Source organism: Lycorma delicatula, chromosome 10 (assembly GCF_047948215.1).
Source record: "Lycorma delicatula isolate Av1 chromosome 10, ASM4794821v1, whole genome shotgun sequence".
In the NCBI taxonomy this organism is placed as follows: Eukaryota; Metazoa; Arthropoda; class Insecta; order Hemiptera; family Fulgoridae; genus Lycorma; species Lycorma delicatula.
In genome coordinates, this window is record NC_134464.1 from 68,023,550 (window position 1) to 68,167,728 (window position 144,179).

General features: G+C 28.5%; 2 protein-coding genes across 3 annotated transcripts in view; both read right to left on the reverse strand.

Moving 5' to 3' along the window:
- sif (guanine nucleotide exchange factor still life) overlaps positions 1-18,154 on the reverse strand; it is a 1,284,896-nt gene extending 1,266,742 nt beyond the window's left edge. For both annotated transcript variants that reach the window (XM_075376797.1, XM_075376796.1), the window contains exon 1: positions 18,008-18,154. In XM_075376797.1, the coding sequence (XP_075232912.1) occupies positions 18,008-18,055 (48 nt within the window). In that variant the 5' untranslated portion in view covers positions 18,056-18,154. The remainder of the gene's footprint in view (positions 1-18,007) is intronic.
- Positions 18,155-29,970: 11,816 nt separating this feature from the next.
- On the reverse strand, positions 29,971-114,545 carry LOC142330879 (protein still life, isoform SIF type 1-like). Its single transcript, XM_075376345.1, has 14 exons — positions 114,381-114,545; positions 102,328-102,512; positions 98,292-98,410; positions 97,038-97,239; positions 91,903-92,162; positions 88,023-88,335; positions 84,088-84,303; positions 81,382-81,615; positions 55,722-55,904; positions 49,534-49,590; positions 46,176-46,383; positions 44,742-45,023; positions 42,020-42,149; positions 29,971-30,108 (listed from the first exon to the last, which is right to left on the reverse strand). The coding sequence occupies exons 1-14, from the start codon at positions 114,485-114,487 to the stop codon at positions 29,971-29,973; spliced, it is 2,634 nt and encodes an 877-aa protein (XP_075232460.1). The 5' UTR covers positions 114,488-114,545.
- Between the last annotated feature and the right edge of the window lie 29,634 nt (positions 114,546-144,179).

The following is a 144,179-nucleotide window of genomic DNA, read 5'->3' on the forward strand; positions in this document are numbered from 1 at the left end:
TTGAAGTTTCATTCTGAATATTGAACAAAATAAAAGTAAGTGACTCGACCTAATGATCAAAGCCATTCATAGATCAATGTAATTAAATAAAACTGGGTACAGTTCAATATATGTTGTTGGCATTAATTAACAACCATGATCATAACAACTGATTTCATGACAGCTTACAATAATTGTTTATGACAGGTATAATAATGAAGCACACTAGTTTCAACATCAGCTAGAATCTGGTTTAATTCCTAAAAAGATCTTTGGCACATTTTCACCTCTCGTCTCAGTATCTCATCTTCCTCTTTAAAGTACATGTAGAAGTAAGTTGAAGGTTACATTTTTTAAATATATCACTTACTAAAAACATCTGTAATAACATGTTATAATCAATGTTGGTATAAAAGAAACTGAATAATAGCTGCTGTAACAAGATTTAAATTAAATTATCAAATACAAATATAATGAAGAAAAATAATATTTATTTTGTCCATCCAACAATCTTTACAGGATAAAATTTTTGTTTCTACACTTTTTTATGCAAAGATGAAATTTCTTTGAAAAAGTTCATTGAAAATTACCATTTCGTCAACCATGGGAATGGTAAATCAGGCTGGGAAAAATGGTTAGACTTTCCAAGTGGGAGGTTGAAAGTATTAACTCTAACTGAAACAAGTAAATTTTAACACTAACAAATCCTAGGTATTGTCCCATAGCCCACTGAGTTGGTCTAATGGTGAACTTGTCATTGAAAATCAGCTGATTTCAAAGTCGAGAGTTCTAAGGTTCAAACCTTAATAAAGGTAGTTACTTTTATGCAGATTTAAATACTAGATTGTGGATACCGGTGTTTTTTGGTGGTTGGGTTTCAATTAACCACACTTCTCAGGAGTGGTTAACCTGAGCTGTACAAGACTACACTTCATTCGCACTCATACATATCCTTATATGTAATACCTTATGGTGGTTCTGGAGGCTAAATAGAAAAAAGAAAAAGGTACTGTCCCATACCCTTTTACTATTAGGTTCTAATTAATGACATATCTTGGTCTTCAGAACTGTCAATGTACCAAGCTCACAGCCTTTACATGAATAAGGTCTGTATTCACCTATGAGTTCTAATTCAACCCTACATTAAAATCTATAGATTTTCAGATTACCATACTAATTAATCATTTCATTATTAAATTATAAAATATCTTAATGTATTTATAACATATTTTATAAATCTTGTAAAATCTATTATCAAACATTTGGTTTTCTGACTAAAATAAGTATAATTTTAATGAAAAATATAAAATAAATATAATAGTAAATATAGTTTTACCTTTAAACTTTTTTTCTTAATTAATGAAGTTTTTACTTGAATAGAGTTTTGTCTTACCAAACAAATAGTAAAAAAATAAAAATATAAAACTAAAAGGGATGTGAAATAAGCTAAAACTTTCAAAATGGTAGAATAACGATGTTCTCTTCATTAACTATTTAATCAACCATAAAGTGTAATCGGTTGAGAACACTATATAATAACTAATTCATTAAAAGAATTCTTCAGTAGAGTTTACATGGTTTGGTCATTGAAACATATTATAGTTTATAATATATATATATATATATATATATATATATATTTAAAAACAAAGTTAAACATCATTGTGGTATTCCATTTTAATTCAACAAATGATCAATGCATTACTATTTTTGATGATATTTGGTATATGATAACTTGCAATGGCCAAAAAATATTTTTTTGTATTTTAAAAAAGTTTTTTCTTCACTAATAGACTACTTTCTAACTAGCCAAGAGATAAAATAGCCATTTTCGTCACTTTTTTCCATGAGCTGTAGCATTCTTATTTTACATCATACAGAGGGTCAAAAAGGGCTTTTTGGAAAGATTAAAAATGAAACTTCATCTTAATGTACTCAAAATTCATTTTTTTACATAACGAAATCTTGTAATGTTTACTGAAGTTACGTTTACATATTGCGTTTTCAAATTTTAGGCCCAAAATATATAATGAAGGGCTTAGGGTAACACACCTATCTTTTACCTTTTAACTCTTAGGTACTAGTAGTACTTATAAAAAAAAATTGGACTGTTACCAAGTGACATTCATTAAAAAAAATGGCCGTGAAATCTTAAGATTTTGAAAATTTCTCATTTTTGGAGCTTAAAAACCAAATATGGTACAGGTGGTAAAAATCTGAAATTTTTACAGTAGCAAGTACTTTTTATGTACTTTAAAACCATATAAAATTTATTTTGTTACTCAAAGGGGTTGACGGTAATGAAGTCAACAAAACCGCTAAAAACACTGCTCCTTTTAACCATAAAAATTCTATTCAAAATGATTGATGTTATGTATATTTTTTCAGATTATAAAAATTAAAACTTAATTCATTAGAATAAATATATTGATAATTATTAAATAATCAATTGCAGAATGATAAATAATAATTACAAAATGATAAACAGTTCAAATACATTAATAAGTTGTTTAATTCACTTTTACCTTATTTTACTTCTGCTAATGGAAGTTATGAATAAATATTGCACTTTTTGATAAAAAACTTAACTAATATAACTTAGTGCTCCTGCCATTTTTTTTATTGAGTAGAACTGATAAGTCCTCATTCATCTTTGGTGCAATGTTTTGTCCTCTTTCAGAAAATAGATTCAGTTAATAGATAAAGCTCTGAAGGCATGAGAATCTTTAAAGTATTTTCCAGTTGAATCCATGTTTGATTATCCCTCAATGATTTCTTTAATGAAGTACCGAACCCTGCGGATGGAAAACGTACATTCAATATGCCTCTTTATTTTCATATATTTTGACTTCAATGACTCTGCCTAACCGCCACCTACCACTGTATACGCAGCAGACACAGAAGACATACTTGTTACATTTTGTCTTTGTAAACCTATAAAGCAATCAGAAACACTAATGTCCTTGTGTAATGATTCTAATGTAAATGTTTATGATTCAGAGGTCACCCGGACTTTCAAAATACATTTTCTGACTTGTTGGAACATAACTGCGAAAGGTTCTTGTTTCTGGGACTGTTGTGATTACCTGATAACGAGAAGTGAGGTATTCTACAGTCGCTTGAACACCTTTATTGAAGCAGAAAATAAATGTTATATTTTTAATATTGTCTTTACAATAATTGTACATTTCAGAAGGTGTAACAATTTGTCCTTATTTTGACTGTCCTTAGAAGGTTTGCTTTAGTCGCATTCTTTTTTACAGTTCCACCAATACTATCACATGGTCCTTTTCCATGGCATGAGGCAAAAAAATACCATTCATCTGCGATTTCAAAATCTTCTTGATGGTAGCACAAATTTATGCAATTTTTTTTTTTTATTTGGGCTGAGGAGCCATCAGAAAAATAAAAAAAATTGTTTAACTTGTGGTATCAGTGGTTTTACTTTATTTATAACTTGCTTTTGAAACCAGAAGAACAATGTAATATTGTGCTTCAAGTATTCACCAATCACACAGTAGCTTTGGCTTTGTAATTTTCCTTTTTTTTTTTAAATATATGAAAATCAATTCACTTTCTAAATAACTGGAAATGTGATTCCATAGGATTTTTTTCCTGAAATTATGATCCAGTGATCCTTGTGCTATTTTGTAGATGGCATTACTGTTAATTTTAAACAGATCAGAAACCCTGTTTATGTATATCAAATTATACATTTAATTAGTGTTGTACTGATAAAAACAACAACACACTGACAGAAAAAGCACAATACATAAAAAAAAATACTATTTGATAAGACACTAATTAACTTTAAGTTACCTAACTGCTTTAAGATAAGCAACAACAATCTTTAATACAACTAAGTATGAGACTGGATCATAGACTAAAGAATATATTATAAAAGTATATTTCCAATTATTTGGAAAATGAGATAATAAATAATTAAATATTATTATTATTATTATATTTTATAAAAGTGAACTTATCATTTCATTTAGCCAATCGGTGAATATACTTCAAAATTAATAAAGAAAAAAATTTTTCTCATTACAGTTTAAATTTTTTATTTTATGATTGTATTTATGTTAAAGTAATAAACTTGTAAAATTGTAGTAATAGTATCTATTTCTTTTTTTTAATAATAATTACATAGTCTCATCTCTCGCATAATCCAGTTATGTAACTTAATGTAAAGTAATCTTGGTGCTAATTACGGGATTAATGTGATATGATTCAACAGTATTAATCCAATTAATTAATGTACAGGAGTTTGAACAAATGAAAAATTTAGATTACAGTCAAATCTCAATTTAATTATACCATAGGGGTCAGCTTTCCATAAAAGCAAACAGTCTACAAACCAAAAGATTTTTTTGTTTCAAAACAGAATATATTTATTTAAACCTTATTATTATATTCTATTTTTATTATTTAATTATTCCTTCAAAATAGAATAAGGTGTCATTAGAAAATGCTTAACATTTAATTTTAAATGTCCGACCTCATAATTGTTTACAGAAAAAGTTACATTAAACTCATTTGTTTTGAATGCTTTTGTGATTGTAAAAATATTTAAAACTACTTCACAAACTTATCAGCTTATGATTTAATAAGAGCATAATTTTTGAATGAATAGTACAACAGTAAACAATATGTTTTGAAGTAAATAAAATAATAAAAAATATTAGTTTTATTGAAAATATAGTTGTTTGGGCAAGAGGTTTAATTTTTTGCATAGGGTATTTTATTCCCACAACAAATTATTTAAAACAAAGGTATGAGAACAAATACATTTCAATAAACAATATTACAAGGCAACTTCAATTTATGTATTGAGGAGTATATATATTTTTTTAAATTAAAAAGTTCCTGCTACTTTATCTAGGACAAACGGTAACCTTATAATAGTGCCTTTTAATTGTTTTAATTGCAGCACTCTTTTGTATTAATTAACGTAATATATCTTTATATTATTTTTTTTTAAATGCACACTTATGAATGTTTTACTGAAATGTACAAATTAATTATTTAAAGAAAATCACTTTAGTAAACTGGTAAAAAAAACTAAGATGTTAAAAAATTACCCAAACAATTACATAGAACCTAAAGTTTAATCCCTCCTAATAAATAAAATTTTAAATTATAACCTTATTTACTGTTTGCTTTTTATTTTTACAAAAGTCACGGAAAAGACAATTCAACAGAAAACAATAGATGAAATGAGAATTTATATTTTCTCTCTTTATATTTTAGCGAACTGTTTCCTTTTTTGTATACTCATATGATTATCATTTTACAAATATAATTCAATTAAAACAATTTTTAATGATTAAAAAATCTGAATGTCCTCCACTTTACAATTTTCATAGGTAAATTTTTAAGCTTATTTAGTTTTCTATAAGATATTGCTATACCAACACCAAATTTCATTAAAATATCTCAATTTTTAAGACATTAATTTTTGTTTAAAAAAACACAAAATAGTGTGTACCATGAATTAACCATGTGTTGACCACAATTTACCATGTGTTAACCATGAATTTTTTCATGTGAATTTTACCATGTGTTAACATAAATTTTTTTACATTCTAAGTCCTCAATTAGTCCCTTACCATTTAGCGAACACTTTCCATGGACCCGGCACCCTATACATATATAAATAAATATTTTTTATATTTATAATGTTATGAAGTCAAATAAAAAGAGTTGAGCATAGTTTATATTTTTTTCTTTTTTTTTAATAAATAATATTCTACTATCATAGAATAATTTAAGAACAGAAAACTTAAATAATTAAATAACCTTCTTTAAAAAAAAACAGTAATGGACATATTTTAGTCCGTTTTCTTAAAGTTTTAACATTGTGGGACAATATTTCACGGATGAGATGACTACAGTTAAATTTTTTACTCTGACCTATATATTTATAATATATGCAGCAGCAATTTTATATAGATTATATACGATATTATACAGTATACTTCAAGTATTAAGTGCAAACCATGTAAGTGGTAGAGCTGTCCTGTTTTAATGTAAATATTGATTTTATATTTCTTTACTGCTAACGTTTTCTTTTCATCATTCAAAACAGGTGTATGCTTGCCAATACTTTCAGACATAATTATAATGACAGTTACCTACAGTTTATTTTATGAAACTGTAATAAAATATTCATAGTAACGAAATATGTTGGTAACATATTTTTAAATTATAAATATTCAATACGCATTTTGCTTCCATCTTAACAAGATTAAGGCTGACAAGGCAGAAAGCAGTGAATAGCTCTAATTGATATATGTTTTTTTTTTAAACTCTCTCTTTGAGATAAGGTCATGGCTTTATCTCTCTTTGATTATTGTAGAAAATGTCTAATTAGTATCTGAGTACCTATTATTTAAGCTGGAACACCTACTCCTTCAATAATCAAAATATAGGTATGTATAGTTATAGCAATTCTAAATTCGTAATAATATTAAAAAAAATAATTCCATATCATTTTTTTAACAATCAGTATTTTTTTCATCATAAAGATATTGTAAAACTAATCAAGTATTTATTAGCAAAGATCCCATGGCTGCAGTTAGCTCTGTTATCAGGGGTGACCCCTAGCATTGGAATATGCTCGCCAACCGTGGTTGTTAGCTACTGGGGAAAAAAAATATCCAGGGAGGACAAAATCTAGCAATGTTGCCTAGCAGTTTTGGAGTTGGCTCTTCAAATGCTAGGGTAAGAAAGCCTGTACAAAAAATTACCTGGTTCTCCAGTTTGGGGGTTGAAGCATTGGACCAGTAACTCCAACATTCAGAAAATATTCATTACCATTAAAGATTTTGATCGTTAGCCTAGGAACAAGGGTAGAGAAAGTGGAATGAAAATGAAAAGACCAACTGGACTGAATAAGGATTGAGCTAATTAGAGGCAAGACAAAAAGGACAACTTCCATAATTAAAAAAAATCAAAGAAAAACATTTACTTTGGTATGGATATGTTCAATGAATGAGTGAAGACAGGTGGCCAGCAAGGGTGTTAAGATTACTGTCCTGTCACAAGAAGGAAGAGAGGTAGACCCAGAGAGATTTGTAAAGAAGAGTTGCAGGGGGCAGTGGAAGGGAGAGGAATGGTGGAGAGTGACTGGATGGACAGCCAAGTATGAGATCAAGATGCGGACTGTGAAGCAATCTGTAGGAACTCCACTTACAGTAAAGTATTAACAAAGATAATTTGCTGCATACTGATAATTACAATAACCAAGGAACTGGTGATATACTAATTATAATGTAGTAACATCTGCTTGGATAAACTGAATGGACCTTCACCAACATAATATATAGACATCAGAGTGCATTACAAATTTAGTCAGCCATTGCCAATCAATTCATAGAAATAGGATGTTTGCATAGAGTTATTAACCAAATCATTCAAGTTCTACATACAGCATATAAGTTACAATCTCAATGTACTAGTATAAAATTTATAAACATTTTACAAAAGCAGTATATTAAATGGGCAATCATACCATTAACTGTGATAAACTAATTGACTAAACACTGAATGGGTAAACTATTCTAAATAAGTTTGTATTTTTTATTTTTTATCATATCTATCATTACAGATAATACAAGCGTAGAATTAGGTTTAATTTGTGATCGAAATGGAAACAATTTTTTGGTTTGCATATGTTTAGTTCTTACAATTTTTAATAAATAAAAAACAAAATAAGGATAAAAAGAGAGAAGCAAACAAAATCAAATCAAATTATTTGATTTGATTTGTAACAAAATCAAATTATTTTTTCCCCTTGGATTTCATAATGAAGTCTCAAATTCATAGATACTTTTTAACTGTTGTGATAATAAAACAAATTTTAAAATATAAAATGCGGAGAAAGTTTTTTTTGAATACTACCTACACTAATTTTTCAGAACGTAAAATCTAATTTATTGTGTTATAAAAAATTATGTAACAATACTAATCTCTGTGGTGGAATGATAATATCTTGGCCTTTCATCTGGAGGTCCTGGTTTCAAATCCCAGTCAGATATGGTATTTTTCATATTCTACAAATTTCTATTTTCATACTCCCATGTACAAGATTCTTTGTAAGCCTCTGTGGTAGATTAACTAATCAGTTAAAAAAAACATTAGAGGGGAAATATTTTATAAAAAATAAAAAAATACATTATTATTCTGTTTGTTTTTGACAGAGATTAAAACAGGTTAAGCTTATACTTTGTTTATACAGACAGAACTGAAATTATGTAACTTATCATTAGATTAATATGTTTTGATGGCTATTGTGTTATAATAAATGAGGTTCCACTAAGATAACATTGAATTATTCAGTACAACTTACTTATCCGTTTCATCTGTCTGTTTTCTTATTATTTGATAAGTTAATTAGTGCTTGACTGAAATTTCATATAAGTTAGATTCACTAATTATAATGATAAAATGACAATTGTACTTCCTGAACTACAAAGCAGCAAAGATGGCTTTATTATTTAATTTATTATTAAAAACTGAGTAATAAAAAAAAAGTAGAAGCAAATCAATCCCAGATAAGCTCTAACTCTATTTTATGAGCTCTAAACATGACATAATGGTGATGTCAACCATCACACAGTTCACAGTTCATGGAGACTAATCTAATGGAGTTAATACTAATTAATATATCATTAATGGAAGCTACTAATTTTGATAGATCAAATAATGGAGGAATGTGCTACTTAAAAGTCTAAATATAGGTTTAAATAAAATAATAGGTTCAGAGTAAAGCAGAAGGGGAACTAAATTAGTCTGTTACGGCCATTCAGTTGAGCAGAACTCTTGATTTAGAAACCTGAATAAACAATATACATTTGATTAGTGCCATCATTTACAGAACGCTCTCCACCTTTCAACCTACACGTGACACAATAAGAAGAACTTTGGAAAAATGAGAAGAAACACCATGTGAAGGTTTCATAAATCAATAGCATTTGATTAGTGCCATCATTTACAGAACGCTCTCCACCTTTCAACCTACACGTGACACAATAAGAAGAACTTTGGAAAAATGAGAAGAAACACCATGTGAAGGTTTCATAAATCAATAGCGATACAATATTACTGTCTAGAAGAGGATCATAAGTAAATATGAGCTGTTAAAAACGTAATGTACTGCCCCACCTTTGGAATACATTTGTTAGATATGAGATTCATATATCTTCACTTGTTGATAGAACTGATCAACACAGATTTAGTTTAATCATCAAAATATAACAGATGAAAGGTTGTATAAATTATTATTAATTTATCATGATTGGGGGCAAAAGAAATTATGGTAAACCAAGAATATGAATTTATATTTTTCAAGACCAAATGGAATTTGACCTAAATCATCATATTGACAATGATGATAATAGCTATTTAATAACCAATAACTAGATAATAGTAGACGGTAACATAAGATTAAGTTGGTTATTGACCAAATAGCACACTAACTCCTTTAATACAAACTTTATACATTTGTTCATAAAGAGAGGTTATGTAACGATTTATTGTACTTTGATTTGTCATTTGATGTTAATATTATTTCTTTTACTGTTTGGCAGCTAAAAGCCAAAAGTAAAAATATCTAATCTAATACCAATAAAAGTAAAAACAGTTATATCCCACAGTTGAGAAAATAATCAGTATGTTCTCCACCTTAATTCTCTTTTTAATACACAATTTTGTTAAGACCATTTCTTTCTTTTGAAAAAAAATCATAGTCCAAAACAAAAAGAAAATCATAATCATTAAACCATCATGACCAACAAAATGCTATACTAATGATCACAACACAATTTTAACAATAATTTTCAGAAAATGAATAAAACGGTGATTTATCAGGAAAAATTATTTAACAGAAAACTCAACAAAAAGTTTTTCTAATAATTAATTCAGGATAAAAAAAACTATTGGATAATGTCATTAATGGAGTAATTTAAAAATGCATAAAAAATAATAAATAAAATGAATCATAAAGAAGTATATAAATGATTTTGTTTTGCTTTCTGTACAAATTTATATTCACAAACTGCATCTTTTTAAACTGATGGAACATTCATAATCATATGCCAATGTATTCTGAGCATTCTCAAGTGACCAAGTTAGTGAGAGTAATTTGCAGATCAAAACATATCACCAGTCTGATTACACATTACACCTCTAATCACTGGTCTCTGATCAATGACTAACAATTCCACCAATGAGCCATTGTATCAAGATGTTCATATCACAGATGCAGTTAACATGCCAATGCATTCTCATACTGCAATTACTTGTGCTCTTCTCTATAAATGTGCCATTAGCATGATGTCAAATCTAGTGGTTGTTACTAGAACATTAATTAATTTAAATAAGGCAATTTTAGAAGTTATGGATAACTTAAATTACTTAATAAAATGGACTGGATAGAAAACTAAATAATAAAATGATTGATTTAAGTTTAATGGTAAAGAAAATATGTTGCAAAAAAAAATTGTGATTAAAATTACTTTGTCAACATTTTTTAGATAACAGAAAAAGACTTGAAATAAAAGTTCTACAGAATTTTAGAACCTTTAATTAATATCACTAAACATTTTAAATTAAAATGGACATATATGTAGAGAAACCAAAAAAGGGATAGAGGCCACACTCCTTACACCCATCACCTGCTTCTGTATCTATGTTGTATGTTACTGGAAAAAATATTTTAAGATTAATCAATACTGGTGGAATAATCTAATAGATGAGTCAATTTCTAGGAGAATGATACTTCAACGTGTGAAATTATTATATATTAAACAACTAATTTTCAAATTAATATAATATTTTTTCTCAAGGGCTTTTAGAGCTAATTATCAGCTGCTTCCTCAAGGAAGTACCCAGAATAGTGTCAACAATATTAGTACCAGTATAGGGTATACATAGTACCAGGATATCTACCAGACCCCCTTCACTGAGGAAAGAATTCATACCTTACATCATTACTTTATGCATGATGGACACACCAAAGACCTATCTAGCTCTGCGATTCTACTTTTGATATTTGCCTGCACATTTTCCATCCCACTTTAACTTAATTTATTTCTTTCATCCCTTAATATCTTTATACGCTCAAACCATTTTAGTCTTTCTCTCAATATTTTATCTAAAACACTTTTAGTATTTGTGACAGCCCTTTAGTCTACATTATTCTCACAAAAAAAGATAAATTTTATGATGACAAACTTAACCGATTTACATATAGCATTAACTTACTCAAATTCATAAGAACCCAAAAATTATTTCCAAACTAAATTAAATAGTTTTATATTAATAGAGTGATTTTACAGATGGAGTGATAATTTATTTATTATAGCATATTACAAAATATTTCTCAAATATATACTTTATAGATAATACAATGAAACCTACCACATTTATCATTAATAATTGAAATGATACAAAACTGAATATGGAGAATTGGTGATGTTTAAGAAAATTATATAGAAAACATAATTAAATAATTATTCTAGTATATCTATATAAACAAAAGACAATCTTTGCTTTGTGTGTCCTAATAACTCAAAAACTGCTAAGCCAATTTCATTGAAAATTTCACAATTTATTATTATTTGTCCCAGGAGTGTTTACATGTTATTACTTCCATAATATTTAATAATAAAATAATTTAATCATGTAATAACTGTCTGAGGAAGTTGATACTGACATAGAAAACAATCGATTAACACAATGACAGTCGATATAGATGATATCTCTTGATATATATATAATGACATTAAATTTAATCAAAGAAGTTAATACAAATTAACGTGACATTCAATCTAGAGGAATGAAGGTGCTTATGCAATGAATATCTAAACAATAATTTTGTATATATATATATGTATATCAAAGATAAACGTATAAAAACCATTTACCACCAAGAGTACAGAATTTAATAATGCTTCTTATGCTTATTATTTTTTCTAATAACGCTTTCGAGGTTTTCCCTCATCATCAGTTAAACTTTTTCTTCCAAAAATCACATTAAAATCAAACCATTAAAATTATATACATATAAAAATATGTATTTATATTAATTTATACATTTTATAATGTATATTTATACATTTATTATTTCTAAATCTAGTTTTTCTTTATTATTGTGTGCAATATATTGCTCTACTTAATACGTTTGTAAATGTATTCATTTCATGTGACCAAGAATGATTCGAAGTTCTGTTAATAGTTATTTTGGTAGTTGGTTAGTTAGTGGGCAAATATATTATAGTAAAAAATTTATGTAACATGACATTAATTGATAATATTATTAAAAAAACAGAAATTAAAATCTAATAGAGAAACAACATTGATACCCATAAATAATAAAAGTATTGATGAAAAATATTTATATAAAATATTCCTATACCCAACAACATTAGTGAAAACTTGGTTAAGATTAACAAAAAAAAAATTTTAAATAGCTTATAGACCATACAATCATATAATAAAACATTTAAAAATGCAAAATGATGATAATGATCCTAATAATTTGTGTGGTATCTGTAAAATAACATGCAATAATTGTAAAAAAATTTATATTGGGAAAACTATAATTAGGACAAGGTTTGCAGAACATTTTAGATCTTATAAAAACAACAAATTAGGGTTCTCCAATCTTGTAGACCATTTAATAATTAATAAGTATTCAATCACCGATTCAGATACAAACTTAAATATAGTAGAAATTGTAAAAGGGTGTGATAATAATAATAATAATAAATATTTTAGAAAAATATTATATATACAAGTATAGACAAAAGTTTAATTTGATTAACGTACAGACAGAATTTGATAATGACTTTTTTATCAAAACTGCATTAGATAGCAGCACATTTATATAATTTGAATAAATTCAAATAACTTCAGTACAGCACTGTACTCTATGGCTAGCCAGATAAAAATTTTTTAATTTTATATTTTTTTTAATATTTATTTCTAAAAATATATATATATATTTTTTTAGCAAAAATATTATATTACATTTAACTACTTTTGAAAATATTAGATCAAATGATGCTACAAAATAAACATTTTAATATTAAAGTGAACAAGTCATGTCTCTTAACTGTGGTTCACAGAGAAGGTACTTGATGGCTGAGGGATTTTAAGTACTGTTACACTGACACGGGGATTTCAAGATCTATAACATCACAATGAAGGAATTAAATTAAGGCTTTTAAAACATTTTTGGAAGCACAGTTTTATCTTTCTTTTTTTTGTTCTATTCCCAGTTGACTCAGTACTGAGTATAGCTCTGAGTGAAGAGGCAAGAATCAAGAATTGTACTTAATCTTATCCTAAAACAACAACTACCTTACTTATTACTTAATTGCAGCTTCCTTATTACTGGGGAGTTAAAGGGATTCTTAAAGAACTAGTAACATTTTTTAATTAATAACTGCTTTAGTATTTTTATAAAATGTTTCCAATGCCATATTAATACTTTTATGAACTGAGGCTCTATGAAAGATGGTTTACATTCAAATAACGTTTTCTTGTGAGAACTGACAGGAGCTTGCAAGATTCATTTCTTATGTCACAAGTCCCCAAATTTCTTTAAATATATGTCTGCCTACAGTTGATGATTTCTTTATAAGTAACTAAATAAGTAAAGAAGAATCCCAATTTTAAAAGTCAAACAGTACATTTAAATTACTATCTCATGTTGTCTAAAAACTAATTTAATGATCAAGAACCATTAAAAAAAATATATATATAAAATATTTAAATAACAATTTAAAGATTTATTTATTCAGTGACTGAAAAGTGTGTTTGGAACTACGCTACTTAAATTAGCATTTGTGTTATTATAAATAATTCATAGAGTTCAAGCATGTTAAGATGAGATCCTTTTTCTATGTGTGTAGCATGCATATCAAGGTTGTTGTCAATGACGTGTCAGGGTGAAAACAGCAGCACCAGTAACGGTAAATAAACTACAAGAAAAATGAAAATATTGTGATGTAAATCTAAAAGACATATTTATTAGATCTGGTTTAATTTGTGATTTTAATAGTATATAATTTCCAACTTTTCATCACGTAATAACAAAAAGATAATATTTAAAAAAAAAGCTAAATATAAACTTTTAATCGCTTTATGTTTTTTATTCTGTTTTCTCAGATTCAAACGTAAGCCATTTAGCTTTAATTTGTATAAATTTTGCATTTATCTAAGCTACTAATTTCAGATGAATTTAATAAACCAATAAACTTACATGCTTTAAATAAAAACTGATTTTGCTTTACCTTTATTAAAGAATAAATATAGTCTGTTTTTAATAGTAAACATCACAATCTATTTAGTTTATCTAACAAAACATATTTTTAATTTTTTTCTCTATCTAAAATATTCTACCTGAGGTTAGAACTCAATTTATATATATCTGTGTATAAATAGTAGTCGACACATTTGACTTGTTTATGAGCAATTTATTTTATAAAATATACATGACAGGTTCGTTAGGGTATTAAATTGCATTTTATGGAATCAGATGTTCAATATACAATCTCATCCAGTGATACAATATCAGAGTGAATTTTTTGTGCTTCATTAGTAAGACTTTTCACGTAACTCATTATACAACTGAAAAATACTTATTCACAAAAGAAAAAGTTAACACAATTTCTTGGATATAATAATACTTCTCCATAAATACTGAATTTACAAAGAAGAGTACATTTTCAAAATAGGCTGGATTTTTTTTTTAATACTAAATTTAATGAATGTATTTCCTTTGTTACTTACTCAGAACATAAAAAAAATTGACTGCCTTGAACTTGAACTGAATGAAATGAAGCTTTGAATGTGTATGAGATCTACATTTCTGGTTTTATAATAAATATTATTTCCAATAAAACCTTCAGAAAGTTTTGTAAAAAGGCAAAAAATTTATTTCAGTTAAGCTAGAAAATATAAGAAGGTAGGATCTAAAGTTTTATTTTATTATTCCCAAACTAATTCAACAAAATTCTATCAGGTAATAATCTGAGGGGGTAAATAATCTACCTTTCACCTTGACGATTTTAAGTATAAATCCTGATTAAGAATTGGTTTTATCACATCATTACAATATTTTTGAGCACCTTATTATACCATAAAGATAAGATAGTGGTAATGTCTTTTTGCTTGAGTCTACTTTTAATAAGTGAGTTAATACTGGTTAATAAATATTAAATGTAAAATCTCATCAATAAGTATATTTTGTAAAAATAATAAAATAACATTTTTTGCTGTACTGTTTCAAGTAGGCTCAGTTACAGTTAGGAAGATACTATTTTCTATTTTCTGAACATTTCTTGAGGCAGTACTGTTAAATGAATACTTGGTGAATAAAATAAAACAATAACTTAGGTAATTCTAATTCTCTCAAATTCAAATTCAAAACTTATAAAGTTGAGTAGTTAAATTTGGTATGTTTTTGAAGGATGTTTTGTATTTATTTTTAAAAACTTGATTTTATTTTGAACCATTTAAGGCTTCATTTTCAATTAATAAATTCAAAAGTCTTAAATAAAACAATTCCCATGTCAAAAAAATTTCACAAAATGCAAAAAACAAAAACCCACATCATAAAAGAAAGAAACCCATATAAAAAATTGTCATTAAACAACTACTAACAAGCATGAGCTAAGGCTGTTTGGAATCTTGAAGATTCATGTAGAATTTCTTTGAAATTTAGTATGATTTCATGTTATATATCTTAATGTTTTGATATTAATCTGTGATGAAAGAAAAAGAGAATCTTCAAGATGTTTGTGACCAAGTAATGTTCTTTTAGAAAACATTACTCTACTATTTTGTAGAAGAATATTACAAGAGGAAAGGAGAAGAATATTACAGAAGAATTCTGTCTAAAATTTGATTCAAGGTACACCTATATCACAGAATGATAATGATGTAAACTTTCCATCAAACTGATGGTATAATTTATTTTATGTACAATTTATTTTAAGTGACATCAGATTTATTTTACAGCAAAATTTATTTATTGATTATGGTTAATCAAGTACAAATACTTGTACTGCACTAATAAACAAACATTCCTTGAAATCTAATGGATTAAATGTTATTTTATTAATTATTGTTTCGTGTCATATAAACAAGTAGTTTTCAAATCACATATTTTAGACAATTTTTTATCCGAATCAGCCTAAAATAGAATGAATGGTTAATTTATTTACAGATGTTGCTTGTCTCATAAAGTAGTTTATTTGAATCATTGCAAAAATAGCTCTTGCTAATTATTTCATTGATTTCAAAATCAAAAACACAATTGCAGCAAAATATACACCATTCGAATGGTGTGTATTACTGTTATTTTTAAACAAAATGAACAGTAAGGTAATGGCATTTCTCAAAAAGCTTTTCAATCGTGCATAGATATGCATATTATATTCATATATAATATAATGTTATATGCATATAACTTTTTATCAAAATTACTATCCTGCTATGTAACAGATTAAAAAATTGGATTAAAGTATTAAATGCTTCGTACACAGATAATTATAAATGAAGATCCAAAAGGACTTGTCCTCTTTGATAACTAAATATGTCATGATAAGGGACTAAAATGTAAATTTTGTTAACTTAGATAAAATGTTAAAAGGATCAAAAATGTTAAAGTGAGAATATTTATAATTTCTTCTGTTCTATTATCAACAAAACATAATGGTATGAATTTGAGATAATAATACACTTGAGAAGATTAAGTGTCATATACAATGGCTACTTTTTAAAAGTTGAGGGCCTGGATCATGCCTGTCTCTTCTACTATGAGTTAAAATTCTTATCTTTGAGTTATCGTAATTTACATCAAAATCATTATTTGAATTACAATTGTTTCAAATCTTATCTGCAAAGAAACAACCCTGATTGATTGGATTAAAGCTAGGACCAACACTTTTAAAATGTATTACATTATTCTGTACAAGTATTTAAATGAAATAATATATTTTTTTCAAAAACAAATGCATCTTAGTGCAATTTATTTAACTGAAAAATTCACAATTATTAAACTGAACTCGTAAGGGTAAATATTGCATTTTATAATAGATCATTTTAAGTCAATCTGGTGTTAAATAAAATTTACTTAAATTACTTCCATAAAAAGCATAACATACCAAAATAAAAGTGTTAGAATACTCTTCTGGCCCATTATTTAAATACATGAGGCTATATATTTTGTGGGAAAAAAAACCTACCTCAAAGAAAGTAGGGAATCACATAAAATATTATACCTTGGTGAAATGATGTTATGAGATTAAACTAAAATTTCATTCTTCAAATAGATTTAATTTACATCTAAGCTATAGAGCAACCTTAGACAGCTTTAAAAGAGGTTGTTTGTTTGTTTGTTTGTTTGTCTGTTTGTGTGTGTGTGTGTGTGTCTGTGTGTGTGTGTGTCTGTGTGTGTGGCTGTGTGTGTGTGTGTCTGTGTGTGTGGCTGTGTGTGTGTGTGTGTGTCTGTGTATGTGGCTGTGTGTGTGTGTGTCTGTGTGTGTGGCTGTGTGTGTGTGTGTGTCTGTGTCTCTCTGTGTGTGTGTGTCTGTGTCTGTGTCTGTGTGTGTGTGTCTGTGTGTGTGTCTCTCTCTCTCTCTCTGTGTGTGTGTGTGTCTGTGTCTGTGTCTGTGTGTGTGTGTGCGTGTGCGTGTGCGTGTGCGTGTGTGTGTCTGTGTGTGTGTGTGTGTGTGTGTGTGTGTGTGTGTGTGTGTGTGTGTGTGTGTGTGTGTGTGTGTGTGTGTGTGTGTGTGTGTATGCACGCCTGCATGTGCATGTGAAGAATTTTGAACAAATATTAGATGTAATCTTCTACAACTGACAGATAAAACGACAAGGCAACATGGACTTTGCTTAACTGAAGTTAAGTATTTTTTAAAATTACAACAGCTAGAAACAATGAACAAGCATGCTTTTATTTAAAGTAACTGCATATACTCATATTGTAAATAAAAAGAATTACAAAACTTACCGCCCATAGTAAATTAGACAAAAACTGAATGTAATAAAATCCAAGCATTTATTCTTTAAATTTTAACACTTTTACATGTAAAGATAAACTTTTATGTTAAACACACGTCATGAAAACAAAATAAAGCATGACAAGGTAAATGATGAAGTTCATAACACTACCTCAGTATGAATCATAATGACTCCCCACTATTATAATAAATGTAATCTATAAAGCAGTATGCAGATATTTAAACAGATGTTCATTAAAAATCAACTGCAGAAAATAATACCTTGAAATAAATAACAAAATTATGCAAGATAACTTCATGAAATTATTAATGAAATTAAGGTATGCTAATGATTCTCTTTAATTATGATTCAAAATGAATTTAAAAAAAACAATATATGAATGAATAAATGAATAAAAGTTTGCAATCATATTTTTATGAGTAATAATAAAATTAAATTCTTGATACAAAAATTTAATTTATTGTTTCTTATCAAAAAATGTATGGCAATTTGTTAATAAAAGTTATATGATTTAAACTTCAAAGTCTATTGCTAAAATTTTTATAGTTAAACGTTTAACTTATTAATTACAAAACTGAAAATACTTGACCAAAAGTTAAAATGTATGTATTAACATACATCTTTTTCATTGGAAATTAACATTTCCAACATCTAACCAAAATAATTCATTAAAAATTCCTTCCTAGTCCAATAGGCAATAGTAATATTGCTTATACTAAGCAAAGTGATAAAATGGTGTTAAAAAAAGGAGAATTTATTTATTTATTTTTTAACATATAAAATACAATTCCAGGTCTGGCTTAAAGTGTTCTGATTATTTAGGATTTATAATGGCTGAGATGTTCACTTCTGAAATGAGATATTAATATCTCACGAAGTTTTAAAGGATATAGATACGCACAAATATCTAAGGTAGATAGATAATGAACTTAATAAAGGAGAAAAGTCAGTAGTCTTGTTCTTCTTTGACTGATAGTTATAAAAGAATTTGAAAATGTAATGTAATGTAAAACACTTGAAAATGTATCTAAGGTAGATAGATAATGAACTTAATAAAGAAGAAAAGTCAGTAGTCTTGTTCTTCTTTGACTGATAGTTATAAAAGAATTTGAAAATGTAATGTAATGTAAAACACTTGAAAATGTAATATCCATACTATTATATAGAGAGAAAGGGTTTTTTTTTTGTTTGGGATAAATGAAAAAGACTACTCGATCTAGTGCTACTAAATTTTTATCCAAGTTTCTTGGCATAACTGTGAAGGTTTTTGGAAAAAAAAAAAAAAAAATATATATATATATATATATGCATATAAAATGTAGTAGTGGAGATTTTCTGGTTGAAGCAAAACTTTAATGAACTGTGAACAGGGTTTGAACTGAATTATTCGAAATAATCGAATGAATAATATTACATAATGATAGATGGAGATTTGCCGATTGCAGCACAAACTTTAATGAATTGTCAACTGAGACTGTCTATTACTGTGTGAGCTGAGTTTGAACAGATTGATAGTGAACATCTAAAAACCAATTTCTAGATTATTTGAGTTTCATTCAGAGTTTCCAGGGTTAATACTGATTTCTGAATTTTTTTTTAAATCCTGTGATTTTTGAATTTCTCTTTAACACAAGAAGAAATCAACCTGATTTTTGGTGAGTGTAATCCTCATGTTAATAAACCAATTTCTAGATTTTTTAAATTTAACCTTGAAATGAGGTGAAGAAAGGTAAAAAAAGTTTTTGAACAATGATTGTATATTTTCTCAATCGCGACTATAGAAAATGAGATATTCAGTACATTTGATAAATACTCTTCAGATAAATATTTAAAAAATGTTTTTGGGTTTTTTAATTCAGATTTTTTTAAGGGGGTGAGAAGGTATACGACACTGTGGCTTAACCAACACAGCCAATGCCATCGTTACTATATATGTAACTGGCTGCATCTGCCTCCAGTTACTTGACTAAAAAACAAAATAAAAAGATTGACCACTCCGGGAAACGCAAGTAACCATATAACACGGGCAAAGCTGCAACAGGAATCTAATTAACAATAAAGAGAAGAAATGGAATTTTGTTGTTACATAACATAAAATAAAATAAAATTCAGCCACCTCCGCGCCTGGCATGGCACTTTTCGAATGCTATAGATTTCCACTGGGCTAATGACATAGCTATTGAAGCCGGCTCTTTTATAAAAAAATTAAATAAAATACACTCGTCTTTTAAATTTTATAAAAATGGACTTGCAAAAGATCTTTTTTGGAGCATTCATTTATATTCTTTATTGGTTGGTCTTGTTATTCATGATGCTAGTTTTTTTAAAAATGATTTGGTTAATCACTACATTTGATCTAATCTGTATCAAATTTATTTATTTCATTTGTTTCTTTTTTGTCAAATTTAAAGTGTCTATACTTACTGAAAATATATTTTGGTTTTACAGATTTATTGTGCAATATATACACATATACAAGTCAAAGACAAATCTATACATTCCTTAAAAGAAAATAAACAGCTGTAAAAAATTACAGAAATTTTTCACTGAATACAAGTATAACAAAATAATTATGAATAGCCAAGGTTGCTTTTTTCTCTTCTGTATCTATGAAAAAATAAAAACTTCTTAAACCCAACTAGTTCAAATCTGAAAGATGCCCTTTGGTCTAAAAGGGTGAAGTGAATCAAAATTCAAATATGAAATTCAATAAAAATAAATTCCAAAATAAGAATTCTTTGAAATAAAGTCTAACTCTTTATTCATTTATTTTTAATAAATTGGTAAAAAGGAACGGAAAAATTAAAAAAAAAAAATCTAAGTTAAGATAAATTAACTTCTAACTGAATGTCTACAATTGATTTAAGGAGAGAAAGTTATTTCCTCTATATTTTGGCTGGCACCTTTTAACAGCTGATAATCGACATGATTTTTTCTATTATGGCATTTTAAAAAATGTCATGCCTGACTGGGAGTCGAACCAGAACCTTTCAGATAAAAGGTGGAATGCTAACACTCCACCACAAAGATAGGCTCTTTATAACTAACCTTAGTTTATTATAGGTGTAATCAAATTATATTGAATGGTAAAGTTTTATTACTTATTTCCACATAATGAACTCTGGTGCACTGAAAAACATCATTTTTATATTTAAATATATTAATTTTCTTTAACTGCAGCTAAATTCTAATGTCCATTCTCTTCTAAAGTTAAATAATCTGATTTCATTAACTGTGAAGGTAGATTCAGGTAGATGTACATTCAAACAAATATGGATATAGCAAAAGGGTGAAATTTGTTTAAATTATAAAGCAATAAACTTAACTGAAACAGAATTACAATGCAATGTGTACAATCTAAACAAGATGTAAGGATTTCTGTAATTTTATCTAATTATTATAATGTTTTATTATTCTAATAATAATAAAAGCTTCTGACTAATAATAAGAATAAGTACAGCTTCTCAGTTATGATTCCAGAACAAGAACAAGTTTTCGTATCAGACACAACAGTCCCCAAACAATATAAAAATTGAATTTTAATTAATGTTTCAATTAAATGTATTTTACTTTTATTTTATAAAAGACACATAATTTTATAAACTATTTGTTAATGGACTCTGCTCAATTTATTTCTAATCATAAACAAAATTGAAAAGAATGTGTATTAACAAGTTAAGTTATATTAGCAAATATTTTATCACTGTAGTTATATTCACATCTTAACTCTTGTGAATAAAGCTAAAGAATCATTCACACCCAGAAATCAAGTAACACAAGGTTGCAGAAAACTCTGTTTTTCCATAACAAGAATAAAATATTATTTTAAACTGGATAGATAAGAGAATTAACTTTTATGATGAAGAAAGTGAACCTACAAAACAGAGATAAAATATTACTTCATTATATGCTTTTATCACCTCTCAATCAATTCTTGGTACACCAAGAACAGGCATTTGAAGTACAATTGGAAGAAATAGTGAAATTTTATCTACTACTACTATTTGAATATGGCAAATGAATTGTGAATACAATCATTTCTTTTCATTTAATATTGGTAGAAAAAAATCAAGAGTGGTGTTCTATTAAAACATAAGAATGCGATCTTCATGGTTTTTCCTTACAGTATGTGGTATGTTTCTATCGCACAAAATATTCTCAAATAAAATAAGTGAAGAGGGGTGGAATTTACTGATTATTAGATTTTTATGTAGATATACATCTGAAATTGTACTTTATACTCGTTTATTTTGATGCACACCACTATATCCCATTAAACTTAATCATATCATATGTGAATAATAATAATAATAATAATAAAATAAAAGAATAAATTACATAAATGAATGAAAATATTAAACAATAATACACATAAACTTTAATATATTTCAGTTTGATTTGTCAACAACCATCAGGAAATTTCAAATAACCAAACATGTCATCAAAAACGAATAACATTTTTATTTATTTTTCAAAATCAGGAATGTCCTGTGAAACTAGAGATATACCGTAATTCCCTTGTATATTCCATATTTTATCAGCATCTCCTGATGCGTAATAGAGTTCCTAGGTTAAAATGACTATCAAAATAACATAATATTTTTTTAAAAATTATTCAGACTGATTGAAACTGTTTTGATCTAAATAAAAATTGTCTAATGAATAAATCTGCCTAAGAATAATAAAATTGACTCAGTTTTTCTTTAATAAGTTATGTGTACTTTTTTAAAGAAAAAAATCTAACATCATATCAACAAAATACAAAATTATCAAGCAAAAAAAAAACAATTTAAAAAAATCTTATTTACCTTAGAACTTGTCATTTAATTTTTTTTGAAAATTTAAAGAAAAATAATGACACCTGCCTCTTTTATGAATGAATGAAAAATTTTAATTAAAATTGTAAATTATAGACTTAATGAGCTCAAAATTGTACATAATATTTTCAATTTTTTCAATTTTTTGAAACATAATAATAATAACAAACTTTATAATAAAATATGACAAAACTGATTAGCATTATCATTAAAGGTAAAAAAAGTTTAAACAAAAATCCTGGTAGATAGCGCAGATTTTTCAAATCATTTCGTTGATAAAATACTGGTAAATCTCCTAAATATGTTTTTATTTGACAAGTTTTAAGAGTTTCTGCTTTTACTTTAATTATTACATAATCATCTTTTATTTCATTTGTGTCATTAACAATTAATTTGTCATTTTCAACTAATTCTTCATCTGGTATAATTATTATGCAGGATGAATTAGCATTATTATTATGATTGGTATAATTATTATTATTTCCAACTGCCATTATTAACACTTTAAAAAAAAAATAATAATAATAGAATTTATGTTTTGATTTACATTAAACTAATTTGTTTTTTTTTATTTATTTTTTTTTATATATTAACTATAATTTTACACTTTTGACAGGTAGTATTACAACTCTTAGGAAACCATAAAACCAGTAAAAATGAAAAAAAAAATCAGGTCACAGATAATAATTAAAAACAAACGTTTGATAAAAACTAAAACAGTAGTTAAAACTACATAAATAAGACTAAAAATTAAGTAATCAGCTGATGAAAATAAAATTAAAAAATCAATTTGTAACAAATTATATGATAAAATATTTTGCACGTTTTGCACTATAATTTTTGATTTTCATGGTATTTTGTAATTTTTTTAAAAATTATAAAATAGCTGATGATTCCGGTTATTAAAAATACACTTTTAAAGCTATTAAAAAAACTGATTTTCATATTTATAAAAATATGCAAATTATCTTCTTTTTTTTTTAAATAACAGCTGGAAAAATTTTCTTTTGTTATTTTATAATCTGAAACTGCACTGCATGAAGATTATTACACTATGTAAACAAATACTTCATAAAAAAAAGAGAAGATAAAAATAAAGAGTAACATATTGTGGTATTTTCATTAAGCAGGCTGTCTGTCACTCAGACCAGTTTTATTTTTATTCAGTTCAGTATATGAAGTTTGAACAATTTTTATTTTTTCCATTTCTACAACAATTTTTTACAATTAGACACTAAATTCATAATGATAATTTATCTAATCAGCAGTTTTAAAACTAATTCTTGTGACCTCCAGTCAAATCAAAATAAATTATCTCTTGATAAATATGTATTAAGCAATTCAAAAAATCAATTAAATTAAGTTTAGTATCATCGTACTTCTGATGAAATTTGATGATACCAAACTTAATTGATTTAATAAAGTTAAAATTTAATTCGATAAAATTAATTGAATTTATAATTATAATTTTTATTGTAACTTTGTAAGTACAGCCAAGGTCTCCCAGCACTTTCATAACTACTTGTAAAAAAATGACATAAGAACATTTAAACATATTCCTAAAATGTTATGTTTGTGAATTACAGCTGCTAGTAAAAGATTTCATTCAGATTTCAGCTACCCCAGTGAAATGAGGTCGTACTGAGATTTTTAGGATGTTAGAATTAGAATGTTAGGTAGAATTAGTGATTTCTTATCGTTTTTGATGTGAAAAATTAAATAAAATAGGTCCCAGAACTGTATATGCAGAAGTTTTAAGAAATCTAAGGTGAAAATTAATAGAATGAGGTAAAAACACTGTTTTTATGTTTCACATACAATAAATTTGTTAAATAAGTAATAAACATGTGTAACTTTTAAACAAAACTAATTCTGAATAAAGAGAGTTTAATTCTGAATAAAATGGTACAAGATACGTTGAATAAAACAAAGAAAGTTAGAAAAATTTGAATTTTATTTAGATAGACAGTACATTAGGTCAGAGTGCATTATATGTAACAGTTTATAATAGATGTCCAAAAATGAGCCTGCCATTTTCAATACATTTCTTAGCATGCTTCTGTACTGTTTTTGTTGCTCTTTTTAGCACTTCGGGGAAAATTTATTTCCTTGACGTAGTTTCTAATAGTCAAAAATTACCTTTTACTATTTGACAATTCTGAAATTAAACTACTGGAAAAAAGATGATAAGCTACATAAAATAATTTTTAACTTAACTTTTAAATAATTTAAAAATTTTTGGTCTTGTGGATTATCGTATTATATACTCACTGGACCTGCTCCTTTTAAAATGTTTGCATCCTAAAATACTGGGACAAAATTAGTTTTTAACCAAAAAAAAAACTTATATTGTATAACATATTTGCATTAATTATATATATAAATAATATTTTAGGAGGAATTAGCACATCAGTTTTGCCTTATAAACAGATTGGTCACTGGGCTTTTTGGGCAACCACTAGAAAGGAAACAGGTTCTAGGATGACCCAAAACTAGTCCTCTATATTAGCTAAGGTCCTGAGATTTTCAGCATAGAACTAGCAGATACAGATCTACATCTGGGGAGTTGTGAATAACGAAAAGTGATTAAGGAAAACAAATCCGTGAAAGACGAATTTTACTCTAAAGGAACTCAGAGTAAAAGGCAACAATCCTATTCAGAAAAAGCTCAAGGTCACCTTTACATTGAACGTCTATCCTATTACAAATTCAAAAGATCCAGCCATTTTGTTTAGAAGGGAGTTGTACATTACTGTAAGTTTACATTGATCACCCTGCTTAAATTCATGCTGTAATATAATAAATTTACCAGAAATTAAACAGCCATCTGAAAACAAATACAGAATTCTTAAAATAACGAACTCACCCATCAGAAATTTGTAGCATATGATAATATGCAAACTGAATTATAAACCACCTGCCTAGAACTGGGCATACATAATGTAAAACAGGATTAATTTGAAGTAAATAAAATTGTTATTACCTAAATTGTAATTTCGTAATCCCACCAGATGGACACCAAATATCAAGCCATTAATGATAACATAAATTGACATCGTTACTTGAATTTTGTATGCAAGTTGTAAAAAATTATCTATTTAATAATTTTTTCTAAAAAATTACAATCTTTCATAAAGATATGTTTGATGTTCATTAAAAAAAATAATATCAAGAAACAACACAAATAACTTCTTTTTTTCTTTTATAAACTATATATATATATATATATATAAAACATTCAGTAAAAATGAACAAGATAAATGAAATGTCATTCAAACAAGGCAGAAAAAACTAAACATAAAAGCATTAAACGAAATGAAAAGCTATCAATGATGAAGAAAGAAAACAATTAGATCCAGTCATGATGTTGAATAAAAAAAAAAAAAAAAAAAAAAAAACGGGAAGAGAAATAAAATCCGACTGTATTGAAAGGAAAATGTATGTGTTTAAAAAAGATTTGAAAAAAAAAATACAAAAAAATTAGGTTAGAGAAAAGAAAAATAAACAAACTCTCTGTTAATGGAATTGGATTAAAACCTCAATCCATCTGACCGTACCTTAAAGATAAACAAAACAAGACAAACTATCAAAATCTTTTATAAAAAAAGATTAAAGTAATGTCAGTAATCGAAAAAATAATAACTAATTCATCATTTTTTAAACTAAATGAATTTGTGAAAACATAGTTCTTAATATATTTATTTTAATGATTGAATTATATAATCATATTAATTATACTGATTCTAAGAGCTTTAATTCCACAAATAATATTCAAAAAATCGATGTAAAAATCAGTTGTGCATTTCATCATTATAGACTACTTCCACTAAACTCTGTAGTGATGTGGTATTATCTCTGTCGTTTATCAGTTAGGCTCTAGGATTAAATCCTGTTAAGTTAGGCACTTTTCATATGCTAAAAAATTCATTTCTTATTATAAAAAGTTAGGGTGACTAAAATTCACCCTATAAAATTAGGGTGAACACCGTGGATACCGGTGTTCTTTGGTGGTTGGGTTTCAATTAACCACACATCTCAGGAATGGTCGAACTGAGAATGTACAAGACTCTACACTTCATTTACACTCATACATATCATCCTCATTCATCCTCTGAAGAATTATGTAAACGGTAGTTACCGGAGGCTAAACAGGAAACAGAAAGAAAGGGTGACTAAAATTGGGTGTCGGTCTGTTATTGACGTACAAATAAATAAATTTCATTTTAATAAACTTTAAAATTTTTCAAATAATTATAATTTTTTTATCATACACATTATTATAGTTCTTTGAACAGTAAAATGCATATTCTACTGAATTTATTTTATCAAATGATTTCTAATCTAAAATTAATTAAATTAAAATACAGTGAAAAATAAAATTGTTGAAAATAAATGATTGTGAAAGATTCAGCCAGCGTCAAAAATAATTTTATTACACTAGTAATATCATAAGTACTGTTTTAAGAGATATGGTTATTTCTTAGGATTTTTGATGAGGTGATTTTACTATATCTCACTGTGAAAAGTTAGCAGTGATCATACTATTCAAGAAAGGATTCACAGCTGCCAAGATTACTTTAACAGTGGAGAAGAGACTGCATATCTTTAATATGCCAGCAAGAGTCGTCATATAACTTCCATTCCACTATTATTCTTCTTATCCCCTGTCTAACAAAATTAATTGACTGATCAATGAAAGTTTCTAACTTTGTATTCATCTTTTGGAAATAACTTATTTATTTTGTTGCAACATAATTTTACCTGTACAATGCAAGCGTATGTCAATGTGAATGAATACACATACACATGTGTGTTAAATTTTTCTAAACAAAAAATTAATTTCAAAGAGATTTGCCATAAAACATCTTCCAACAAAGAAGAAAGTCTGAATAGATTTTTAGCAAAGACTGGTCCTATTTATGGTCGGAGTTACTATTTTTTTATCTAAACTACATCAAAATGAGTATAAAAAAAAAAATATAAATGTAAATACTACTTTTATATATCTAATACCTTTATTTGACATTTTGTTATTGAACGTTCAAAGTAAATTTTAAAACTATAAAAATAAACTTCACTGAACATATAATAGGTATTTAGTTGCTTAATGTAAAATTTTTTTACAACTAATTTTGTCAAGAGATTGACAAATTAGTATTAATAGATTAATTGTATAGTCAATATATTACATTGTATTAGATTATTAACTACATACATAATCTATTATATTGACCGAAATAGATTTTAATTATTAACTCCTAAAAATACATCATAATTTATAATAAATTTAATTTATCATTTAAACTTTTTTTTACATCCATTTAAAATAATTTTGACTATATTCTTTGTCCAGCAATCATGTTTATAGTTTCAGATCATTAATAGAAGTGACATCATGTTAATGAAGAATAGAGTTGAATAAAATCACAATAATTAAATGAAAGGTTACTGATAAATATCTAAAGAACAATTATTGAAATAAACAAATAAATGAAACAAAACACTGTATTTAATGTGAATCTATTAACATGATGTAATTGAGAATGAGCTCAAGTTAATGGAAACATACATTAAGACCAACTTTACTGGATTAATTCTAAAATATAGTAAAATGGATAGAATTTTATGGTGTATTTATTATTCATGAAAAGAGGGTAAAGTCTCAGATAATCACTTGTGTAAAGATACATGTTTGTGACATTTTAATTCCAAATATTAATATTACTTAATATCTTGATCCAGTAAATAACAGGGTACATGATGGAATATAATTTTATAATACGTTATTTAAAATTAATATCTATTTTAATTAATTCATATGATGTATTAGAAATCTTTGGATATCTTTTGCAGGTTTGTTGATTGGGATCCTAAGACATCTCTGCTTCTTATTCTTACACGTAGAGTACATTTAGACTGTTACATTTCTGAACTGCCAGATCAATATGTGCTACTAGATCGCGGATACCGGTGTTCTTTGGTGGTTGGGTTTCAATTAACCACACATCTCAGGAGTGGTCAAACTGAGAATGTACAAGACTACACTTCATTTACACTCATACATATCATCCTCATTCATCCTCTGAAGAATTATCTAAACGGTAGTTACCGGAGGCTAAACAGGAAAAAAGAGAGATCAATATGTGCTATTTATTGGAACTAATCAATAAAAGTTAGGTAGATATTACTGAAACAGTATCAAGAAGTGGTTTGCGTCAATACATAAATGTTCTGGCCGGGCCTCAAGTTATCTATCTACCTTCTTTACAGGAAAGCGAACATTATCCCTTTGTCCCCATTCTGACATATTTATTGAGCTTCAAAACCTATTTTTGGTTTCGGCATTCTGAAAAAAAAGTACAACTACATTCATTTACAATGGCATATCGGTTACACTGACATATGCTACTTATAAGTTTCCTAAAATCCCATAACAGAAATGTAAAAATACTGTGCATTTCAAAATGAATATCGGGCTTTAAAAGTTATGAAAAACTTATTAAATTATACTTACACTGATGAATCAGTCATGAAATGTAAGAATAATAGAAAAACTCAAATATATAATTTTTTTTCCTATAAGTGATTAATGTCAGCATCATTCATCACACAGCACATATCCAGCCGATAGGAGAGTTCATCCCATACTTCAATCAGCAAATCTGGAGTAATTGATGTGACAGTTGCTTCAATCCTGTATCAGAAGTCACGTAGGTCAGCTAGTCATGATGGCACATACACTTGTTCTTTTATAAACCCCCCAAAAAAATCTCATTGGATCAGATTGAGTGAATGTGGAGCCCATGGCAAACAAGCCCTCTCATCTAGTCTCTGGTGACCAATCCAGCAGTTGGGGAGAATTTCATTCAACCAATCACATACAGCATTTTGCCAGTGACAGGGTGCACCATCCAGTTGCCAAATAAAGTTCTGTAGTTTGTATTGCACTTGAGAAAAAAGCCATAATTGTAGCATATCAAGATAGTTCATAACAGACATACTTGCTTCCGTGAAAAAGAACAACCCGTAAACTTGCTGTCGGGGTACAGCACAAAAACACTCAGTTTTGGGAAGTTTCATTCACATTACAATATTTCATGAGGATTTAATATCCTCAGTCGTACATTATGAGTGTTTACATTTCCATTAACATGAAATGTTGATTTGTTGCTGAATTAACAGGATGAAGGAAGTCTTCATTGTCACAGTGCATCATTTCATTTGCAAAGCTAGCACGCAAACCATAATCTATAGACTTTAGAGCTTGTATCAACTGTAAACAATATGGATGCAGATGTAAGTATTTTTTTAAAACTCTACACAGATGTCACTAGAACTGATAATTCACAGCTAGCCTTCCTAATGGATTTCCTAGGGCTATGCACAAAAGACTTACACGTTCAACATTGTCTTTAGTCACATTTTGTCGTACTGTACACTTCCATTCTGAAAATACAGCCCCTGATTTCAAATTGTTTATACCATCTACGAATGTTATTTTCACTCGAGGGATCACAACAGAATGCTGTTGAATCATAATTACAGTTTCACACTTTGCAAACTGCAAAATACAGAATGTTTTCTCTTGGGGAGTCGCCATCTTTGCCACTAGCGCTTTCAAGCAGGAGGTACAGTTAACATTATGAGCTTGTGCACAGCTAAAACTGTTTCAGTTGCTCTTTCATTTCATATATAATTAAGCAATGCACATAAAACTTGAGACATAACTTTAAAACCCCGAAAATCATTTCGAAACACACTGTGCATTGTTTTAATAACCTTAAATATCGTAAAATATCATTTACAGGTTTTGTTGTATAAGACAACAAAAATGTATCATTTAAATTTTCTTTTATTAAGACTAGATAAATAAGTAAATAGCAACAAAGCAAACAAAAGTATTTTTAAGAGATGTTTAGTGATTACTGTATAATAATAATAAATATTATCTTCGAAAAAATAGAAATAAATTATTATAAGTTAGTTATTGCAGTTATTTTTAAGGTAATGAAGTCATATGATTGTATTGATTATGGTAAATATGATATTGTGTATGATATTAATATACTGATTACGTTCTTGAAAAATATTCGACATGTGTGAGATGTGCATAATTAAATTGATGTAGACATCACATGACTTCCTTGTACGCCTATTAAATTACATATACACATTTTTAAAAGTACATAAAATGTTATTTCACTAATAACTTCTGATTTTTTTCATACTTTTTTATTGTTATTATTGAATTATTATTTATTTTAATTTTTTTTTAGAATAAATATATTTTGTAATAAATCAATATTTAAATTAGAAAAAAAGTTAAAAAAAGAAAATGTAATAAGGAAGAAAATGTTGCAAACAAAGAAAGAATAAAAACATTAAGAGACGATGATAAATTTAAAGAGGAAGAAAACATTAAGACCAAGGAAAGAATAAAAAGATTAAGAGAGGATGAAGAATATAGAGAGAAAATTTGAAAACTAAAAACGCATACACAAATTAACATTGGAAGAATTATATCACACCAGTGAGGAATTAAATGATTGGCAACAAAATATAAATATATGAAACGATGATCAATTCTGTCTTGCGGAGAATATTGTCCAACAATATCACAGAAGTAATGAACTAAAAGATAAGAATTTTTTGCGATTTATTAAAGATCGGGCATGTATGCCTCAATGTATATGTTGTTCTTGTGAGGGTCTATTTTTCAGTCACTCTGTAGTTAACTTTAATGTAGATAAAATTAAACAGAAATTCCAGAATAATTAAATAAAATTAAAACTAGAAAATTCAAAAATAATATGATTCTAAATTATAATTTTCAATTAATATTAAATAACAGATATTTCATCAAATCTATTAGATATACACATATGTAACAATGCCTATTAAATTATATATAGACATTTTTGAAAGTACATAAAATTTTATTTCACTAATAACTTCTGATTTTTCTTATATCACTCGTATTTTTTTTATTGTTATTATTGAATAATTATTTACTGTACAATTTTTTTACAATCACGGGTTAATAAGTTAATTATTAATAAATCAATATATTTAAATTAAAAAACAAAAAACAAGAAAAGAAAAAGTTGATGAAATCTTATTCGAACTGACTGCCTTCTCTTGTAGAAACCAAATATTACATTAATTAAAATTTTATTTGGCTATAACTTTGGAACCAATGAAAATAAGTACCATTTGTCATATATTGTTGAAAAGCTCTCAATGAGGGCTTATTACTACAGTTAAGAAAAAGTCCGAAATCCAATTTTGGACTTTTTAGACACTTCTGGTTCAATCGATTTATATGAAAAGGGGAGGGGAACAGCTAGATGTTACAACAGTCCTAAATCCAAAATTTCAACATCCTACGGCTATTCTTTTTGAGTTATGCCTGATATGTATTTACATACATACATTACATACAGACGTCACGCCGAAACTAGTCAAAATGGATTCAGGGATTGTGAAAACGAATATTTCCGTTGAAATCTGAAAACCGAAATTTTTCGCGATCACAAGTCATCCTTTACTTCGTAAAAGGAAGTAAAAATTTAAATTAACAAATTTAAAAAAATATATTTATATTAAGAGGTATAAATATTAACGATGAATATTTTTTTAATATATTTTACTCTGATTGAGATGCCTTAATTTTATAACTTCTCTCCAATATACATTTAAATATATCCATAAAAAAGGATAGTGGATGTGTTTATTTGTTGTAGGAGCTCACATTTTTATTTTAGGTACTATTAGCGCAGAGCTGACCACTGTTGGTGCGCCGGGCGGCTGCGCGCAGCGCATGAACGATTTATACTTCTCGAACGATTCATTCGTTTGAAAGATTTATCTTCTTGATACGAACGATTTATCTAAAATTAATTTGTGTTTTGGGGATGAAAAAGGATAGTGGAGTTAAAGCTGTGTAAAAAAAAATCACAACTCAAAAATCAGCTAAAAATGTTCCAGATTTTGAAGTTTTTCGCTGTAAAAGTTTTTGTTTGTTAGTACGCTAAATTCATGAACGTTATTTTGTTAAAATTGCCAAAAACATTTAACAAAATCATGTGCAATGAAACATAAACCATATAACATTTTCGTGGCGGTTTCTATGTAGTCCAGTAATAAAAACATATGGTGCGTTGGTTTTTATGTTGTATGTGCTCACATTTTTATTTTAGCTGCTATTTGCACAGAGCAAACCAAGTGACGCCGGGCTAAGTGCGTGCAGCCATTGTTGAGCGCTACCATCTAGCGGAAAAACCGAACTAACAACTGTATAATAAATTGTATTCTGCACCATAAACAGTACATTGTTTACATTAACATTAATTATACTTATTATTTTTTTACATTTTGTTAAAAAAAATTCTATTGTAGACATAAGTTTTTGACATTTTTTATAAAAATAAATAAGTAGATTAGCACCATGCTTCTTGATATGAATGATGTATATGTATATATATATATATATGTATATATATATATATATATATGTAAATATATTAATCCCTTTACTTCATTATATTTTTGTCACCACTGCAACAGAAATATAATTAAGTAAACTTACTAATCTTTTTTTCTTTAATTAATATCTGTAAAATATTTTCTTACAAACATGAGGATATGAACGCATCCAAGGTCCAGGGGGTGGAGCCCCCTACTTAGACGATCAGGAAAACGAAGCAAGCCCTGACCGGCTTGCTTCAGGATGAAAAAATCCTGATTCATTATTTACATATTTGACAGGAAGAAAGACATATTAGACAGAAAGACATATGATATATTAGAAAGATGGAATTTCTACAAAGTAATATTTTCATACTTTTAGAAAATGTGTATTTTAAAACAACAGCTAATTACAATAAAAATTGTTAAGAGAAAAAGATACAAACTCAACTTGATTATAAAAAAAATTGCGAATTAAGGGGGGAAAACAGAATAAGTTTTATTTTGTTTCAACTGCTGCAGTGTTGGGTTGACCTACATTGTAAGTTAAGGTATTACGGTATCATTGCTTCATAGAGCAAATTTAAACTGCAAAGCATTGTAATATTATTAGAGAATTGTACACAAAACTATTTACTTATTTTATGCAAATTTGTCTCAGTAGTTTCTACACTGTAACAAATTTTAACTATCTTGTTTCCTGTTAACAAAATAATTAAAGAATAATATTTCCAGTGAAAAATCCACACAGTATTAAAAAAATATCTATGAGCAAATCCAAGTATATTTAAAACCACACTATTACCTAAGAAATTTGACAGTACTTCAAGATATAAAATAAATCTTTACATGAAATATTACAATTTTTATGAATAAGTTATAGATTATAAATTTCTTCAAAGGATTTAAGCAGCTGATCAAAACAGTAACTGTCATTTGTGATGGAAAATCTTAAATTTCTTAGTTATATCTAAAAGTCATCACAAACGAGTGATTCTTACATCTATAATCATATTATTTGTGTGTGTATGAAGATAGACAGAATGACTTATCTTTTCTAATACTACATATTGTTGTTTAATGTTAAATATAATAAAATAATTCTGATATACCACTTATATCCCAATTCATATTAGTAGAAGCAAAGTACAAATAAACAGCAACTGGGCAAAATACTTCTAATATATTTTGATTTGCAAACATTTTTTAAGAAAAATTTTTAAAAATCTACAATCAATTTGTATGCACAACAGCATAAAAACTAATAGAATACAAAATAAAATCAAACTTATTCAAATGTAAATAAATACATATTTAGTAACACTTATTTTAGTTTGAATAATAAGATTCTTGATTTAATTTAAAGCCAATATAAAAAATCAAATTAATTATCTATCAAGTTAAAATTACTGAATAATTTATTAAACTGCATGTGAACTGCTGAATATTAAATGTGAATAAATAAAGGTAATGTATTTTCCAGAGAAATAAAACTAGAATAGCTATGTTAAAGGAGAAAGTATGGTGATCATATAAAAAATGGGGTACTGGGTTTTTTTAAATCTTTACATTTTAAGGTCCACCTAATTCATATAGACCGAAAAAAATTCTAAGCATCTATGTATGTACAAATGTGTCATACTGCTTTTGGTCTCACATCTGAGGACTAACCAACCTGATTTTCTTCAAATTTGCATCAAGTATTTCTATATATAGGACACTGATCTTATTCATTTTTTTTTTCAATTAGTTAAGGGGTGGGGAAATATCATTAAAAAAACAACTTAAATGTTCTTCAGACAATGTAGAGGAAAATTTATTATTAAAGCAAATTTATTGCCTACAATGTATGTATAAATATTCCAGAAAAATGTTTTTCAAAAAATTAACCCCCTACTTAAAATTGAAATAATTTTTTTTTGTTCCATCTTCCTTAGGTTTAAATATTCTTCAAAACTTTTTTGAAAGTTTATACTTCATACATACACTATCAAGAAATATTAATTTTTTTTTTTAATTATAGACCCTGGACCTAAAAATGCAAAAAGGTTTTTTTGAAAATTCTCTTCTTATTTTAGTTTTTATTGATGGAAGTGTTAGATTTAGAGAAAATTTTTCTTTGGCAAATTTGTTAATTAACCTATATATGAATATTTTTAGAAAAAAGTCTTCTTAAAATCTATTCCCCATCTCAAAAGAAACATATAATCTGATTTTGGTTTTTGGCTCTAACTCTTTTAAACTTACTTGTATCATTAAAACTTTTTTTTTATTACTTAAAGGGCTATTAAAATTAAATTAGGTTAGACTACCCTAAATAAGAGGAATTTTTTTCATTACTTTCATAAAATGTTTTTTACTTTATTTTTTTAATTTCCTCTTTTAAATTAATTTTTTTGTTAAGGATCACTTCTTTATAAAGAAATTTTTCCTAACTTTTCCCCACAGAGTAAGAAAGCCCCTAAAATCAAATTTTTTTAATTTAAATTTTGGCAATTTTGATATTTACATTTTATTTTGGTAATAACTTGGCCAGCCTAACCAGTAAAATCATGGAACAATTTACCAGCCGTTCTGGGAAAGTCCTATAATTGTGGGTTGTTTCTGATGCATGGCTTAGACACACGACTTAATTAAAAATATTTATCATTTTATTTAAATATAATACTTTTTCGTTTATTTAATTCAATCATTCTAACTAAAGTGCACGGGCATACCGTATTTAATTCGTGCGGGTATGGCAGTGCTAGCAGTGACGATCAGCACTAACAAAACTAATGTAATTTTACAACTTACATAGAATAAATTTTGCTTCTTCGGTCGGTAGACTGGTGTAGCCTTGTGGCAACATCAAGCCTTATGGCTTAATGCACCAGATACTGAGTCAACCGGGTGATTGAGTTCGAGACCCAGCCAAACCAAGTTACTTTTTTACACTTTAAATATTATTAATTTATTTAATTCTACCGCTCACCTGTGGCATCGCAACATAGCAGTAGTTTACAGCATTTTTTGGGGTGGGATGCGATTTTGCAAAAACATTTTTTTGCAAATATTGTTATATTTTAATTGTTAACAAATGTGCTTAAAAAAAATATAACCTTAATTAGGTGAAATATCGAGATACTGAGGGTGGCCTTGCTCTACTAGCCTCACCCCCTTGACCTTTTAAGTTAAAATTTTAATGACATCAATGCCCCATGCATAGAAGTAATCTGACCAAGTTTGGTTAACATCATTTCAATAGTTCTTGAGTTATAAGGTGATTTGGAGTCCAACTCAAAAACACACACATGTACATATGAATAATAACATCTGGAAAACTTCTGACCGGTTTTTTGGGTTCCTTAGGTGTCAAAATGTTAAAATCCGGTGAAAACCGCATATGCTGAAATTGGACCAATAATAATTCTTTCCCTTCTAGAGCTATAGCACTACCTAGACAGGAAAGTAAAAGGTTATATTATTTTAAATGTTATAACAAAATGGATGCTAAGATAATAGTTATCAAAATTCCACCAATGTGTTCAGAAAGCAAAAGAATAAAACAGATACAAAGTCAAAAATAATTTCTGAAACTGTTGATTGAAATTTATCAAAACAGAGATAAGAATTTTCATTCTAAAATTTTACAGTATTGACTGCCATTTTCAATCATTTTAAATTATTCTCACCTAATAGGGTAGTGATCAATGCAGAAATGCTTGATATGAGGATAATCAAAAACAACGAAACCGTATAGAAATTTTATTAAATTGAAATAAATTCCAAGTTCTTTCATTATCAAATCACACGAACAAGAAAGTTTTCATTTGTATTTTGAGAAAAGCACAAAAACTTTGTTCATTTGATTTCTATTTATTTTTTATATATGTGATCTTTAAGTGACATGTGTCATTTTTCAACTTCAATAAAACAATTCACAGATTATTTTATTTAAAACTACAGCACAAGCATTTTTATGTGAATACTGCGGCATATATGGTACAACAACATACACAAACAAGTATATGACTATTATAATGAGGGAATGGGAGAAATGAGCGTGATTTATTGAATTAATTAATTTAAAATGTTACTATGATAATTTATTCTAATAATATTTGTATAGAAGGGAGCATGAAATCTGAAGCTTGTAGTTAAGCAGCTAATATGCTGTGCATTAACAATTCTACAAACAGTTCTCATGTCGGTGTTTACAAAATGGGAAATTAAATCTGTTCTTTATCAATGATTCTACTAACATTTCTCATATCAGTGTTTACAAAACAGAAAGCTGTTCATGTTTCAATCTTGAGCTCAATCATTTTAAAATTTACAATAAAAGTAAATCTTATTTAACAAAGAAATTGTTATCCCAAATCGATGTTAAGTATAATTTAATAATTTATTTTATAATATTGATTAGAATTAAAATAAAATTATTCTGAATTATTTCACTTCTAATTATTGTTTAAAAATGTCATAGTAATTTCTAAATGTAAATTATGATAATTTATGGCCCAGCAATTAAGATCTACAAATGATACATACGTTGAAAAAGCTAATATATGTAAAGTCAACACTTCCGTTTAAATGAACAATTTTGTAAGCATGAATTATTGTAATAAATGAATAATTTTTAATTAGCTGACTAACAGTAAAGGCATACTTTGATAGCAAGCATCATATAAAAATAAAAGCAAGTATTTTATTCTATTCATAGACTACATTAAAGTTGAAAGCTTTGCATAATAATAATAATAATAATAATGTTAACTTATTTTTGTTCATCTGTTGAGTACATTTCGCCAGTGCCGCATTTTGCGTTTCTTGATTTATAGTAATGTGTATAGCGTATAAGTTAAATTTTTATTTGATCTGCAGTAGCAAGCAGGATGAATGAATTTTTCTGACTCATAAAAAATTAAATTGGCAAGCATCGGAGTAAATAAATAATGAGTACTAATTCATGAAAGAAGAAGCAAGTAAATTTGGAAAGTTGGGAAATGATGATAAGCATATTATTCCAATTAAAAAGAGTGAAGAAAGTACAGCAGTTGGGCATAAAATATCATGATTGCAAGTTCAAAGAATAAGGAAACAGAAAAAGGAGTTATTAAAAAAATTACAAGAAAACCCATCAGAGGCTCCTACTTTTTTCAGTACACCAAGAAAACATAAACTGCGACAAACCAGTAACAGGCCTAGATGATTTCGACGAAGGACTGACTGTAAATGAATTTCATCTTGAAGAAAAACAGTTGCCCACCATTCCAAAATTGCTAATACGTACGAAAGCTTCAATAGGATTCTGAGGAAGTAAAAGAAGCCTAAGAAGAGAACTACAACAATTGGGTTTCTATGGGAAAAAACTGAAAACAATAGGAAACTTGTTACTGAACATCATAACATTATAATTAAACAAATACAGTGCATAAACACAATAAAAAAATTCAGAACCAAAAACAGACTGATTGTATAACTTGATGAAACTATATTTTGTCAAGTCATACCTCAATGAGATCTTGAAGGAATGCTTTAAGGGAAGGACTTCTAACTCCAATTTCTAAAGGTTTAAAGATTAATTATTATACATGCTGAGGGTTAAATGGGATTTATTCCGGACACAATATTAACCTGGAAAGCAAGTGCAACAATTAGCAACTACCAACACTCTATGAACACAAATAATTACCTAAAATGGACTGAAGAAAAATTAATGAAAAATCTTCCTAAAAATTCCATAATAATTTTACACAATGCATCTTAACACAGAACACTGCAAGAAAATTACCCACATACAATACAAGAAAACAAGAAATGAAGGACTGGTTACATAATTATTGTATTCCATTCTCATCTACTATGCTGATATCTCAATTATACAAGATAATTAAAACGAACAAAGAAAAAGTTCATCTTTAAATTTGATGAACTTGTCAAAAAAATAACTACCCCTGTACCACCCTATTAAACCCTATGTATGACTTAAACCCTATTGAAATGGTTTGGTCTGAAATAAAACAATACGTTGGAAGCCACAGTGTCACTTTTGAATTTAATGATGTTCAATAGATTGCCGAAGATAAATTTTCTAAAATAGACACATCGCATCAAACATCTTATTGCAAAAAAGTAAAAAAAATGAAGATGAATACATTAGACAGGAGCACATAATTGACAATGCTACTGAACTTTTCAGATTTCTTTGAAAGATGATAGTGGTAGTGAAAGTGACAAAAAGGAAAATTCAGAATTTAGCGATTTCGGTGATGACATTCAACTGCTTTACTTTCTAAAGAATTGTGTTTATTTTTATTTATGTAGAGTTAATGTATTATTTAAATTTGTGTAAAACTAGCAGTAGCATAGTGTTTTATTTTTCTAAAGATCTATAAAACAATTTATACAACTTCAGTTAATCATACTTCATTTAATTTATCACTGGATCAGCATAATACAAATTGAAAAACAAGAAGATTACTTTCATAAGGTATATAAATGTATCAAAAATTAATTAATTATACAATTTAATATTAAATCTTACATAATTAATATTAATATGAATTAAATAATAATTATTATAATAATAATAAATATTAGTAGTGCTAATTTTGCATACTGTGTAAGTACACAGACGGTTCTGTAGGGTACCATATGTTACACTAAATGGGAAATGGAATGTAAGCTAATGCAGGTTTATTTGACACAGTGCTAAGCTTCAAGATTCATGCCCTTTACTGTAATAAACATTTTTTTTAAATTTCATCTTTTCTAAAAAGAAAATAGTACATAGCAAGTAATATTAATAAATTATTCATTTTCCATTAAACTCTAGAATAATAGAAAAGTATAAGCTTTTTTTAGAGATGAAAAGTTTATAAAATTGCTCATTATGATCTCTAGAAAATAAAAATAAAATTAATAATAAATAAAATACTTAAATCAAACTGTAAATTTGTCTCATAATGTTTCACAGTTTATAAATAAAATGGTACAAAAGTTTACTTTGCGTATGCTTACAATGTTATCTTATAAAAATTCACTACACTTTTGGTTATTAAATAAGAACTGTATTTCACAAAAATAATACAGAGCATAATCTACAAAATTTTGTAATAAACTATGTATCCTCTTCATTTTTATGATCGAAACATTTATACACCTCACTCAATGTTCTGAAAGTATCTTATAAATAACTATTCTACATTTTTCAGCAGTTGTATTTTTGATTCACTTCTGCAATTAAGTAAGGTAAAATGTACAGCATAAAACATTATGTGAATCCCCGTAGCACTATATGCAGCAGCATAGTAGGAAAGTTAAAAGCAGTCTCTTCTTAATAACAGATTACATCACAAAGTATCAAAATTAAAAGTGAACTCGCTAATTATAAATGACTAATAGCAAAGAAGATACAAAAGGTTTCAGGCTGCTAAATCAATGCTTTCAAAAAAATCTTAGTATACTTTATAACAGTATACTTTATAGTATCTTATACTTTCTAGTATTAAGATATACAACAGAGTATTAACAAATATTTAAATACAGATAATTTTATGTTTACTGTGAGTAAATTTCACATCATTCTGTCTAATATATTTTGGTGATTGTAGGACATTTCAAATAAAATTTACAACTATTTCATTCCCACGTAAATTAGCAAACTTTTTTTTCACAGTAATAAACAATTTTACAACAGAAACTAAATAATTTAGAAATACATAAATTTCACTGACTGTAAAATTGCAGTAAAAATAATGAACAAAATCTCATTTTATAATTTTCAGTGCAACTGCCAACTGCACTGTAACAGCAGTGGACACTAATGAAAAAATATAGTAACTAGTAATAACATGCTATATAATGCAGCTGATAATTTGACTGGTTGAAAACACATAGAAGCCTATTTTTTTAAAGATTTAGTTTTGTTTATCCTTTGAAAGAGTGCAATTGATTCTCTCTAGTATATGACTGAACATCATATTCTATAGAAAAAAGTTAATAAATTTTTCATCTTCTTAATTCTGACTTCATAGGTGATAATTGTTTTAAATTAAATTGTAGATTTATGTAAATATCATTCTGATATTATACTGTGATTAGACATAAAAAATTAAACATTTTTTTTAAAGGTCTATGTTGTCAAATAAAGGTCAGAAAAGAGAAGAACCAAAATTTGATGAGAATAAAGACATCCACTTTAACTAGTTTGTATGCTGTTTGTATGTTTTACAAACTATTTTTTAAAAGATATGCATTAAGAAATCCCTTTTACCAAAAACTAGAAAAATCATGTTTTTATTCATTTTTCTAAAAATATAAAAGATAAAGTATTTATTTAATTTATTTCATACAAAACTAATGAACTTTAGTCTTTAATGTGGTATATAGTACAATTTTTTTTTGTAAGGGTTTTTATAAATATATAGCAGCTTAAACCTGGATGTTTTCATTTTTTTTTGGTGAACTACAGGTACAGTTAAAAATTACATTTATATTAGCTATCATAACTATTTTTAAGAATATATAAAAAAAATTCTGGAACAAACATTTTTTAAGTAGAAGCTGTAATGCTGTAATAATAAAAAAACATATGCTAGTATTTACTTGACTTTAACAAGCAATAATAATTACTAAAAACTGGAACATAAAATATGTACAGAAAACATTTATAAAGAAAAACATGTGACAACAACAAGAAAAAGTGTAAATGAACTAAGAGATGATCTTACCTCAGATGATGTCAAATAGCACAGCCTGGAATCAGTACTTTCGATTGATGCCTGCTGAATAATGCCATACCTAGATTCTCTGTCACTCATGTAATCTGATCTGAGACTATCTTGACGATCAAACATTCCTCTGCTGGAATAAAAAACATTTAGTTAAATAAATAAAGTAAGAATAGCTATTTGCTCAAAGGCTGATATAACTTAGCACAACCATCAAAGGATAAGCAGCTATAAGGTAGTAAGTTATGAAAAAAAAATTGATTCCTCTTCCTTACAAAAAAAAAAAAAGATTATGAAATAAAGGTGCAGAACTAGAAAACAATATTTATTACAAAATTTCTAAATCATCAGTCAGACAATTTTATGGATAAATGGAAACATCAAAACAAAAAAATTTAAGCAACTTCTCAAATCAGTACTAACTAATAGTGAATTCACAGTAGATCTTGGACCTCAGAAAAAAAAATCACTAAAAAAAAGACACAAGTACCTACATTTAAAAAACTAACCAAATAAACTAATTAAAAATCAAACAAATTTTCCAAAGAAACTTTTAACTCAGAAAACTGCAGAAGACCAGTCTTCTCAGTGGAGAATTCAAGGGGTTCAGACTAACCCAGGGGTTGGCAATGCATCACCCATGGATGCCATGGTGTCCTTGGGTGCCATGGCACTCTCAATGAGATTTTTATATGCCCTCACTATATTACACACCTGCTAAGCCCAATAACCATATCGGCATCACGAGTATACAAGACAGTATAACTGCACAAGCTCAGAGTTAACAAATAGCAATCAAGGCCATACACTGACACACTTGCTACTTAGTACGTAGGAATATTCTCAATTCTAAAAAATTTGGTAGTATGTTACTGTATTCTGAGTGATTCAAATTTTTTGTGTTATCATTATTGACTATATTTTGTTATTTACGTATTATTAGTAACCACATCATGCAAGATAGTGACACATTTCACTATCAAATACGTACTGTACTGGTTAAACAGATTTTATAAATAACCCATCATGAATAATTGTAAAAGAAAGAGAATTTATTGTTTTAGTGTTGACTGGGAAAAACAATTTTGTTTTATTGACTTTAAAGGCAAATGTATCTGCTTATTGTATAATAATAATAATAATAATAATAATAATGTAGCGCTCCCAATAATTTTTCATGCGCCCCCAATAACTTTTGAATTTATCTTGCACCCTTACTGACAAAAAGGTTGCCAATCTCTGGACTAACCTATCCTGTTATTTTAAGCTAATATTTCATTCTGTGGAAGGTTAGAAACCTAGTTTCATTTATCAGTTAGAATTTTTTACTTTTTATAAGTACATCTAGCATACCTACTTATATTCTGTAAAAAAAGACAAAAGAAAAAAAAAATTTTTTTTTACTTTTCTATGAATTCCAGTCTTTACAGTTTTAGATAGATTTATGTTTAATGATGTTTCCTTATAAATCATGACTTCTTTTTAACATTATTAATGGTCAGTTTTTCTTTCAGACAAAATTTTAGCTAATACTCAAACTCCACTTTTGTTGGTTACACATGATGCAGATTTTTGCATAATCTTATATAATAGCAACCAACAAAAACCAACCACAAAAACACCAAATTAACAGCAAGCTCAGTCCAGGTCTATCAATTTAAATAAATAACACAATTTTCTTAATTAATTATTTGTCATGATCAACAACAATTTTAACATACGATAAAGGGAATTGATTGCCTGAGATAGTATTTTAATAACTGAGAATGAATCTATGGATTTGAAAAGTAATTATTATGTAAACTTGCTGTTAAGTTGATGTGTTTATAGGTAGTTTTTGATGGTTAGTAATTGATTATAATATATAGGACAACATGTTTTTAAATATTCTTATACAAAGCTGGGTACATTAACAATAGAGATTTTGTATCTCATGTCAAATAAATAAATATATATGGGTTTTGCAGTATTTATATATATATTGTTTTTTTTAGTCATTTAATTATTTTAATGTATTTATATATACTAATTTCCCTGTATCTAATAACAGCTATTTAACAAACAAACAGTTCAATTTTTATCCTTATTTATTGTACTAGGTTCAGAAGGAATCCTATAAATAATTTTATATCAATAATAGTTCAAATGGCTCGTTCTTGGTAGTTCAAATGTGGAATCTTCATTTGATTTTATCAGGTACTATGTTTTACCAGTATAAGGTAAAATAATTTTAAAAACTAGGTTCTAATATCAAGAACTAGTAAACTGTATTCTTATTTAGTATATTAACATTCCATTAAGTTAAGATAATAATAATAATGTACAGCTCAGGGGTTTTTTTATAACTATTTTGGCAACAAATTTTCTTTCTGTCTTTAGAAAGATGTGTCTTAACAGGTAATTCACAGTTATTTGCTTCAATCTTAACACTTTATTTAAATTTAAATTCCAAATGATTAAATTGTACACAGCTTTAAGAATTTTTACGATTATTAACTAATTTTTCCTTAAAATACATAATGTAATAAAGTATGAAGGAGGAAAGTATAAACATCTGGAATTTATTTATTTACACAGTTTTATCAGCCAATGTTTTCCATTTACTGATGACATTCAAAAAAATTAATAAAGAGAAAGAGGAGCCAGAGTACACATTTTTTCTGCATAAATCTTAGCTGAAAAAAAAAATTGTTAAAAAAACAAATAAATCAACAAAACATACCCTTGTTCGAAGGAATCTGCTCTATTTGACTTATAGCCGCTGTCCCCAAGACTGCCTTCATGACGTAATGACGGGAGTGAATCCCAAGGTGATCTTTTATGAGTGCTACCACCTCCAGTAGTAGTAACTCCTCCTCCAACTCCACCAACACTACTGCCTCCAGTGCTACTTTGATAATTTGAAACACTTCCAGAACCCAGAGTAGAACTACCAGATCTCCAACCATCTGAATGTCTAAACCATTGAGCACGAGCTGATTCGCCCAAACATGATGCACAGCGACTAAAATAACAAAAAAAAAATTTATTACAATATTTAAAAAAAAATAAGCATCATAGAGTAAGTAATTAAACTGAAGGATTCATCTATCTGGTAAACTGAAAACTGGGAAAAAACAATCAGACAACAATGAAGATGAATCTAGTTATTGGAATTGTTTAGTTTTACTTACATGTACGCTTATGGACAAAATGAAGATTTGAGCATTTTATATTATGAAAGTAGTTGATAACCATATGACCAAATCTCTTTTTAAAATTATTTTTTTATAAACCCTACTTAAAATAAATAGTAATTATTTACAATTATTTTCTTATTACAGGGGATTCTTGTGTGTCCCTTTTCTCTACCTACCATTAATTTAAATAGCTGGTATTAAAAAAAAATTACACAATCTACAAATTTCTGTCTTTGGCTCTTTTCCAGAGTTATATTTTGAATAATTGTTGTTTTAAAATAATTTTTATTATTTGAGATTCCTACACTAGTTTACTTGTAAATTTTTCTGGAAAAAAACAAATGTTTAATATAAAAGTTAAATGGTGAATAGTTTTAAAAGACATCTCTGGAAGCACATTTCTATTTATTTAGTTAGTAGTAGATTACTATTTTTTACATTAACCACATTTCATTGATCAACAAATAAATACTATCATTTAGAATCTTAGAATTTTTTTTAACAATTTCTTCAATAAGTAACTGAAATTATTCTATTAATTATTTTTGTTGTGTTTTTCTGTTTAAATACAATTTAAAATTAATTTAATAACTAGAAAATTTAGGTAGAAATGAATTAAATGAAATCCAAAATAAAAATACAAAATTGGACAACATAAAAAATTTAACTAAACACGTTCTAAAATGCCTATTTTAACAAAATAGTAAAACAGACAAAAATTTAAGAACCATGATAATTTATATATATTATTTTATTAATACGATAATCTCCTCCCTCTGCATTTTTTTCTTCAACTGGATAGTTGACTCTTTTCTTTCTTTTTTTATTAATGTGTGTGTGTGTGTGTGTGTGTGTGTGTGTGTGTGTGTGTGTGTGTGTGTGTGTGTGTGTGTGTGTGTGTGTGCGTGTGTGTGTGTATATATATATATATATATATATATATATATATATATCACTTATCCTAATTTGACAATTACCTGGATGTATTGTGATCACTGAGGTAACCTCGATCTCTCTCTCGTTCACGAATTAGCTCATTTCGATCACTATAATAACCATCTCTATCTGAATCCCTAATGCGATCACGTTCTCTACCTCCAGCACTGCTAGCTGGGCGCTCTAAATTTAAGCGATGTGGTAAAGGTAAAGTTGATGATTTATTCATGCTAGCACTGCTTCCTGGTCCTAATAAAAATAAATATAAACATGTTAAAGATTTTAAAACATTTAAAGCAACTTACATAAAAGTTAAAAGATCAAATTTTAGTATATACTCGTAAACCTACCAACATGAAATTAAAAAAAATTATCTATGAAAAATTTTTTAATGAAATAAGACAGTTAATTTATAATCCAATTTAATCTATATAAACTGCATTTCCTTATAAGTATGATGATAAAAAAATGTTATCATGAAGTAGCATTTTAAAAATCGAAGAATGTCAAGGAAAAATAAAATATCATTGCTTGAAAGTTTATTTCATAATCATTGCAATGTATGAGAGACCACAAAGTCCCTTTTACAAAATATAACATAGAGGTTGGTAACATTGTATGTCATCAGGTGATTGTAAAGGTTAAATCAGCTGCTTTCATTTACTCAACAAAGTGCCAAGTTTGTTAGAAGTTGATGCTATTTTCACGTGTTCAGTGAGAATTTTAATTTGTGCAGTATAAAGTTAAAATGGCAGACAGAAGCAAGAATTAATTTGAAGAAAGAGTTGTAAGTGTTTGAGAGCATGGTTGTAGAGTACAAATGCAAATAAAAACTATGAAAATATAAGACACAGTTTTATTCAGCATTCTGGTAAGGAAGCTCCATCATAAGTAACACCGAAAGTGGAAAAAAAGGTCTTTTCCACCAGATCAGTCTATGATTTGAAATGTTCTAGACATTCTTCCAGTTGATTGAATAGCTCTAATATTGTTAAGGAATCCTGTTTATGATCTCCTCTTCAGAAAATAAATATTCCTCATTCAACAATTCAGAGAATAACGAAAAAAGACCTTTGGTTTAAACCTTTAAAGCCTGTTAGTGTTAATGAGCATTCTGACAAACACATGGCTTTAAGGGAAAATTGTTGCAAAGTTCTTCTAAGATGTTTTCCCAATTTTCAATCATGGAAACCAGTTTTCTTCTCTAATGAGTGAGCCACTTACTTGAGAAATAAATCTCGGTTTATGTATTTTTGATATACAGAAAATTCCCTCGTTTATGAGAAAATAACAGAACACCCATCACATGTAATCATATGGACAGCCATATCTGAAATCCATCTGATAGGACCATTTGTTAAAAAAATGTTATACCTTAATGAGCTTGAAAATTATTTTATTCCTTATCTTCAATTGATTGGTATAGAATTAACTGTAATTTTACAGCAAGATGGAGCTCCAGCTCATTGTGTTCAGTCAATATGGGATTTTTTACATAAACATTTTGAAGAGCAGTAGATTAAAAAGTGCTTTGAAATTCAGTGGTCATCTAGAAGTTCATGCTTACCTTTGACAATTCCATTTGGATCATAATAAATGAAAAATTCTCCCATTAGCAACTAAGATATGTTGATTAGCTGAAAACTGCTGTCAGAGATTGTCTGAGAAGAGAATGTCTAAATGTACTTGGCAACTGATAAAATTTATGCAGACAATGGAGGAGTATTTACAAATGTAATTTAAAGTAAGTTTTATGTGTAAAAATATTAATAAATTAATGCCATTAATAAATTAATGGCAATTCATGTTTATTTCTTTATATGGAAAGTGATTCTGGCCATAGTGTAGGTAACAAAAGTTAAGTAACATTGAAGTAGTTATCCTTTACTAGTTATATTTCACTAGTTACCACACATCATTCAATTTTTTGGTAAAGCAAATTTTTAAGGTTGATTTTATACTCGGTGTTTAAAAAAAAATTAGCATAACTTGTGGTCGACATATGAATATCCTTTAGAATCGAACAATTCAAAAACACTTATAACATCTGAGGTAGTAAAATTCTGAAAATATAGTAGTGTAAATAAGAAAGAATACTTACACTAACATAAGAATAAGGTAGTTTTCTTCTCTGTGGTTAATTCAACTTTAAGAGCATTAATAAGAGATTATGACAAGCGTTCAAAATTTCTTTAAATAATTTAAAAAAATATGTTACATGTGGATGTAAAGAAACAACCCAAAATTAATTATTTTCAGCAATGGTAAGATATTTTCATAATGAATACTCTACTATGAAAAAAACATATATGAATATTTAAGTAACTACAAAATTGCATTTGTAAAATTGCAATTTTAATGTTCTATTAAATTCAGATCTCAGTATTGTACCTCCCTTTTCATCCTCTTCGATTTCCTCTTCTTCCTCTATAACACCAGTTTTTAATTCATTTCCTCTGTATAACTTTTCAATATATTCTACCGCCTATCAACCTTTTCTTTCATAATATAAATCGGTGTATCAATTTATTTAACACATCAATCGATTTTAATTTTTTGTATCACAAAATTCTCCTTAACTTTCAGGTATTCGTCAGTGGCTACATCTATTTTACGAATGATCATTCCTCTTTCCACTTCTAAACACTTTTCTCTTCTTTTGCTAATTTACACTTCCTATTTACTGTATTTTTTAATTGCTGACAGCTCCTTTTACCTTATTCATCACTAGCATTCTTATACTTTCTATTTTCATCCATCAGATGCAATACACCTTCTGATAACCAATGTTTTGTACCAGTTCTCTTTGTTCCGCCTAAGTTCGCTTTTGCTGATTTAAGAGTCCTTTTTGACATTCTCCCATTCTTCTTATTCTCCCATTTTCTACCTTATCTTTTATACTCAGGCCTCTTGCGATGTCCTCCTCCTTCTTCAGGTTTTTAAAGCCCAATCTACATTTCATTATCACTAAATTATGGTCATTATCAATGTCTGCTCCTGGATATGCTTTGCAGTTGATAAGTTGATTTCTAAATCTTTGCTTAACCATGATATAATCTATCTGATACCTTGCAGTATCGCCTGGCTTTTTTCAAGTGTATTCACTTGAAAAAAGTTCAGGAATCATTCCTTAGTCTGGCTTTCTACAGATACTTCTCCGATATGGTAGCACCTTTGAGCACCTCCAGCTACTCTGTATCATTCAGCACTCAAGCCCCCTCACCTTCGGCAAGGCATTCATAGAGGGAGAAGCAAAATCATATGTATGTTAATCACAGTTTATTTTTTTTTTAAAATTATATCTCTTAAAATAATTGTCCTCTTCTGTCAGAAAACTGACTTGAAATTAAAAGAAAAAAATACATCTACCCAAGAAAATATATATAAATTAAAACTTACGCCTTCTACTAGGATAAGGGCTGCGTGTATTAACACCTGGTAATTGTTCAGCAAATTCTGAAAAAAAATTAAATTTATTATAATTTTTGAAATATTTATTTTCAATATTTATAACTTTTATCTTATGGCACAGTGTTTCCCAAAATCTGCACATCAGTGCACTGGGTAGCCACTACTTCTTCACAGGAGCACCATGAAATATTATACAATTTTCATAATTTTATTTCATATGTTCAATTCAATATCATAGGAAGCAACATCTAGCACAGCTGGAGCAAACCTCTTAGTTACTGTTTGGAGAAGCCTCTGTAAATAATTACTATGTGACAGAACATTAATCTCTTGACTGTTTTAGTAGTTTCACAAATTTTCTGGTACTTATGTTTGATGTGGTTTCACAGGGTTTTAATGTGAATTATTTTTTGGAGATTTTATCAAATGAATATTGTTGTGATCAAATGAAGTAAAATTACTGAAATCCTACTTCTCAAATGCAATTTTTAAAACAAATTGAATTTTACTGAACAGCAGTAAGCATTATAAGAATGAAAATGAAGAGAGCACATTGTCAATCAGTGGCAAGAGTGTGAAGAAGAGTAAAATTTGATATGATAATAGTTATCTGTACTTTGGTTTTATGCTGAAAGAATTCAATGACAAAGAAAGGCCACAATGTATTTTCTGTATGAAAGTTTTGGCACCAAAGTGCATGCTACTTAGAAAATTGAAATACCATTTAGAAATCATTCATCCCAGCAGAGTTAATAAATCTTATAACTACTTTAGCAGGAAGCTAAAAGAGTTAATCAACAAAATAGTAGTTTGTATAAGCAGGAATCAATACTAAACAATGATTTGCTAGTATCTTATAAGAGACAATTTGTTAATATACAGAATTGCAAAATGTAAGAATCCCCATACAATCGCAGAAAATTTCACTCTACTGGCTGCTGTAGATATGGTGAACATTATGATAACTCTGCTGGGAAGCTACTTTCAAAAGTGTCTTTCCCAGTAATACCATCATCAGCCAGAGACAACAGCTCACAGCAAAGGACTTCAATGATAAATTACTTGAAAAATTAAACGGGAAAGAATGTGGATGAAGCCAGAGATAGTAGTAATAATGATGCTGCTCACTTGATTAAAAATGATGCTAGCACTTGATAAAATTATCACTGCTAGTGCAAAGACTCAAGACTTGTTGAGGTTCTTGATACTTTTCTATCAAAAAACAATTTGGAGTTGACTAAATGACACTGGCGAATGTACTGATGGTGCTCATTCTATGTTTGACTGGGATTGCAGGCTATTCTTTGAAGCCAAGTCTCTGACTAAGGACTCAGTCATGAAATACACTTGCGTAAAATAATCCGAGTCTCACGTTGAACTAGTCTTAGAATGCGTAGTGAATGTAGTAAACTTCATAAAAATCCAGCCATTTAAGGCAAGATTTTTCAAAAAACTATGAGCATATGGGATTTGAACATATGTCTTTGTTATACTACAGCACTACCAATGAGTTTTGTGATAATATCTTGTATATTTGAACTGCACAAGAAATTTATATTTTTCTTATAGAGAAAGAATATAAATATACAAATATTTTATGAATGAATATTACTTGATAAAATTAGCATACTTACGAGTATGTAACATTTCTGAAAAGCTGAATGCTCTGAATCTTTCCCTATAGGTAAGTAACTTGCAAGGAATGTTTCCCTTTGTTACAAAAGGTTTTGACCTCCAATGTAGTTGAATTCTCTCAAGGCATAAAATTTATTTTTGAAGAACGCCAATCACCAGCTTTGAGAAATACTTTCAAAATGATAATATTGATAAATTTGCATAGACTGAAATCCATTTAATTTCACTGCTCCATTTGAATTTACTTCTGCAGAAGAGAATCTATTGAACTGTCTTGTGAAAATATGTACAAAACAAAATTTAGCAGCAGTAAAACATGAATGACCACTTGTAAGTGGTAAAGCTCAGATAATTTTAATTCCATCTGTGACTTTTAATTTCAGTAAAGCTGGGATTTTGGCAGTTACTCTGATAAAATCTAGTATCACATGAAAATCAATGTGAAGAAGGAAATAAGATAGTTATGTACAGTTTAATTCCATGATTTGAGAAAATTTGCAGCGATCAACAGGCTTATTCATACCATTCATAATTATAATCAGTTGAATTTGTTCAATTACATTTTTTGTGATCTAAAATATGTTTATTTATTTTTATCTAACCCTTGAAAAAAATGATTGGCTATTTTGCAAAGTGTACTTGTTAGAATTTGACATAGGAGGCCTTGGAAAAATCTGGATTTAGTAACAACACTGAGAATCAAAAAGGTTTAGGAACCACTGATATACTGTTATCCATCATTACAGAGTAAAAAGAACTGAATTCTTCCATCATCAACTTGATCATATTTGACAATAGTAGTATGCCAGTTCTATTCATTTTTATTGTTTCCTGTAACTAACTCTGATGTTTATATTTATTGCAGTTTTGGTTTGATATTTTTATTCAGTAAAACTGCAAGATTACATCTTAATAAAACCTTTTTCTACCTTTATGACTTTTTAATGATTAGTCTGAGTGTAAAATGATAAAATTTTAAAACAGTGTTTGACTTTGTTATTATAAAGCTAACCAATCAAGTCATGATAGTTATATTTTGTTTAGTAACTGTAACATATTTACAAATATAAAGACATTATTTAATATTAATTTACCAAATTAATATGTGCTGGTACGTTCATCATTAAGTACTTTATTATTACAAGTGAAGCATGCCATAACCTGATGATTGTACAACTTGACATGATATACAAGGTGCTCATAAAAATGGCATAGCAATTTCCAAAAATAATATCCACTACACCTAGCTTACAAAGGAAAAAAAATAAAGGCAGAATTGTCTTCCAATCAATTTCTACACTGAGCACAAACATGTGATAAGTGTGTCCAGTTGGACACAGAAGCAATCCAAATCTGAGTGGCTGTGATTAAGGAAGGAAAAAGGTCAAAGGTAGCAACTGACACTGCTGTGGGGGTGGCCAGTGCAGCAGTAGAGGAAGAGCATGATGATTCTGGCTCTAACATGAGGCTTGTGGAAGAGGTGTTTGGTTCTGCCATTAGTCATGAAAAGTCGGCTTTGCCACCCCTGAAGGCCAAGAAGGCCAAGAAGGCTGAAGCTGTTGCTTTAAGAGAATTGGAGATGTGGTTGGCTTGGTACCAACAGACTTAGTTTCACATAAGGTTGTCACTGAATTGGCTGATATTATTAACAGAATATGTCTTGCGGTAAAGGAATTCATTGGAGATTCGAAGAAAATGAGAGAGAAGAGTACCACTTACATCCAATCTTGGCTTCGTAAGTTACGGTTTCTACATTTGTTGACCCTGAAAAAAAATGATAGCCTACATGGTTACATAGAAGGCTTTAAAAGCCATGACGGGTGAGTGGGTGAAGACTGTTTTGACACCACCTGTTGAACATCAGAGAGTGATTCTTTTTAACAGGTGGTGTCAATCACAGCCGAGGGTTATATTGATAGATAAGCCTTCAGGGATTACCTCGGCAGTTTTTAAAGACATAGTCATTAAACAATTAGAAGGAAGAACAATTACAAGACAGGTTTTTAAAGACAAAGTTATTAAACAATTAGCTAGGAAGGATGTCTTGCAAATTGTGTACATAAAGGACAATCCCAAGGGTGTTTTAATGACAGTTATACCGCAGACCAAATCAAGACAAGTATAAGATCAAACAGTATCTGATAAAGACAATGACGACTACAATCCTCTCAGGCCACATAGTCCCTCAAAGTGTAGAAGAAAAAAATTTTTTTGGAAGTGGTATGATTACAAAACACTAATTGTGACATCTCTGAAGAGTTTGCTTGTTAATTCAAGATTGTATTTTGGGCAGGCAACAGGGGTAGTAGAACAATGCATTTTGTTGTACAGGTAGATAAAGGTTTTTGTCAAGCTTTTCTTGATCTTGGTAGTCAGTTATTGTAGATTTTCATTCTTTTATGGTTAAAGATTATTTGAGAGTGATTAGGTGCCTCCAATGCAATGGTTTAGGGCATACACTTGGTGAGTGTGTCATCAAGTGAAGGATTGCCCGACCAAACAGAAAAGGGATTCTCAGTCTGTATTAACTGTTCTTGAGTTGGGAAGTCAGCATTACATGATTGTAGATTGGATGAATGTCTTGTGTACATGCATGCGCAAGATATGTTGCATAGCAAAATTGTTTTTTATATTTACAGCTACATGGGTCACAGGCTGGAGGCCTCTGAAGTTTTGTTTTAGTTGATTAGTTGTTTTATGATTGTTAAGGTTTCAGTCGGTTTCTGTTCTGATTTGTTTTTGTTGTGGGTTATAGAATATGCTTTTGGTTTATTAGTGTTCAGTTAGTTGTTTAGTTGCTGTTCTGCTTGGGTTTATATTTGTTTTCGTTAATGTGTGGTTATTTTGTAGTTTGTTGTTTTTAAGTTTTTGTTTTATTCGTGTTGTTTAATTGTTGCATGGTTGTTGGCATTACGTGCTGGGCTTGCTGTACTGTGGGGGTGGGTTTCGTGAATCAGCTCAATTGGTAAGGTCTTCTTTAAGACTTGTGTTAATAATAGGGTCTGTATAGGTGTTTAACATTGATGGGAATGACGCGTGTGATATTCGCGTCAGTGGCATCCTGACTGAGGCAAGATGGAATATGTTTTGAGGCCTTTGAAGATGACCTCTGGTAAAGCCTCTCAGAGCTAGATACGGAGGCGCTTTAGATCCATCACATGGCTGATTGTGCTCATCCTGACCCCAGGGTCAGGATGAGCACAATCAGCATGACTAATCCACCAAAATTTAGGTAATATTCAGGCTTACAAGCAACACCTTTACCTTGTTTATCACAAGTACATACAAGTACTAATAAGATAATGTATAATTTAATAGAAGAATATGAGGAGGAAGGCAAAATTAATGAAGATAAGTTTGGCAAAATTATTGAAGGTTAGAAAATGCATGTGTAACTGAATATGATTTAGTGACGTATAATGTATTTTTATGATTTATAATACAAAAAGGCAAAAAAAAATTGTAATGTCTGTTTACACAGCATTAGTATATGTTGAAAACAAATTAATAATATAGAATAAAATAAAATAATTAAAACTTTAAGTAATCTGATATTAAAATCTGGAAAAAGAATTATTAATAATCAATATGACGATCAGATTGGATAAAATAAGGAAAAAATCTTCAACATAAAATAGAATGAAAATTCTAGCCACAGTACTCTTTAACATGTATTAAGATGAACATAAAATATTTAAGGGAAATCATTGAAAAGTAAAATAATAATTTAACAAAAGGAAATAAATTTTACATCATTGAAGAAATATTGCTGTAGTTGAAAATACACTAAAAGAAAAAAAATCTTTGTTATATAAGAAATTCAATTTAAAAAACGAACAAGACTAACAAAAGAAAAGTGATGATATGTGTCAATAAGTAAAATAATGAGTTAAATGTAAATAATGCAAGTAAATAACATATTGGGAATTATATTTATTTATTTATTTTACACTATAAATTATAAAATATGAAAGGAGATCTAACTGAAAAGGAAGAAATAAATTAAGAAATAAAGAATAATAAAGAAGAAAGAAAGAAACTAGTTGAAAAGTAATCTAACAAATATTCAGCAATATAAGGGGGACTATTTTAAAAACAAAATTATAGATTCTAAGCACCTAACCAGCAGCAAAATGTATCCCACAGAAAATCCAAACAACAATGAAATGGAACTATTAAAATTTTGTGTTATAATATAATGCTGAAAATTAAGTTGGTAGATAAGTTCAAAATGAAAAAAATTTAAGGGAGATGGAAATTTCTAATAGGATTTTTTAAAGATAAAAACTCTGCTGAGTGGGTATCTCTTAACATGTAAAAGGTTTGGTACAAGAAAGCACTGAATAGTATGTATAAAAAAAAATGATACACATGACAAAAAATATGTTGGCTATAACTGAGAGAGAAAAGGGATGTATGAAGTATTGACATTTGAAGAATTAAAGAGCATTAATAAATGAAGAAATATATGAAACCAATCAAATGATTAATAAAAAAAATACATAAATAATGAAATGAATCTGCGGAGATTTTCAACTCACCTAAATTCTCCATGCTCTGTGTAAGCAGTGCTTCAAATGTGTGCAAGCTATAACTCTCAGCATCCATTCCTTTAGCAAGTGTATTACGAAGATGCATTTCATATTCCAACAACAAACGACTAGTTGGTGAACTTGGTGTGCTTACTGCCATTTGTTCTCCTCTATTTCCATGATGATAACCACCTGAACAGAAATACAAAAATAATAATTAATTCTATTAGTTTTCAAAATAAGTTTTACGTATTTACAAACATATGTAAATATAAATTAGCCTACTTCTGGTTAGAAGCCTCACTGAAGATTACTTATCTTGAATGTTTTCTAATTTTTCATCTTTATATTGCCCTGTAGAACATTATCTTTTGCAGTTTCATCCTTCCATCTAAAAAATAAAATTTTTCTTTACATTTTATTTACAATTTGAAAAAAGTGTTATTTTATGTTTGAGGGTACTTTTCTCCTGCAAACTAATAATTTAATGTACATGTCAATATTTTCATCTGTTATTAAATATCAGTAACTTGAAATAGAATAACACAATTTCTAATTTTTTTTTTGAAATATGATTGTACAAGACCTTTTAAAGCTCAATTCACTGAATAATCACATATACTATCAATGAAGAAGCTGAATGAAAGGTCTGATTTATAGAAACATATTTTCTTGTAGATTAAAAACTGACTGGTTTTATTACACTCTTTATTTTTAAGTTTAATCACATTCTTCATATATATTAACAAACTTAATATCTTCAGTTTGTTTTAGTACACAGATACAACTTTTTTGTCAAGCAAATAATATTAATTTGTCCATACTGTGCAATGTATAGACTAATAGTACAGCGATTGAGCGAATTGTTGATGTGGGATATCTGGTATTGTTTGTGTAAACAATACTTAAATGCAACTACATCATTTGTTCATAAAGTGCTATTTGTTCTACAAATATATTTCTGTGCTATTTCTTAAGTTCAATTAACCATAATTGGTTGTTGATTAGAAATTACAGCAAAAGGTGAAGGAAAACAAAATTTAATAATTAATAATATTGAAATTTAATTGGAATGCTTACATTCTTTGATCTGCTGATCTTCAATACGTAAAGATAAATGTTTAACCTCTGAGTTATCCTGATGCATGTGTTATTAAGTGAGAATAAAAAGAAAATTGATAATAATAATTAAAAGATGGAGACAAATTTATTATTTTTTTTTATTTATGATTATATTGAGTGATCCGAGTCTAAAAAACTAACTATACCTTATAGGAAAACTAATAGTAATATTGTATAGTACTTAACAAATAAATTTTATTAGTAAAAATTTTTTTTATTTGTAATTGGCATATTTAGAAGAGGTTAAAATATTAATTTATTTTGAAGTAAAGAACAAATCATCTATTACTACTTAATCAAAATTATGACAGGTTCCAAAGAAAATTTAATTTTAATAATTATAATAAGACTCTATGAACAATATTAAAAGATTCATGAATAAGATAGAAAATTACATTCCCTACAACTTGATAATTACCACAACTCCACAAATCTTATTGAATAATCCAGAAAAACTGAAGGATGTGAAATAAAGCATAATGTCAATGACTAAAAATATTAAAACAATTTGTATAAATCACTAAAATTAAATAACATTGGCTGTAGTTACCCTGTATGCTATTGATACTTAATGTTTAGTAACTGCAGTAGTCAACATCATATAAAAGATAAAAAAATAAAACAATATGAATCTTGCAGTTCAAAGAGATACAAAGATCAAATAATAACAGAGAAACATGAAGATAAAAATAAAAGAAAAAAAATTGCTTAAACTACCAATATTTTAAATAACAAATAATATGTACATTTCATAAAAGGACTTAAAGTTGAAGTATTATACACTTTAGGAAAGTCAAAATAGTAACTTTACCTTTGTTTTTTTATAGATCAGCATGCCAAAATGTGAATTAAATTTAAAAATGAAAAAACTGTTTCATATGTTTGAAAAAAATTTAATGGAAGCATAATTATTAAGGTGCTGAAGGTATAAGCTTTTTATAATTAAAAAAAAACAAAAAAAAACAAATAATTGGGAAACACAATTAATTTAATCTGGAAACCCATCAAGTATCTGTATATCTTCTAAAAGCCTCCAATGTAATTGACAGTAATATTATTATGGAATACATACTAGAAGGATGGTTAATTGCAGTTCCTAAAAGTTTAGATCCTAGCAATAAAAGTATATTTGAAGTTAAAAAGTTAAAAGTTAAAAAAAGTTAAAAGTTAAAAAGTTAAAAGTTAAAAAGTTAAAAGTTATTATTGATGTAGATTTTGTAATTTTAACAAATTTAAGTAAACAATAAGATATGTTATCTTGCCTAATTTTTAATAATTATATTGACAATGTATGATGCTGGAAACAATAAGTAGTTAATTATATGAAATCAAACAACTGTTTCTAGTAACTGTTAAAATTTTGCAAATAACACAATTAACATCGAAAAAGTGAAGAGAGCTTTTAGTACCAGCTCTGCTAGCCAGTTACACAATAATCTCATTGAGTTTTGTTGTAGCATTTAGTAATACTACATCTTTCTTTTTCCTGTTTAGCCTCCGGTAACTACCGTTTAGATAATTCTTCAGAGGATGAATGAGGATATGTATGAGTGTAAATGAAGTGTAGTCTTGTACATTCTCAGTTCGACCATTCCTGAGATGTGTGGTTAATTGAAACCCAACCACCAAAGAACACCGGTATCCACGATCTAGTATTCAAATCCATGTAAAAATAACTGGCTTTACTAGGACTTGAACGCTGTAACTCTCGACTTTCCAAATCAGCTGATTTGGGAAGACGCGTTAACCACTAGACCAACCCAGTAGTAATACTACATCTAGCCTGTAGTAAACACAAATTATGTTTTTAAAGAGAAAGATTCATTCATAATGAAAGTACTTATCAGAAATAATATCTCAGAACAGAATTCCAGAAACCAGTTTCTATTTCATTAAGATGATTTTTAAAAATTTTATTATGGCAATCTCAGACATTATTAGAACCTCAACCTCAGAGTACACATATTTTAACAAAGAAGATTAGATAGATGAAATAATAAGAGAAGAAATTCCCCAATGTTGCTGGAAACCAAACCAAAGATTAGCTGATCTAAAACTCAGCTGGCTAATAACGATACTAGCTGGTCAACACTGGTATTAATTCTTATATGGTAACAAAATTGTGTGAAAAAGTATTATAGTAAGTTACAAGCAGCAAAAATAAAATTTCTGAACTGGGTCCAAGATGTACAAGAGAGGTAGGTTATAATATTATAACCCACCAGGTTGGTCTAGTGGTGAACGCATCTTCCCAAATCAGCTGATTTGAAAGTTGAGAGTTCCAGCGTTCAAGTCCTAGTAAAGGCTTACTTTTATTTGGATTTGAATACTAGATTGTGGATACTGGTGTTCTTTGGTGGTTGGGTTTCAATTAACCACACATATCAGGAATGGTCAAACTGAGACTGCATTAGACTATACTTCATTTACATTCATACATATCATCCTCATTCAATCTCTGAAGTAATAATTGAAGTAGATATTCTCTGAAGTAATAATTCATTCTCTGAAGTAATTTCTGGTTGCTAAACAGGAAAAAGATAGAAAAGGTCATGTACAATATTACAAATTTTGATATTTTTTAATATAGTGAGAAGTGGTACCAATATTCTGACAGAACGGAGGACAGGATTCTAAAACAGGCATGGCAACTAGTTGGTATAATACCCATTTTCATTCTTGGTAAAGATAGAGAGATTGTTGAAGTTTAGAATAGGAAATGATACCTGTATATAGAAGAAAATGAACCACAGAAGGAACAAGAACTATAAACAAATAAAACAAAAATCACAATCTAAAGCTTCTTTTGTATAATAATAATTCACTGCATAAGTCTTAAAATTGAATGTGGGAATATTTAATAAAAATTTGGCAACAAAAAAATGTCAAATCTAACTAGTCTGACTTCAGATTTTCCTGAATGAAAGGCTATAACACTATTACTGTCATAGAAGTAAGATTAATATTCTGGTGAAATATATTGCAAAATTACCTCAAAATACCATATCAGAAAAGAAAAAATATTTATATTATCTTATACATTCTGTTACAATGCCAATCTGTATTACAGAATGGTTATGTTTTTCACTTTTACCAGGAAGTTTCTTATTAAATTCAGTTCAAACCTTTTTTTCATTCACTTAAAATTTATTTCTCTTCATAAAAAATTGTGGTTGTAATTAGCTGTTAATTAATTTATTATAAAATTCATCCATTTTTCTTAATTCTAATAAAAGTGATATTGTTAATTCAAATTAATCTATTAGGTCTATCATGTTATTTCTTATTTGAATTTGAAGTAAACTGTGTTAGTTTTGAAAATTTGATGTTTGTTAATGAAAATAAGTTTAATATCATGGATTTTGTTTTTAATTTTTAGAAAACCCCTCATTATAGGGCATTACATGAAAAATAAGATAAAATTTAAAATCGATATGTTTCTGAGTTCAGGTGTTACGGGAATATAATGATGAGTAAAGGCTTTGTGAACTTTATACACATTTAGACTTTCTTAATAAATAGCATATGTTTTTAGACAGTTGTAATGGAGAACCATATTGAGTTACTGATTTATATACAAAACTGTTTTACCTGAAGTATAAATATTATTTTACAATTCATCTAATGGTATATACAGATACTTTTTATTACCAAGATATCTTTATGTACATGTTTCTGTATGAACTATAATCAATCAGTGACAAAAAAATAAACAAACTGTAATGATCATCTTTACTAAATAACTTAAACTGCTTTTGATATTGTATTCATATATTCACGATTTTGTAATAAATACACACACGCGCGTGCATACATTCCAGACTGAGGACCTACCTGGCAAATAGTCATAACTCCTTGAGACATTAGTATAATTGTATATAGGATGGAAGCAGCAATGATTTTGTGTTGATCAATTGAAATACTTCCTTAACAAAGGAATGCTTGCATTCCAATGCTTTAGACAGTGTTATTAATACTGTATTTTTTTGTTGCAGTAAGTTTTCTTACCTTACACCAATCTTTAAAAACATGTTATAATGACACCCAGACAAAGATGACTGTAATTTTTATGTCTAGATGCCATTTTGAACATGTTCAACAATCTGGTAAGAGGCCATTCATACCTCTAATGTTTCTTAAATATCTGGTGTATTCTGTCATAAGCAGTTCTATCTTCTATTAATCTACAAATCGTTTTCATGGTGTACTCTATCTTCTAATAACACAAATAAGTTTTCTAAAATAAAATGTATTAAAATATTAACACATTTTTATGCAAAGCCAATTCTATTTGAACATTATTACTGATCCTTTTATTAAATATTTTTTTAAACTATAAGATTAGTTTTTTTGAAGGAGTTTATTTTCTTTCACAAAAAATATTTTATTAATGATTTTTACTCAAATAAATTGAACTGGAATCGGGAAAGACCGAAAAATTTGAAAAATTAAGACTTGTTTAGAATCAAGTCACAAAATATAATTTTTTTTTTCTTCTTGGGTAATTAGATTTGATAATATTATTGTTCATGCAAAAAGGAAAAACTGATAAAAATTAGTACCTATTAGAAAATTGTTTGAAGATATCTAACATGCTCTAATGAAAAGAATTGCTTTGGAAGAATGTATTAAGAGATGCTAGAAATATTCTAGAGATGTTCATTCCTCAGTTTATTAAATCTAAGCTGAAAAATATGGAATAAATATCCTTGATTTGTTCTGTGTAATATACATTACCACAATATGTGGTGGTTATATTTGTGTTGAATAGATGGAATGAAGATTTATGCAGATAAGCAAAATATAGACCTGAATATTAAATAATTATTCAAAATCTGCTGTAAAATATTAAGCTGCAGTAATATCATATTCTGAGAAAGCACTTTGAATAAATGTACTTCAAATTATAAATCATTCATAAAATATTTTATTATATAGGTATTTCTTTAAAAAAAATCTATTACACTAGTATTACGGATTTAATAAATTATATATATCATACTCAAGACAATTAAAAAGTATGTAGGGATGGTCTAAATAAACAGTAATACTTAGGAAAGTTCAATAAATTTAAAAATAAAATATAGTGGCCTATGGAAAGTCCTTTGGTAAAAAATGTTACTAGTAAAAAAAAAAATTGTGTGGGCTTTTAAGAGGAATTAGACTCATTTGACTTCTCTCAGAGTAGCAAAATTGTTCACCTTCAGACTAAGAGTTGGCCAATCTCATATTCACTAAGATGCAGAAATCTGGGATGACTCATCTCTTTCTCAAACTGTGTAATATATAAAAGAACTGAAAATATCTAAAGGAGGATTAAGTAAACTTAAGGAATATTGTGGATCTACCTGATAACCCTATTTCACGTTTGGTAGTTTTACAAAAATCCTTACCTGAAGCTGAAGCATTATTTAAATAATGTTGAAGTTCCTAACTTCTTTTAAAACCAATTTAGTAAAAATAAACGTATAAAAATTACCTTGTTTCTTAAATGTAAAATACAGCTTTCTACATATGTGGCATTGTGCAAATATATGTCAGAATGAAAAATGTTTAATAGATATCAGAGTGAAATATCTTACAGAGTTTTTTCTTTCAAAACTGTTTTTATTTAAAAATAGATGATTATAAAAACATAAATTGATCATTTTTATTACTTATTCTAGAAAGGGGAAATACATTCTAAACAAATGATGTAGTGAAATGCCCAGTATACCCATTTTTAGACTTTTTTCCAGTCCACATAGTGTTAAAAATCAATGAATATTTACTTCTACAAAAGCACATAGCAAAACCAATCCAAATCCAAATGGTCTGAGCACACCAATAACAAATTCATTCAAATCAAATTCATAGTAACTATCTTTGCTAGAATTTAAATCTGAGTTCTAGTCAATGACTGAACAGCTACTGTAACGGCAGTACAATAGTCATATATTATAGTATTATAAAATAAACTGTTTCTGTAATTTATTTATTAGGTAAGTTGCTGACCTGTGTTCAGTTCCTAGCTAGAGCTTGGAATTTTTATCTGTAAGCATTCATCTCATAACATATGCGTATTTAAAACCTTCTATAAAAATTACCCATTGTAAAAGAAATGTAGTTCAAACAAAAATTTATTCAACAAAAAAAGGGCAATTTAACCAATTTTGCAATTAAAACCTGAAAAAATGAGGTTTTTATTTATTTAGTCACTGGTCAATTACACGATAATATAAAAGCAGTATATTGATGCAACTACAGTTTACACTTGCAACTACACTTTAATAACATTCGGTTTACATCTGATTTGATATTTTTTGCACATGAAAAACTTTTTCCAATCAAGGAAAAAATTACATCAGTAATGTCATGTTTAGATAAGCAAACTTCGCTAGAAAACAAAAATATATATTAGAGAGAGATATTAGGAGAGAACATTCAGTGAATGATCATCTATCTAATAACATTAAAATAATATGAAGAAAGTTACAAAATTACCTAAGAAATTTATTAAATCAAGGGATGAATTTAAGATAGATTTATAGTGACCACTAACAATTCAGAATTTTAGTAATAACCTCACAAGTAATTCACCAGGCAACTCGGAGCTTTGTTGTAGGTTGTAGGAATTACACAGAAGTAAAAAAAAGAAGTGGTATCAGAACTTTTATGTCAGAAATGAGAACATTTGGAAGATGATATATACCATAATTCCTATTCATATTTTCATTGATGTTATAATCTCATGATGCTAACAGTAGATTTTATTTATTTATTTTGGAAGTTGGTTGATGAATATTGTATTGAAAGATTCAGGGGTATTTAAATACAGCTGGATTTTGAGGAACTGAAAACTAGCAAAGCAATGAAGTTAGTGTAATATTAAAGCAAGATAAATTATTCAAGACTTTCTTCATTCAACATTTTGTTCAAGAACTGAAGTTTTCTAGCAAAAAATTCATGGCAAATCTTACAGGATTAGAAAGTATTTGTTATAATACTCACATACGTTTATGAAACATATATTCTTATATGTTTCTTTATGTTTATATGAAAAATGTTTATTTATTTCTTTTAATTTCTCGTATTAATAAACTTATGTGCTCTTTGAAAAATTAAACAAAACATATTACTTAGACATCATTATTCTCATAAAAAAAATTCAGATGTCAGAAATGCACTTGTTTAGAATGATTATATTGAAGAAAATAGAATTAATGGAGGAATAACTATAAGAGAACTTGCTAAGGATGAATCTTCCATAAGACTAGATTGAAAGACTTAAGTGGTTGGACACTTATGTACAGAATGAGAATGGGCAGACTTCCTATGTATGCATAATATTCCACAGCAACAAGACAGAGGCCAAGAGACATACAAGATTTAGATGAAAGGATAACATTCAGAGAATGATACATACTGTTCGTTCCTTCACAACCATTCATTAAATGAGATATTTATTAAGTAATGGACAAAGAAGCAACAACTAAATCTCTAACAAGTTTTACCGTAAGAATTTAAATCATTCCATAGCCTTGCTTAATACAAAATTCTTTACTAGGAAATAAACTAAAATAAAAAGAAAAAAAACATAAAAATCAAGTATAAAATGTATAACCACAACAATTTCTATATCAACTAGTAAAGAAAATAAATTATAAATATTGCACTATTATGTCTAATAAAATAATTTAAAATCTATCATTTAGATGATACTTCTATCAAATGCAAAGGAACTGAGAAAGAAATTTTATATTTCAGTATTTTTAGAGAAATACTGTTCAAGATGGATTCACAAAAAAGAAAATATAGCTCACTAAATTATTTCTACAGAAAAGAGTGCCAAAACAATTAAAATGTTTATGATTTTCAACTTGATGAAATGACTTGTTTATTTACCATCAAATTTTCTGAAATGAACCTTTTTATTGATTTTTCAAACTTTTTATTCAACTGAGTTTATTTTTAGACAAATGTGCAGCTTTAAAAAAGATATTTAGCTATATATTTTACCTGTGATATAATTAAATTTTTTTTGCAATACATAGAAAAACAGTTATTTATCTGAAACTGTTCATCTCAGAATAGGTTGACAGTCTTTGTTTATCTACAAGTAAAGTGTGAGTGGCTAACTGAACCTGTAAAACATTGCAAGAATAATCACTGCTCCCTGAAGTAAAGGCTGTTTGTGGAAGAAGAAAATTAGCATTGGGTTCGGCTCTCTTTAGAAAACATAACTGTATTTCTATAATGATTTAATCTTTTACAACTATTTCCATTCACTTCATCATTAAACAATGTTCTTTAAAAATGAAAAGATAATCTAATATCTTATTTGAACCGGTTTAGCATTTTCTTATATAAAATATAATTCAGAAGTAAATACTTCTCCTTCTGTCTGATTCATTTAATATACAATGTTAAGAGAATATGTGGAATATCTCCCACCAACAGAACAATTAGTTTAATTTTAATACTAGTAACTAAGACACTGTAAACAAATTGTGGCTAAACATATCAGGTGTTTAAGACAGCTTATGAATAGCTGTAGTTAGTATATTTGGACTGACCCAGTTTATATCTTAGTATATTACACTATATTTTTCTTTACTTCAACCCACTTTTTATGTAATATTTTATTATTTGACCAGTTTTTAATATATAAATAATGTTTTATGTAATTATTTAATGATTACATAATTAAAATATACTTACAAAAATCAGTTCTGTTACAACAAATTTGGATCAAAAATGTAAAAAAAAATGTACTAAAAAAAAAAAATTTAATTAAAATAAAATAAAAATTAAAAAAGTAGATAAAGGAAAAAATAATTTTTTCAAGTCTGCTTAACATTTTTATAATTCAAAGTGGGTGCCAAATTAAAAAGAAAAACTTATTAAACCTTAATTTCCCATTATAACATTAAAAGATGAAATTGAAAAAGTATTTTTTAAAATTTCTTTGTATATTTTTTAAAAATATTTTTTTCAAGCGTATTGCATTTTAAATTTCTTACTTTATTTTTAGAATTCTACTAAGATGAAGAAAAAAATCATTTCTAAGGGATAAACAGATGAGAAATATGTGTCCTTAATAAAAACAAGAAAAAATGCAGACATCCATAGTGGTTAACTACCACATGTGCTGATGCAATTTAAGAATATAGAAATATGTATCATTATTTATTTTTAAACATGTACATTCATATAGAACAGGTAAAGACAATTTTTCAAATCACTTTTATATTTACTCTTTACATTTATGGCACACAAATGCACATTTTAACAATTATGTGAAAATATATACGTAGGTAAAGTGACATTAGACTAAAAAAAAAACTGTTACAAACAAAATTCTCTTCAATCTATGTAATGTAACATTATCTACATATCACATATATGTAGTATCAGCTATATAATATGTAATTTAAAAATGTTTTAAATCTGATTTAAGAGGAAGAGATTTACTGTGGAACCACCAGAGGAAATTTTTCTATAAATTAAAAATAGAATTAGTAAAATCATTCAGGGTAATGATTAAAAACAGTGACCAAACAACTTACTAACTTTTAATTTTGTACCAACTTTAAAAAGTCAAAATATAAAAAAAATAAAAAAAACATAATGTTATAACTTTTCATTACAATCTTTTAAAGTCTATAAACTTTTTAATTCTATTTAAAGTTTTAAGTTTATTTATAATAGACCTGTAAAAAAAGTTACACATTTAAAAAAATCTTTCACAAGTATCAAAATATGAAAAACTGTATGTATCTTGATGAAAATTAAAGTAAAGATTGCAGGGAAGCAACAAAAAGAGACCACTAATGAACGTGAGAAGTCAAAAACATCTTCAAATTGTCTTTGTAGACAATGTAATTTTTCAATGATAAAATCATCCATTTAAGTATTTGGAAATAAATTTACTGCATTATCACCATTAGAGGAGTTTCCTCTACAAAATAAAAATAAAATTCATCAAAATGTATACACGTACTGGTTGTGAGTACGGCTTTAACATATATACAAAAAATACTTGCAAGGGAATTGAGAATGTGTTCCTTTTTCTGGTTGGTTCGTTTGCTTGGTATTTCTCCACCACCATCCCATTTGGTTGCCCTAAAGCATAAGACCGAATATCTGTGCCACAAATGGCTACTGAGCCTCAAAACAGTTTAGCAACCAGTGTACTAACTAGCTCCTAGAGCTAATCTAAAAGTGTGAGCGGAATAAGCATGGTACCATACACTACTTGCTTGTGTGTCCCACCACCCACTTGTTATATATCACTAAAATGGGTAGGCACACCCCATCAACTACTAAAACATATATGACTAATCAATAATTAAATTTATCTCTTTAACAGCAATCTGCTGCCATGCCTAGGCCGTAAATGCCAGCAAGTAACTGTCCACCATTAAAGCACTTTTAATGCCTTAATCTGGCTGGTAGCCAGCCATATCTCTCAGTTAGCTTCCTACAGCAGCGTGGCAGGAGCCCCTTTCCCTGATGCAAACTACTGATGTTGGTTGAACAAAGCAACTGCATCAAGGAACTCCCACACGGTCTGACAATATGGCTCTTATCACAATGACTCACTACTTGTGAGTAGCCAATTTTCTCCTTGACCTTAAGTTCCAGAGTGGCCTGAGTTCTGGTCCCTCCAAGAGGTGGGCAGTCGAACATCATGTGTTCGTTCGACTGAAAGAAAGCAGTCTTTCTCCTCAGTTAAAAAGTTATAAGAACATAAAACTTTTCAAAGAATGAAATTTACATAATTGTAAATTTTAAAAAACCTTATAAGTTTTGACATACATATTTTAATACAACTGTATTGTTGAAGCTAAATTAATATATTATAGGTGTTAGTATATAAATCAGTACTACCAAAAGAACTACATACATTATAACAAAGAAAAACAATTTTTAACAGAAAAAGATGAAACTGGACAATATTGAAGAACATAAAATTACAACAGATGGCCTTTTTCTCAATATAAGGAGAAATAAATTATTATACAGGAAATAAGAAGAATTAACAGGCACTGATTTAAGTAAAAGAGTAATACAACAGTGATATTGATGATAAATGCTCAGCAGGTTTTTTTCAGTCATATAACACAACACTAAGTTTCAAAATTTAAATTACCAGGTGACTGAAAAAGAACTTCAAAACTTTAAAAGCATTTAAAGATTAGTTTAGATAACTTACAGATTTGGTTGAGGTCTCATTTCATAGCAAAACACATCAAGTTTTGACTCTTGTAGTTCATTACCAAATTCAACCATCAGCGCTGTCACAAGTGTTGTTAAAAATGGATACATTTACTGATGAAGAAGATGTTTACTGTGTGTTTTGGTTTCACGATTTGCAGTCAGCAACTGCAATTCAACATAAATTTTACATAGAGTACAGTACGGAGCCAAAAGGAATACAATTTACTCTTGGCACCAAATTTTTGTCAAGCCAGGTTGTTCTGTTAAACATACAAAATCACCAGGATGCTTACATGTTCCTGAAGCTGCTGTAGAACAACTCAGAAAAAGCTTTGCATGCAGTTCGAAGAAATCAACTTGACATGTGTCACGTTAGACTTGCATTCCACAAACTTCTGTTTGGCACGTGTTACATTAACAATTACACTTGACGCCATACAAACTAACTGTGGTTCAACACATTACAGATTATGACAAAACTGCTTGGCTGCAGTTGTGTAAATAAGTGTAAATGATGGATAGAATTACAGACAACGATAAATTTTTAGACAATGTAATTTTTTGAGATGAGTCAACATCAGTGTCAAGGTGAACCCATAAGTTTCGAATATGTAGTAGTGAAAACCCCATAGAACTTTGCAGCACATTCATGATAGCCCTAAGCTTAATTTTTTGTGCCCTAAGCAAACAACGATTGTAGAACCCATTCTTCTTCCACGAAGAAACCATAAATGGTATCATTTATCTGGACATGGTTCAAAATTTTTATTTCCTCAGTTGGATGATGACGATGGCCAAGATGAACACTATTACTATCAGCAAGATGGAGTGCCACCTCACTAGCACCTAGGAGTTAAAGATTTTCTTCATACTTGATTCCGAAGTTGGGGGATTGGTCATGAAGGTTCAATTGTATGGCAACCTCGCTCCCCAGATTTGACCTTGCTAGATTTTTTCTTGTTGGGTTTCATTTGCCAGGTGATATTATTGAGCTAACACTTTGAATTATCACTGTGGCTCAGAGGTGAGGCCTGACTTGCTGGCTACAGTCTGGAATGAAATCGTCTTCAGGTGGGATGTATGTCGTACTACAAATGGAAGCCATATCGAACCAAAGTAAATGTTGGGTGATGTGTTTTTCTATGAAAAGAGATCTCAACTGAATCTGTAAGTTATCTCAATAAATTTTTCTATGCTTTTAAATTTGTGAAGTACTTTTTGAATCACCTGTTGTAGTTAAAAATATATACAACTAATTCATTAAAATACTTTTTTTATTAATTCACAGGAAGAACTACAACTTAAAATAAAAATAAAAAATAATTGTAACACATAAATAAATATACATGCTAATAATGAAAACAATAAATTAACTTTTAGTAACATACAAACCCACAACTAATATAAGCATATACAAGTAAACTGTTTTGCAATGAGAATAAAATAAACATAATTGTATACGTAAACACTGCTACATCGCAGGCTCATTATTTTTTTCTTGTAGTGAACTATAAGGTCTGAAGTTTAGTTTGTTTATTTTTGTTTGAAAATTTGCGCTGTTTGTTTTCAGTTAATTTTGGTATTTAATAAAAAGGATAAAATGACATTTCCTCTCCTTCTTAGCTAATGATATCGATCTTGAACAATTGAAAAGACAATTGCATAAATATTTTCCTTAATAAAGAAATAATTTTTTTTTTGCACAGTGAAATCCCTTTATTGCATGAAAATAAAATTAATAATACATAATCTAATTAATAAAATAACTGTAATGTCATGAAATGTTATGGAATTTTTAAAATCAAATGTGAATAATATGAAATGATAAAATGTCAAATAAACAAAATCTGAAAAAAATTAATATTGATCATACATAAAATAATTTTCATGATGGAAAAATAATTTCCATGAAACCAACTTTAATTACCAATTAATTACTAGTACTCATAACTTAAATATTATGAGTTATTAATTTATAGCTTACTATTATTATTATCAATTGAAAGTCATGCATTATCGATAATAAATAAAATAATAAATATTAAAAACACTGTGCCTCCAGAAAAAATACAATTGTCACAATATAAATAGTTAATATAATTTTTAATTAAAAATGTCAGAGCTAAATATTAAGTATCTTCCAATGTGTCAGATTGTTAATTTGATTCCTGCTGATATTAGACACTGTAAGCTAATAAGAACTGCTTTTTCTTTGATTTGACAGAAATTTAATATATGGATATGAAGTGAAAAGGTATGCTTGCATTTGAATTTATGATTTATGTAGTTAATTTTTTATGTAAAACAATGTATATTTTGTAAAAATGATGAATAATAGAAAAATGATAAACATATTACCCTAATTACAATTGACTGCTACGTCAATAAATAATACTTTAAAAATTTTAATATTGAATTCAAAATTATTAAATAGTATAAAATTACTCAGAAATAAAAATGTTCTACTAAACCATTTTAGAATATCCCCCAAAAAATTCCCCTCATTATTGTCCATTAAAAAATGTTCTGCCATATATTGTCACAACAATATGGACACAGTGACCTATAGTGAGATTAAAGGTAAAATTTTATTACTAAGATGTTCTATAGTTTTGGACAAAAAATTCCTCAGATGTCCTTTCACTCAATAAAATTACTACATAACCATGTTATCTGTTTGAAATTTGGTCCATATACATTTGGATTTGATCTTAATTGGTACCATTTTTTATATAACTGAATTTTGTGTAAAAAATAAAATATAACAAAATCGATAAAATAAATCATTCTAAACAAAAATTACTGAGTAATATTTATAATATATTTTTTTAATAATCTGAAAAGTTAAGAAATTAAATTCACAAAAAGGAGCTATAAGATTATTCGTAACATAAGTTAGAAATTTAATGAAGCTATTCATTGTTATACTATCAGCACTGAATGGAGGTGGAAATACAACACTGAAGATATTCCTGTAATTATCTATAAGTTGAGATATTGATATTCTGCTGAAAAATTACCCACTTTATCTAATTATGCTTATAAACAAAGAAAATATTACTTATTTCCCTTTTAATTTGTGTACAACTGTCTTAAAAGCTTCACTAACTACATTTCCTCACTGATTTTGCAGAAATTATTTCACGTACCTTTGAACACTGAATATTTTATTTTGATATGAGCAAGTTACAGTGAACCTGGTGTTAGGTACAAATATACAGCAACCTTTTATTATCTATGCTACATACTGCCCTCCCATACTTAATGTACTGCTGATCTCTTAACTAAAAATATGTTCTCCTGGAACTCAAGTAAATATATGAATTAATAACAGAGATTACGAGGCCTATTTTAACTTATCCCCTTATGCCCTAAGTTTCATACAGCCAGTGGGTAAAAAACAGAGCCAAAATAGTTTAACAGATCCAGCCACTCACCCCCAAACCACAAAAAAATACCATGGATATCATAAATCTAAAAATCCATACTACATTAACAAGAATTAATACTTCAGTCTTCTGGCCAAAATCCACCAGAAGAGAGATCACTATATGAAAGGACGGAATCAAAGAAAAGAATAAACAGTGAGAAAGGAATGATTAACCTTCAGAGAAGTTATGAAATAAAACGAATTCCCTTTCCAAAATAATTTTTCAGGACTCGTAACTATACGGAACACCCATTTTGCCCCCAATCTCTCAAGAGATCAGGTCATTTTTACCCAGATGAGAGCAAAACATTTTTGATCAACGATTTTGCTTTGATTCATTTAAATAAAAGTAGCCACAAATTAGTTTTCCATACAATACTAAATAGTCATCTGACAACAAGGTCAAGTTTAATAAAAATATTTGCTCATCTTGAAAGCTATATGACATGGAAAGTATCCAGTCGAACTACAAAGAAGGCCAAAATTCAAACGATTCATTCTTAGGATATTTTTAATACCTGGGTAAAGAGGTAAATAAGAGAATAAAATTCAAAATAATAACATCCTGCAGTAGCTTAATTTATACTGAAGCATAATAGGAAAGACAAATTCTTTATAATAATTAGCATCTTTTTCAACTGCTGCTACAACTCATAAGAATGACTACAGACCATGTGTGTAGTTCAGTACACATCTGATATGTGATCTTCAGAAGGTGTATTAAAAAATCATTATAAATTATCCATTAAACAAAGATACAAAATGCAGGCAGTAAGTTAAATTATAGCACAGTCCTACAGAAAGAAAATAAAAAAACAACTAATTCAGAAAAAAACATAGAAAAATGTTAATTAATTTTGCAATATGCAGTTTTGAGCTAAGCATTATAAATTTACAAAGCATTATTTTGCAATACTATTACAACTTTTTAAATTAAGGACAAAGTTATGTACAAAGTATATCTTACATACAAAAGTTTTGAAATTTACTAAAATTAGCTTCTTTCAAATACAATCCTGATTATCATTAAAACTAATTATTTTACAACAGTTTTAATATAACTTGAAAAACAAATTTTTTTAAACCGTTATAAAAATGTAGGCTGTCATAACTAAAAAGATTAAGGCAGGGGTTGAAAGAACTTTTGCGGCATCCAGGACTTCTCTGACAAGGGAAATTAAAGTCAATTAAGTATGCCACTGTCTACTCTTCTCAGAGTAATATAAATATTGTAACTCATCCTTTTATAATGAAATGTATGGAAAAGGGGGAGAGAGAGTAAGAGCATAACACTAATTTTTTCCTTCAGCAGTTAAATATCATACCATCCACTTTCTGTACCCATGGCAATCAGATCACTCATAAAATACTTATTCATTTGAATTGCAGTCTTTCTGTAGTTCATTCACTGTGAAGAGAGAAATTTAATAACATAATTTTATTTCTCAGTACATAGTCTCACAGTTGTGTTATTAAAATTAGTAAAGATACAGCCCTTCAAAGTCAGAGCTATTTCTAGTGAAATCTTTATGAGAATATTTCCAAAGAGTACATGCTAATAATGGATCTATTCTTCACTAGTAGTTAATAAAAAAGTATCTGCTATTGTGTAGATGAACACAAAACCAGTTTCCCAAATTTTTAATACCTAAACATAATAACCAGCAAAAAACTAAGCTGTAGTTTATGTATTTTATCAGAATAATGAACCACCATTAAGGAAAACTTTTTTAAAAAATGAAAAAAAGGGAATTTTAGTAGGAAATCAGTCACCATAAAAAGTTTTGCATAAAAATGAATTGAAATGGAAAAATGCAAAGAGTAAATTTCTTAGAAAAATATCACTGCGGGAAAGATGATTTTTTATTAAAATTAAATAACTGACAAAGTAGAAATTCTGTGAACAAAACATATGTCATTTTGTAATTGATTTAAGAATCTGAGTTCTACAGCGAAACTGAATTGAATAAATTAATTAGAATAAAATACAAAAGGTAGAATTGTTGATGATAACTGATTGTGTAAGTTCAGCCAGTAGTAAAAATAGTATTACTGGGTTAGCAATACAATAAGCACTATTTCCTGGAACATCCTGAGTCTGTGATCAATCATCTTGAAAAATATCTGTTAAGGAGGCACTACCAAGTGTTCGGAAAGTCACTGTGCAGTATGCTTTAGAATTATGTGGTGCATTTTGTTCTTTTGGCATTAGGCTGGTTGCCATGTGGGTTTGTTGGAGGTTGCTCAGATATAAACCCAAGAGGTCAGTTGTTGAGTCGTGACTGAAGGTGCTTCGTTTCATTTCTTCTTGTTTCGTTTACCAGAATCAATAATTGAGGAAAACATAATGGTTCTTTCAATAGAGGAATGCATTTTTCTCGTTAACACGTCTTTCATGAAGGTGACAAATATACTAATTTAGTGAAGCACAATTTTTTTGAAAAGTTTCCAAATACTCCTGTTCCTCATCGCAATGCAGTTCGAACTCTTACCAAAAAATTCCAAGCAACAGGCTCTATCGAAGACACTGATCAAAGTGGAAGACCATCTAAACTAAACGAACAGAAGCTGCTTGATATTTCAGATACTATGAGCAAAAGTTCATCAAAGATAATGCTTAAGTTAGTGCAGCAGAAAGTTATCAGAATTGCTACCACACATAAAGCTGTAAGAAAAGAAATGAAGCATTTTCCTTACAAACCCTCATAACTGGTTACAACAAGATGGTGCCACAGCGCACACAGCTAACAAGCCAATGTTTTTTTTACAAAATGTCTTTGGTGAACAAGTGAGTTTGAGAGGTTTGTGGCTTGCTTGATCACTCGATCTGACTCCCTCAGATTACCTTATTAGGAGGACAACAAAATAAACAGTATATTGCAACAGACCACGCACGATTGATGAATTAAAAACCTCAATAATGGCATATGTATGAGACATTCCAGTGCACCAGCTGGTTAAAGTGTTTGAAAACAAATTGAAATCTGTGCAATGCTGTATTGATGTTAGAGGAGGTCATTTTTAACACTTTTTATAGACTATTCCAGTTATTGTATTATCTGTTTCTATAAAATAATGAAATAAAAATACAACATAATAATTAAGAAAGTTTCATCATTACACTTCTGTAATTCCAGTGCACAGCAATTTTCTGAATGTACTACATATTATCAAGCTCTTTTTTTTTGTATTTAAAATATTTTTCCATATTATATATAATAAATATAAAACTAAGTGAACGTTTACAAAGTGCATCCTCCAGGTAGTGATTCATTGAGGGTGGTAACTGTTAGTGTTCTTTTCAACAGTTTAACTGGCAGATATTTTGAAGTAAACAAGTTAATGAAAAGTAATTATAAATACTGCATTCCATCAAATAGCAAGGAATCTTAATATAAATTTCAGAACCATAATTAACCAAAATATAAATTTTATAACCATAATTTCATAATCATGTTTAGCTATAATTACAATACTAAGTCATAAACAGATGATATAAATGGTTCAGTTACAGCAGGATCTCAATTTGATTGATCAAAAAATAAATGTCAACATATTAAAGCTACTTTCTTTTTTGAAAAAAAATTTAACTAAAACAGAATAGTAAATGAAATAACCTTTAACATTTACCTAAAGACATTATGTCCTTCACATCCTTCAATTTCCAGGATGGTGTTCTATGTGATTCCAGTGTTGCAGATCATCAGATTGTAAGGGAATGCAGATTTTATCCACAAAAAATTACTAAATTTTTGTATTTTTTAAAAGATTTAACATTAGTTTATTAATAGATAGAAATAATATTTTGTTTTTTTTGATAGCAGAATATTTCTTGTAATAAATATATGTACTCTTAATTTATTATAATGGAGCCACACAAAAATATGTAAATTACATGCAACCATTTAACAGACTAGATCTACTTCACAGCTACTTTTCTAATAACAATCAACAACCAAGCAACTTCAACCAAGAAATCACTTGATTTTATTGACATTAAAACCATACTAATCAAACTAAAGTGATTTTTATTTTAAGATAATATTTCTAGGAAAATATTCAAACCATTAACACTCATAACAAGTAAAGAGCAGCACAACATATGATAAAATGCAGTCGAGCATATTTAAGTTTAGTTTGTTAGCCCAATTAACAATACAGAAGTGTAAAGTGCATTTTGTTATAAATATATATATTTTTTTAATAAATTTGTCTTTCTGCAGTAAAAATATTAACAAAAACTGTGACCAGGATATCTGTGTAATGGCATAAATTAACCTAAGGAACTTATATTAATCTATTTTATTTCTTATATTTTCTATAACTAAATGGTGATATTGAATTTGGTGTGTGATTCAAGTGTAACAATACAAACCAAGACATGACATGTAAACATATAAAATAATAAGAAATGCAAAAAATAATATTATGAAAAGTGAAATGTGTATAAAGAGAAAGTGACAGTGAATATGGAAGAGAAAGTAAGAGAAATAGAGACAGTGAAATTTCAGTATAGTGCGTTTTTAACATTCATATTTATTAAATTTAAACCTTCTATCATGCTTCATTCCATTTTGTCAGGTTCAACAAGGGCAAATGAATATAGTAATACATAAAACAATTTTTTAGTAAATAGAAAAGATTGGAAATGAAGAATTAAGAAACAAGATTTTGAAAAATAGATTATATAAAATTAAGAAGGTTATCAAAACATGATGAAACATTTTTGTTATTTTGATAACATTAATCAAATTTCATAATAAATTTTAATTCATTCTTCTGAACACTTATGCTAACGTGAAACTAATGGAACCATATATACAATAAATTAATAACAAAAATTCTTCAAAACGTACATTTAAGTATATTAAAAAAAAAATTAATAAATAAATAAAATCAACAAATTTAATTTTTTCATATGACAAAATTTGAAATAAATGTGATATTAAATCAAAAGTAATGAAAATAACCTCTGAAATAAAGTACCTTTGGTAAACTTTATGAAACCATATCAGGAATTCATAAATACAAATAAGGAGGTAGAAAGGAAATATGTTAAAGAAAAAAACTCACAGGAACAGATTATAATTGTGTAGTTAGGCAAAATTAATGAACAGCAGAAAAATATATATTATGTCGGCAGTAATGCTTTAAAAATTTATTACTTATTGGAGAATAAGAAATTTATAAGTTTTAATTTAAATGTGGAATTAAAGAAAAAAATATTGTGTTTTTTAAATAAATTAAGTGACTATAATTGTCCATAACATACTAATAAACCAATTTAACGAAAAAGGTTGAATAAAAACAGGATCTTTCTTCAATTGTTCAATTATATAGTTAAATTGTGGTTAAGAAAATGACTTGATAATTGTACGAGTATTCTAACTCTGTTTATTTTCAATGATCCTGCCAGTTAGATAACAAGTAAACAATACTGAGTAAGTTAGCACCTTAATGAAGGAAATCTATTAATTTCACATTCAATTTATAGCTAATACATAAGGTCTGTTCAGAAAATAACTAAACATTTTTAATTACACACCAATGGAGATATTTAGTGATGTGGTTGGCAGCAATTTGTTCTGCATAACTTCCTGTGTAACCACATGTTCTTGGATTGTTGATATCTCGTTTAGTTTTCACGTTATTGTTATTTGAATGCGTTTAAATGATAGTAACAATTTTTGTAATGTGTAATTTTCAGGAGCAACGATACAATGTAAAATTTTGCATAAAATTGGGGAAAACTTCCACAGAAATGTTTCAGCTTTTGAAACAAGTTTATGAAGTTGATGGTCTGGGTCATATACAATGTTACAAATGGTTTTCATGATTTAAAAGTGGTCATCAGTCAATTGAAGATGACTCTCAACCAGGAGGGCCTTTGATTTCAACTGATGATGATGACATCCGCGTTTAGAAAATCAAGGAAGTGGTGTATACAAGTCGCCGATTGACTGTCAAAGAACTTGCAGAAGAGGATAGCATCAAAACTGGATTATGCTGTAATTGAAAAACTGAACATGCATCGAGCTGCAGCAAAGTTTATTCCTCATTTGATGACCAAAGCAGAAAGAAAATCAAGTGGACATTTGTTGGCAACTTCTTGAACAAGCCGATAATGATGAAACATTCATGCAAAGAATCATAACAGGAGATGAAAGCTGGGTTTATGGCTACGGCATAGACAAAAGTTCAACTATCACAATGGATTGGCAAAGGATCTCCACACCCCAAGAAAGCACATCAGTCTCGATCCAATGTCAAAGTGATGCTCTCTGTTTTTTTTATTATAATGGAATTGTGCATTTTGAATTCTTGTCTCAAAGTGAAACAGTGAACTGTGTGTACTATCAAGGCATTTTACAATGGTTACATGAAAAAATCTACAAATAGAAACCAGAGTTATGGCAAGAAAACTCATGGTTTTTTCACGACAACAATTCACCTGCACACTCAACTTTGTCAATTCATCAGTTTTATGCCAAAAATCAGTTAAGTGCCCTCCCTCAGCCTCCCTAATGACCAGACCTGGCTCCTTGTGATTTTCTCTTATTTCTGAAATTAAAACCATTGTTAAAAGGACACTGTTTTGAGACTATTGGTGATATTAAAGCAGATTCGTCATGGATCTTAAAGGACATTTCAAATGAAGCTACCCAGGACTGCTTCGTAAAGTGGAAACACCACAGGGAAAAGTGTGTGAATAGGAGAGGGGAGTACTTTGAATGGGACAAGAACCAATAATTGTAAAATTAATAATAAAGTTTGGTTATTTTCTGAACAGACCTCATATGTATACAGCCTATTTCAATTGTTTTACAATCACTACGACCTTGCTAAGTTGATGTGAATGAAAAAATAATACTGGAATAAAAAGGAATTTGAAAAATCCATGACAGATAATAAACAGTAATTGGACAGTTCAAGAAAATAAAAGATTATTGAAGAAGAAGGATCTGAAGGACATGGCTTCATCCTTTAACCCAAGAAAATGGATAAAACCATAAAACATTAATTACTAATAAAAATATATCTCATTTAAGAGTTGGTTTAAATTTAAAAAAACTGATAATGAAAAAATCATGATATGAGTATGAGAAAATGATTTCAAAAATATATTCTCTATTTGACATTTATCTGATGTTTCCACATACTTATCTTTATTAAATTAAATCTACATAATCAATTCAAATATAAATCATGTTATCTTAGTTAAATATTTCCTGATATCATTTTTTTGATAATTTTAATTTAATTAAACATTCTGTGCTGAGGATATACCTAAACGATCAGACCCTGAATTATACATAAAATGGATAACAAGTGGTACAAGATGCTTTTGCTTAGTTTTAAAAGAAATAAATTGTGACTAATTTGAAATCACCGATTTACTTATGCATGTGAGGCAGTAATATGCATTTAATCCATATATGTAAGCAAGTTAATTGAAAAAGTTGTAGGTGATCTGAAATGCAGCACATGTCACTTCTGAAAATGGCATAACTATTCCAAGATAATACACATTTGATGGTAGGCTGACTCTTGTACTTCAAGAGCTTTACTTGAGTCATAGCCCAAAAAAAAGCTGGGAAAAATAATGTAAAAAGCAACACATCAATGTACTTCTTTGAGAAACAGTACTTTGTATACACTGCCTCTTCTCAAAGAAATTCAATCTGTAAGAAGAGAATTTGAAAATTGAAAAGAAACAATGTTTTATCAGAATGCATATTCTGTGATAATGAAAGAAATGGCAATATTGATTCAAACTCTTCAACCAGCAGATTATACAATGATTCATTATTCCACAAATAGACCATAAGCTACTGTACATGACTATATGACTGCATGGCTGGAACATTGTTACTGTTTCATAGTGTGATGGTAATAGAAATATAATATCACTTACTGTAAGAGAAAATAGCTCTAATGAAATTAGAATTTAATGTAATTAACAACTGGATATTCTGCTAGAATGATTATAATTTTTTGCTAGTTTAAAAAATAATTGAATCATTAGAGCAGCATGTAGTCTAAAAAGACCACAAACGAATTTTCAGTGAAATATCTTAAAGAAAGTATAGTTTTAAAATATTACTGAGCTAATATAAGGAATGTTAAATGAAGTTATTGATAAAATAAATGGATATTAACCAAACAAAAATTAATCAAAACAAACCTAAAAATTCACTGACAAAATAGTTTAAAAAAAATTAAAATCATGATAATGATAATTTAAACTATATATTCTTAATATCTAGAAAGCATTACTAATTATAATGGCCTAAACATCGAGTGACAAAAGATGTTAAAAATAAAGTAATGGCATAACTTCAGCACAGAAAAGCTAATCTAGAAGCATTTTATAAGAGGCAATTCCATGTTTAGTTTATATAGCACTTATGATTTTGAATAGTACAAATATTTCATTTTACTATCAACCAAATGAAAAAACATGTTTAATTACAAGCGAAAACATTCATGATATGTACTAACCTTTTATTTTTGTTTAGTCTATAATTAAACTTCGATTTATAGTTTTTTTACTAGTTTAATAGTATCTGATGCTATTATCAACTGGTAAAAACATAGCATTTATTAAGCTAAAAAAAATCTTATGAATTCATTAAAAAAATTTTTTTTAAATGTAAAATTATCATAAAAAATAAATAAAGTAAGACCAATGATTAATGCAGCTTACTGCTAGATGATATATTGTTGAATTACTTGTATACTGAATGAGTTGAGTTTCTAGCAAATAGCAGATAAACTAAGAAATATTAACTTCATTATTCATGTATGGGCCTATTTCAAAGAATCAGCAATTTGTGACCAATGTGATGACTCAATAATATGATAAAAATAGTTATTTTTCATAGATTCAAAACTTCCATTAACACATAATTAATTCCGTACAGATTCTAAACAATGAGTCATGAATAAATATTCACGAATAAGATAATAAAAAAAGATTAACAAGACTATACCAGAACAAATAACCTAGGGCCTCTTGTTATGACTATCCTGGAAATTGAAAGGGAACAAAGTAAGGTTAAATTCCAATGCCAGGATTAATTAACTGATTCCAGTAGATCACCAAGTTAAAAAGATTGCTTGAAGTTTCCTGTGAGTTGATGGCATTTATTAGTGGCTAATAACCATGTCAGTTGATTCCATGTGAAGTTCATAATTAATATAAAGAAAATAAAATTAATAACCTATCAATCCCTTGCTCACAGGGGTAAAAAAATGGGATTATCTTTATCGCATTATGATGTATGTGTAATTATTCCCAAAACCATAACAATTATAGGCAAGCTAATATCTATCACAAGTTACTCACAAAAAAGCCATTCTCAAGAATACAAATCACACTAGGCCATTCTCTCTTACAGTGTAAGCATTATACAACAATTAATGATTGATGTAGTGAAATATTTTCAGAAAATTTTAATTAACAATTACTAGTCTCATGACTGTATAAGAGAATAACAGAAAAACTTTCATTGTAAGAATCCAATCTAAGTTTACAGAACCACACATACAGTAAAGGGTTAATATAGCGTACAAGTACTAGCTTACACTAAATTGTACTAGTTTATGGCTAGTACAAGTTAGATGAGAACAGTTTTAGTGTTCAACTGGGAATATCTTGCAAAGAAGGCAAAAAGCTTCAAACATCATTGTTCTTACTCAAATCATAAAGTTTAGAACTTAAAAAAAAATCATAATGAAAAAAGATACCAAATGAAGTCAGTGAAATCAGAAACAGAAGTGTTCTTAAAAGGTAAATTTAGATAGAAGGTGTACAAAGAATAAAGTACAGGTAAAAAAATAAAACAGCATAGTTAGCAATGCACAATAGAATAGGGATTTCACTGTATACAGCAGCAAAGAGTTTCAAAATACCTCTTGCTTGACGATGATGTGAGGGTTGATCCAAATCAGAGTTGCCATTGCTGGAGCTCGGTGTAGTTGCATAGCATTGATTGTCGAATAGTACATTGTCAGAAGGAGGAGAAATGTCACCACCCCCTCCCCCACCACCCACCCCTTCATTTCTTTCAAGCTCAAGGTATAAACCTCGACCCGGGTACTCCCGGTCACGTTGACTGCGACCTATCTCATGTGATGATCTAGAGCCTGCAACAAACCAGTCTTATCAGTTTTATCCTAAAACTTTACATGACAATACTAATATTTTTACACCTAATATAAGTATAAAAATAAGCATAAAATAAAATCAGAGCCTAATGTAACAAATTAAAAATAACTCCCAAAAATTGTTATGAATTTAAAAGAAAAGAAGATTTTTAATCATGAGAGTGTATTTTTAACAGTTAAAAGTAGAATTTCTGACTTTTTTCTTTACTTGATACTTTGTCTTATTTACAGCACATTCCAATTTATATCTCATTCAACAATTTTTCATAAATATTATGCTCTTGAATACATCAAATGCCTGGAGTTATTTTTGAAAATATCAATGATTATCTTATAAACAATGTACAATTACTACTTGCATATGATAATTTTACAACGCTTTATTATTACTATTCTACTAATCAGCGTAAACCAATTCTAATTTCTACATTTTGTATAACACAAATATTACTTATTTAAGGGCATTATGTATACCAAACACCAATGGTTATAATTCGTACTACAAAGCAGATAAATCTTATACTATATAACCGATAATTAAAATAAATAGATAAATGTCATTCATAATTAAATAATGTCACATTGTAAAACTGAAAAATCCACTTACAAATTACAAAAAAAAATTACAATTTAATTTACATGAATTAACTTGAAAAAAATTAAAAATAATAATTGTAGTATAAAAAGTAAATTAAAACTTATTGTCTAATAAAGTTATTTTTTTAAAATAAATTGACCTAAACTGTATAAAATATTTTTATTTTTGTTTCAATTTATATTTGAAATATGATTTTTTAAAGCTGATGTCAAATTAAAAATAACTTTCAACAATTTACTAACCTTTAAGCTAAATTGAAGGAATAATTTTAAAAAAATGATTTAATTTCTAATATAAAATATATTCTATTTTATTTATATTCATTTAAAAATATGAACAGACTACCTATACATATTAAAAAAAAATTACCATTTAAAAAAAAAATGAAAAGATAGAAATCTTTCATCTTGATAAAAATAAGAAAAGGAATGTAAAAAACTGGAACTAAGTATGAGTTTAGGTTTCTGGAATGTAAGATTGTATATTATTGTTCATTATTTTAAGATGTCATATTTAAAAAAAGAAACTGAATTTTCATGTAGAAATATACTAAATATGAGAATGAAATCAAGGTATCATTACACTATGACTAAAATAAAAGAAAAATACCTTAAAATTGTCTAACTAGATAAAGTATATTTTTTTGTTTAAAAAATCTTATCTCCTAAGTTTTGTAGAAAAAATCTACTGCAGAACAATCTGATAAACTTCTTCTAATTAAACAAACCATCAAAATGTGTGTCTATTTGCTCAAGAGAAAAGGTAGATAAAAAAAAGTTCGTCTTCTTATGAATATTCTGGAAGTTTCCAGATATCCCATGCAGATTTCTGTATTTTATCACATCAATAACTTGAGTTAACTGATTTATATTTCATTAGTTGGTAATTGTTCAACAAATGAGATTAATAAAAATAGATAAATACATCTGCCTATCTTCATGGCAGAAAGTAGTATCTCTACTGTACATCTGAAAGGTTCAGGATTCAAATCCTACTCAGGTTTGGCATTTATCATACGCTAAAAATTCATCTTTTGCAAATAATCATGGTCAGGTACTCTTTACTGGCAATAAATCTATTTTGCCCTTAGTGGTATTGTTTCACAAAGAAATTTTAAAATAAAATTTAGTTCATACATAATAAAAAATTTAATGTACTTGTGTTAACATCCAACACCCAGCGTGCTATTTAGAAATTTGCTACTTCTCTCAGTTTACAATTCTATTATATATAACTGTAGTTAATTTTTTGTATTTATTAAATTTTCTATAAAAATAAAATAGTATTGTGTTTGGTATATAAATAATTACAGATAAAAAGAGGTCAAGAGTTATTCAGAAATAATTTATGGGCAAAGAAAAAAGAATATTATGGCTTACAGTATTAGAAAGACTGAAGCTTAAAATGTAGACAAAAATGTACACAATATGTCAATTGCAAAGATATAAGTAAATATTAATAAACAGGAATACAGTATGAAAAGCAGAATGAATATTTGTAAATACAGTTGGCTCAATATGAACAGTTAAGTTGTAACAGTAAGTGGGTCAGCAGTCAAAGGGGAAAAAACGTGAAATGAAATGATCAGTAAAATACTTTTTAAAACTTATAATAGCAACACACTCTTTCAACTTTTACATGAAACTATAGAGTCGTTAAAAACTTGAAACTTAATAGTTTAAAACTTGACACTACTATATAGTTTAGGTTCATGATAATTTTATTTAGCAGTATATTTTTTTAATGTAATTACAATTATAATAAAGGAAAGATTTAAATAAAAATTATTTTTAAAAATGTAATAAAATTAGTAAACAATTGATTTACAGATACATTAAAAAAAAAAATCCAACCTGAAAAACGATTCCCTCTGTGTCTTGATATAGTTTCTGGTTCAGATAACACATGTCGACTGGTGTTATTATTTGTTGCGCTATTTGGATGATGATTGTAGTGGTTGTAATAATTATAACGGCGACGTGTCATTTCTGGGCTTGTCACTGGACTTTCTAGTGATGGCATTGGTTTCAACATACGTTTCAGTGTATTCGAATCAAGACTCATTCCACCTAAAACAAAGATTAAAAATTATTGTTTTTCTTTGAAAGATTGATTTTAAACATCATTTTTCATCATGGGGTTTAAAGAAATATTGTTTTTTTTTTTTTTTGCAAAAATCAACACTAAAACCAACCATATTTATTAATTTATCATATTAAGGTTTTCTATAATACCAACAAAATAACATTTATATAGATAAAACAGTACAATTAATTTTTATTGAAAGACCACAACGCATTTGATATTTTACACTCACGTTATTATAATGTGTGACTGAGGTATTTTGCCAAATGGAGATGGTTAGGCTACAACTGGAGTTGATCTCTAGGTAGGTACCTCTTTCCTCTTGATTGTATATTGTAGAAAGGTATCATAAGTTCCAAAATAATAAATATTTAATTAAAACAGTATTTTGAAAAGGATCCCTAACCCACTCGTAACTTGCTACCAAGTTGTCATCATCAAGAAAATACTTTTATAAAAAGTATTTTCTTTCCCAGCATGGCTGAATGATTTTCAGTGGTTACAAAAACAACTTTCACATGCTGTTCTTCACCTTGTAAGTTTTAACACATTCATCCACATTTGCAAACATTTCTATGTTCTTTTGCTTTAAATTTCTACTCTATAATTCCAATTTTCTACAAAAAGCATTAACTTTATCATTCTTCTCCAACATATATGTATTTGTTCCTAGGAGTTGAAGTATTTAATCTCTTGAATATATGAACCAAGTAGCTCAATTCCATCACAAATAAACCATCTTGAAACGTCTTGGTTTCCAGTTGGTTTTCCTCTTCTAGAAAAATGGTGATTTCATCTTTTCATTCCCACGTTGCAAAAATTTTCCATGTAATAACCATCTTGCCTCGCAATAAAACAGTAACGCTGAATGTATTGCACCCATGTCTTTATAAAGTGCAGAAAAAATTCTTGATTTTAGGAGTCTCATTTTTATATAATTTACTACGGTTACAACCATCATTAGCACAATATTCAGACCAGGTCTCATTTCTTTGGAAGCCAGAGCTTCTCTGTGGATCATGCAGTGTGTCCAGACACACTGTGGAGATTTTTGTTTCACAAGTGCTTGTATACTTTGGAATCTTCTAGACATTGAATCTTCTTCCATTGGTGCATATTCCGATGTAATTTTTCTACTCTATGTTTTCCTCGTTTATAAAATCATTTAAGATAACAAACAATGTGAGTGCTATTGTTTCGAGTTCTATTGGTTTGTGGAAAAGTAGTTCTTCTACTGCTGACATATCATCACAAAATTGAACATAGGCAATGAAATGAGCAACTTTATTGCTATCTATTGCCTCATCAAACTGAACTGAAAACAATTTGTCATGTAACTGGCTGGAATTGAAAGGTGCACTATTTATACACGTTTGTGCAGACATTCCAGAATGTTTGAGACAAATCAGAACTTCTCATGAAACCGCAAGAATGTGTGATATGGTGGACATAAGACAGAAAGCAATAGAGAGGTATCGATTCTGGTTTATTCAACGCAGTGGTTTGGTGTTGCCAAATATAAATAAATTTACTTTTTTTTGATAATTTTTAAGGTTTGCAATTAAGGTAGTAGTACAGCTTTAGTGACAAAATAATCAACATATATTATTATTATATAAGAGGGGAGGTGTGATGAAAATTATGACTGAAAATTGGGTTGCAAATACTGAAAGGTTGAGAATGCTGCCTTAGGTATATTATTACCCATTTATTTATCACACACTTTAAAAAAATTTAACAATAATTCAAAAAGTAAAAATTATTAATTTTAGAGCAATTGTTCTTTATTAAGTTTGGTTTTATATTTTAAAGCTTATTTTATCTGAAAGTTTTTACTTGTATTTAGAATATGGGCATGCTCTGAAAAAAATATTGGTTGTGAAAAAAAAACCATTTGTATATTCTTAAGATTAAGCAAATACGAATTCAAGAAATCTAAACCTTTTTGATGAAAAAATAAAATTAATTCAAATAATAATACTATAAAGAAACTGTTATCAACTACGAGAGAAAACTCTTTGGAATACTAGAATGTGTTCTATTTTTAATCCTAATATTTCTAACTAATTTCTTTCTTACATTTTTTTCTTGAAGATGTTTTTAAATTGACCAGCATAAATGAATGAATGAATGAATGACATCAGGATGTATAAACAGCAATAAAATAATGATGATAAAAAAAGAGTAAAATATTTTCACACCATCTGTGAAGACAACAGAACATTTTGTTAAAATATGTTTGACTACAGTAGTGTGAAAAAACTTGCATTAGGACCAACAACAGAACTTCTAAGAAATAAAAACAAATCATAATCATTCCATTGGTAAAGAATAACACTTGAAAAAAAAAATTACACAGGCTTATAAAATTCCTCCTTCTTTGAAATCGGTTATAAATGGTTTTAGTTCTAATTATTACTAATATTATTAAAATGCAATAATAATACTTACTGTGAAATAAATGTAAAAGAAAAACAAATAAAATGTTTGCATTGATTGCTACTTACAAAGTCAATAATTAAACGTTGATTTTTTTATGTACATATTCTTTTACATATAGTATAATTATTACACTGAAATCAAGACTGAAAATTGTTTATGGAATCTGAAAGACATCTCTCTAATGATGATTTCTGTTTTATTGTTCTATTTAAGTGGTTCATACATTTATATTGATAAATACATTTAAATACTCTTTCTCAAGTGCTTTTATTCAATTTGATAACCCTTCTGAAGAAATTTTTAGTTTAAAAAAATTGTTATGTAATATCTGCTGTTTTGGTTTTTTGAAAGCATCACGTAATGCTTCATGTACAAATTAAACATTAACTTATATGAATCTAATGAAAATCAACGCAGCTGTTCTGGAGTCCTATAGGCATAACTACGTTACTATATATATTTACAGTAAATACATATAACCTAAACAAATCCTGTTACTATTCCTGACTACTCAAGACAAACTTTTATTAGCCTATATACACAATAATAGAACAAAAAAAAAAAGAACGTTGAGGCAGACACACCACAGCAATTTACAACAGAAGAATGACAGTAATGTTTTAATTTATGAAAAAGAAAAATTGATTATTATTGGAGATATCAGTTTGAATACATTTGATAACAGTATAAGTTATGTAAAAGAAAGATGAAAAACTGCTTCATTATTGGTTGCCACATCTACTTATAGCATTACATTAAAAAAAAAAACAAAAAAAAAACAACAATGCAGTCATTTTATATAAATATGAAGTATAGGAAGAATTAGTGAATTGTAAAACAGTTAAACTCCTTTTGATCATTGTATGTAAATTAGGAATAATATAAATAATGAATTGATGAATAATTGATATGAATTTAGTTTTTTAAAATTAAAAAAAGAAAACAGGAAAAATTCATTCATAAAATTTTAAGCTCCACTAAGGTAACAATCAATTAAGTGGAACCTAGAATTCAACTATCTTGGATTTTTTCTTTTTTTTCCTTTTTTTGGGCGAAAACATTTTTATGTTATCATCGCCTGGAAAACAAAAATATGTAATATAAAAACAAAATATAAAATCTAATAAAGCAACAACAAAAATTAAAACAAAATAAAAACTTAAAGTAGAAATTATCTAGAGCATCATGTCATCTCAAATTTTTATAAAACATCATAATTTAAAAATGTTATTCATAAATGAATGCAACAACAGATAATTACCAGAACGAACATCATCTTTCCCCAATTTGTTATTGTTGTTGTTATTTGTAGCAGTAGAACGTGTACGATTATTATTGATGTTATTAATATTATTGTTATTATTATTATTGTTCGCTGCCCGTAATTCTGCTTCCCGAACCATATCTGTCCCTTCAATATAATCTGTGTTAGCTCCACTACCTTTAAGTACTTGTGACTGTTGTGATTGACTTTCTTTTGTCATACGTGGAGTACACGTACCAGTTGTCATTTTACCTCCTCCTGTAGTAACACCTCCAGCTTGTGTTCCCTCACTTTTACTTGTTTCTTGGCCCTGGAAAAAATAATTTTATTTAAAAATTACATTTATTTTATGATTATCAAATACAATTACAATAAAGTAATACGGAGAAAAGCAAAAAATAATAGAATAATAAAAAAACCATAATTCATTTTAGATATATGCTAATCTGATTATATTTCTCGTGTTGTACAAACAAATTATGTTTAATAGAATACATGTTTAACCCTTAAAAGTAATTTTTTTCCAATAATGCAATCATAATAATAATAATCTCTGGTATTAGATTTAGAAATCAGGTTGCTAATTTAGAAACTTGAACATTGTGGTAGACCCGGTTAAAAATAACGTAATGTTTTTTAAATCTTTTATAATTGAAAATATGTCTGAAAGTCACTTCGATAAGTACAAACATTACAACTTAAATCATGACAAGCATATTTATTCTGGACACAGTGGTAAACAGCAATCTAAGTAGGAATTCAGTGAATACACAAACCACTTCAATTCTAGTGGACATTCTAGAAAGATTTTAAATAAACTCGTCAATACAGAAAACATAAAACCACGAAAAATAATAACATTTCAGGGCAACGTATTTAATGACTACAGAACTATATTTAAATTTGATTTTTGGATTGCAGACTAAATTTTATAATAGAGAATTACAATTTTACATGTAGACTTAATTTTTTTTTTTTAAAGGCAATACGATTTTTACTGTTTATCTGATAATACAGTGTTCAAATTTCTCATTTCTGAACATTTTTCATTAAAAAAAAATTTTTATAAATTTATCAAGTATATTAGCGACCATAATTAGCAAATAAACATTAACATGTACAAGCAACAAGCAATAATATTAGAAAATGGCAAAGTATAACCTTGGTGTAGATATATTGTGTAGGTTCAACAAATTAAAAAAAATGTTAGTAAATATTTGTGGTTCTCTCTGTTCACTAAATGTAAGCTTTCAATCAACATTTTTTTTTTTTTGCGAGAAGAATTTTCAAGTCAAATTTGAGTTTGTTTTGTAAAAAACAAATCACAACAGAGATATTAATGTTGTTAATTTAACATATATATTATTATTATGCTTTTTCGGCCAACATGAGACCACTTAAATCAATTTTAGTTAGATCTTTTCTGAGAAAAGCGTGTTATTTTACTCTTCCGAGCTGCCCCAGTATTTTTTCATCCGTTCAGATCTTGCTTTCTTTTCTTCATCTGTAAACACCCTCTTGCTTGTATTTTGTCGTTTGTTTGTCTTTTGTTTAAATCTAATGTTTTTGTCTTTTAGCTTTGTAATTTTTCTAGTTTTATTCTGTAGGTCAGTCAGGGAAATTCCCAATTCTTTCATATCTTCTCTAATTTCTTTGATCCATCCTACCTCTAGTTTTTGGAGCCAGAGCTTTTCAATGATATTTCTTGACAGTCTTGTTTCCGGTGTCCTTATGAGATGACCAAAGAAAGAGATTCTTTTTTTCCGCATAGTATCAGTAACAGGCTCTATTTCTCGATACACCACCTCATTTGGCACAATCCACCATCAGCATTTTTTATTGATACACATTCTGACAATTCTCCTCTCTATTTTCAGAATTTTATCAATTCGATTTTTCTGAGTGATTTTGAAAAGGGTCGACTTCAAAATATATATAAATATATATTTTTTTTAAATTCAATAATTAATTAACATATTGACTACTATGTGAAACAAATTTAATATTATATGAAATATAAACCATTAAAACACAATAATTAAATGTAAAAATTGCCATTTTTGGAAACATATAAACATTATGTTTCCAAATAACCTGGAAATTAATATGGTATGTTCAAATTATCTAATTACTGTGTTTTGATGGTTTATATTCCATATATTAAATATACAGGTATATACAGGTGTACCAAGTCCTACCATGATGTTCATAACCTATTCTACTTGTGAAAATAATGGAAAAAGTTCATATAAACATACATCCTAAAATGGTATCTGCGAGTTGCTAGTGAAAGATTTGACTTGGGTTTCAGCTACCACGGTGAAATGAGGTAGTAATAAAATTTTTAGGATGTTAACAAAGGGGCAAAATTAGTGATTTATTATGGTTTTTGACCTTAAAAATTGAGTAAAATAGGTCCCTGAACAGTATTTGCAGTGATTCTTGAGAAATTTGTGGTGTAAACAAAAAACAAATTTCTTTTGGTGATATAAAAAATATAAAAAAAACAAAATTACTGTTAAAAATTGCTGACGAAAAATTATAAAAAAACTGTAAATTACACAACAATTATAAAATAGAAAAAAATAAATAAAAATTACGTAGATAATACATTTTTTTATTAATGACAGAAATGGAATAAATTATATGGAAAATTATTTTTTTCAAACTTGGCAATAAAATAGCAACAGCTGATCAACAATGTGCAATATTGTATTAGTGTTTAAATCATTAGTAAGGTACATTAAGTATATCAGGTACTGTAAACTGATGAAAGTTTTAATGAAAACTTAATGAAAATCTTCTGTGAATTTTAGTTTGAATGTGATCGGTTTGCCACTGAAGTAATGCCATACTTATTTACAACAGAGGAATACGCTGATATTGTATTCATTTTGGGTGTGTGTGTAATGGTAATGCTACATCTGCTATAGTAGGATGTGAAATATATTTTCCAAATTGCAGGATTTCAAATCCCAAAACAATCAACGTGAATTTTCACAATCTTCGGGAAACAGGTTCATTACGTAGTATTCGTACTAGCTACGAATATCTGTCCAACACGACGTTGTTATTGATGAAATTATTATCGATGCAGTTTAGTACAGTACAAATATCTGTACACAACATCTTTCTAAGCGAATCAGAGTTTTGCATTGGATGGTTTGGTTTGGAGGACATTTAAACAAAACAACTTTTAACCTTATCATAAGTAACCAATTCAGCATGTACCATCCTTTTTATTTCCGTACCCTTTATTCCTTCTTCTTTGGACAGGGATCACAGCAATTTAGTCATTATGTTTGCACCTTCTAGTAAGGGTGCCCCTTATGGAGCTTAATGACCCCTCTATGGAGCTTAATGACATGGTGATCTGTTTTCCAATTAGAACTGCTCCAGAATTCTGTATCCTTAATTCACAGGTTGCACAGAGAGCCAAAAGCAGGTGAGGTGCAAATTGGGAAGAGCTAATCCTCCTATTTTTCATAAAATATAATTTTATCTAAACTATTATAAAATTTTTTTCAGTTGGGAACTTAAAGTGGGAGAGGGAGTGTTAGCAAGTCAAAATGCAAATTAGTAAATTATCATCTAAATTACTCATATGCAAATTATCACAAATGGGATTTGCAATAACAGATCATTAAAGTGTAAAATTATAAATGAGCTGTTGTTTAATAATGTATTAATGAGTAAAATTTTTTGCCCTAAACCAAGAGAATACTTGCTGCTTTATTGAGTGAAGTTTGTCACCTGCCATCTTTCCAAGCTATACAAAATGGTAATTACTCTTCAAAATGCCAGATTAATTCCAAAACAAGTTTCCAAATACAATATCACTAATGAGTATAAATAATTTTTATTAATTAAAACATACGTCATCAGTCTGAGATCCAGCAGGAACCTGTGAAGCGACGTGGTTGGTACTATTGAGCTTGCCGCCAGGAGTGCTGGTCTCCCTATCTCTAGTTTGACGTGAAGATACACTTCCTCCAGCTACTTGTTTTGCAGTTCCGGATACATTATCATAAAGAGATGTACTACTTGTTGCAGCAGTAACTTTATCACCAAGTGTTGATGATCTCCCATCTACTACATCACTAACACGCGATTGTGCTCTCGGTAAAGTTGATGAACCTAAAAAAAAGAATTAAATTAAAAAATTCTCCTGAACATAAATAATTATTTTGCTTATGACTTTTTTCTTCTTTTTGGGGGGAATTTTCTTTAATAAAAAGGTAAAATAACACTGAAATAATAAAACTAAATAAGTTTTAAAACTAATATAAATTATATAATAAAAAATGTATTACGACAAAACTTATAATAACATGGGTTTTTAGCAATTAATTAATATTAAGGTGGAAAAAAATAAAATTATTATTAAAAAAGAGAACATTAGATCCTGTTCAAGTCAAGTATTATCATTGGAATTGCTGCATAAATGTATAAAACAATATTAGTAAATATATTAGCACGAGTACCAAATAATGAAAACATGAGTATCATAATGAAACATGATTCAGTGTAATGTTATCTCCATAATACAAATTTCTTGATAGGAGGAAAATTCTTGGAATTGAGATATCTTCTTGGTGGCAAAATAAAATTCAAAGGAAACTATGGTTTATAAAAATGATTTATGGAAAATGTTATATGGATGGGAAAGAAATAAAAATTTTAAATAAATGTTTAAATAAATATATTTTGAAATTTGGGTACTTACGTATTAACGCCACCGCAGCTACAGCACAGCTACTTTATTTAAAAACAAAGTAGTCAATCGGATTTCGGTGGAAAATGGGCCAATATAGAGTTTAACATAGATTCAAAATAGTCTCTTTATTAATTTTAATAAATGGTTATTTATATTTATTTATTTTATAAATATAATTTAACCAAACTTAACCTACACTCACTTTGCTCGCTAACCTTGAGTAATTAACAGGAGTGTTTTGATTATTTAAATTAATTGCAATAATTACAGAATTTATTAAATAAATACTCAAAAAATTACGGTGTTAATTAGTCAAGGTTAGGGAGCGAAGCGAGCATAGGTTAAGTTTGGTTAAATTATATTTATAAAATAAATAAATATAAATAACCATTTATTAAAATTAATAAAGAGACTGTTCATTTTCCACTGAAATCCCATTGACTACTTTGTTTTTAAATAAAGCTGTAGCTGCGGTGGCGTTAATACGTAAGTATCAAAATTTGAAATATAGATAAATACAGAAAACTAACATAAACTAAATTGATAGGAAAGTAAAACTCCTATAATATATCACTAGGAATCAGTAGAACACGTTATGTAAAATACATAACATATATTTCAACATGTTATTTTGAAATATTTGAGATTGAATGAAAGCTACATGGAAGAAGTAAATAGAAGAATATTTATGGAGAAAAGAATTTAAAAGCATCTAAATTCAATTGAGGAAGAGTTTACTAAATGCTTTATGTGGGGTTGTATTGATTAGTCAACAGTGATAAAGAAGGAAGAAAAGTACTTGGATAGGTCTGAGATGTAGTTGTACGGAAGAATGAAGAGAATGAAATGGACTGAAAATTGAGACATGAGGAGGTATTGAGAATAGGAGAATAGCAGAAATTGGTGAAGATATAACAAATGAAAAACATCTTATCAATATTGTACAAAAAAATTCCTTTCCACAGATTATCATAGAAAGAAGGTGAGGTAGGAGAAAAGAAGGTATGGTATGCTTATAAACATCAGAAAGAAAGAAGCTATAAAGAGACTAAGGAAAGTGCTCAGGACTGAACATAATTCTAAGGTTCAAATCCTAATAAAGGCAGTTACTTTTACATGAATTTGAATGCTAGATCGTGGATATCAATGTTCTTTGGTGGTTGGGTTTTTAATTAACTATACATCTTTAGGAATGGTCGACCTGAGGCTGTACAAGACTACACTTCATTTACATTCATACATATCAGTTTCATTCATCCTCTGAAGTAATACCTTACGGTGATACTGGAGGCTAAACGGAAAAAAGAGAGAGAGGACTGAGAAAAATGGAAGATGTTTACTTGAAACTTTTGAAATGCATATTCACAACACAAAAAAAAATTAAGGCACTCTAAACTGAAATATACTTATTTCTTCTCTTTGCTGAGATGAACTCAATTTAATAAAGGAAACACCTTGATTGAATTTACAAAATATTGTTCCTTGTTAACGACTAAAAACTTGGTACTTCTACAAATGTAAGAAACTAGATCAATAGAAATAAGTGATATTTTGTGAAAAATTCTGTTCAATAACAGAAATAAATTTCTTATATATTGATCATTTATGAAAATAACTTAAGTTTTCATTAAAGTAAACAATTTAAGTTTAAAAAATAGATATTTTCAGTCATGTTACAAGCAGATTATGCATTTTTTATTAAATATATATTCTACAAATTTCATTCTAAAAATTCAATGATTTGCAATGAACATAACTTATTTTTATCTATAGAGAATTTGCTTACTATTACATTGTTATATTACTATTACTATTGTATTAATATTTCATTGTTAGGTGAGTTTTATAAGTTAGGCTTGTTTATATAATGATCTGAAAATTTATGAAAACTAATGACTGTCCTCAGTAACACATTAAACTGAAGCCCCTAACAATCTAAATGGTTCTCAACTACAGGAACTTCTCAAAAAGAAGGAAACCTAAAATATTACTGGCAATGAAGCAAACATTTTTTTTACAGATATGTTTTACTTGATGTTTGGTTTGATATACCACCAGCTAATTTTTCCTATTTCTAGGAATGTTAAGGGCTAGTATCTGGCACATTAAAACACACAACTTTACAACTACCTCTCTCAGAAGAAAGATTATATTTCAAAGCCTCAGAAACTAAATTGGAATAACTGAAAATGAAATACAAATAAATGTATAAATCTTTTCATATTAAAAATTTGAAGCTAATAATGGATTATGATAGATATAAGCAGAAAGTTGAGAATGATTTTTCTTTATTAAAAAAAATCCCATGTAGCATGTTGGAAGGTGGAGGTAGATTTCACCGTTCTAAGTAGGGGATAAAAAAGATTTGCACCTTAAAGTTAAGAAAAACTTCAAATTTATTCAATATGACAATGGTTGCATGTGAAAAAGAGTTTCACATGTTTAGCATACAAGTCCCATCTTCTTAAAATTACAGCAACATTTTGGTCATCCCTTGCCGTAAGGGTTGGTCATATCAAAAATTATTTCAGATAAAAGTTTTAGGTAATGTTTAAAGGACTAATGACTATTTTAAACCAATTCGATACTATGCCTACTAAGGGAGGATGATTTCCTTGTCTTTGAAACCCCATTTTTCCACCCCTGGGCCAATGGTTGGTGATATCAAAAGATTTTACTTAGATAAGTTTTAGACCCATTCCCAGTACTAATTGAAAATCCCTGTTTCTTAAACATTTGACTTAAGATTAACATCATGTCTAAGATTTACATCATTTACAAATATCATCAGATGCTTCCTCATATCAGAGCTTGATCATCAGCAAAAAGAATATATAATATATACTCATCATTCAAGCTCAGACTGTAAAATGAAAATATGTCCATTTCTTTATAACAAAACCCTCACCTTGAAAACTTCTTATATAAAAACATTAAATAAAGTTGGAATTAAATAATATCCTTAGTACAAATCTTTAATCTAAAAATTTTTGGAAATTACCAACCAACCATTCTCTTATTGCTATTTTCATACAAATATTTGATGAAGTTTATTAGTATGCAATAATTCAATTTTAAAGGTAAAAATTATTTTTATTTATTGATTTTTTTACTTCAAAAAGTACAGTTTTACTTTTCACATTATCTAATGCTTTGTTTAGCATGATTTTTTTTTCAAATTTTTGAAAACATTATGAGCATTAAGAAAGGGAGATTTATATTATTTTTAAACCAGGAATGATTTACAATCAATAATTTTTATATATGTTAGATAATTTTATTTGCTCCACAAATAAAATTACCTAACATACAGTGCAGAAATCAGTGATTCTATTGAGTCAATCACAATAGAATTCTGTGCTTAGTAACAACTGTTATGAATCCATAATAATAAAAATGACATTGACAACATTAAATATTTAACTTATTTTTACTATCTGAAGAAGTTTGTATGTATTCAATGTAGAAATATTTAAACAATATTGTGATCAGTGATTTGATAAATAATCAATGATTAGTGTTAAAATTTGTGTATAATTAGTAAGTATAGTCTAACAGTAACATGTTTGAAAAACTACATAGAAGACAACTAGTCATTCAACAATGAAAATTATTCAAAACTGTAACTTTTAAAAACATCAAACCAAAACAAATTTTGTAAATATAATATATTTTAAAATATAATTTTCACTGAAGACAGTTATAAGGACAACTGAAAGAGTTTTGAATTAAGCTATAATTATAACAAGGTTATATTTATAAAATTTGGTTCAGTTTGTTATTTCATAAGTCCATACATTTAAATAACTAACATCATTTCAACAGATTTCTTCATACACTACATAAAACTAAAAATGTGTATAAATATACAAAAAAGAAAATATTATCATGATACCTCTATTATGATAATTATATCACACTCCTGTATGATTTTATGATACTCCTGTAACATTTCTTTTATGAATAAAAGGGGGTACATAGAAGCAGGTGTTGTCAAACTAAAACTGGACTCTGAATTAAAATTCTAGTCATGTCTAAAATTGGAAATGTTTGATACTGGAAAGATACTTAGAATGTATTCTGATTACAACAAAAGTAAAGATACTAATTATTATAATAAACATACAAGTAAATGTAAGAAAAGTTCTAAAATCAATAATTACAACAAATTATTGTATCATTGAAATAACACATATATTAAATTAGCACATGGGTGAAACCATATGAAAAAGTAAAAGTTAATAGTTAATTATTTATTTACGTCACTATTTAGTTATAAATTGCTTATTTTTTACCTCTATACCGAGGATCCTGTGCTCGAAGTCTAGCATACTGATCAGCAGTCATACATGTACACTGAGGCTCTCTTGAGCGACTAGGTGAAGCAGGAGTTGAAAGAGGTTTACGTTTTGTTTTTACTTTATTCTGTTTATTCGGCGGTTCCAATTTGAGCGAATATGATGAGGAAGCTTTACGTGAAAACTTGAATGAGGGTGACTGAAAAAAAGGATTTTGAGTTAACATTTACACTAAATAAAATCTAAAAATTTAATTATACAGGATTTATATCAGTAAAATATTCAATTACACTAATTTTAAAATCAGTATTAATAATAGAAACTATTCAGTGATACATAATTCATTTTGTAAGTGAATTTTTTGCCATGATCAACACTAATTCATGAATCTATTTTAAATATATGTATCTGTCAAGTTTTAAAGAGCAAATTCTAACCTTTCTCTTAACATATATCACAAAAACATAGCACGAAACATTTGTTTATTGCAGTGTGATTATTAACAAAGTTGACAACAAAATTGTAGCTTTTAGTGTTCCTATGTGTTCCATTATTTCCTATTTCCTTTAAATAAAACCTAAAATATTTTGAAATTGATAATATTTTGCAATATTACTTATTTATTATGAATAATTTACAATCCTGTTATATTTTATTGACGTTTTTGAAGTAAAACGTTTAGGTGAAGCAGTCTTATTTGGTAAGAATATTGATTTAGTTTTTTGAATGCATTTTCCTAGCTACTTTATACAAGTATATGACAAAAAAATCAGAAAAACATATTTTTTTCTTTGAAATAAATTCTGCATACAAGTAATATTATACTGAATTTTCCTTTATGAATTTCACACTCCATTATAAAAACAGTTAATTCTATTAGTTACAATAAAAAATTAAACTGAGGGATTCAAAAATTTTTGTTTAATTCAGTATGAATTATTTGTAATTAATATAATGACAAATCCTTCTTTTGTATTTTTAAGAATTAGTGTGTTTTCTTGTTAGAGTGGCACTCTATTTCTGCTGAAGATCATATTGTTTTCAGGGTTAAAGAGTTAAAAAAAGGTTTCAAAAATCAACATAAAACTTCATTTCCGGTAAGTAGTATCAAGAATGCAATTAAAATAATGCAAAGTATTGAGAATTTAATTAAAATAATAAACTAAGAGTAACTAGTTAAACTAAGCGTAAATATAAGATTATAGACTAATATGAAATGAAATTGAAAAATAGATTCACCATAAGACTTACGCAACATTCACGGAATTGCTTAGCATCAATAGGTGATGTGAAATTGAGGCCCCATGTATCATTGGTCATTGTGTCTTTCCAATAAACAAAACATTCTGAAGCTTGCCCAATTCTTGTACCTGAAAACACAAAGTATGCAGAAATGAATAAAAAATATTGTGTCTCGAACAACATTGTAAACTTCACGTATTTACAATCTGATTATTTCTTCATTTTGGACAACTCAGGGATGTAGGAAAATGCCAAAAAGAAAGGAGGAATTTATTTTTCATTCCACGTGAAATAAAACTTACATTAGTACTTCTTCAGCAACAATATGAAGATTTTATTTTGAAATTAGTTGCTTTCAACAGGATGCAAACCCAATTGTAGTTTGGTTCTTGGTCTTGTCCAGTTTTGGGCCAAGCAACCCTGAGACAGTACCACTTTGACAATGCAGATGATGATGATGATGCATATATGAATATTTTAACTAGATTCAAGGTTAGCTACAACTTCACTGAATAAAGTTAATTAATGTTAATTTTCATTAACATGAAAGTTTATATCATATTGTGCTCTGATGTTATGTTTAATCTAGAGTATTACAGAGTAACTGATTGCATCTTGTAATACAAGAGCATTGCAACTGAGAGCACTCTTGAAGTATTGCAGAGCAAGTGATTGGCAATGTTGCTAAACACCCAACCTTATCTTTGTTCACTTTTTAAACCAGAAGGATGTGTACATGGCAATAGTTGAAGCAATAACTGTTAAAATAGTTAACATAGATAATATAATTTCAATATTAACAGCTAAATGGCTTAATCATACATTTTGAATATCCTGTGGCAGCGTAGCTAAAGGAAGAATACAATAGTTTTATTTTGCTTTTTTCAGAGCACATAAACAATTGTATATCAGTATGTCAAACTCACCAAAATAAGGTGGAAAAGACATCCTGAAATATCAAAACTTATCTTCAAAAATCCTAGAAAATCTGATAATAATGACAAATTGATGTAAAACTACAATTTCATGAAAAATAGAATGTTCTCAGCAGATTTTTAAATGTTTTATATAAAACAGCACACACAAATTAAAACTGAACATAAAATAATTTATCACAATGCCTGAGAAATGTATATGACCTGCAATTCATTATTTTAAAAGTGAGTACACAAACCTTACTACTTGGTCCATAGTAGTAACCCATCGGGTTGATCTAGTGGTGAACGGGTCTTCCTAAATCAGTGATTTGGAAGTCCAGAGTTCCAGCATTCAAGTCCTAGTAAAGTCAGTTATTTTTACATGGATTTGAATACTAGATCGTGGATACCGGTGTTCTTTGGTGGTTGGGTTTCAATTAACCACACATCTCAGGAGTGGTCAAACTGAGACTGTACAAGACTACACTTCATTTACACTCACTCATACATATCATCCTCTGAAGTATTATCTGAACGGTAGTTACCAGAGGCTAAAACAGTAAAAAGAAGGAAGAAGGTCCCTTTTTTTTCAATTTAGTTTTTCTTATTGCTCAAATTATTTTAAATTTTGAGTAGATCTTTTCAATATTCTTGTCCATGGCAATCAGTGATGAAATTAATTAAAAATTTAAACTTTTGTAATGACCAAGTTTAAATGTAAACCTAATTGTATGATACAATACAAAAACAACCTTCAATCATTAGAATAACAATGCAATTGCCTTTAAAGAAATAAATATTTATGAATGGTTGCAATGAAGACTGAATATTTTTGAAGTAAGTTTTTTAAATGTTTTATTATACCATTATTTCTCAAAAGTTTAAATTTTAAATTAAATTTTTAATTTTCAATTGCCAACCATAATCCTATTATTGAAGAAATCATAGATATATTTCCTGCTGTCTTCTGCCAATTAATAGCAACTATTACAATTATGTTGTTATTAAGCCTTTTTTTATTCTTATAAAATTCTTTTATCTTTTATGTGAAGTTATTTTCAATGTATAATAACAGATTTTCTGTATAATAATCTGTGCCTATATTAAGAGAGTTTGTAAAAAAGAACAGATTATAAATTAATTATTGATCTTATTTGAATAATCAAAAATAATGTTTAATCTTATTGTTTGATTAGTCAGATCATGAGAAGCAATCAACATTCTATGAAAAATACCTATTTGCTTAATGTAAATCAGTTGATGATTAATTAACATAATGGAACACTCACTGAATCAAATAAATGAACATATTTAATGCAAATTGGCTGAATTCGGAGAGTAAAATTTAGTTAAATGTTCAGAGAACAGTAAATGAAATAATTTTAATCAGTCCATTTCCATTAAATAAATGAGATTCACACTTCAATAACAACTTATGTGCATAAGAGTACATAACACAAGCATTATGAAGTTTAATTGTGTAAATAACTATTCAGTACAAATATTTCTGTTCATGTAAATATTACGGTCATGTTATAAGAAGATGACTATAATTATTGTACACTTCATATGAGAGTACCTGGAAACGAACAGCTACTTCAGATATGTGATGTTCATTATGGCAACATTGTTTGTTAATGTCAAGGGTCATTCTATCAGCATCTTGCCTTTAAAGAGGACCAGCTTTAAATATAACAGTAATGGAACAACTGTCTAGGGGCACTAAACTTGAGGAGTACTTGAAAAAGCAGAATATTAAAATTTATATGCAAAAATGTGTACTGAACCATTTTCAATAAAACAACAGCTACCAATCATGGTAGTTATTATGTAACAGCTATGATCTTCAAGTATTTTATACAAACACACTTAAAAATTGTAATATACTGTATTTCAAAAAATCAAATTAAATTAACAAGATATTGTAAAAAATACAAAAAAATCATATTTTCCCTCTCCCCTTACAGTCAACCAATAAACACAAATGAGGATATTTAAATTTATATTTTCTGCACACATAATCAAAATAAAATTCAACAGTTTTTAATTAAATAGATAATTATTTAATCCTGTAGCACTAATTTATTAGTGATGAATAAGGGTGTTTTGTTTTGTCGTTGAGTATTTTCTACATTCCATTGTTTTAACGTTTTTAGTTTTAATATTTTTAAAAAAACCGATGTTAAGTAAGGACTTATTGGTGCAAGGAAGGGGCCTGGGCAAGTCATCTAAACTCACAGATGAGTGCCCATTTATAAATAAACCAGCCCATTTTCCTTTCTCTTAATTCTTTCTTGCTCATTACTAGTTCTTTGGTGTACGCAATTCTGTTAAATCCTGTATCCCAGGACCTTGATACATTCTTTTTGTTATCTGGTAATGAAGGTACCAGTGGATGAAATCAGGGACTCCATTTTCTGTCTATTGTAGTTATACAATAAATAATTATAAACCTTTAAAAACCTATCTCCTTAGAAAATGTCTTCTTCCATTAAAACAACAAATCGAAGAATGGAAACAGCATAACTAAACACAACATCACATCTAAATTTTATTAAATTACCTACCTGTAATAAATAATCAAATTTTATGTCAACAAATAGGTAGATCATTCCAGACTTATTTCAAAGCTCATACTAATATGCTTATACAACATAACATACTACTTACTAAACTTGATAAAAAAAAGCACACGTATACAAAAATAGATACTATTTCAGTGGTTTCTACATATATTATTATAGATAAAACTCAACTCATTTAATAAAATTAAAATTATATATCCTTCTTGATTACATGATCACATGGCTCAAAAACTCCAAGGAGGTTTCTCCTCCATCCAAATAGCTTATTCACTCCCCTTCAAGTACACTATTTCAATCCCAGTTAGCGCTATTTAAACCAGTCTGTTAATACTGAAGAATATCGAAAAGTGTTCCATGGTAGAATGAATTATGTCAATTCATTATATAACAAAAATAATAATTTTTAATAATTTAAATAAATCGAAGATTGAAACCTTTTGGTACTAGAGGGAATGATAGTATTACTTTTTAAAGAAATAATTCATCAATTTTATCCTTATAGCTTATTAAAAAATATATTGAAATAATCGCATATATATTTACCTGGCTGAACAAGTCGTACATCAAGTATCTTGTCAACCTGGCTGTTGTAAGCAGTGATGTGGAAGACACATTCTGGTGAGTCCTGTATACACGTTATATTAACTGGTACCAGGTCCTCAGATACTTGCTGCCATTTCACACTACCAGTCCCACTGGCACTGACATGAAAAACCTCTGCCCATAACCTATACATAATATATATCTTATTAAAAATAATACATAAGAGTAGCTGTAAGTTATTTTATTATTTTTTTCTACTATTATTAGGAATTAATGATTTTCACAGAATGGCAGCATCTCACATTTTCATCTGGAATATCCTGGTTTTAAATCCTAGTAGGCTTGATATTTTTAAAATGTAACAAAACATAAATTCGCTTATTACATATTAATTGCTCAATGAATTTTTAAATACTGTAATACTAATTAAAAAAATTTAAAAACTTTGAGTTATCTGCAACTCATTCAACATGTACATAAGTATGAACTCAAAAAATATTCATTAAATACCTTCTAAATTGTTTATGTCACAGTTATTTTTTAATATTTAGTATTTTTATGTATTTATTTTAATATTATTCAAGTTTTTATATTTTAAATATTTAATATTGTATTTAACCAGACCTATTTTTTATTTTATAATGAACTGTATATTTCTTGATGCTCTGCTCAAGGTTTTACTACAAATTCTTTTGATCCCTTCAGGTAAATAATTTAGCTTTTTTTTTGTACATGGATTAGCATATCTAATCCATTTTTGACATGATCAATGACATGATTAACATATGATACCACTGAATTTTGGATTATAATATTTACAAGAATTCTTTTTTACTGAGAAGTAACTACAAAATAATATTGGACATTTAAATATTTAATAAACTGCAATTATGAGAACTTAAATTTATTATTGAATATTGAAATTTGTATTTTATAATAATTTTTAATTTAATTTCTTAAATGTAGTGGTTGTACTAAAATATTAAAGAAATATGAGTATTTTAAACTATTTACTACAGGTTACATGCAATCAAGTAATTGGAAAATAAATAAAAATAAATTCTTAGGAAAATTATAAATACAAACATTTTACTTTATGTATTTAAAGAAATAAATTTAATTTACATACTTGTTTAAAAAAACAAAACTGCAGTCGTTTTTTCTACGAATTGCATTTCAATGTATTACAAAAAAATTGACTAGTTTTCCATTTGCTAGGATTAAAGAATAAATTAATTTTTAAAAAAATACATAAAAAATAATTTATGGGATAAAAAAACAATGACGAATGATCTTTGTACTTTTATATACAGAGTGTGTGTGTGTGTGTGTGTGTGTGTGTGTGTGTGTATTGTTCGTATATACAGGATAATTCAAGAAGAATATCTTTCACATGTTCTACTGGTGAAAATAAGGAATAAAATTCATAATAAGCATAGTTTCGGAAACCGCATAGGTTTCCGAAACTATGCTTATTATGTCGAAAGATTTCGTCCTGATTTCTGCACCTTTGGTAATTTTAAGCCAAACTGTAATTCTTGGGACTCAAATGAAGGAGTAACTTTACTGTTTTTATATAAATTCTAACCAGAAAAACTGAAAAAAGAACAGCTCCTAGAATGTATTTTTAGTAGTTTTCATGAAATATGGGGTAAAAGACAAAAGACATTCCTTATCGCAATGCAGTTCAGATTCTCATCGAAAAATTTCAGGCAAAAGGCTATGTTGAAGACGCTGATCGAAATGGAAGACCACCTAAATTAAACGAACATAAGCTGCTTGATATTTCGGATGCTAAAGCCGAAAGTCCACCAAAGTCAATGCGTAAGTTAGCACAGCAGCAAGATATCGGACTTGCTACCGCACATAAAGTTATAAGAAAAGAAATGAAACTTTTTCCCCTAAAATTCAGTTGTAGAACTGAATTGATTTCACTTTGATATAGAAATTAAATTGGTTTCAGTTCAAGTACTGAAAGCTACAGATCATGCCAAAAAATTAAATTATTTTCATTGGTTTAAACATTTTATTGACCAAAATTCCGTAGGTATCCTCGACATTACGTTTTTTTACAGATGAAGCGGGGTTTCATCTGGGGAATATATTAATTCTCAAAATATACGACCGTGATCAACAACTAACCCCGTCAGGAATTACCCGAGCAACCTTTTTACACGAAGCGAAAATTGGAGTCTGGGTCGGTGTGAGTAGAACGTGCATTGTGGGTGCAATATTTTTTGAAAATACGATAATTAATAGCGATCGTTATTGTGCTTATTTAACAAATTTATTAGTCAGTTAACGGAAGTGAATATCAAACACAACTGGTTCCAACAAGATGGCGCCACAGCGAATACAGCTAATAGGTCAATGATTTTTTTACGAAATGTTTTTGGTGAACGAATCATTTCGAGGGGTTTGTCACCTGCACGATCTGAATCCACCAGGTTCCTTTTTGTGGGGGACAGCGAAACAAGCAGTGTGTAATACAACAGGTCATGCACGATTGGCGAACTAAAAACTGCAATAACGGCATCCGTGTCGAATAATATGTCGCCTTGGTTCAATAACTCGGTTAGGTTTAATTATTCTAAATATTTATTATTCGCCGGCCTCCGTGGCGCGCGTGGTAGCGTCTCGGCCTTTCATCCGGAGGTCCCGGGTTCGAATCCCGGTCAGGCATGGCATTTTCACATACGCTACAAATCATTCATCTCATCCTCTGAAGTAATACCTAACGGTAGTCCCGGAGTTCAAACAAGAAAAAAAAAGTATTATTCGATGGTCCAATTAAATAATAAATAAAAGTCTTTATTTCGTTTAAAATATAAATTATTTTTATTATAATCTTTAAAACTGTAATTCATATATATATATATATTAAAAATAAAATATAATTTTAACATAAAACATAATTTACAAACATAATTTAAATAAAACATTTTTTTACATGTATATATGTAATGTTTTAATTAGTATTACAGTATTTAAAAATTCATTGAGCGATTAATGTATAATAAGCGAATTTATGTTTTGTTACATTTTAAAATTGTATATAATATACATATATATGAAATACATTATTGTATTAATTTATTATACATTCGTAATAAACAGATGTTGAGTCTTTTAAGGACTAATAATAGAGCATTAAACAAATTCATTTCATAAGAGTAAAAGTGAGAATTTATAAAGAGAAAATGAAACAGTGTTAATTTATAAAGAGTAAGAAAAACAAATGAAAATTTTTATTTTTACAAATAAAAAAGGAGAAACCAGAGTCTTAACAATACGTACGCGACATTTCAGTGCATCAGCTGGTTAAAGTATTTGAAAAAAAAATTGAAACGTATTGCAGTGTTGTACTGATGTTGGAGGAGGTTATTTTCAACACCTTTTATAATCTATTCCAGTTAATATATTATCCGTTTCTATAAAATAATGAAATAAAAATACAAAGTAATAATTACAAAAGTTTCTTTATATTTCCGTAATTCCAGGGCATAGCAACTTTCCGAACGAACTGTATAAATCTCTACAACGACAAACATTAGCAATCTAATATTGTATATAATTACTTATTCCGTAAATAATTTACATAAAGATATTAGAAATCCAGAAAAATTAAAATTAAGGAATGTGTTCGCTTTCGGAATAAAATCCACAATTACAGCTTCTAGCTATGACATTTATTTTATTAATTCATTTTTTTCAAAACGTACAATAAAAAAGATATAATAAAAGGATTGCTTAAAAAGTTATAGTAACAAAAAGCTGTCTCCATTCACAAATAAGTTTGCTGCGGTAACCACAGTATATAAAAATCGGTATACTGATTAGTAAAAGAGAGGTATAAAGATCAAGCCTGAGTTATTGACCTGTGGTGTCATTTGTATCCTCATTGCTAAACCATCATTATTAAAACAAAGTTAAAAGAAAATTATTTTAATATGAAATTCAGGAAAATAATTAATTAAAATGAATTATATCACAATATTTTATAATATTCTAATTTATCTGAATAAAATTAATTTCATTAATCATGGCCCGAAGGTATTGATATATAATCTGTTTATATAATAGTTTCCACTTACCAACAATCTTTAATAGTATGTTCGAACGCTTTCGAATTAGTAATCCATCCTCAGGAACATTGATGTGTTATAATTATTTACTTCACATATCATTAATTATACTAACTTGAATTTTAAAAACAAAAATTATAAATATAACAACTGATCTTCAAAAGGTAAAATAATTTCAACATTATCCGTCACGTCAATATTAAGGTCTCAATAGTTATCTGAATCTATCTCAATTACCACGCCACTTACAAATCTTTCAAGTATCTTTTAAATTTCATTAAATTTTTAACATTTATTACTTACACGATTTAGCTCTTAAACGTGTCATACTTTTTCTAACTTCAATCCTTTTTTCAAAACGGAATTAGGTCATGTCTATGGGGAACCAGTTATGGGATGTACATCTAGGATATAAGATGTGTGCCTTGCGTTAGATGCTTTTCTCTGACACAACTATAATTGTTTTTTTGACATTTTATAACTGTTATTTTCGACTTTAACAGCATTAAACCCTTTAATAAAAAATTGTATATCCAAAAAAATTACAATGAAATTGTAAACCGTACGGTAAGAGTTTTGCAGATGCCATTTCTTCCGCTAAAAAAACAAAAATTTCTGTAATATAAATAAAACTATTTTTAACAACACGGTGCCGATATGAAGAAAGGTAAGACACTACAGTTCTATTATCAAAATTTGTTATTAATTTGGAATTTTCTTAAAAAAAAACATGTTTAATATATGTAATAGACGATAATAAGTTATCGTTTATTAGATAATAAACGATAATAGATAATAAACGATGTTTAAGCGTTCCATATAATAAACAAAAAAAAAGAAAAATTTGTTACAAAACTCTTACCGACCCGATTTCATTTATTAAAAAACGAATAATCATAAGAATCGTATTATTTCTGTAAATGTAATATGTATTATTCGTTTCCGCCAATTTTTTTTGTTGCTAAAAAATTATATTTGTTGATAGTCACTTCTACCCTATTTCTACTTTTTTAATAAAACTAGTATAATGACCTAATCCGTGATGTAATATTGCACTTATTACTTTGTAAGTGTAATCCACGATTTTTATTATTAAATTCGATTGGTAAAATCGAATTTATTTCTGTTTTATTTATTCCTTTTTTAATAAAACTAGTATAATCTCATGTAAACTAATACCTTTATTATTTTTTTTAAACAAGTGATGGGAGTTCAAAAAATTGTTTCTTCTTCAGTGCTTTCATTTACATAACAGCATTTATTATTAAAACAAGTTATAGTATATTTTCTAAAAAAAATTATTATTTCAAGTTCCTATTCAAAATATGATAAATTAAAGCAAGTATATAGAAATATTACGACGTAGGAATGTTCCATTCATGCAAACTTTTGACGGAACATTTCAACGTGACTTGTGTCCTTGTCATAATTCAAAATTGGATCAAGACTTTCATGCTGGAAAATCAAATTAATATGTTTGACTGGCCTGGAAATTCACCAGACTTAAATTACATTGATAAATTGTGTGTAAAAGTGTGGTTCCACGATGATGAAGTCAAGAATATGTTGAATAATCTAATAGAGTCAATAAAAAAACGTCTTCAAGACATCATTTCTGGTAAAGGAGGACGTACTTCAAACTAATACATATATTTATCAGTGAATATAAAGGCATAGAATGAATAAAAGCATAGTTTTTTGAAAAAGAGTGTTTTGTTTTACTTTGACCCAATTAATTTGCACAGTGTAGTACATTTTATTGTTTATTATTATAATAAAAATTTAGGAAATGTCTTCGCTTTCGAAATAAGATCTATAATCCTATACTATCCGAACCGAAGAAATTAAAAAAAAATTAAAAAAATGGTATCTTATACAATTTTAGCTGCTTACTCAACACGATGTCTACTATGTACCGTACGATATTATCAGTGGCCTTTTTATGAACAAATATAATTTTTCAAATTTACGTGCGGTGTTACAAGTTTCTTCTAGAATGGCATTTACGCAAAACGTTTAGAGACATCTTCTAACCACTTTTTATTCATTTAATTTGATAAATATTCGTACTGTACAACAGGCATAATTACGGTTGCTGTACAACGCTAATATACATACCACAATCAGTTATGGATTGCCCCGATCAAATTATCAAAGAAAGATCTATGTCAATTTTTGATTTCCTTCTTTTACTGCCCATTTCTTTTTTCTAAAGATAAACGTCATAAATAAATTACCTAATAAATTAAGCAAATTGTAAGAAGCTTCATCAAATGCAATAGATTTTTAATGCCTGTAATTTGCGTTACTTTAGAAATAATCTGATGTGGACACCATATGACTTCCTTGTAGGCCTATTAAAGTACATATACACATTTATTTTTAAAATGAAAAGTACATAAAATGTTATTTCTTTAATAACTTCTGATATTTTTTCATATTTTTTTTATTGTTATTATTGAATTATTATTTATTGTAATTTTTTTTTTACAATCACACGTTAATAATTATTAATAAATCAATATATTTAAATTAAAAAATGTCGGAAATGAAGTCGGATTCGAATCGATGTGCCTTTCCCTTGTAAGATCCAAATATTTCATTAATTAAAATATTATTTGGCTATAACTCTGAAACCAACGAAAATAAATACCATTTATGATGTATCGTTGAAAAGATCTCGATGAGGGCTTATTACTGCAGTTGAAAAAAAGTCCAAAATCCATTTTTTTTTGGATTTTGGGCTTTTTTGGACACTCTTGATTCAGTTGATTGCAATCAAAAGGGGAGGTGCACAAATAGATGTTACAACAGTCCTAAATCCAAAATTTCAACATCCTACGGTTAATCTTTTTTGAGTTATGCTAGATACATACGCACATACGTACGTACGTACGTACAGACGTCACGCCGAAAATAGTCAAATGAATTCAGGGATGGTCAAAATGGATATTTCCGTTGGGTAAAAACCGAAATTTTTCGCGATTTTTCCTTAACTTTGTATAAGGAAGTAAAAATAAGGACGGTTTTTTTATATTTTATATATATATATATATATATTCATAATTACTATAATAAAAACTTGTTTATACATGTTAAATAATTTTTTTCAACCCATTTTGTTACTTTAAATTTTAAAGCTGATTAATTAATTATTATAACCCTTTATTATTCCTGTGTAAGCTTTATGGCAAACATTTTATTTTTAAATTTATATTTTCAAAAAATAATAAATAAATTGAGATAAAAAACAGTCAACTAAGAGAGTGACCGTGTAATTTTGCTTTTTCTGAGAGTAAGGATGTTTAAAATACAGTCAGCCTCAATAACAAGCATAATAAAAACTTTTTGGGTGAAAATTAAATGCACTGTGGTAGAAATAGCTGGGTGACATGCAGCTGCGGACTCTATTTTCTAGATGAGAAAGCAATCAAAAATCATTCAACTCCTTTCGCTCCCAACAACCGTTAACAGGGAATACATATTATTAAAAACGGCTATGTTGTTTTGGGACTAACTGTTACTGCTGATTATATCTCCAACAATCACTGTTATTACAACAGCATTAAAAACAAAACGTTCACTTGTAAATTTTTATAAGTCCAACACCTTCAAAATATTTTTAAGGTGGGGAATACATTTTTTTGGGATAGGGGTGCGATTTTGCAAAAAATATATTTCTGCAAATATTGTTATTTTTTAATTGGTAACAAATGTGCTTAAGAAAAATACGATCTTAGTTAGGAGAAATCTTGAGATGCTCAGGGTGATGACCTTGCTCTACAGCTTCACCCTTTGACCTTTTTAGTTGAAAATTCAGCATCACTGCCCTATATATAGAAGTAATCTGTCCGAGTTTGGTCAAAATCGGTCTAGTAGTTCTGGAGATATAAGGTGATTTAGAGGCCGACACCGAACACACACACATACTACGAACATTAACATCCGGAAAATTTTTATCCACTTATTTGATTTTTTGGGCTCCTTAGGTGTCAAAACGTCAGGACCCGGTGATATCCGTATATGTCAAAATTCGACCGATTACAATATTTTCCCTTTTAGAGCTATAGCTTTGTTATAGCGCTTTCTAGACGGGAAAGTAAAAGCAAATTATTAGAACAATGTCATTTATAAAAACAATTTGGAATTAAAAAGTAAAATTACGTTTATATAAGTCTCCACTTACAGAATTTTGTAACCAAGATTTTTAAGTAACTTAAAAAACGTAAAGTAAACAAAAATCCTGTTAGTAAAAGGGGATTCCTAAAAATAATTAAAATTTTCCTCATGAGAAAATAAAAGAGTGAATTACAAATAAAATATGATGTGCAGGAAGAATATATACAATAAGTAAAAACTCTGGTTTGACCCTAAAATAAAATATAATTAATTGATACGTAACCTAAGCAGGGATGGTAAAGTGTAAATCGCTTACAGTTATGTTTCAGTGCGTCTTTCCTATTCAGGATGTACTCGTCATAAAATTATTGAAGCAATAACTAAACTAAGATATATATATAATTGTAATTTATCTTTGCAGTTTACTAATTAAAACTTATTTGTCAGCCATAAGCAAAATTCAAAGAGATTTTATTATATAATTCCCCCTTTTACTTATAATATGCATTTAAATTTCATTTAATTATAGCTTGCCAAATGAAATAAAAAACGTAAATTTGTACCTTTTTATTTACGATATAATCGTATATAACTTACTTATGTACAATATTGGGCGTGAAAAAATAATTAATAAAACAAATGTTTAAAATATATCTGTTGATAAAGTATTGTTTTCTATATATAAAAAAAAAAAATATGTAAACAAAATCTAAAAAAAAATATAAATGTTTCTTTATTTAAAAGATATCTTAATAAAGTAACAAAAATAATAGTTTTGAATTTAGTACGCAGCATTATTTGTTTGAAAATATAACAGCTCAAAATTCTGTTACTTTCTTTAAAAAGGTAAATTACAACTTATTAGAATCCTATAAAAGGGTATTATATTAAGAAAGCTTAGACGTTTTATCTAAAAAGAGAATAATATAGGTCACAGAAGTGTATATCCCGTAGTTCTCATGATAGCCAACATAAAACAATAACAATTCGGTGACAAAAATCACGTTTTTTTTAGATTTGGAGTACAATAACTGACATAATTTCCTGGATATAGGTTCTTTTGATTTTCTCAACGTTTCATGATCCAGTAACACAAAAAACAAAAATGGGGAAATGTTTATTTTGCACATGTGTTGACGTGTTTGAAGCAATAACTTCTTTTGACTAGCTGAATCAATTTTTATAAAATTTGGCACAGAGATTCGTGTATATTTTGGTAAAATTTTGGGGTCAATTTTCTCAAAATTTTGCATACATAATCCTACTTTATATTAAGCTCAGTACATGCGTACATACATCCTTAAGTAATCATTTAAAAAAGTGTTTTCCCCCAAATTCTCCCGTTTCCTAAAAAAATCGAACAAAGCTATCTTTTTATTTATTGCATTTTGATAACCGAATTTGATTTATGTTTTCCTAAGTATAAAATTATACTTAGTATTAATATATAATATGCCATATTAAGTATGGCATGTAAGTGGCCCCGCCCAAAACTAACTTACTTACTTACTTACTAGCCAACGCCCGCCCTTGGCTGTTGAGTCATTTGGCGACGTGCTCATCAATAAAGACGGGCTTCTGTGAACTTCGGACAATCTCTCAGGTGATCAGCATCCATTGTCCCACAACCACACAGCGGACACTCAGGAGACGGCAGCACATGGATGCGGTGAAGGTGACAGTCGTGGTCAGTTTTTAGTCGAAAGGCAGCTACGCTGACTGCACGCGGTAGGCCGGGGTTGATAGAACCGTCAGTGACCAAGGCTTCCCATCTCCTACCAGCGGCCGTCTCAGAGGTGCTGTTCATTCCATTTGTCTACCGCCGCATCGACCAATGCCCTGTATGAATGCAAGGACGCGGAGCAACTAGGTTGGTGTAGAATCATTCCTAATTTGGCCAGTTTATCGGCCTCCTCATTTCCACGTGTGTTTTGGAGTCGAATGGTTCTTGAGTTTGTAGCGAGCTCGAGGAAAGTGGTTGAAGTTCTGGCTTGTGCACAGGGATGTAGTGTCCACGGGTTGAATATCATATTTCCTTAAAAATTTTTCATTGCAGTGAGCGGAGCCGTCTGTGTCCTCAGCCTAAAATCAGCTAGCTGGTAGTTGGTCCATTGATGCTTAAAGACTCGCCTAAAAACGCTTCCAGAATCTCAATGCTACCCTTTCTCGGTATGACTGTGAGGCTCAATCTGAGTCTGTGCCTCCATGGCTGCAATAGGAATGTACTCAGCAGCGCTTGTGATTACCTTTAAGGCCGCATTTTGAACGAGGTCGAGCTTGCTTAGTGTGCTAGCGCTGGCTTTGACCATCATTTCGCTCCCGTATACTAGCACAGATGTTATGTACGACTTGTAGGTAGTCGTGTAAATCCTGATTTGCACCACACCCTGTGGCTATCAGTCTTCTTCGTAGGCGGGTTCTTTTTACCGTCTTTTCCACACAGTGGTCCAAGTTTAATGTGGAGGCCCCATGTGGAATCCCTAAATGTGGAGTACCCGTCTGTCCAGTTGAATCCCTAAATATTTGGATACGTTGCTTTCTTCCGTTGTATTGAAGATGGATCTGTGGTATTTTTGTTGACAGAGAGAAAAGCTGAAAAGCGGTTTTTGATGTATTCACTGTCACTGCGTTTCGCCTCGCCCATTGTCATATTTTTATCAGAGCCTTGTTTAAACAGACCTCGAGTAAAGAGATGGACCCTTTGGTTGTCCAGAAAAGTAGTTCGTCTGCATAATGGAGTGCCTGGACGACAAGCTCGTTTCTTACCGTATCCAGGATATCATTTATCCTCAACAAAAAAAACTTTGGAGGCAGTATTGGGGTGCTGAAAAAAGTAAAAATATATATATATTTTTTAAACCTTTTCCACGTCTCATTTTCATTGAAGTCTTTTGTCATTCATTTCTTATTTTTCTACTCCGATATATAACCTATATCAGGTAATATAACAAATTTGTTGTCGGTTTTTTTAATTACAATGGCAAATTCTGACCAGATTACGGGACTGTATGATGAATTAAAATTACAAGTGATTTGTTTTTAAGTGGTTATGTAAGTAAACTAAGTGTTTTTCGAAATGGTACCGACTCAACGATCCGAAGTAATAATAATATTATAACTTAAAATAATTATAGCAGTACTTATAATCTTTTAATAACAGATTTAGAACTTATTGTCATTCAAAGAGCTAAAATTAACTTTCTAAATTAGTTGGTTCATAGTTTTGTAATAGTTCGTCATTACAAAACTTTATATCTTTTTTTAAGTTTGTTTTGTAATGAAGGTGTATGTTACTATAAAAAGCCTTTATTTTTACGTAAATGAAAAAAAACAAACATTTTACACTCTTTTTATTGGTTAATTTGGTAGATTTGTTATCATTCATTGTGTTCGGTTGAAACATATTTTTAAGTTTATTTTTTTATTATTTTAAAAATAAAAATATTGTACATTAACCTTAAAAAATATATATATATATATATATATATATATATATATATATATATATATATAATAAATGAAGATTTCTGCCGAACTAAGATGAATGAATATTTGACTTTTCATTTTTGTTTCACATTCATGCACATGGTTTAAGAATGAGAAGTGTAAATTTCTTTATTTTTTAATAAAATCTAATTGTATACATATTTATTAGATTTAATTTTTTTCCTATAGAACCCGAGAAAGCTATTTTTTTTTTATAGGTTTTCGTATACAACATATTTTCTATTGGTAAACATTTATTGAATCAGTTATAAATAAAATAAAAATATCAGTATGCTCGATATTATACAGTTTTAAAGTATTAAATCAATTGCACGCACGCGCGCAAACACACACACACATTACCTGAGCAGATGTCCATCACGCCGGCGGGACGTTTGCCATGGGGAATCCTCATAGCGATAGGCCTTCCTAATGAGAGGAGCACAAGAGCAACTTAATTTGTTCCCCATGGCTGATGGAGTTATTGTGTTCGCTTCTGGTCACCAGGCCATGCTTCTTCCAGCTCGACTATCTCCACACACCTTTAAGAAAAAAAATAACATATTTAAATAATTTAAACACAAAAAGATATACAAAGTCCTAAATTAAACAAATTTTTTTTAGTTACTTGATACAATTATTGCTTTTTAGACATCAGTAATTATTTTGTGGGGGGAATTTTACGGTTTATCGATATGCCTCCATCCTATAAAATAACAATAAACATAAATATTTTTAAGTTACAGTTTTATGTAAAGTATTTAAATTACAGTTCCAAAACTTTTTAACTATTTTCTAATAGAATAAGTACCTACTAAAATAACATAAAATGGAATTGTAAGTATTTTAATAAATTTAATTGAAAGATGTAAAAATAAAAATAAATTAACGTGAATAGCTCATTAACTAGGTCCACAGGTATCCTTTAGCAAAACGGAAATCTTGACGAATACCAAATCATTCACACAAAAGACAGTATGAACTAAAAACGGAAAGATAAATGTCACCGACCATTTAAGTACCTTGAAGAGAATATAAGCAGAACAAGCACAGATAAAGGGTCAATTGAAAATAGAATAAGTGGCGCTGGGGTTGAGATATTTCGAAAAATTATATTTATGGTCCGAATTGGTTCATATTTGTCCAAAACGACAAAATACTTGTCGATACACAATTAATCATATGTAACCATATAGCGACGGGGATGCTAGTAATGAGCAATCAAAAGAATTTAATAAAATAGCTAACTATTTTGAAAACCAGCTGAATTGCTCCGACCCTAAAGAAACCTTTAACTTCCAGAAAAATAATCGACACTCCCAAATTTCCCAACCATCATACGAAAAGAAAATAATAAAACATCTGAAGACAGCTTAATTGTAGAAATGCTAAAATATGCAAACGATGAACTAAGCAAAAGGCTTTAAAGAAATTTTAAAGAAATTTGGAAAACAGAAACAATTCAAGAAGATTGGAAAAACACTTTAATATATCCCCTCCACAAAAAAAGGAAATAAAATAAACATCAGCAAATACAGAAGAATTTCACTATTGTCAGTTCCATACAAAGTTTTGTTAAAAATAATTTTAGGTACAACCGACAACAGAAAAAGAAATCGAAGAATATCAAGGTGGATTGAGACCTGGAAGAAGTTGTGCAGAGCAAATCTTTCTTTGATCTACTCGTAAACAAATTTTACGAAACCAAAAAATTAAAAACCCGAAATTAGTTAAAATTTTTATAGATGTTTAAGAAAACCTACGAATCCATCCACAGGGAATCTCCACATACATTTTTATGTTTTCGAGTATGGTTAACTTTTTAAGTTCTTTCTCCCATTCTCTTATACCTTTTTCAAATGCACAATTAAAGAAGATTGGGGACAGTCCATCTCCTTGCCTTACTCCAGTTTAAATTTTGAACGGTTTTGATAGTTCCCTTAAGAATTTCACTTTTAATTCTGTGTTTGTTAATGTTTCTTTTATAATTTTTATTGTCATGGGATCTATTTTAAATTCTTCTATTACAGGATTCTTTTCTTACAGGCTTTGCTCTGGGAGGATTAGAATCGTGTTTGGGTCATATTTCATTCTTCAAGGATTTTATGTAAAGTAATGTCCAGTGATTTTCAAAGTAACTGATGCGACTGAGTATTTAATTTTTTTTTTTTTAATTTATACGAGCCCTATTATGTACTTCTTTGTTATGCATGTAATTATATATTCTAGAGATTCGTCACTGTTTTAATTAGTTTCTGAAAATCACAAGACGTTAATAATTTTTTTAATATTAAACATATCTTTTGTAATCTTTTCTAACGATAAAAAAAATTAATGAATTATATAGTACAATTTTCATTTCATAAAAACTACTTCGGTTTTCTGAAATTAAATAAGCCATATCATGCTATGCTATTAATACTGGTATTTGTGTTGGTGATGTGCGCTTGCAAGACAAATGCGATGCAGAAATATGTTTCAGAAAGTAAGTGGGAGATCTAAAGAGAGAATGGAAGAAAGTAAATGGGAAATAAAGTGAGCTGAAGAGAGATCTGCCTGATGGCACAGTTATACGTATTCTAAGAAAATAAATAAACCCCTTTTTTCAGCTGTACTCATAAAAGATAATTATACTGTAAAATGTTTGTCAATGGTAAACATTTATGTACAGCCAGAAAGTATTTTCAATATACTGGCTCCAGTCAACACATGAAATTGTGTCGTATCATTGAGTTAAATCTGCAACATTTACTTTCGTGTTACAGTGAACTCGTGAGTGGATATAAAGTAAGTTGAGTAGTCTAGTAAATTTTATAATATTGACCAACTTCCCTTTCTGGTCAGCAATACAAATTAAACAACGTCATATGGCGTTACAGTTTTTCGAATCAAAACAAATATATGAAATGAGCTATAAATTATTAAATTTATAGGAATTCTCAATTCCTAGCAAATAAATTTCCTATTCACTCAAATGCTGAAGATATCGCTGTTGTTGTTAAAAGAACATAAAATTTAAACTGCTAATAAATTAATTTATCACCTATAAACAGTATCTTGTTTGCATCAATAAAAAAGTACTAAATTCATACAATAGTCGTTTCACATAGTACATTGAAATCTTACAATACATATGTATATAGTCAAGACTGTCCTGGTCCTACTTGTATAATTTTTGAACACTAGTAAACTGAACTTTTGAGTATACTAGTAGGACCGAACAGTCATGACTTTTTAAATTTTAACAATGCTTTTTAAACTTTTAACTCTAAATGTATTAATTTTAACTCCTGATGATGGCTTCCAAGTAAGCCGAAAGATCTAGAGTATATATCAACGTGCTGGTAAGGTGGATTGTATTAATTGTTAATTTATTCATTTAACATATCAGCGGTACCAAGTTTGAGAAATTAACTTTCATATATGTTCTTAATTACTAAAGGGGTTACATTATCAATGCTTTGCAATTTTGCAATGCGAGTATAATAGCTTTAATTTCAATTTTTGTTACTGGGTGTAAAGAAAGTGAGTTGCGGTTATTATTTTTTCTGAAAACCTTTTAATGCCAGTAGATTTTAGTGCTGCTCTAACACTACTTATTTGATTTCTTAGTAGTTATTAGCTACATTACAGAAGTATAAAATATATTGGTAACCTTTTTTTGAACAAGTCATAAAAGTGTTCTCATCTTTCAGAAAAGTTCCGTTTTGAGTTTTCTTCTTTGAAAATATTCCATTGATGTTTCAAGTTGCCCTTAGCTTTTTTAAATAAAAATTTGTACTACATATTTTTATCATCGCCAATTTTAATTTTTCAGTTCGTTTTTGTACTCTCTAAACCTCTCTTTTGGTGTCGTATCATTCTGGTTCAAAGTAGCCATTATCGAGAAGAACATTAATCATCTAGGATTTAAGCTTTTTTCATTTATTTCCCCGACTATTAATTCGTTCACATGATTTACATATGCACGCTTGCATATTTTTCTGAGAAAATACGGACGTCAACGATACATCATTTGTTGCATACACCGGGTTCCAATCGGTGGCACAAATTAATTTGTTCAAATACTGGTAATCTAGCTTATATTGAAATTCATTAGAGGATGATGAGTTATTCATCATCCTCTCACATTTAACGCACAGAACAGTCATATGTCGATCAGTAATCTGAGTATACATCACTCAACTCTCATACTCCATAAGAACGTTAACATTACGTCTGATAAAGGTGTGATCAATTAATGACACTGATTCCTTCGTACCTCTTGTAAAATCCTTTATTAATTGTGCTAGCTTTGATTTGATATAACAATTAAATAATTATATACCGAGCTACAAGTTTTTAATAGATTAATCGCCACTTATGATTAAATTTTTGTTTTTCACAGCGCGCAAAATAGTAAGAAACTGATCAATGAAAACATTCTCGGTAAATTCCTGCAACCTATAAACACCTAAAATGTCTATTGAAATATTTATCTGACACCGTTATTTGAACATGAAAACAGTCAGAACTTATCACAGTAAAAAGTATTCGTTTACACAGTAAAACATTGAATACACATATCGCTACTCCTCCAGAACTTTAAAAATTTAATAAAATTTGCATGTACTGAATAACCTGGTAATGTATACAAACATAATTCATTTTCCTCGATCCATTTTTCAGTAAAAAATTATAATATATGGTCGAACAGCTACGGATTGTAAATTAAATACAAACAGATCGAGACTTTTCCGCATACTTCTAATCTTTTGTTGTATAACTCTACATGCTTATCGAATCGATTAAATATATCTTTATCAAATGGCTTTATTATTAAATATATTTTATATTTTAATTTAACTTAATAGGAACTAAAACTAAACTTAATTTTTCTTTGTGTATATTTAAATTAAATAATATTTAAGTAATATGAAGAATTAGTAAATAGAACAATCTTTAGTTCAATTAAGAAAAAAAGCTAACCTCTAAATTTACAATATTCCATACTACACTGTTCCCGTTGCAAATATTTTTAAACTGACAATAAAATTAAAAATTTATTTTATAAATAAATATTAAAAAAATCTCTTTCGGGATGCCGAAAGGCGGAGGTAGATTTCACCGGTCCTAAGAAGGGGATAAAAAAGATTTTCACCATAAAGTTAAGAAAAACTTCAAATTTACTCAATACGACAATAATTGCATGTGAAAAAAAATTTTCACATGTTTAGCATACGACAAGCCCCATCTTCTTACAACTCCAGCAACATTTTGGTCATCCCAAGGTAAGGGTTGGTCAAATCAAAAATTGTTTACACAAAAGTTCTAGGTAATGTTTAGAGGACCAACGACCACTTAAACCGATTCGATAATGTGCCTGTTACTGGAGGGTTGATTCTTTTTGTCTTCGAAATTCTATTTTTTCACTCCCTGGACCGATGATTGGTGATATCAAAAAACTTTACTTAGATAAGCTTTACGCCCTTATCCAAGTAATAGTAGAAATTTTAAACGAATTCGATATTTTACTCAATAAGAATGTTATAGCGATATTTTGTTTTTCGAAAAAGCCCCCCCATTTCCACACCTATGGTCCGATTTGTCCATTAACGAATTCGACCGAGATTTTGGGTCGTTATATTTTGTGTATTAATTTGAAAGTGATTGGCGCAAAATTACGGCAGTTATCGTGTCCAAAAGAAAGTGAAATATATATATAAACTTTTGAACTGACGGTGGTTTAGATATCCGGGGGTGTAAAAGGCGAAGAAGTCGAAATTTTCCGAAGTCGAATCATGGTACCCATTACATATATATACAATAGGTAGCCTTCTTATGAAATCTACCTAATATAAATATTTAAGATATGAAAAAATTTTTCGTAAATTTATTATTTATCAATTCTATAACTATTTGTACATCTTTAAAAAAATTATCGAAGTACTTTTTGTGCTTCCAAAAAGTGGTGTGTGTGTGTGTGTGTGTGTGTTATATATACTACTATATATGTGTGTACTATATATATACTACATCCCCGTCGCGGCTTCACTCGCTCTATATGGTTACTTGCATTTCCTGTCGCAGTCAAGGAATGTTAGTCAGTCAGGGCTCTGTCCTTTGAACCCCCCCTATATTCATTAAACTCTTGCTTGTGAGAATAAAAATGATAAATAGAAATTAAAGCCTGTTCAATTTATAAAAACTATCAGTGTATTGTAATTTCTTCGGAACTACCGTTTTTTCGATACAGGACAATTAATTAGATTTTAGATATCCATCGCGGTTTCGCTCTGAAATACATAATCAGAATTACAAACATAAATTACCATAACAATGTTAATCTCATAAAGAATGATTCAATAACGATAGCATAAAACGGTAAAAATGTAAAAACAATTTTTTTAAATTAAAATACAAAAACCCTAAATGGTTTTTAGATATTTTTTGAAAAGTGCTTTCAAGGACAAATCGAGTGAATATTTCCTTTAATATAATTAGAAATGGGAAAAATTTGCGATCATTGTTCGAATTATTGTTACCTTTCTTCATCACCATGGAGGTTGAATTTCAAGAAAATCTAGAAATTAGTTTTCAGATATTCAAATGAAAAAGCAAGAGTGGAATTTTTTTGGGGGTCGGGGCGTGCTGATGACGCAATGAGAATCCCAAGGTATGCGGGGCGGGCGCGCTGGACGGGGGGCGGATATGCGTGGGAAGCATACCTTGACCCTGAGTAGGTATAGGCACGGCAAGGGCAGTCCTTTTGGGGAGGGACACCCTGGCCTTCCAGAAGCGGAAGGTGAGGGAGTTTTGATGAGCCAGGAGGGACTCCGAAGAGGGGACCCTAAGCTAGGGTGGGTTTATTCTCCGCCACGGCCCACGGGTGCGACTGAGGTAACGTCTATTAGGCGAATGCCGGTCGCCCCTTGTGAGTTTAAAGATGGTATAATAAAAATATATATATTCAAATGAAGATTAAAAACACCAAAAATCAATTTGATATCTTCTTTTGTTCCAGAGAAATTAAAAATATAGTAAAATTTAATGTTACCCATTTTAATCCTTTAAACTTGGAATTTAAAAAAATTTCGAAAATGGTTTTTAGATATTTATATGAAGATTATAACACCATAAATCAAAAGTTTTGATTACGAGAAATTAAAAAAAAAAATAAGTAATAAACTTCATTACTTCATTTTAATCCTCTAAATTAATCTAAAAAAAAAACAACTAATAATTCAAATAAAAAAAATAAATTATATAATTTTTTTTTTTAATAATTTAAAACGTCAGATTCAACTTTATTCAATGTTTGATTTTTTTCACAAGTATTTTATTTTCATCTGAACATAAAATTGTCTCTTTTTCACGAAAATAATGAAAAAATTCCCCCAAAAAATAGATTGTACCAATACAAAAAAACTTGAAGTAATGTAATTGCAATAAGAAGGAAAAAAGAAAATTGATGAAATAGTCTTAAATACATTATTGGAAAAAAGAGAACAACTGTATAGGGCAGAAATTTATCGGAAATTTAACAAAATGGCTTTAGAATCGATAAAAGTGATAAGTACAGAGTATTACATCAAGTTAAGAGATGCTGAAAAAGAAATAAAAAATAAAGAGGTTTTAAAATACACACACACACTAACACACACCCACAACCACACCCACACACAAACACACACTCTGGTAAAACTCTGTACAATTTTTACAGGACAAATCACTTCCGAAGCAATCATTTTGATTACGTGATATTAAATATTTAAAAAAAATCTCGTGTGTGCTTATGTAAGCACGTAAGAAGTTATACTTCTTTGGCGTGAATAAAAAAAGAATTTTTTTATGCATTCAAACAAATTTGAACGTCGATAGACGACATTTATGGATAAAAGTTTAAATAAATAACACTTAAATTAAGTAATATTTATTTTATACAGTTTAAAAAGTATTGAAGTATTTGTTGTCATATAAAACAAAGTTCTTCGAATATATTTCGATTATTTTAGTTCAATTAATTCTTCGGATAACGATTGAAGAAGCACGAGGGTTATCAGCAACTTATGATATGAAAAATATGATATAAATAGTTTTATTTTATAATACAGTATTTTATTAAAAATGTTGTTTTTGGTGAATTTGATATTATTTATGCAAGATCAACAATTTATCTGATGTGTGGTATTTTCTTTATCATTAAAAAATATTATTTTACTCATAAAAAATATTACTTACATAAATATAATCTGAAATCTTGATACACAATTTTCACAAAAAATGAATATACGCAACAATATAAATAAAGTTTTACGAATATGAACAACAATATTCACAGTTTAAAATATCCATCTTCAGAAATCCGTGTATATAAATATGTATTTCTTACAACTCAACATCTGATATGTTAACAACACGAGCTAATATTTTAATTGCATTGAACGACTGACTGAATTAGTGTATGCAAACTGATCAACTTGGGCCTGCGCAAATTTTTATGGTGTGTTACTACGGCGCGCGCAACTTCCGTAACTTGCTGAAAATACATTCTGATCAGTTTCTCCTAACGCGCCAAAAGAAGTATAACTTCAAAAATTTGAGTTCTAATTTTACAAAGTTGTCAGAATTTTTTAGCATAAACCTAGCTTCTTCCAGCGTGCCTACGGCACGCCCTCTGCAGCTAGACCCTCCGGTCGGGTTGCTCTGGCGGGCGGCGTCTCGGAATGGGATTGTTAGTTGTCCAAAATTGATTACCTCTTGTGTAATAATTTTTTTTTGAATGATGAAAATTGATCAAAGAAAAGCTTAAAATAATCTGATTATTTTAAATATATTAAAATATTAGTTTATTTTACGAAATAATATTTACCGATGATTTAAAGCTTAATAATTAATTGTTTTTTTTTTCATAAAAGAAAATAATTGAGAATTGTCTTATTCATTCTGACACCATTTCATAACTAAAATTTTTATTTTATAAAAAAAAATTAAGAAAACTAATAAAAAAACTTTTGACTGATTATACACAATTCGAATTTTTTCGTTCTCGATTAGCGTAAAAAAGTATTGCTATCTTCATCTCAAGAACTAAAATACACTTCACTGGTTCTTATTGCCCAGTGTGGACAATTTCTATCATCGGTTTTCGGTTACTGGCCATTTTTCAAGGGGCTGCTTCTTTGGTTAATTTCAGAGAAAATAATAATTAGTATTTAAGATATCATACACTTAGTAAAAAAATCATTTTTTAATAAAAAAAAACAAAAGAAAAACATTATTACTTATTAAAGAAAAGATAATATTTAACGATATTAGAATAAGAATTCTCTTAAAAGAAAAACTACACATAATTCAGTCAACATACTCTGTAACGGGCTCTATATACAACTATAAAAATATACTTAAAATTAATAAAAATTCAATATTAAATAATAAAAGAAAACATGAATTTATAAGGTGAATTAAAACATCAGAATTAATAAAAACATTCTGATGTGGACACTACATGACTATTAAATTATACATATTTAAAAAAAAAAGAAAAAGTACATAAAATTTTATTTCATTAATAACTTATTGAATTCTAATTAAATTTTTTTTTTACAATCAGAGGTTAATAATTATTAATAAATCAAACATGAACTTTATTTATACAAGGAACATTATTACAATTGATATAATTTAACTACAAATAATTAACTTTTAACATAATTTTGCGTATATGTTAATGATGAATTAAATAGGACGATGAAGTGCATAGAACGAGAACTGCAATAGAACTTTACTCGACGAGAGAAGAAGACCAAGGAAAGAATAAAAAGATTAAGAGGGGATAATGAATATAAAGAGAGAGAAAATTTGAAAACTAGATAACGTGTATAAAAATTAAGACCAGAAGAATTATATCAAACCATAGAGTGATAAAATTATTGGCAACAAAGAAAAATAAACGAAATGATGATCAACTCCGACTTAGAAGAGTTGATCATCATGATGAACTCTAAAAGAAAAGAATTTTTTGCAATTTATTAAAGATCGGGTATGTATGCCTCAGTGTATTTGTTGTTCAAGTAAGCGTCTGTTTGATTTCAGTCACTCTGTAGTTAACTTTAATGTAGATAAAATTAAACAGAGATTCCAGAAAAATTAAATAAAATTAAACTAGAAAATCAACAAAAAAAAATACGATCTAAATTATAATTTTCAATTAATATTAGATGAAATAATCAAATGCTTCACCAAATCTATTACATATACACATTTTTAAAAGTATATAAAATTTTATTTCCCTAATAGTTTCTGATTTTTTGTCATATTTTTTATTGTTAAAATTTATTGTAAAAATATTTTACAATCGCGGGTTAAAAATTATTAATAAATCAATATATTTCATTAAAAAAAATTTGAAAAACTTAAATAAATAAAAAAGCAGATGAAGTTTGTTTCGAACCGATGTGCCCTTCCGAAATAGATCTAAACATTTCATTAATTAAAATTTTATTTGGCTATAACTCTGGAACCAATGAAAATAAGAACCAGTTATGATATATCGTTGAAAAGCTCTCAATGAGGGCTTATTACTGCAGCTAAGAAAAAGTCCAAAATTCAAATTTGGGATTTTGGACTTTTTTGGACACTTTTGGTTCAGTTGATTGCAATCAAAAGAGGAGGTGCACGACTAGATGTTACAACAATCCTAAATTAAAAATTTCAACATGCTACGGCTAATAGTTTTTTAACGGCAAAACTAGTTAAAATGGATTCAGAGATGATCAAAATGGATATTTCCGTTGAAATCTGAAAACCGAGATTTTTCGCGATCATAATACTTCCTTTAGTTCGTACAAGGAAATAAAAAATGTTAACAGTTGCTTTTTTTAAATTAGAATGAATATTCGATAAATAATGAATATGAAAATTAAATGAAATCAAGAAAGGATAACAAAGGATGGTCAAAAGAAACAGTTTTCCAGTTGGATGACGTTAATTTGACTAATTACCTTTTGGTTATAGTTCATTATTTTATGAATAAAAACAATCGCATAAATTAAAAAAAAACATATTATTAATAATATTCCGCATACATATCAATTAAAGAAATAAATATATATTAAAAGTATAAATAATAACTAGTAAAAGTAATAAATATATAATAATATAACAAGTATACATCTAACCACGACGAGAAATACACTAACGAATCGTGAATTTTTCGCTAGTGATCGGTATATTCCGGTGCTAAGCTAAGACAACACACACACACACACACACACACACACACACACACACACACACACACACACACACACACACACACACACACACACACACACACACACACACACACACACACACACACACACACACACACACACACACACATATATATATATATATATATATATATTATATATATATACACACACACAAACACACAGTGAGAGAGAGAGAGAGAGAGATAATAAAAATGTCCTTTAGTAGGGTAGGATTTTGTAAAAAGTAGATATAACTTTTTTTTAAAATTGATACAATAATTAATCTTAAACTAATTTAAAAACCGAAGAATTTTTTATCAATATTTTCAAATTTTTTTTTGTTTTCAATCATTTGACTGGTTTGATGCAGCTCTCCAAGATTCCCTATCTAGTGCTAGTCGTTTCATTTCAGTATACCCTCTACATCCTACACCCCCAACAATTTGTACATTTGTACATACTCCAAACGTGGCCTGCCTACACAATTTTTCCCTTCTACCTGTCCTTCCAATATTAAAGCGACTATTCCAGGATGCCTTAGTATGTGGCGTATAAGTCTGTCTCTTCTTTTAACTATATTTTTCCAAATGCTTCTTTCTTCATCTATTTGCCGCAATACCTCTTCGTTTGTCACTTTATCCACCCATCTGATTTTTAACATTCTCCTATATCACCTCATTTTAAAAGCTTCTAATCTTTTCTTCTCAGATACTCCGATCGTCCAAGTTTCACTTCCATATAAAGCGACACTCCAAACATACACTTTCTAAAATCTTTTCCTGACATTTAAATTAATTATTGATGTAAACAAATTATATTTCTTACTGAAGGCTCGTTTAGCTTGTGCTGTTCGGCATTTTATATCGCTCCTGCTTCGTCCATCTTTAGTAATTCTACTTCCCAAATAACAAAATTCTTCTACCTCCGTAATCTTTTCTCCTCCTATTTTCACATTCAGTCGTCCGTCTTTGTTATTTCTACTACATTTCATTACTTTTGTTCTTGTTTATTTTCATGCGATAGTTCTTGCGTAGGACTTCATCTATGCCGTTCATTGTTTCTTCTAAATCCTTTTTACTCTCGGCTAGAATTACTATATCATCAGCAAATCGTAGCATCTTTATCTTTTCACCTTGTACTGTTACTCCGAATCTAAATTGTTCTTTAACATCATTAACTGCTAGTTCCATGTAAAAAGTAACGGAGATAGGGAACATCCTTCTCGGACTCCCTTTCTTATTACGGCTTCTTTCTTATGTTCTTCAATTGTTACTGTTGCTGTTTGGTTCCTGTACATGTTAGCAATTGTTCTTCTATCTCTGTATTTGAACCCTAATTTTTTTAAAATGCTGAACATTTTACTCCAGTCTACGTTATCGAATGCCTTTTCTAGGTCTATAAACGCCAAGTATGTTGGTTTGTTTTTCTTTAATCTTCCTTCTACTATTAATCTGAGGCCTAAAATTGTTTTCCTTGTCCCTATACTTTTCCTGAAACCAAATTGGTCTTCTCTTAACACTTCTTCCACTCTCCTCTCAATTCTTCTGTATAGAATTTTTGTTAAGATTTTTGATGCATGACTAGTTAAACTAATTGTTCTGTATTCTTCACATTTATCTGCCCCTGCTTTCTTTGGTATCATTACTATAACACTTTTTTTGAAGTCTGACGGAAATTCCCCTTTTTCATAAATATTACACACCAGTTTGTATAATCTATCAATCGCTTCCTCACCTGCACTGCGCAGTAATTCTACAGGTATTCTGTCTATTCCAGGAGCCTTTCTGCCATTTAAATCTACTATATTTTCAAAATATAAGTCAATATTTTCAAAAAATTGACAGCAATATCAAACAAAAATTATAAAAGATAAACACCCTTGAATTTTATTCAGTACTCCTTTTATTTTTATTAAAACGCATATATAACTGAACGTTATTTTATTACCAACAATTAAACAGTTTTTCGTTGGTTCACACTAAAATTAGTTTTTCTACAGGTTCGTAGATTATGTTATCATCTTGACGATTTACAATTTATATTAAACTTTACAATAAAGCTTCAATACAATAAACCATCCATCCATCTTTGTTTTGACAGACGGAAATATAAAAAAAAAAGTAATAAGAAACTAAAATCTTAAGAGAGATGTTTCCCAATCGGGCTCTCCTTCCAGTTACCCATTCATTGATAAGAGATACGTAAACAATATATATATATATATGTAGTAGCATCCGCGGTGCGGTCTGTACGCGTTACACGGTTATTTGTGTTTTCTGTCGCGGCCAATTATTTTATTTTCTGTTTTTTTAGTCAAGTAACCGGAGGCAAATGCAGCCAGTCGCGTCGCACGTACAATAACAGTAGCAATGACTGTGTCTGGTTGAGCCGCTCACTGTACACTGTCGCCCCCTTAAAACATCGAAATTAAAAAAAAAAACAAAACCCAAAACAGTATTTAGATAAGTATCAGAAGAGTATTCAAGTGAATATCTTATTTAGTATAGTCAGAAATGGGGAAAATTTTTAAGTATTGTTCAACATATAATTCGACCTTCTTTCTTTTCAAGGTCGAATTTCGAAAAATTGGTTTTTAGATATAAACACCAAAAATCAAGTTGGCATCTTCATTTTTTACCGAGAAATTAAAAAAAATAGCCGGTTTTCAAAAAAAAAAATCAAATCCATTTTAATCCTTTATTCTCGGAATTTTAAAAATCTATAAATTACTTTTTAGATATTCACATGAAGAATATCACAGATATCATAAGAATATAAAATATCAAAAGTTGATAATTTCGTTTGAGAGATTAAAAAATAATAAATTTCACATTTACTTCATTTTAACCTTTTAAACTAAGAATTTCAAAGAATCCTTTCTAAGTTACGCACTTACACCGTAACAAGATGTATACAAATTTTGATCAATATACCTACAATAGTATTTATAGTTTATATAGAAATATCAAAACATCGTTAACTGAAGTGGGGTAGCGGCACATAAATGGGAATTACTTTTCTTTCGATTTATTTATAAGTATATTATTTTAGGTAGTTTCATACGAAAGCTACCTTTTGTAATGCGTACCATGATTCGACTTCAGGAAAATTTCCACATAACTTCGCGTTTCACATCTTCTAGACCCCAAAACCACTGTAGTTCAAAAGTTTATACATACACTCGTGTGTATATTTCTTTTTCTTGTGGGCACGATAATTGCCGTAATTTTGCGCCAATCACTTTCAAATTGATTCTTAAATATAACCACCCAAAATCTCGGTCGAGTTCGTTAATGGATATAATTGGACCGTGGGAGTGGAAATGGGGGGGGGGGCTTGTTCGAAAAAACAAAATATCGTTATAACTTTCTTATTAAGTAAAATATCGAATTCGTTTAAAGTACCTACTATTCTTTGTATAAGGACCTAAAACTTATTTCAGTAAAGTTTTTTGATATCTCCAACCATTGGCCCAGGGGGAAAAAATTGAGTTTCGAAGACAAAAATCATACTTCCATTAATAGGCACAGTATCGAATAGGTTTAAAGTGGTCGTTAGTCCTGTCAATAACAACTTTTGTCAGAAACAATTTTTGATATGACAACCTTACGGCAAGGGATGACCAAAATATTTCTGGAAGTAAGAAGATGGGGTTTGTCATAAGCTAAACATGTCAACATGTCAAATTTTTTTTCACATGCAACCATTGTCGTATTGAGTAAATTCGAAGTTTTTCTTAACTTTAAGGTGAAAATATTTTTTATCCCCTACTTAGCACCGGTGTAATCTACCTCCGCCTTCCGGCGTGCCAAAAGGGATTTTTTTTATTTATTAGTTCTTATTTATTATTTATAGGTATTAAAAAAAAAACTACTATATTTATATCACCAAATACGAAATGAATATAATTTTTTTGTGGCTTAGTTTTTTTAGCTGACTGCTTTCTAAACACATTGCCGAAAGTAATAACTACCATCTAGCCACAGCAGAAAATCAGAGTATACCGTAACTGTTCTAAAAATTTTTCAGTTACTTATACTGAAAAATCTCGAAATTTCATAAATAATCGAGAACTTTACATAAAAATTTTGAATAGCATTTAATTTTATTTTATATAACAGGAAGATGATTTTTATTAGATATACACCTTACTTTAGTAGTTTTACTAAGATATCATTAATAACACACAGAAAAGAATCTAACAAAAAATTTAGAAAAAATTCATTGTTTTTAATAAGGAAGAATTATCGGATAAAAATCCTGTCCAGCAGCAATGTAAAAGATATTTAAACAAATCACAACTTAAAAAAAAAAGTCGGATTCGAACCGATATGTGTATGGTTACGGATCCGTCACGTTCTCACTTACACCACATAACTACTTGAGCGACGTGAAACAAAATTAATGCATAAACTAATATAAAATGCTCAACGGCACCACAAAAAAATATAATACGATGTGGTGTCCACCACAATGCAATTGTGTAACTGTCATATGAAATTTAATGGTCATATGAAAAATGTTCATATGTAATTTAATAGGCGTAAAAGGAAGTTATGTGGTGTCCACATCATTTTTTTTTATTTATAAAAACAGAAAGTAAAATAGAAACACTGACAATATAATAAAAAGATTCTTAAAAATGAATAAAAATATATACACAGCTATTTTGATGCTAACAGTATCAGAAAATTATGTAAATAATAAATAAAAAGACAAGCAAAACATTACCTTCCGCCATAATCAGATTAAAATTACGATCAAAAATATATAAAACTTCACAACTATGAAATAAAAATAAATATGCTCAATAATTCAATTATAAATAAATAATTTTATAATTATCTTACTAATTTATATACAGATTAGATAATTAAACAATTCAGTTATATCTCAGTAAATAATTATTGTCAGAAAACACGCGTTTGAATTAAAACAAATATTTGTTCATCACGTGATTGGTAAAATTTTTATAATAAGATGAATCCCGATGTTGGAGAATTCAATCGATTGTCAATCAAATATCATCATCATTATTCTACTTTAACTATTTTTATGGATGGTAGCGTACTTGTATTTCATTTGAAAGGATCAGAATTCTAATCTTGATGAATAAAGATATTTATTGCACCCACAAGAATCCTCTAAAAAAAAAACTGTAGTTTAAAAAAAAATACTATGACCAAATATAAAAAATATTTCTAAAATAAAATCAAGAAAACAAGAAACCATTAAGTTGTAAAAAATTCAACTTTCAACTTTCATGGTTGGACGCCTCATATTGCCTCATATTCAGAATATATGTTACTTACATGGAAAGAATTATCTCTGCAAAAACTGAACCCGCTAGATGGCGCTGGGATTGATATATTTAGAAAAATTATATCTATGGACAGATTTGGTTCATATTCAGAATATGAATATTAGTTACGTGAAAAGAAATATTTTTGCAAAAAACTATACCCCCTAGGTGGGGCCGGTGTCGAAATATTTACGAAACAAACAAACAAATATACGAACAGACTTTTTTATTCTATATACATATACATATATACAAAAAAAAACATATATATAAAAGGCATATTCGTATGTGTGTCCGCTAAAGATCAAAAAAACTAATGGACCGATTTACGCGCAGGCAAAAGGGAAAAAGGGGAAAACGGAAAAGGGTAAAAAGGAAACTGGGAGAAGGGTGAAAGGGAGAAGTTGGAAAGGGAAAAGGGGAAGGAGAATAAGTGAAAGATAAAATTTGTGAAGTTCAGTTTTTTAATTTTTTTACAAATTTTCAATTGTGTTCATTTAAACTCTCACTCTCCCACTCTCTCTCTCTCTCTCTCTCTCTCTCTTTCTCTCTCTCTCTCTCTCTCTCTCTCTCTCTCTCTCTCACTATATATATATATATATATATATAACAATAGCAAAGCATTGCCGGGTCTGCTAGTTTGTAAATAAGAATCAGTAAAACATTACAAATGAGAAGTTAAATATTAAGAAAGAAAAACAAAAAACAAAATATGGTTGAATTTATAGATTCTAATTTTTTGTGTTAAAAAATGTAATGATGTCAAAGATAACTTTACGAAAATTAAAAAAAATTTACTGAGAAAAATAAATTAGCTAATATCAAATAGATTTGTAACCGTTAATAATATTTACATGAGAAGAAATAAATAAGTGAAAGGAAAAGTAAAACAAACAGCAGAAAATTTTGAAATATGAAGTTACGGAAGAATTTTGGAGATTAAGTTTGTTGAAAGAGTACGAAATGAAAAGGTTTTAAATTAAACCGAACAAAAAATTTGTGGTATAATCTTTTAAGTTGATAGACAAAAGTAAGATTCTAGACGGATATTTAAATAAGGTAAAACAGAAAAAAGAGACAAAAGGAAAAATGATAAAGGATGTCAAATCAGAGATATTAATACAAAATACAAAAGAATAGAGTTGTGTAACAAAACAATAAAAAATATGAAATATTATTTACGAGATTAAATAAAAAGATATTTTCTTTAATTGAAGATTTTCAGAACTATACAAACAGCTGTATGTTACTCAATCTTGGTAGTAGAACATTTTACGAAAAATAACGGTTAAAATTTACTAGTTGAAGATATCTAGATTTCTTAATTAATAACGTCAAGAATTAATTTTAATTTTTCCAATTTGATTTTTTTTTAAATTTTAGTTAAAAAACATGATTTGTTTAAACCAAAAAAGATACACAAGAAAATTTTTCCTTAAATAGCCTGCTTAAAACAAAAATACGTAATGAAGAACATCAATGTAATTTTTTAACAAAATTATGTGATTTTTCTTTGCATTTTACTACAATTAAATGATTTAAAAGCCGTTTTACTTCCTTGTACGAAGTAGAAGTATTGTGATCGCGAAAAATTTTGATTTTCAGATTTCAACGGAAATACCCATTTTGATCATCCATTCTGACTAGTTCGGCCTGACATCTGTAAACGTACGTATGTATCACGGATAACTCAAAAACGATTAGCCGTAGGATGTTGAAATTTCGGATTAGGACTGTTGTAAGATCTAGTTGGATACCTTCCCTTTTGATTGCAATCAACTGAACCAAAAATCCAAAGAATTTGGATTTTGGATTTCTTTAACTGCCCACCTTTCCAACGATATATCATAAATGGTATTTATTTTTATTGGTTCAAGAGTTATAAACAAATAATATTTTAATTAATGAAATATTTGGATCTTAAAAGGAGAAGGCACATCGGTTCGAATCTTTCATGTCATTTAATTTTTTTTTTTTTTTTTAATTTAAATATATTGATTTATTAATAATTATTAACCTCTTATAAAACATATGTAAGGAAAGATTGATCTTATCTTCAATCTAGTAAGGTATTTTCAAATTCCTTAGATTCATCATCAGTTATTGGAAATACTACGACAATAATGGCATTAAGATACCTCGTCAACCATGTCATGATTGATTAAAATTATTAGTCAGATGTTAAAATTCTATCACACAGGCTTACCAATTTAAATGGATCATCCTGCTCAAGATTTACCTGGTGGTTTATTGAATTGAAATTTTTATATTTGTAAATATAATATTTCTCCAAATGCTCCAGTTTGTTTTTGGCGTTGCAAGTTTCTAATATTTTAAGATTATTTACTGTAATTTTATGTACATTTTAAATCAAATGATCTGCCATATTTGAGGAATTTTTCTTTTTGTTTTTAAATGCTCTTGGATGTTCCGAGAATCTTGCTTTGAATGATCTATCAGTTTTACCTATATATATGGTATCACGGTTTGTGTATTTAATTTTATATATTCCACTTAAGTTAAATTTGTTAAAATTAATAATTATAACTGGAGAATTTTTTTGAAATCTTATTTGCTGGTTTACATAGAGTTACATATTGTTCTTTATTATAGGCATTCACTATTTTATTTATAAAGTTGTATAAAATATATTTTCTATCATAATTTTTGGAACCATTCACTGGAATAAGGGTAGTGTTTTTGTTATTGTATTTCTTCTTTAAATATCTCCTGTGAATGTTATCAATATAAGATTTATTGTAGCCATTTTGTAAAGCTATATTTTTTATATATTCCAGTTTATTACTTAATGAATATATTAAAAAAATTAATATTACAGTCAAACCAGGTTAAAGTTGTTTATAAATACTATAATTTATGCGTCAAACTAATTAAGATTATGTTATATTACGCATATGTTTCAATAAAATGTATTTAAAAAATAATATTACTCCGAAATATGCCGTATTAAAATACAGAAATACATACAACAAATTTAAAATGGAAAAATCAACACAATATGCTCAAAAATAAAGAATTAACCTTGTAAAAACATTTTTATAATAAATAATATTTCAATAATAACAATAGAAAAAAATATAAAAAATATTAGAAGTTATTAATGAAATAAAATTTTATGTACTTTTAAAAAAAGTATATATGTAATTTAATAGGTGTATAAGGAAGTCATGTAGTGTCCACATAAGATTACTTTAATAATAGGAACAGAAAACATGATATAATAGACTGAGCCCAAATTTTATATCTATATTATATTGTTTGACCTGAAACTTAACATTTTTTTCAAAATATCATATATATTTTGAGAACATTAAAGAACAATTATTAAAATATATTTTGAAAAAAAAAAACTTTAAAGAACAAATTATTAAAATATATTTTGATAAAAATAAAGAAGTAATTTTGCTTGGTTAATGTGAAAAATGTTACGTTACTCTGCAAAAAAATTTAACTGAATCGCTAACATTTTAAAGGATTTTTATTACTTTTAAAATAAATAACTAATTAAAAATAATTTGTCATTTATTGAAATTAATAAATCGTATTAACATCAATAATCAGAAGTTTTTACCGAATTTTCGATGAAAAGTACGGTATTATGTTTGGTCCCATGTGGGTGTGGCGGGGGAATGAAAATCATTTTTTTTATATTTTAGGTACAATGAGGAAGAAAATACGTTCACTTAAGTTGGGGATTATATATATATATATATACTATTATATAGAGAAGAGGGTTTTTGTTTGATCGGGATAAACAAAAAAACTACTTTATCAACCGCAACCAAATTTTTACCCATGTTTCTTGGCATAACTGAGAAGGTTTTTGATATATTTGATTTTGAAAAATATCGAAAAAACATTAAAAACAACAACAATAAAGAAACAACGTTAAAAAGATAATGCATCAATGCGTACATACGTATTATCTTGGCTCTCCGTTAAACGGAGTCATGTTTTTTTTTTTAACTTCCGGAACCATAGTTAGGTATTGCTTCAGAAGATGGGATGAATGACAAGTAGCGTGTGAAAATGCCATGCCTGAACGGGATTCGAACCCGGGACCTCCGGATGAAAGGCCTTGTCGCTACCACTCGCGTCACGGAGGCCGGCAGGCGGACATGTTGCCCTTCAGCAACGTTTTCACAGTTCAGTCATGAATTCAATCATGAGAGCGTACGCTACCGATAATTAATTATTCAATATCAGACCATTTTAATTCGTTTCTTTAATATACGTACGGTAGGTTAATTCAATTATATTCGATTTCTTGGATAATATGGTGTACTGGTTCTGTGATAAGCGATAAATATTTGATTATTCATTTGGCGATATTCTTTTCGAATTATTGAATAATACTAGTAATAGCAGAATTGCTGAATAATAATAGTACAAATGTTTGTTTGTACATTAGCAAAAATCTTAAGATCTGTTAAACTAATCGCTACCAAATTTTTAACTGCAGCTTATTATGTAATCCGGAGTGACATAAACTATATTAAGATGAAAAATTATTTATTAATACGTATAAAATAAATAATCCTTTTGGTGCTGCACTTCTCATACGGGCCGTTCCATTCTAATGGTGAGCCGCTCCCAAGATATTTTTCAATAGTGATGTTTTCAACAGAGGTGTTATTGAAATTGAAGACAATTTTATAAGTCTTGGTGAAAAGAATTTATATGATTTCGGTCTTCCATTGCCAATTCGTAATGAACAAAATAATAAAAACCCCTATGACACAATGTTTTGAAATTTTTGTATGGTGGTAGGACTGCTCATTCAACTTTTAAATGTATGATATGTCAAGAGTGAGTTTGCTCTATGCGTAAAAATGGTCCTGTTGATAAAAATTTCCAAGATAAACAACTTATTGTATGGAATGAATGCACAATCATTCATTGAGCTCATGTCGAAGTAATTGACCGTATTCTCAGAGATCTTATATCGCGTGATCAGTTAATGGAAGGAATAACTTTTGTCTTGGCTGGAGATTTATAGCAAAGTTTTTCAGTGTGTGCAAAGCCACGACGGGAGATGCTAGAGCATCCCCCATTAGAACCTTAGTTCTAAGGTTCAAATCTTAGTAAAGGCAGTTACTTTTATACGGATTTGAATACTAGATCGTGGATACCGGGGTTCTTTGGTAGTTGGATTTCAATTAACCACACATCTCAGGAATGGTCGACCTGAGACTTTACAAGACTACATTTACATTCATACATATCATCTTCATTCATGTTCTGAAGTAATATGTTAGGGTGGTTCCGGAGGCTAAACAGGGGATACTAGAAAATACGTTCACTTAGATTGGGGATTTTATATATATATGGAGGCCTATATATAAAACATTAAAGAAAAACAAACCAACATACTTGGAGTTTATAGACCTAGAAAAGGCTTTCGATAACGTAGACTGGAATAAAATGTTCAGTATTTTAAAAAAATTAGGGTTCAAATACAGAGATAGAAGAACAATTGCTAACATGTACAGGAACCAAACAGCAACAATAACAATTGAAGAACATAAGAAAGAAGCCCTAATAAGAAAGGGAGTCCGACAAGGATGTTCCCTATCTCCGTTACTTTTTAATCTTTACATGGAACTAGCGGTTAATGATGTTAAAGAACAATTTAGATTCGGAGTAACAGTACAAGGTGAAAAGATAAAGATGCTACGATTTGCTGATGATATAGTAATTCTAGCCGAGAGTAAAAAGGATTTAGAAGAAACAATGAACGGCATAGATGAAGTCCTACGCAAGAACTATCGCATGAAAATAAACAAGAACAAAACAAAAGTAATGAAATGTAGTAGAAATAACAAAGATGGACCGCTGAATGTGAAAATAGGAGGAGAAAAGATTATGGAGGTAGAAGAATTTTGTTATTTGGGAAGTAAAATTACTAAAGATGGACGAAGCAGGAGCGATATAAAATGCCGAATAGCACAAGCTAAACGAGCCTTCAGTAAGAAATATAATTTGTTTACATCAAAAATTAATTTAAATGTCAGGAAAAGATTTTTGAAAGTGTATGTTTGGAGTGTCGCTTTATATGGAAGTGAAACTTGAACGATCGGAGTATCTGAGAAGAAAAGATTAGAAGCTTTTAAAATGTGGTGCTATAGGAGAATGTTAAAAATCAGATGGGTGGATAAAGTGACAAATGAAGAGGTATTGCGGCAAATAGATGAAGAAAGAAGCATTTGGAAAAATATAGTTAAAAGAAGAGACAGACTTATAGGCCACATACTAAGGCATCCTGGAATAGTCGCTTTAATATCGGAAGGACAGGTAGAAGGGAAAAATTGTGTAGGCAGGCCACGTTTGGAGTATGTAAAACAAATTGTTGGGGGTGTAGGATGTAGAGGGTATACTGAAATGAAACGACTAGCACTAGATAGGGAATTTTGGAGAGCTGCATCAAACCAGTCAAATGACTGAAGACAAAAAAAAAAAAATATATAAAACTTTGTGGTTCAAAAATTTCCAAAACTACTACTGCATCAATTTCATTGAAATTTATATATGCAGTAGCAGTGCATCTGAAGTTACGAATGTGAAGATTTCATAACGATTGGTTGAGTCGTTCTTGAGTTTCTCTCAATTTAAGGTGTAATGACTGTATAATGGTGTATTATTCATATGCCCTGATGCAGTAAGGTGAGTCAGTTGAAACTTGATAACTTGACGCTTGATTGAAAGGTTAACTGGTTAATCGAACGTTTGTAGTGCTTAGTACTGTGAAAAATCAGTACGTTTCTGCCTAAAAAATAGTGGAGGCGTCAAATAGGTGTCAGAAAGTCAGTTTCTTATTTTGCGCAAGAAGTTTTTTGTTTTTCTTCCTTTAATAAAGCAATTTTTGGGTCAACCAGACTTCTTTATACGTAATTTATTTTAATATATCAGTAGTTCATTTCAGAGATTTTAACAACCAAACCAATCCATGACCGGAGAGGAACTGTGACAGGTAGTACCCCACGCCGCTGTGTTTCCTCCCCAGCCACGGTCCTATTTCAGGATTAAGCTTTTTTTTCCACGCCCCAGTTGTAGCGACGTTCCAATTCCCTTGCCATTCTTATAGCAAGAGATTAGTGGCATATTTCCTGTCCATGTCCTCAAAGATCCGTTTCATATGGATAGCTCGTAACTGGATCGGCGGTACCCCGGCCAGGACTCCCACCGCATCCGCCGATACCGTTCGGTCACGATCCTTACATTTATTCGTCTCTGCAGTGATGTCATCATCGCCGGTAGACGGGGAGGCTCATTAGAATCGCAAGGACACCCCTAGGTCGAGTAATACTTGATTGTTGAGCCGGCCCAGAGGAACAAAAAAAAAATAATCCTAATCCAAAATATTATTTACCAACCAAAAAAAATTGAAAGAACGGTTTGAATATATGTTCTATGTGACTCAAGGAGATCCTGTAAGGTTTAAACGACCAGTAATCCTTGATATTCCTTATCGTTATAAATCTAATGATCTCTTTCAAGTCTCAGTAAATTATACGATAAACGGTTTTCTGGCAAACAGCATTACGGCAAAAATAACATTCATATGCAATCTAGTAAAGTTAGATGGAAACATAAACACATACAACAAATGAGCACATGCATCTTGCGTAAACATTCAGGCATAACATAATACAAAAATACTACAACAAAAATAGTACACATTATATCAAACATCTTTGTTGTTTAGTGGTTGCAGTTTCTAATAGTAGTATTAAAACGTTTCAGTTTAAACATCCTGTTACGGTTTTCGTGAGGAAACGCTACCTAATGTCTACTTACATTCTTTTATAATAGCTACATCTACACTAAGTAAACGTTACGTGCGGAAAACTATTTGTCTTCGCGGTATTTTATATATATATAAAACGTCTAAGATAATATTTTAAATAATAATCCTTTGAAGATAATTTGAAAATTATCAAATGTTACACTAGACCAAATCATACATTCTTTTATAAATTATACAAAAAAAAAATTGCAAACATATTTACAGAAAAAAGGAGAAAAAACATTTTTTTATTAGATTTTATTAGACTACAGTGATTATAACAGTATTATCATAAAAAAATGAAATAAAATTTTCTATTATTTAAATAATTATAATATTTTAAAGTAACATTAAAAAAAAATATATCTATAAGTCAGTCAGGGCTCGCTTCGCTCGCCCGACCGATTACTAGTCTGAACCCCCGACGCGTTCGCTATCTTTATGGTTGTGAGAAATCTTCGCATTTATACGCTCGTTCAATCTACAAGCGCTATATTTTTTCCTTCTTTGGTTTCTTGTTTTCGTGAAATCCAGCTACAATTAGCAGTACTTAATGATCGTCCTAGGTTCGATTTCTTCTTAGAGGGCATAATAAAAACATTGAAAAACTACATGGAAGTAAGAAAAGAGAAATGAATAATGAAAGGGAACGCTACGTAAAAAAAAAGAAAGGAGAAGAGGAAACAACGAAAACGGAAGTAAACAGATTCTACAAATACTTGAAAAAAAAAAATACAAAAAACAGAATAGCAGTAACTATAGAAGTGTGAATATTAAATATTTTACAGATATTCATTAAAGAAAAATGAATTTTACTTCATTATATTTCTGTTGCCATGGTGACAGAATTATAATGGGATAATAGGATTTTCTTACTTTAATGAATATCTATTTCACAACTTCATCCATAAGGTGGCAAGGGTCTCGATGTACAGCTTCAAACCTTCACTGTGATAACACGAAAGTATCCTGTTGAAACCAAACCGTCAGTTCGTTCTCGCGTATTGTTGTAGCAAACAAACAAACCCATAGATAGAGAAAAATTCGGTTTTATTTATACAAAGATAATGAATTTGATTTCATAATCAAACATAACACTTTTATTTGTTGTCTTACAAAATTAAATTATAATCTTTCACTTGATTTATATATTTACAGAAGAATGTCTGTGTGTCCGTTTGTCTTTTGTATAGATATACACTTTAATTCCTATCGTGATGAAATTTTGCACCCAAGCAGTTCCAAACAAGAGGGAAACCGTTATCTACATTTAATTTTGGAAAATCTATTCCCATCCCTCTTTTCATTCGCTGATTGCAGCCACTACCCGACCTCAAATTTTCAATTAAATTTATAAAAATATAGTAATAAAATGAAGTCGTTACTGTGGAAATCCATGATTGTTGAAAAACTTTTATTGAATAATAGGGGCAATTAGAAGTGGAATAATAATATTCAGATTTCAAATGAAATCGTTTGGAACGTCATCTTAAAAGTCTAAGGATATGGGTTTATACCTACTTTTAAGATACAGGGCCAAATCTACCACAAAGCCCGATCAATATTTCCCCTTTCAGATGAAAAACCGAAATTTTTACAATTTTACTTCAAGGAAAAATTACACGCTGATCAAAAATGTGCTAATATAAACTGGCGTACGACAAGATATTATTTAAATCTGCAGAGACTATTTCATTTGCACAATCAATTAGTCCAAATGTTTCAAAATGCATTAGTGATATCTACGAACGAATACAAATTAGTTTATCAGGCAAACAAGAGGCCATCCGGTGAACATGAACGGCGTTTTAACGCGTCAATCATTAACGATGTAGCCACATTCATCGTTGGTAAGGAGCGGTACGATCGTTGTGACACAATTATTCAGACTTAGTGAAACCTTGCAGCGGATTCCAGAAAAAACACCCATTTATACGATGCTCTGCAATATCCTTTTATCTTCTTTTTTTCTTTCTTTTTCCTGTTTAGCCTCCGGAAACTACCGTTTAGATAATTCTTCAGAGGATGAATGAGGATGATATGTATAGTGTAAATGAAGTGTGTAGTCTTGTACATTCTCAGTTCGACCATTCCTGAGATGTGTGGTTAATTGAAAGCCAACTACCAAAGAACACCGGTATCCACGATCTAGTATTCAAATCCGTGTAAAAATAACTGGCTTTATATGGGAAAGAAATAAGGAACAACCCGGGTGAAGCCGGATACGCGGGTAGTGTGTATATATATAAAATTTAAATAATCTTCTATTATATCAATTTATCTTCTATTTCTATCAATTTAAGAATCCTCTATTATAAAAATTAAACTGAATTTAATTAATGAAATTCTCTACACAACCAGACCTTACAGAACGAAGATTTTACTTAATCAGAGGTGAATATCACCTACATTTCGGTAGGCTTTGCTGATAAATTTACTCTGGGAAGAAGGGTAACAAAAAAAGTTTATTTCTTTATTAACGCTAATAAGATGCCTATGCGAAATCACAATGACTATTCAATTTTAAAATGAAGGGTTAAATAAGCTAAAGTGTATTAGTTAAAAAAAAACAACATATCTTTATGAGGCAATGCTAATTTCCTAATTCAAATTAACAAAAATAAATGTACAAAAGAAATATCTAAATGTAAGAAAATTGGAAATTTTTGTCAATACTTTTTACAAAGTAAAAGGTTTATGAATTTGATTGAAACTAGAAAAAATATTTATTTCTATTTAAAAAAGAAATCAAATTCTGTAATTTACGAGTGGTAAAATATAACGTATTATGTTATCCATCCCATTACGTACTATCGGCTGTGAAAAACTGTAGTAGAAAAAATCCACTTATTTAACTATTATATAAGGTTTTAATTTATCTTAAACATGCCTTTTTATTTATAAAAATAAAATAAATATCAATAAACTTTTAATAAGTTAGTCATATAAAATATTTAAAACGTCACAAAATTTTTTACCAAACCAGAAAAAAACTTAGAACATATGTTTGTTTTAGTACGTCTATGTAGGTAATACATCTGAAGAAATAATTAGCAGTTCTCTTGTACATATAATCATTATAGAAAGTCATTATAAGTATTTTTATACTAGTAGTTAATGGATAGAGTGGCTATTTCTTCTCCGTTTAGGAAGCATAATCAACTGAATCATATCAAGGTTTTACCACAAGTTTAAAAAAAAAAAAAAATTACAACCTCATTTTTAACTAATAATTACTTATCCACCGTAGGTTAAAAATACGTGTACCTTATATATATAAAAGAAATGACGGCTTGTATTAATTTATTACTTTTTTATACAGTTACAAGGAACAATTAAAGCATAAAATCGTTGTTGGATGTATTTTATTTTTAAAAATTTATTTATCAAGTGAGCATAGATCTAGCCTTGTTTTTTACTTGTACAAGAAAGAATTATAATCGCGAAAAATTTTGGTTTTCATATTTTAACGGAAATATCCATTTTGACCATCCCTGAATCCATTTTGACTAGTTCGGCGTGACGTTTGTACGTACGTATCTCTCATAACTCAAAAAACGATTAGTCGTAGAATGTTAAAATTTTGGATTTGGACTGTTGTAACATCTAGTTATGCATCTCCCATTTTGTTTGCAGAGGACATGTCCAAAAGTGATCAAAAAAGCCCAAAATCCAAACAAATTTAGATTTTGAACTTTTTCTTAACTGCAGTAATAAGCCATCATTGAGAGCTTTTCTAGTTCTGCTTATTCATAACGCAAATTTGTCCAAAGGATTGCTACTGGTGCTCATCAAGGTTACTAACGATACCTTAGTCAAATAAACTTTAATCAAATAAATTATAACTTAAATTGACCCTTTACAAATTAGGAAAATTTAAAGCAATAATTTTATAGTTTCAGAAATAAATCTTCTTTTTCTTTTAAAAATATTAAGGAAAAATACTGGCCAAAAAGAAGAAACCATCGATTAAATATTATATTTTATTACAATTTTATAAATAAATATTAATTAAAAAGATAAATAAAATCAGTTCATAATTTTACCTTACTTTTTATTTGTATGTTAATTTGCGAGGGGGGAGTGAAAAGAAAATTAAAATGAATCGAGCTTTCTTTACGCAATCTCTTATTTAATATAATTATTTTTACTTATTATTCTCGCTAAGTAAATAATATTTCTACACGTATTATTACAAAATTCAATGGAAATTGTGTAAAAACTCCTGCTCAAAAAGCTGAAAAGTGTAATGAGTTAATAAAGCACCTCCTCTACAAAGATGTGGTGGTTTGAGAACCCAAATTTTTCCGGTCCACTAAAACACATAGCGAAAAGTAGTGTAGAAGTTCAACAAATAACAGACGAAATTGAAGGAAAGATGACGAAGAAAATATATTTTGGATTTTTGTTTCTTCTTCCCCTTCCAATTGGAAATCACTTCAAGAAAAATTAAGTTGTTTCTGTTTTTTGACCTGAATTTACGATTTAATTTACCTTACTGCGTGTACCTTTAGTGTAGATTTTATCCATTCTATTTCACTAAAGAAGTTGATCCTTAATCCAGTCAAGTAACATCCAGCCGAAAGTACATCCTTAAAAGCCAGAGAACATACAAATTTTGATAGAACCTTTTTTTATCATACAGCTGTATTTGAGTCTCAATTAACTAGCTACACTCTGGTTTTAAAAAAAAGATAATAATAATGCCATCAAAAACTACGAAATTTTACATTTTTTAAAAATAATTTTTGATTAAACAATTTTATAAAAAAATAAACGATAAAAAGTATTTTAATTAATACTAATTTAGAACAAATTTACTCTATTTTAATAACACGAAAACATTCCTCAAATGTTGTTTTCATAAATGATTTTATGTATATATGGAAATGTATACAGATCTGTTACATAAGATTAATAACAATGTTTGATGTAGGGTAGATGTAATATTACATAATATATGAGTACATACAACAGCATGCAGATATATTATGATGTCACAGATCAAACATGGATGGAATATCAATTGAAACAAACTCTGCAATGTTGTCAATAACTGTAAAATATATATACGTATATGTGTGTATGTATGTGTGTGTATGTGCGTGTGTGTCTGTGTACAGACATGTCAAAATTTAGAAAATACAAAACTAATTATTCACCTCTAGTTATAAACATAGTCATGTTTGAGTCTTTGTGTTTATACGCGCACACACGCTCGTGCACAATAGTGTTCTGTAAAAGTATGTTCATATTACATAAATTCAAACAGACGCATTGGGGAGATTTAACATTTTTAAACACACACACACACACACACACGTATTTATTATAGATTAATTCTTCTGTTTTGAACAATTATTTTTTTACTTGTAAAAAAGGGCTTACAATAACAATAGATATATTAACAATATAAACAAGAAAATAAGTTGGTAAAATTTTTGACAAGAATATAATTTTTTTTAAGAATCATTATAATTAAACGCTTCTACTTTTCAATGAGCTAGAGGTGTCTAGTACGAGAGAGAGACAGAGAGAGTGGTTTATTTATTTATTGATTATTGTGACAACCTCTTACAAATATAAATTAAGAACACACCCACGTCACCGAGCCAGAATTGATATTTTGAAGAGGTCATAATGATTCAAATCAAAACATAAAAGTAAAGCAAATATGATGAAAGAAAAATCTAACTATAATAATAAAATGATATTAAAAAAAAAGTATGAATAGAAATTGATAATTTTGCGACAGAAAGTAGGAAAAGAGAAAAGAGAGAAAGAAAAAGACTGTTTACTAAACAAAGTACTGGATA

Bases quoted from the DNA above. Each gene is read 5' to 3' on its own strand.
- LOC142330879 (XM_075376345.1), bottom strand. From the start codon at position 114,487: ATGGGGAACAAATTAAGTTGCTCTTGTGCTCCTCTCATTAGGAAGGCC. The intron at 55,905-81,381 runs GTATTTTGAAAC...ATTTCTGTTCAG, and splicing joins ACATCATCGTCAAGCAAGAG to GTGGTTATCATCATGGAAAT. The intron at 49,591-55,721 runs GTGAGTTGAAAA...ATTTTTTTTCAG, and splicing joins ACAGAGCATGGAGAATTTAG to AATTTGCTGAACAATTACCA.